Genomic DNA, 144,179 nt, shown 5'->3' on the forward strand with positions numbered 1-144,179 from the left:
ACTGGTGAAATGTTTTTGGCGGTATTTCTAGATTTCAGAAGAGCCTTTGAAACTATAGATAGAGATATTTTGATAACAACATGATATTGTAATTTATTCGAATGGCTCTGTATAAATAAATTAAGCTTAAATACAAATAAGTCTAAATTTTGCGTCTTTGCAAAGAAATCAAATAACTTGAATAATGTGCGGATTATTGTGAATGGGGAAAAAATCTTTTATGAAAAAGAGATTAAGTATCTGGGAGTGATTTTAGATGCTAACCTAAAATTCCATGTCCATGCAGATTACATTATAAGGAAATTTTCGAAAAAAGTAGGATTTCTGACACGAATCTGTAAAAATTTTTCTATGCAAACAAAATTACAGCTATACAACGCCCTTGCACTTCCCCGTTAACAATTGTTCTGCGGTGCTATTTGGTTTGCCTCAGTACAAAGTGGACGAACTGGAAATAATACAAAACAGAACTATAAGATTAGTATTGAAATGTGACCGTTATACTCCTGTTGCGTCTATGTTAAATGTCCTAAACATGTTATCTGTAAAACAAAGAATTATTTTTAATGTGTACTTGTTTACCTTTAAAATAAAGAAACGTCTACTACCCGAATCTAGTTGTCAAAAATTAAGAGTATTCGCAGATGTACATGAATACAGTACAAGAAATCGTACAGATTTTATTCGGGTAGATAGATGTCGAACCAGTCAAATGCTCACTACTGTTTTATTCAAGGGCTTAATTGAGTTTAATAAGCTACCCAATGACATCAAAAGCTGTGATAATTTGAACCAGTTCAAGCGGCACCTGAGAGGTTTTGTTTTGAATAAATGTTGAAATATTGTGAAATTTATTTTTATTCTTGCCTTCGTCAGTTTTGTTGTAATATTTTGTAGCCATTGTATATGTAAAATTTTAACTTTCATTTTAAGCTCACAATTTTATCTTTACCATTTTATATTAGTAATTAATTTTAATTTTAATCTTGGAATTGTATTTACAATTTTAAATTTTTTTATCATTACCATTTTTAGTCTAGGTAAGTTTTTATCAATTTTTAATGTTTAGTTTTTCGTGCTTCTCACGTTTTTGTATTTTTTCTTCTTGCAGCCTTATGTATTTTGTAGTTTGTATATTTTATATACTTTTTTGATACCAGTTTTTTGTATGTTGCTTTTATGCCAAATAAACGATATTATTATTATTATATATATTTCTTCTACAGGTGGTTATTAAAATCCTCTCTACCTTTATATGTGCTTGTATTTGTAGCATATATTATCTTTTTTTTTCGTAAAAAATAGTAGTCCCTGGATATCAATATGAGGGTAGAAACTTGAAACTTTTGGGCACAACTTATCAGCCAATTGAAATATTTTTATTCTATTTTCATATTAATATGGAGAAGTTCCTGGGGATAGATTTGGTGTGTAGAAAGGTGATTCTGGATTCTAAATTTGGCTAATTAAGACAATTTTGTTTAAAACTTTTTTTTCGTAAATTTTCTGCACAAATTGGAAGTTTTTTTTACGAAATACTTGGAATATTCCTAGAAGGGTTTAAGTCAAAGAAAGAGCAAGAACATATCTCGTCCACAGCAGCACAGAAAAATAGATTTTTACAATAGCAATTTAATCAAACCATAATTTCAGATATGAGCTATAGTGTGATGTGTTTTAGCTATCAAGATTATTTGAATAATAAGGAGAGTATTATGACATTTATAAATGATTAGAAAGCCAAGTTATTGTTTTTTTAGGATTATTGTCACTGATGATATTTCAAGGACAGAATTAAAAATAGATGCTTACTAAATGAAACAAGTTAATATTGATAATAGCAAATTGTAGCATTGTTGCATATACTACAACCCTTTTCAAAAAGAAAATGCTAATATGTTGAGTATTATTCTAAATGTTTAGATACAGTCACCTGTTTTGATGGAAAAACCATAATCATGGGTGATTTTAACTTTGATCTGCTCAAGCCTTATTAGTATAGTCAGAAAATATTAAATGTGAGGTATGTTAGTTAAAAGTCAAATAGTTAAAAATTCGACGAGAATAACTAATAAAAGTCAAACGTTAGTAGATTTAATAATTATCAATGATAAGCACATATTTCATAAATACATTTGACACCGAAGATCAGTGATGTTGAACACAAGAAAGCAGAAACCAAATTTATCTTATATAACAGAAGTATGAAGAATTATCAGTCGGAATTATTGCAAAATACTATCATCGATTTAACATGAAATAGTTCCAGTGATGTAAATTTACTAGCATATTGTTTTATAAATAGTCTGGCTGATAATAAATGAAATTTAAAAATAGTTGAAATTAATGAAAGATAGAGACATGCTTTATAGAAGAGTGGTATTTAAAAGGAATAAAAATGTATGGAATGAATAAAAAAGGATCCAAAATTTAATTTCCTTCAAAATATGAATTAAGTCAAAGTCAAAATCAAGTTTATTGTGCATGAATATAGCGTATACGTATAGAACACTATATTCTACATAAGATGTGTTATTCGCGTAAAATGATTTTCTTTAACAAAACACCTACAAACAAATTATAGCTGAACAGGTGTAGTAACGAAAATAAAAACAAATTAAAATGCAAAAAATAAGATTTTGAAAGGCTACCATTTTGCTATAAGTAGAAGTAATGACTTAATAGTCTAGGGCCATAAAGCATTCAGTGGGCAACGGTGGGAACTTTCAAACGATATATTGCATGACCCCGCTTTCTATTTAATTTTATTTTACAAAATTACGTCCTGCCGCCTTTGCTTTAAAAAATCGATTATTTTTACTATATGCGTCAAATCACCTGAAAATTTGCCCCGTTTTTCTTGGATGCTCTTTTCATTTTCCGTCCCAAAAATAGTGAAACCCAATATTTGGGGAGAGGGATTCAGGGAGTATTATTCTTCTGATAGGCTTTATTTTATGTTTTCGATAAGAAATTTTAAAATTTAGCAACACCATCTACTTAGCCATAACAAAATCTAAAGTTTTCGTCTCTTGCATTTTTTTCGATAAAGTTAATAGTTTTCAAAAAAATCGTTGGTAAACGAAATGGGAGCATTATTAAACTATCAAACTAGAAAAAAACGTGAATCTGCTTTAATCTTTTTGTTCAAATACTAAATATTAAAATAAAATATATTAATAATAAAAATAATACTAATGTGATAAACTTATTTTTATAGGAAATGCTAGAAATAGAATGTGAGGCATTAATGATGTGCTAATGATAGAATACCTCGAATGAACGTTGCCTTTAATCATGCCCTGTATCATGAAGTAGGCCTTTTACATGTTCCTACAAAAGTCAAGCGGGTTGCAATCTGGGGAGCGTGGGGTCAAGGTATTGGGCCCGCACGAAGAATCCATCAGAAAAGTAAGGTCTAAATGATTACACACTCTTAAGGTCGGAGCACACATATCCGTACCGAGACCGCACCGTGTCCGCAGCGTAGCACGGCCGTGTCTCGGTTGTGAATCGTCGTTCGTAATCATATGAAGTAGTCTTAACATGACCGCACCGTGCCCGTGCGCATATATATATACCGAGACACGGCCGAGCTACGCTGCGGGCACGGTGCGGTCTCGGTACGGATATGTGTGCCCCGACCTTCAGTCGGCGCACGGGCACGGTGCGGTCATGTTAAGACTACTTCATATGATTACGAACGACAATTCACAACCGAGACACGGCCGTGCTACGGTGCGTGCTCGGTGCGGACTCGTTGCGGGCATGTGTGTCCCGACCATTACGCGAAAATGAGGGGAACGGAGAATGGCCCGCCATGCTTAAACCAAATGTTTTCACGAACGTTTAAAGCCACATTTTCCAGAAAAAAATCATTTAAGTTATTTTGTCAGCATTTAAAATTAGCCGAAAATTGAAGCAAATAAAAAATAACAAAGTACATAATTTCAAGAAGATATGAAAAAGCTTTTCTCACATACTTCCACACCCTAATACTGCAAATTTAGAAGGAAGAGAAAATACAAAGTAATCTGAAAGAGAGTGTAATTGTACCCCTACACAAAAAGGGCGGTAAATTTCAAAGCTGCAACTGTGGGGGAATATCATTAAGAAATACTGGATATAAGGTTTGGTCCCTGAGTACATCAAGAACTGAGCGCAGGGGTCAGAAAGAAAAAAATGGGGCGATGGACCAATAGAACTTCAAAAGAGTCAGTACTGGCCAGATAGAACTGGATAATACTATCAGGTCAGATAATGACGTAAGCAAGGAAGATGACGATAATATGAGAATACAAAATGCCAGTCACTGTTAATTTGCATAACAGGAAATAATAAAAGAGATTTATATAAATATCAAAAATATATTTTGGATGATTGAAATAAGAATAGACAATTCCATTGTAAAAGTGGTAGAATTAGTATGGGAGCAGAGGTGACGGTAGAAGATATTATGAAGAGCACTATAACGAAAAGACAATATAGTATCAGATGTTAACCATTAATATCGCGACAGGTGAAGAGAGAGATGAAACCAAACGGGTTACAAATTAGGCTTACACAGAGGGACTGGTTGATCTAACGTTCTTCATTTAGTGACTTCTTGGTTTTAAAAGCTATAAGAACAGAAGGATTAAAAACATTTGCTACCTGTTGGAAAAAGCCATCAAACAAACTAGCTTAAGCTTCTAAAATTTTGTAGTTTTGATCTTTGCAGGAAAAATAACATGTATAATAAAATAGCATGTATAATAAAATAAAATAAGTCTGAGAGTTTGTACCGGTTGTTACATTTAATATAAAGTTTATACAGAGAGGACGCGAAAGTTGGAACAAATTCATTTAAGATTCAGGGGTGTGTTCGAAAAAAAAACGCTCGGAAACGGAAATTTTTATTTTTTAGACGATTTTTTTGATAATGAATTCATGTATACAGGGTGGACCAAAAATGAGCTACGACTATCAACTTAATTTTTTTACATAGAAACACCCATTTTTTATTTAATTTTTTAATTCTGTATAAAATTTTAAGTATATTTTGTATACCATATTCTATACCTAACCTCAATATTTATTAATAAATTTGCGATTAAATTTTTTATAAATAACCATGAATTTTTGGTTTATAAAAAAACAAAAAATTGAAAATAAATGTTCAAATTGTTGACCATTAACTTCCTGACAGTAACCAAGTCGATATTCAAATTCTTGTAATACTTTACTTATTGTTTGAGGCCGGGTTTGTTGTATTTCAACCCTAATTCTATTACTTCTCTTTCAGGCTTATCAAAATAAACTTTAGATTTTAGATAACCCCATAGATAAAAATCCTATGGGGTTAAATCTGGCGACCTTGCTGGCCATTCAATAAAACCTCTCGTCCAATCCATCTATTTGGGAAAATGTTGGTAAGGTAATCTCGTACTGTTCGCGAATAGTGTGGGGGGCACCATCTTGTTGGAACCATATCGAATCTGCCGGTATAAATGGATTTTCACCATTTGGATAAAGTGCAATTAAACTAGGTACTATCTGATTTTGAAGCAACTCTAAATATTTTTCAGAGGTAAGTGCGCCCTCAATAAAGTAGGGACCCACAATTGGCGTGCCCACAATTCCTGCCAACACATTTAACTTCTTGGGAAATTGTGTGTGACTTTCCATACTCCAGTGTAAATTTTCTAGTGCCCAATAACGAAAATTTTGCCTATTGACACGATCATTTAAAAAAAAACTTGCCTCGTCGGAAAAAACCATCTTACTTAAAAATTGTGGGTTTGCATTACATTTTCTTTCACAAAACTCTATTCTGCGGATGTGATTATTTTCAATAAGCTCCTGAATTAAATGAATTTTATATGAATGCCATTTATTCCTATGCAAATATTTTAGAACACATGATTTACTAACCGACTGATCTGCAGCAACTTGTCGAGTTGATTTATGTGGATTTTTTTATAAATCGAGCAAAATATCTAATTGTCTGTTTTCTGGAATCGTGGGACGATCCAGGTCATATTTGTCTCTAACATGGCCAAAATCTCTAAACTTTTTTTCAATTTTGCTTACTACCGAACGTGTGCCTCTTCGGGTACTTCTTGTTAAACAGATCACAAACTTCGGCCTGTTTCACTCTCGTCGCCATATCCTATCATCATCAAAATTTCAATTCTTTGTTTTTCAGTTAAACGCGCCATACTTTTAAACTTTGCATCTGCACTTGACACTTACTGACATTTACGTAAAGTAATACATACTGTTTCCATGCGATTAAATGGTGACAAGGTGTCAACAATCAAATATACCTATTAAAAAACTATGAAAAAACATGTTTGAATATGCTCAAATGACCCAAACAGTTGCAAATTTATTAATAATGTTAGTATTAGGTATAAGACATGGTATACAAAATATACTTAAAATTCTATGCAAAATTCTAAAATAGAATAAAAAATAGGTGTTTCCATTTAAAAAATTGAAGTTGATGGTCGTTGCTTATTTTTGGTTCGCACTGTATCCATGAATTCATCATCAGAGAAATCGCTTTTTTTAATCGCGAATTTTAAATGAATTTGTTCCAACTTGCGCGTCGTCACTGTATAAATCGCCTAAAGGAAAATTATTATTTAAAGTTATTGTTTTAATTATATTGTACACTGTTAATAAAGCAGGTTTCGATCAAGAAAATTTAAAAAAAGGCGGTAAATTAGAAAATAAAAGGAGCAAATGTGTGTTGGTATTTCACCATTCAGGTAATATTTTTAATTTTTAATGTTTTTATAAACTTTGTCTAACAGTGAGGTGTATTTTATATTTTAGGTCTGATGATGAATTCTTTAATCGAAATAATATGTTACCTATAATTCATTCGGTTATATAGTTTTTGAGTCCTAGACTTTGCTTTTTTTCATTTTGTCCTAAAACGGAGCCTTGTGGAACGTTGCGATGGCATATTCCGCGACTCACACGCCCCGAAGAAAATGCAGACTACTGAAGTAAAAATTATAATATTTTAATTTCTGAAGAAGAATCAAGCCTCTTGATAAATCATGTGGCGTGAGAGTGTGACCCTAAAAGTCCTTACATAACTTCTCACGTAAATCCATAGTTACTAAGTTGGTTGAATAAGTAACCGTTCTATACCGAGTTTTATGCCAACATATGAAATAGTTTTCAAGTAATAAGAAAAAATAGAAAAAAAAATAACTTTAATATCCTGTATCTCGCAAACTATCAACTGTTGGACTAAGGTGTGTTTGGGTCAATTCACATATTTTGGTCTGCAGTATCTCTAGTTTCGAGATTTACCAATCAGATTTACCCTGCGTAGGGTAGACAATCCCGGGGGATATATTTAAGGGTAGAAGCGTATTTTTAAGTTAAGGATTTGACATTTGGTAAACTTATTAATCCTCAGAATTGAGAGTTTAAGAAACTTTAAAAAGAAACTTCCCCATAATCTACTCATTCATTTGTGTATTTCCGCTTATAAAACAAAACAATAATTCTAGTGACTAAACATACTTTGGCTAGATTCGCATAAATTAACAGACCTATTAAAGCTTAGACTTTGGTATCAAAGAAATCAAGTTATTTGTCGCAAAAACATTATTGGGGTCCAGCTCATTTTTTACGGATCGATAGAGTTCAGCTCCCACTTCAGAAACTGTACTTTTATACCATTTCCTTCTTAGTTTCCCAACCCCGTGGTGGTGGGAAATGCTGCCCCCACAAGCGATTATTTCATCACGCGCCTTCTCTTCGAGCATATGATGGACTTGCACTGGGTCTTCGGGTAAATGGAAGAAATTGAACCCCAAGTAAAAGTAAATCACGCATCCAGCATCGTAAGTCTGCGTAACGCGCGAATTGATCATGTAATGTGTAATTCCCAGTTTGATGCACTCGGTTTCCACCACGTATTTTACGTTTCTAATTAGTCGGACCGCTCGGTCCCAAGGCACTGATGTTTCGAAGGATTCGGCCGACACGCTGTATTCAATTGCTAAGTCCTGCAAAAAAAAAGAACTATGAACACGTTAATATGACTAGTAAAAGTAAATGTTGACCTTCATACCAATATAAGGATAAATTTAGGTTATTGGCATTTCGTCATACATGTCATTGCGAAATCTGTATAAAGTAAATATAGAGAAGTAGTACTAGTAGTAGTAGTAGTATTTTTCTAGCGGATCCATTTTGAAAAAAAATTAAACTATCAGATGCGCTGACAAGGGGTACGGTAAAGATAGCGCCTAAACAATACGAGGCAAAGCAAAAAATTATATAACAAACTTTTAGGATTGTAAAAAATCTACACTGAAAATATGTTTACCTATACAGGGTGTTTAAATTCATAACATCAAAAAAAAAAAAGAAACTAGAAGGCATACATAGTTTTGACTGAAGAAAATATTAAGAAAGATTTAATTTTGGTGCTTTTTACATAATAAAAAAAAATCGAAAAATATTACTTTAACAGTGAAATTTAATAATTTGGAACCGTCAAATAATAATAATAATAAGCCTTACTTCCAACAGGCAACTAGCCCAATAACAGGAAACAGTTGCAAAACAATGAAAAATATAGTTTAAAAAAAAACACAAAACAAACCTAAAAGAATGAAATGAAAAGAAAAAAAGTAAAGTCACAATCTCAACAAATATCAAAAAAATTAGAACAAATAACTATTAATATGATATAAAAACCCAATTATAAAAGTTTAACAAGATAATCACATATTCAAGAAAATTAAATTAACTACAATATATCTACTAAGTATAACTTAAACACATGGGTCTTAATCCCAAGAGTAATGATCCATCCGTCGATCCAAGATATCGACAATCACATGAACCGGAGAGAAATTTATATTGCACATGTGACAGATCCGATTAAATATAGCGCATATTGTATATAGTGGCGATTTCAACAGGATGTTAGTATGATGCCTTGGCAGAAAGAATGTTTGGGGATGTCTAGCATTAAGCCTAGGCACCATGAAACGTTCACCAGAAAGAAGTACAGGACTATCAATTAATCCATTCAGTAACCCATGCAGGAATTTTATAGAGAAGATCAATCTTCTGAGATGTAATGGATGTAGGTTGAAGCGTTCCAATAGTTGCCGATGCTCAAACCCTCTAACTAGATATATGCCATCCTGCCTGAAGGCCAAAAACTTAGCAAATCTATGCTGAAATAATGAAGTTATTTGTGAACTTTTTCCACAAAATGTTAGCAGCATCTTTGAGTTATCTACCACAACATTCTCAGGAAGTTCTACCGAATTTTTTACCATAAATTATATAGAAAAACATGAATTAAAAAACGCAATATTGTCTGTTGACCCTAAGAATGGTCCTGGACCTGATGGTATGATGGTATTCCTTCAATTTTTTTGAAATCTTGTCGTATTTTCTTATTAAGTCTCTTTGGAAAGCTTTTTGAATTGCTTATTTTTAAACAACTCTTATTTAAAATAAAAGAAGCCATATCAATCCACATGAATTTTTCCAAAGAAGATCAGCTCTTACTAAGCTGATACCACTCGTTTAAAACCTCAACAAAAACATGGAACAAGGTCTCCAGACATGCGCGGTATACAATGATTTTTCTAAAGCATTTGGTTTATCCAACGCTTTTTTTCAACCTTGACAATTTAAGCGTGGATTTAACCTGACAGCTCTGAATATGTCGTAATAAATAGTGTTGAATCTGAAAGTAGTGGACGTTGGATAATGTTTTTCTGATAGTAATTACCTTTTGTACGCCGATGATTTGAAAGTATATAAAGCTACTAAAAATCCATCAGACTTTCAAGCATTGCAATCAGATATTTCTAACTTTCCACATTAGTGAACATTAAATAAATTATTTATGATTATATTTCGCTATACTCGTCCAATTAGATTACACGCGTAGTCACACTATTAAAACTTTGTCGAGCACATTTTAAAGCTGATTCATATAAAAAGCCAACAAAAATGTTATCTGCTAGTCCCATCCCCTACCGTACGTGAATTATTACACTGTTGTGCTTTGCCGAGTAAATACGAATTTGGTTTTGACTTAACGAGCTTATAATTTAAATAAAATGCCGAAAAGACGTAGAAGTGTTAATGATAGTGAGAAATTAGAGAGGAAGCGGCAAAAGCTTTTAAGAAGTTTGGAAAAATTAGACAAAAAACGTCAGAGAAATAGGAATAGAAGCAGTAGTAAGTGTTTTAAAAATGTTAAATTTGGGTAAAACCGTTCAACCCAATTAAAAATCATAGGCTAAAACCGTTAAAGCCTTTTTATGATTTTTTAATTAAACAAAGAAAATAATGAAATTTTGGGTAAAACCGTTAAACCCATAGGTCTCCCTCATGCCAACAACAATACCAAGAAGAAAATCCAAAAGTTCTGAGACTTTTGAGCGAGGTACCAACAGGAAGTGAGCCAGTTTTTGGACCGGATGTTCATCAGGCTCTGGCAGAGCGTTGGAACAAATATTTAACATTGGGATTAGAAAAGTTAGAAAAGGAGGATATGGAGAGAAAATACTTAATCCCTCAAAATATTTCTGGTTTACGGGCTCCTCTGCTAAATCCAGAGTTGGAGGCATCTCTAGAAGAGTCCATTAAAAAGAATGACAATATGTTTCTACCATTAAAAAACACGTTGGAGTGGCACTTGCTTCGGTTGCCAATGTAATTGATGGAATGTTAAAAGAAAATATAGCTTCCTCAGAAACAGCCCAAGTTAATTTAAACGAAAAAATGTTACCTAGTATAGTGGATATTGGTAAAATTCTATATGACGTATTTCATATGCTTTCTACAAATCGAAAATATCATATAGAGGCTCATATGAACCACACAGTAAGAAAAATTATTAAAGAAAGTAAACCAGATGAATTGCTGTGCGGGAAAAATTTTGCAGAAAAATGTAAAGAGGTTAAAAACCAATGGAGAACAGGAAAAGAAATGATGAAGACTGTAAGTTCTGATATATAAGGTGGAAGATTAAAAAACTATATTGAAAATTGGTTACATATTACTTCTGACAAAACCATTTTGTCATGGGTAAATGGGTACAAAATTCCATTTACTAGAAAACCGTTTCAAGATAGTTATTTTCCAACCCAAATTCAGGAAAATGAAATAAAAGATTATATAACTGCTATATCAGAATTACTCAACAAAGGGGTAATAAGAAAATGTAAACTGTTAAAAGATCGGATTTTATCGCCTTTTTTTCTTGTATCAAAATCCGATAAATCCAAACGTTTTATTTTAAACTTAAAAAGTGTAAACAAATTTCTTAGTCCCCCTCATTTTAAATTAGACAACTATAAAACGGCCACAATTGACTTGAAAGATGCCTATTATATGGTAGCTATAAATAATAAACATAGAAAATATCTTAGGTTTGAATTTCAAAATAAACTTTATGAATTTAATTGCTTGCCTATGGGGTTATCAACGGCTCCTTACGGTTTTACTAAGCTTTTAAAGCCAATATTTAATTATTTTCGCCTAATAGGTATTTTGGGCACAATTTATTTAGATGACATTTTTTTACTGGGAAAGACTAATCAGGAAGTAGAAAAGAGTGTATCTATCGTTTCATTTATTTTACAAAAACTAGGGTTTATAATAAACAGGAAAAAATCTAAATTTAAGCCGGAACAAGTGTGTGAATATTTGGGATATATTTACAATAGTCAAAATAAGACAATTTCTCTTCCTAAGAATAAAAAACAAACAATTAAAAATGCTATACACGTATTTTTTAAAAAAAGAACATGTAAAATTAGAGATTTATCTAGAGTTATTGGGTTGTTAATTTCCGCTTGTCCAGCTGTACAATATGGGTGGCTACATACTAAAAGGTTAGAACGAGAAAAATTTCTGGGATTAAAGAAATTCGGAAGTTATAACTCAAAGATATCGGTGTCCAAAATTATTCGTCAGGAATTGTTATGGTGGAAACTAACCCTAGATAAATCTTTTAATGACTTTAGTTGTAAAAGATATTCTTACGAAATTTATACAGATGCGTAAAACGGGATGGGGTGCTGCATGTAATACAGAAGCCACACGGGGATTTTGGAGTCAAAATAAAATGAAACATCACATAAACTTTCTTGAGCTTTTGGCTGTATATTATGCCTTACAGTGTTTTGTTTCAGAAGCAAGAAATTGTAACATTCTTCTCCGTGTAGATAACAAGACTGCGATAGCATACATAAATAAAATGGGGGGCATACAATTCGAGAAATTAAATAGACTAAGTAGGCAAATATGGTTATGGTGTGAAAATCGAAAATTAATGCTTTATGCTTCATATATTCCTTCAAAAGAAAATACAATAGCAGATAATCAATCTAGAAATCTCAATTTTGAGACAGAATATTCGTTAAATAAATTTAATTTTACACAAATCGTAAGACAATTTGGAAATTCTACGCATTTCCCCCTTTTCCTATAATAGGACGCGTTTTAAAAAAGATTGTAGAAGATAAATCTAAGGGAATTCTTGTTGTACCATATTGGCCTAATCAGTCTTGGTTTTCACTATTTATAAGACTTACTATTTATAAGACTATTAGTAACAAAACCCTTGATTTTTGAACCTAGTAAAAAACTCCTTTTGTGAGTTTTTGACGAGTATAGCGAAATATAATTAAAGGAACAAACGACTTACCTGTAGGAAGTTCGTTCCAAATTATATGAGCTATACTCGTCCAATTAGAGTCCCTCCCATATAACCCTCCCAGATCATTACCTTTTGAAGTTTTTTCCTCAACAGTGTAATGATTCACGTACGGTAGGGGATGGGGCTAGCAGGTAACATTTTTGTTGGCTTTTTATATGAATCAGCTTTAAAATGTGCTCGACAAAGTTTCAATAGTGTGGCTACGCGTGTAATCTAATTGGACGAGTATAGCTCATATAATTTGGAACGAACTTCCTACAGGTAAGTCGTTTGTTCCTTTAATTATATGTCAGTATATACTTTTCTTAAGCAAATCCGCAAGTGTAGAACAAATGTGATGTTTATATTGATGGAACTAAATTTAAAGTATGTGGATTGCATTAGGGTATGTGTGTGACCTTAAATTCTAGGATGTTTTTTGTCTTACATCAAGAAAATTGTGTTCAAAGAGCGATTAAAATTATAGGATTTATACCTCGAATAAATACCAGTTCTAGTAATATTAGCTCATTCATTTTACTATATAATTCGTTGGCAGGGCCTATGGTTAAGTATGCAACAGTTATTTGAAGTCCGATGTTTCACAAATAAATTGATCAGTTGGAAATTGTACAATATTAAATTTTACATTTGATCGACCTATGTATTTTCTCAGTTATAGTGAAAACTTTTACGGTATGGAATCTTTAAGAGAAGGTAGATTTTTTTTCATCCAATTTTTGTACATAGGATTATTAATAATCAAATTGACTTCCTTTTTTAATGAGAAAACTTATGTATTAGTATATTATTAGTTAACTTATGACTCAGTGAAGACCGCGCATTGGGAGTGGGTGATTCTGGGGTTAGCGAAAAGGGACTGTTCAGGCCCACTTGCCGAGCTCTAGCTCTCCCACCCTTACTACTACTACTATGTATTAGTACGAACCCTTACATTCTACGTAAAAGGCAAACTGATTTCCAGGTAATCTTCCAACTATTTATTAAACTCTCCATTATTTAGATGTGCTAGACATTTTATTACATTCGAGCTTGAATTCCAACGCAGACTTATTCTTTGACGGTATCAATGTATGTGAGTATGTAATCAATGTTAAATTAAGTCAAATACTTTTTAAAAAATGTGTTTTGGGGTAGTTAACTCTATCTGTTTTAAAGCCTTTGTAATAAATACATAAATAATTAAATCTATTATTCTGGTAAAATTAAATTTTATCCTGGCAAACATTATTAGCATTTTAAAAGAACTGAAAATAATTGTTAATACGGTTAGGTCAGATAGGATTCCAGGTAAGTATTGGCATTTTTATTCTAGTTATTATAAATATACAGATTATGCAATGTATCCCAAGTTTTGCAAGGATTAGGTATTTTGGGAAGCTACAAAATTTAAATATTGTTTTTTCTCCTAATCATAAAAACGCTTAAGTTACAATGCATATTTCCGTAGAACTTTTTCCCTATCCCGCATCTTAATATTATCTGTTAACCATTCTGCTTTAGGTTTGGACACTTTTCTTGTTTTTACGAGCGTATGTTTGTCAAACACGAGGGAATTAAGAAAACTATTTTTCTCATCAATATCTTCAACTTGAATAATCGAATACTAATCTATAGTTAAAATATCGTTTTTGAAATGCTGAAAATTAAAATTACAGAAACAACAATAAACAATAATTTTTGGCGGAGCTTTTAATTTAGGTGTCGACATATCAAAAAAGTACAATTTGTCAGAAACAAAACAGTCCACCTTCCCTGAAAATCTTAAAAAATACATTCTCTAGCCAAAAGCCGCCGAACGCGTCAAATTTAATATTGAGGGGGACATTTATTGACAGAAATTGCGTTTCTCATACATCATCCCTCACTCCCTAGAGCCCCCATATCAATTTTTTAATGGGAATATGGTTCGAGTGATGAAGGTAATTGAATTAAAGGTAATTTTATTTTCTAAATAGTCCTATTTTAGTCCTAGTTATTTTTATTTTGGTATCGTTGTTTTGTTGAAGTGAACAAAAACAAAAATAGCACGAAGTATTTGTTTAATCTAGTCCTGATGATATAACAATGGTTTATGTGCTGTAAGAGAGAATTGAGTTCGTGGGTCTTTATTATAGTCTAGTCTAGTAAATCGTAATGAATTATAGTCTATGTATGTATTATAGTCTAGTAAATCGTAATGAATTTAATGACGAAGTTTCAAGAAACAGGATCAGTACAAAACTGAAAAAATGAAGTTAAGCATCCAGTGAGAAACGAAGTGGTAGAAATTGCAGTGTTATGATGTTGAGATGAAACATAATACATCTGCTCGAAAAATTCCTACTGCATCTGGCGTGTCTAAAAGTACCGTTCCTAAATTTTAAAATTACACCAATATCATGCCTACAAAATTAAAGCAGTAAATAAGCTAAATGAAGAAGATTTTGATCGTCGTGTACAATTTTGTGAGTACTTTACTAATAGGTTAAATCGTGAGAGAAATTTGATCTAAATGCTTCTTTTTTTACATTATAAAGTCAATAGAGACAATTGTTGACACTGCAGCGACACTAATCCTCCAGAAACACATACCAAGAACATATTGTTGGACCTTTTTTTATTAATACAAATAGAGCAGAAAATTGATTGGAACTTCTGCAGGGCACCATCAAACCCAGAATAACTGAGTTACTTGAACAAGATGATAACCTTCTAGAAAATAAACTGATGTTTCAACAAAATAGGGCTCAACCACATTATGCTGATGCCGTTCGTCATTTTTTTTTAGGCAACGTATTTCCTACACAATGGATTGGAGTTACCGTAAAATGGCCTCCTAGATCTCCCGATCTTACCTGCTGAAAGCCTGACTCCCTTGAAGATTCGAAATAGAATTGTTAACGAATGTCAGTTAATAACGCCCGAAATTTTCACTAATGGGCACAGACGTTTTGAACAACAATTCTATTTTTGTATAGAAGTCAACAAAGATAATTTTCAACATTTAATAAAATAGGTGTTGGATACTTTGAATTTTTTTGGTTTAAAATAAGGTTTTTTTTTTATCCTTATTTTCCATTATTCTTGAGAACGAATATAAAAATACGACGATAAAATAAAAAAAATTTAAATAGGGCTATGTAGAGAATAAAATTACCTTTAATTCAAGGTATCACCACATTCCCATTCTAAAAAATTTACATAGATGCTCTGGGATGAGGGGATGATGTTAGAGAAACGCAATTTCTGTCCCTCAATCTTAAATTTGACGTGTTCAGCTGATTTAAACAATTTATTTTTAAAGATTTTTAGGGTGGACTATTTTGTCTCGGACACTCTGAAGTATCAGCATTAATAGTACCAGCTGACTTTAATTTTTTTTTTAAATAAACATTTGACTAATAAGCTGTCAATAAGGCTTTTCCTGCATTTGTTGTAGGTTCATTAAGAATTTATGTCAGATCGCATGTATCCAAACCTGACATAACCGGATTTGTGATTAATATTATAGAAAAATCCTGAAATAAAAATATTGTTATATTTTATAGCACATAATCTTCTTTAAGTGCCGCACATTTGTAATTTTAATCCAACCTGATATAATTCACTATAAAAATAATTATTATAAAACAAAAAAAATTATTATACAATTAATTTCCACGTGTATGTTATTCATTAGATATATAATTTTTTTGAATTGAAAATAAAATAAAACTTTAACATATAACACATGAGGCGTTCAGTTGCAAAACTGCTTAAATCCATTTTTATTCAAAAATGACATATGTGTGGCGCTGTCTTCTTTAAGACGTTTGACATAAGATGTCCAATTTATTTGGCCACAAAACTTGATAAATCCCAAAGAAATTGCCTTCGAAAAAGTAGTAACGGTAGCAAAACTTTTAATCCTGTGTAAATAATGTTTCAAAAGTGTTTCAAAAGTTTCAAAAAATTTTCAGTCCATTAATCTGCAACGTTTTCAAAACTCTTTTCTTCCATTTGCACTTATACCACAGTAATAATACGCGGAATCAAAACTGTTTTGTTCCGCGAGATCTTACAGGCATGTGTTCCACAAATAATATTTTTATGGTTTAGTTTTGTTTTGACTGCGGTATAAATAGGTACGTTGATTTTGTTTGTGCAGTGCTTAAAAGTTAATTTGTGCTGTTTTTGTTAAAAATTTGTTAATATAAAGAGTCTTACACACATTGTGATATGGAAGACTCATTTTGTCTTGCTACACCTGGTAAAGGCCGAAAGAAATTGCGAAATCCATCAAACTGGAAGAAAGCAAAAGATAAAGTTCAAAGGCAATATTTTAAATAAATTTTTAATAGTTAGGTAGGTACTTAAAATATTTTTTTTATTGCAGGTATAAGCCTAAAACTCTACCTAGACACCCCAAATGTCATCATAAATAAAGTACTTTTGCCTGTGAAAACTTGTCTATGCATGATATTCGAAGATTTCATGAAAAATTCTATGAAAATACTACGAAAATTGCGCAAGATAACTTTATTCTTAAACATACAGAACCAAATGTTCCAAAAAGGCGCCGTCCAATAAAAGGAACTCGAAATAATTCCGTTTCGTTAAAATATTTTATTAAAACTAAAGATGGCACTTTCCAGATTTGCAGTAAAGCCTTTTTATCTATCTTGGACATTTCAAGGTTTCGGGTGCAAAATATAGCTAAAAATTATTTGATTGACACTATACCACCCAAAGAAAATAGAGGAGGGGATAGGATAAGTACAAAATATGCCGAAAGAAGAGAAAATGTAAAAGCATTTAATTTAAAGTTAAAATGTGTTCAGTCTCACTACACTAGGAATAAATCTCAACGACAGTATATGCCAAGTGATCCATCCATAAGGCAGTTGTGAAAAATATACTGTGATGAAAACAGCAAACTGGCTGTAAAATATGACTATTTCCGGGAAGTATTTACAAGGGATTTTAATATTAGCTTCAAGAGTCCTGCCACCGATGCTTGCTCGGAATGTATAAGACTTAAAAGCTTAATAACTGCCGAAACCAACAGGGATAATAAGGCAAAGCTAATATGCATGCTACGTGTTCATAATCTAAAAGCAAAGGCATCTTATGAAGTACATAAAAAACCTGAGGAAAATACTTTAAAATTATCCTTCGACTGTCAAAAAATATGGTGTTGCCCCGAGTCCCGGATCAATCAGCTTACTATTCCAGGCAACTCTATGTATACAATTTCACAGTATGTGAAGGAAATTCCAATGACAAACAGACTAAGGAAAGTATCACTTCATACACTTGGACCGAGAACGTGTGCGCTAAGGGCTCAAATGAAATATCTTCACTAGTTAATCATAAACTTTCTATGGTAGACTTGACCGATGTTACCTCAATCAAATTTTTTTGGTGTCCATGAGTGTCCTGGCCAGAACAAGAACGTAACAATAATGGGTATGCTGATGTATTGGCTGTATCACTCTAACTCTACAGTGAATGAAATTATTGTGACATTTCCTGTGGTTGGTCACTCTTTTTTACTGGCGGATCGTGTTTTCGGACGAATTGAAAAAAGAGTTAAAAAAAAAGGAAGTTATAGTTCATCCTGATGAATATAGGAATTTTTTTTCCGAGTTTTCAACTGTGCTTGATATCGAAAAAGATATCAAATTTTTAACTGGAAAAAAGCTATAGAATCGGTTATAAAGCCACCTGGGCAGTGGCATTTTAAGTTTGCTTCATGTAAAAGAATTTCAATTTTAAAGAAATGGAACTCAAAAGGAACTCAAGCAGTGTTCGTAAAGAGGGAAGTAAATTACAAAAGCGATTTCGGGATATACAAGTTAAAGAAAAAACCTTGGCTACCTCAAATTTGGAGCCTCTTCCTAAGGAATGTGCAGTAAAACCAGCCAAGCTTAAGGATGTGGATGCTTTATTAAAAAAACATTTTGGTTTAGAGTGGAGAAACATTGAAGAGGTCGATTAAACATTTTATAAAAAAGTAATTGACAACGCCATTGAATCACTTCATGATACAGAAGTTAAAGAAGAAGAAGAAGAAGGAATGGAACCCATGGAAGAAGACGATGGACTAAGAATTTAATTTTTAAGTTTCATTTAAAAAGAAAATATTTGTTTTTAAATTATAAACTTTTACTTATTTAAAACTCCCTAAATCCTACAGATACTGAAACAAAACTTTTTAGTTCCATGGTGAGGTAGCAAAACTAGTTATATCCTTATTATTTTTGTCCATAACTACTTCTTTTAAACAAAAATTTACTACTTAGTAACAAATATTTAAATAAACAGTTGTCATAAATGTCTATTTTCATTTAAAACCACAAAAATTTGTTCTTACAAGAAATCCGGAAGTTTTTCTCTTCTCCTGTAAAATTAGTTAGCACGGATCTAAAGAGTTTTATAATTGGGCGCCTCACACGTATAGTTATAAAAGTTCCAATAAGGATCTTTGAATTTGGGACCACCTTATAATACGACATGCGTTTCCAGAGTATACTACAGTCATGCCCCAAACCAAACCTGTCATATGCAAACCCTTGTATTTACTTAAACCCTACATGGCGTCCTTTTATCTACAATTTAATGCCAAATAGATTTAAATAGACTCAAGTGGATAAGTGGAAAAAACGTACACCCTCACATGCATCAACATCTAGAACCTCTATGTTAATAAGCTAATCTAATTACCCTCAAGTATGCAATGACAAACGTTAACATGTATCCCCTTTCGCCATTTTTTTCACCCGCCGGCACTCCGCCGTAAGACTGACCGATTTCATAAATTTTCTGCTCGTTTAGCTTCACTCCCTGCTCGTCCCCTTCGAACAAAAGCGTCATCACGCAGATTTTATTTAAGTCGAATCCTTTTATCGCCGTCAGGTAAATCTGCTTTAGACCGTCGAGGATCAGGCCGAAGTAAGAGGGAGCCGGTTTCAGGATGAGACCGAACTTAAATTGCCCGTTGTCCATTAAACGTATCGAAGCTGGTTGGCATCTGAAATTTACAGGAAGACACTTTGAATATAAATGAACAAATTTATACAGATGTCTGATATATATATAATATCTGTGAAGATATATATAAAATGCTTCACGCCACTTGCATTGCCTCTGAAAGTTTAATTTAGGTCGGATTGAAAATCAAACGTCAAAATAAAAGACTTCGAAAGACCTTTTAAACAAGCTATTACTCGATACACCTTGCCATTTAAAATTTTTAAGAGGATGACCCTGGGGGGCAATGGGTGAAAGGGGATGAAGTAATTTTAGGTTAGAAAGTTGTCCCTCTTGACAAACCTTTTGACGTATTTCGGCGTTTTTTTTTTTTAAACAGTGGTTTTCGATAAATCCGTAATGGGAAGTTTTCAAATGAACACCCTGTATGTAGGTACAACTAGGTTGTATTGGCATCTGCCGCTACACCTTTCCTTCCACCAACCCAGTAGATGCATATAGCCCAAGCCACATACTTTCAATTAGTACATAAATGAATGCATAACAGAATGAGTGGAATTATTTAATCATTAATTAATTATACTTTGCACAAGATTTTTTAGGCAACCTTTGTAGAAAATAATTATAGATATATTAAATTCTATAAAAAAATATGTTTTAACTGGTAAACTGCTGGGTGAAGGTTGGTATGATATGGTGGAATCTTAGACTTAGAACATTAAAAGACTAGAATTAGTTAACAACAACTTTGTTTGAGTTCAACATGTACACAGGGGCAAGGGAAATGTTTTGTTTACAAACATATTCATCGATTCTCTGTTGTCAAGTTTACCGAAAATTTCAAAAGAGGAAATTTTTAGCTATATATTAATGCATATAATAATGTTAATTAAACCTATTGATGTTAGATTTTTGATTACAAATAAAAAGTAGAAATAGATATATTTTACTCTAATCGCAAACATCTTCAATGCAAAAAAAAAACCATTAACATTCTTATTTCTAACACCGCAAGCAAAAACTGATGTCTTGTCAAATGGCTTTGTGTTTACATTCGGCATTTGTGAAGTTCTGTGTTTTTTCTTTAGTTTTTGGTTGAAAAAAAAAGGTTGAGTCATTGATACTGTCATAACATCATGATACTGTCATCATAAACGTAGAATAATAAAAAGAAATCTTTAATAATCATAAAATATTTAATGTCCATAAAAATGATTTTTATTAGATAGGTACCTTTACTCTAATGGTGGTCATAAACGGTGATATTATAAATAATTTAAACCATAATCTATTATTAATAATTATTTATCATGTAAATACTTTTTGACGTCACTGGTAAAGATTCCTTGTGTCAGGGGAATCAACAATATGTTTTGATGTTGTTGCCTTTTCTCTATATAGGGACGTTATCTGCATTCATTTAACTTTGAATATTGACTTCTTTATAGAGTATCTTATCATATTTTATTAAAAAAGAACAGTAATATTGTTGTGTGCTTGTTAAAATAGGTGACTAATTTTTATGATATTATGTGTTTTTTGCCATTTCTACGTTTGGTACTATATTATTTGGTACTAAATCATTGCATAAGAGATGTTGCAAGCAAACAAGCTGCTCATAAATCCATGGCAATGCTAATTCTAGCCTTTCAATGGTCTAAGATCTTTGACCATACTTTTGTCCCCCACTATAAATACAAATACAAGCCCTGTCTTATTCAAAGAAATTAGACAATACGCATTGTATAGTCTTGTCTTGAAGCCTTCATTTCATAGACTTTTGTAATGTTGATTATAAAATCTTTTTTTAAGTACAACAAACCAAATCGTATGTCATGAATCGAATGTCCCGTAAAATAAGACGAAAGCAATCTGTCAAGGGAGTTATTTACCTTTGTTTGGCCACCTCCCTCATGCACTTCATGCCAGACTCAAAATCGGGAAACACTATTGAACCATACTTCTTGCATTTGGGTAGAGGACGAATTTTTAACACCACCTCAGTGACTACCCCCCAGGGATCCCTCGGAGCCCATGATGACATGGTTAAAGTCCGGACCACAACTCATTCTGGGTACCTGGCAATTTTTCTCTAGCACCCCCCTTGGGAGTGACCATTTTTACGTGCACTAGAAGATCCTCTATATTCCCATAAACATTTTTCTTCATCCCTTTATAAAATAGTCAATTTAAAAAAAAAAACAGTGTAAATAGTAAAAATAACAACTACCTGAAGCTCTTGTAGCCACCCACCCTCCTAAACTAGAAAATTCATAACTGTCAGGTTCGTGGCCAGTAGTATAACCTAGTGAGGTCAGCTCTCTTTCCAGATCTTGTCCTATTATACCACTTTCACAGCAGGCCACTAGGTTTTCCTCATCCAACCATAAAATGCGGTTCATTTGTGATGTATCCAGAGAAATGATTGGTCTTGATTCCTTGCTGGGGCATTCTACTGCCCCTGAGACTGCTGTACCTCCACCAAATGGAATTATCTTTAACAATATTTTGCCAATTAATGGCGTGGCAAGAACTTATTTAGAAAAGTACCGATACAGGGTGTTCCACACAAGATGGATACAATCCCAATATTTTGGTTCTTTGTTGAGCGATCTTTTTCATTTTTAGTAGGAGGCTGAATAAGGCGCACATTTTGCCCAGGTTCGAAATGCGCTGCCTCATAGAGGTACTTTTTAATGTAGTATGATATTTTTCGATTCAAGAGCAAACTACCTTTAGGACACTATTTATTAAGTACGTACTTACACTGGATAAAAAAAAAACTAAAATTCAAGATCTTCGACAAAACTACGATAATTTCTAATGCATTTTTCATAAATTTTCCTATTTCTTAAGCAAACTCCTCGTAATTCATGTCTAGAAATTGGTTCACATGCCTGTCTTATTCAAGTTTATAATTCTTCTAAAGTTCATGGACTTCAAAAGCTTTATTTTTGATAACACCCCCACAAAAAGAAATCAGTCCAGAAGTATGAGATCAAGGGAGCCATGCTACAAAAGGACTATCAAGCGACCAATACATTTATCTTGAAAATTTTCATTGAGCCATCTTGTTACAGGTGCAGCATTATGGATCGGAGCCCCATCTAGCTGAATATACAAATCTAGAAGATAATGGCAAAGAGTATAAGTATTAAAAAACTAACATGGCTAGGTAAAGAAAATAGTATTATTTTTAAGGCACCCCTTGAAATTGTTGATATGTCACATTGTTATGATTAATAGTTGATGCAGTTCTAGAATTAATATGACTCTCACGAGATGTGTTGGAAATAGTGAGATTAGTAGGGGATGGTATGCGGAGCTATCGAGAATATTCAAGATCTATTCAATTCTGATCACTTAATACCGTACACCAGGATATATAAAGTAAATCGAATGTTTAATCAACGGTTTAGTTTCTGGCTGACTCCAACCAGGGGGGCCACTTTAAGAAGGTTAGTAGAATAGTAGGCGGAAGAGTACAGTTAAGATGTTTGAAAAGAAATGGAATTAAATCGTTTAAACCAAGATTTTTTCACACATTACAACTAGGTGATGATCAGAGAAGAATATACTACTCTTTAACCATGCAGGATAAATTTTATAAAGACCTCAGTCAATTTGGCAAAATATTATTTACTTTTGAGGTGACATTTCTTACTAATGTGAGAGTATCATCTCAGAATACAGGCTGTTCGAAAAATAGACGGAGATATTTCAATGGGATTTCTTGTAAAAAAATATGAGAAAAAGTTTCTATAAACATGGGTCCGGAAATGCACAGTTTTCAAGATACAGGTTGATACATTTTTTATATTATTATTTTTTTAACAATAATTATTTTTCTAGAACTGACACTTGTCAATGTCAAACCTCCATGCAGAAATGATTTTTTGTTTTCCAAGGCACCTGTGATTTTTTCACCAAAAATTAATAAACCAATTTTGTCCAGTGGCATGCAATAAAACGGTATTTATTTTTTTTTGTCGAAAACGAAGTGAGATACGAAAAAAATACAAGAGGCGAAAAAGTTGTATTTTTATGCTTAATCAAACAGCAAATATTAAAGTTGAAAAAAAGGCAGTGGCGTACATTTTTTTGCCAATAATATTTGCTAAGATATCGCCACTGAACCTTATAATTTTAATCTAATTAGAGCTCAATTAGCCTCTTAATAGAACAAGTAATACTGCCAAATTTTAAAAAAATCGAGTAAATATTTTTCTTAATGTTAATAAAAAAATAATATTTCTAAAAAAATTTATGACGCTGTATCTTGAAAACCATGCATTTCCGGACCCATGTTTATAGAAACTTTTTCTCATATTTTTTTATATGGAATCACCCATTGAAATATCTCCGTCTATTTTTCGAACACCCTGTATTAGTTATTGGAATAATGAGAATTCTCACTGGGTAATTAATTGCAAAAACCAATATTCTGAGAAAGTAGATGTCTGGTGTGGTATTTTAAAAGACCGTATCATTGGCTCCTGCTTTTTCAATACGACTTAAGGTTTGTTCTCACTGCAAATTTCTTACAAGTTTGAAACTGTTTTCAAACCATTCTTGATGCGCATGCGTAAAATATTACATTTTCTAATCGATTTGAAACCGTCTGTGCGAACATCAAATAAGGGTTGAGTGGAGAAGAAAAATAACCTCACTTTTTTATGCCAGTGGGAAATGGGAAAATAAATAAAACATAAACAAAAAAAAATGACACTACAACCTTAAAATAGCTGTATATTATTAATATACAGCTTAGAGTTTGAGTTTAAGATTGTGTGATTATTTGCTACTTCCGGGCTTACTCTAAAATGGTCGAGAAATTCTATTCTATTAAATTGGGACACAGTTACATCAAAATAGTTTTGATTTTTTGGCATTATCCGTTCGTAAAGTAATTCTTTAAAAGTCTGTGTCGGAATCAAAAAAATTCTGATCAGATTCTTCCGACGATTCAAAATCACTCATTTCCCTTATGTTTATTTTTAGACTAATCCCACAATTTTTCAAAACGAATAGCAAGTACTATATAAAAGGATAAAATATAAACAACAATTTAAACGATGCAAAATTTTCAAGGTTTTCTTGTAAAATAAATTTTGGGATGCTATTCATGATTTTCCGTTATACCGAAAGAAAAGTTTAATCATGTTTCTGATAATACAAATTTACTTTACATTACTTTAAGTGGGACACCCTGTATAAAAACGAGGTATTATTTGAAACATTAAAAGCTCTTGAATTGTAGATCATTTATTCATTTATTATCAAATTATTGACGCCATAAAAACGCCACAAAATTAAGATAATTATTGGCATTTTGTCTGGACGAATTTGCAAATGGGGTAGTAGAGATCACGTTCGAAAGCTGACGTCGCTCTAAATGTATTATAATAATAATTTTTCTCGTATCTTTAATAGTTTTACGATAAATAAGCTTTTTAAATTTAAACGGTCATAGAGGTAATAATCGGAAACTGAACCAATTAACATGCACATTTGCCCTACTTAAAATCGAACAAACAGCCATGAAAATATAATTTACTACTACTCTACGAGATGTGTTAATACATTGGCACTCTATTAAATTGCCCATTAAAGAGATAATGAATAATCAGAAAAAAGTGTATAAACAGAATTTTTTCATACCACTAAATCGTTCTCGTCGGCTAAATTGACCAAATTCACAACGTCTTGGTGACATTTGGGCCATACGACCACATCAGGGATTCTCTCAAACTTCCCTTTTCTTAAAATATAAATATCTTGCATGGTTTGTCCATGGGCCCGAACAAGCCTGTCTATAGTTGACACTGAATAGTCAATGTTCCATGATTTTATTTGGTCTAAAATAGTTTGAGAGATATTCGGGGGTGGGTAATCAGTGTCTTTTGGCGGCGGTTGGCTGAGCTGCGGATGGTCTAGGTCCACACCTAAATTTTCCGTCACCCAGCTAATAAGATGGGGTAAACTGAGTTCTCCTATGGAATACCTATAAAAAATTAATGTATATAGAAAAACGTTTTCTACATATTTTAAATTACGGTAGTATAAATATGTATCAACAGACGTAATACTTAAATTTTTTTTTTTACTAGGAAAAAATTGATTTTTTTTTAATTTATTAATAATTGCTCTATTTTATCTGGTAAATTTTTTTTCATCTATTAATGGGAACAAGCAAAGTACTCTTGCATAATTCAAAAAATTTTAAATATAAGCACATACAAGGTGTGAATTTAAAACTTGAAATAGCCATAATTAGGAACACACCACTGAATAAAGAAACTCTGAAACCCGTTTCTATAAAACGAACAAGGAACAAAAACAAGCATAATAACATCCCCTTATCTGCGCCCCCTTGGAGATACACCCCTAAAATCGTAAATAGAAAGGGGTTTCAAGTGATATATCATCTTGAAGCTCTTACGAAAATGCTTTGCAATGATACATTAAAAAGCCACATTTAAAAGATGATATATCATCTTGAAGCTCTTACGAAAATGCTTTGCAATGATACAGTAAAAAGCCACATTTCAAAAAATTCTTCTCTGTTTATTAAGGATAACAATAAATAAAAACACTGTTTTGACATTTTAATTTTATTACTTTCAAATTCTTTACGTCCATTTACAAATGTTTCTCTCGTATAGCATGGCATTCCTGAACTATTCTATGTTGGAGTTGCTCTAGTGACTTACGTTGCGTTTTAAAAACCGCAGGTTTTTTTAGGTGAATCCACAAAAAAAAAGTCAAGAGGTGTTAGGTCCGGGGATCTAGTTGGACATTCAATAGGATCTCTTCTTCCAATGCACTGGTTAGGATAATGATCATCCAACTATTCCCACACAACCAGGAACTACATAATGAGAAGGTGCTCCATCCAGTTCAATAAATTTCCGTGTATGTCCCTCTGATTTCCTAATTCACGCATTATTACGGGTTCGATAGACCTTTGTGGCATTTGAGCATACATGTCGCTATTTAAAGTTCCTGGTATAAATATTGGGGTGATAATTCTATCTCCTAATATATCATTCCAAACATTTTGAACTGGATGTCTTTCGTTAAAACGCTGAGCTGTCAGTAATAACCATTTATCCTAGCAACCATAAATGAAAATAATTTCTACGCGTTCAGATATACTGTACACCATTGTTAAAGATAAGAAATGATGTTTTTTTGATTAAAATGAACCGAAAGTTAAATGTTCTCAAAATAATAACACTAGTACAAGTTACTTTTAAAGCAAATTCTGTGATAATAACATGCGAATATTTATAAATAATGCTTTTTTTCCAAAAAAAAACCATAGCATATATAAAACCAATACAAAAGACTCATATTTTTCTTGACAAACAGAAGAATTTTCTGTAATGTGGCTTCCTAACCAGATGCAAGCAACAAGGAGATTCTAACTGTAGTTGTACGCACTGTCGATAGCAACGGTAGCCCAAAAGAAAGGTTATAAAAGAAAGGTGTTAAGGTAGTAACAGAAAAAACAGATAAAGGCACTGCTATAGATATAATTTAAACATTAAACAACAAATAATATTAACTTATCTAAATTGGCATTTCAATCCTATGACTTTGCTAAAAATTAAGATTAAAAAATGTATCCAGAACGAGATGGACAGTAAGAAATGAAAATTTAAAAGCTGTAAACTTGACGTATGAACCCGTTGTTGACGTCCTTGATGACATAATTAGTGATCGTTGGAACGAATTAAAAAAAAAGGACTAAAGCATTGGGATTAAAAAAGTGTTTAAAATTTGCCTTAGTTTTTTAAAAATATTCTTTATTCTCGAAACTCTCGAAAGGGAGGAATTAAATATATGTTTTGATCATTATTTCATCCACCACAGACACATTAAAGGCCATTCGGGAAGATCATGATCAAATTAATAACTTAATAACAAGTATTAAAGACTTAAATAAAAATATGAATATTGACAGTGATAAAGAAAAAACACGGAAAAAACAAGAAAGGAATGTTTTTCCGTTCTGGATGTGTTAATTGAGCAATTTCAGCCACGACTAATAATTTTACATTTCCTTTAATTAAAAATTGTCTTATAATTCAAAACATACCGGCAATAATAGCACTTTGCCCTCAATGAAAGGCCAGATGACTTAAATTTTCAAACTCAGTTAAAAGTTTTCTTTGATATGTACAACAAGAAACGTAATGATACAATCGCCAAGGAAAGTTAGCCGTCAACTGAGATAGTGACCCAATATAAATTACCAATACAGCAATGTTTTGTATCGTGTCAACTGATTACTACTGCGGGATACTCAGTGACAACAAATGAAACAAGTTTTAGTATTTTAAAACATAATAAGAATTATTTAAGATCGACTATAGGAGATGAAAAGCTTGACCAGCTACTCTGTAAAGTTGAAAAAGATCGATATTTTGGTTTAAAACCCTACAAAATGCCTTTTTCAAATGGTCAAAAATGCCACAGTTTATACAGGAACGATAAAATAATAGTTTGAGAGAGGACATCGATGGCCGGAAGTGCTTCGTTTCCAAAATACAGGGTGTTGAAACTTTTAAAAAAAAATCGTTTTTTTCTTCGATATCAAAAACTTTAAGCGATTTAAATTAGTTTTTTGGGTTTTAAATGATAGGTGATGAGACAACTTTTTGAGGAATTGAAAATACCAGGGTTGTTTATTTTCTTAGTTTTTTTTTTCTGGCTAAAATTTCCCGAAAATTGTATCCAGTTTTAATAATAATAATAATAATAATAATAATAATAATAATAATAAATAATAATAATAATAATAATAATAATAATAATAATAATATATATTATTATTATTATATATATTATTATTATTATTATTATTATTATTATTATTATTGTGTGTGTGTACATGTTTTTGTTATGTTTAGTATCAGTGCGTACCAATTATCGTATTTTTACGGTATGGGAGTCACTTTTTTTAGGAGATCAGATTGGAAATCAATTTTTGCAGAAGATCGGGATACCATATCCAGTTGCAAATAATGTTGTCAAGGCGATCACATGAACAAGAGAAAAATGCGTGACAGTAATCAAACAAAAGTCACTTTTAATATTATCACTAATTTAGTAGTAATTAAATTAATTAATGGTCTCTAATTGTGTTAAAAGAAAACTGGTAAAAATGAATCGCTTTTGATTGCCTGAGAAGCGCGAGGAAATGCTTCGTTGGCACAGCGATTGTCCAGGCAACGTTTTCCATATCATGCCGAACGCAGAATGTTCATTAAAATTGATCAACGGTTACAGGAGGCCGACTCAATGGTATGTATTACTAAAACTCAAAAATGATGACTTGTAAAACTCTGTTTTTTTCTCTATCCCGTTTCTGCATAATTAATGTTTTAAAATTCGATGGTTGTTCATTACAGATTGATCAAATAGTTGCAAGGCGGCGCCTGGTAAGAGATGCTATAGACTATAGAGGATGAAATTATGGCACGTATTCAAATTAAGCCCAATAGTAGCACTCGTAAGTTATCGTCAGTAGTTGGTTGTGCCAAAAACACCGTGCACCGAGTACTACAAAGCCATAATCTTCATCCGTTATAAACGCTAAACTGCAAATGGTGCAACATCTTATTCCTGAAGACGCTCGTTTTCCAGGTTTAATCCTTACAAGTGGCGAAAAAAAATTTTCACGCGAGGGGTCATTTAATCCTCGAAATAACCACGAGTGGAGCGATGAAAGCCCCCAAGCTAAACACATCCGAGGATATCAGCAGAAATTTCACATTAATGTTTGGGCAGGTATTCTTGGCGACCACTTAATTGGGCCATATGTGCTGCCAAATTACCTCGACGGTAATAGTTACTTAATATTTTTGCGAGATGTTCTGCCGGGTCTACTGGAAGATGTGCCTCTCCAGTTGCGTAGAGAACTCTGGTTCCAGCACGATGGCTGTCCAGCGCATTTGGCTCGTACTGTAACGGCTTTTCTAGATCAGACCTACAACAGGTGGATTGGTAGAGGTGGTCCAGTTTCTTGGCCAGCAAGGTCACCTGATCTGACACCTTTAGACTTTTTCGTCCAGGATGCCATGGAACAACTTATCTACGTAACACCTGTAACCAACAGAGAAGACCTTGTTGCTAGAGTAGTGGTGGCTGCGGACTTTCTGAGAAACGATCCAGGGGTCTTTGCTCACATCAAAATCTTGGGTCAACAGGTGCAGAAAATGTGTGGAAATGAATGGAGAACTCTTTGAACATTTGCTTTGAATTATTTATTATTTAAATTATTATTTATCTTTTTTTTAGGCTGTTTTTTAATTTTTTTTTGTTTAAATTATTTATTTTGTAGTTTAATGATATCAAACTTTTCGTTATGACAAAAAAGTTTTGAAGGATCCTTGTACTGATTTTATTTTATTGCACGAAGACGGTGTGTCGGAGCGCAAAAATGCAAGGAATGTGTTTTATTAAAAATGAACAAAATATTTCGAAATTTTTTTTTCAAAAAAACAGTGTCGTACCTTTTTTTTATAAAAAAATTAACATGCATGTGCTGCAAGTCACATCACCTGCAATTGCTTAAAAAGTTGCCTCACTACCTATCATTTAAAACCTAAAAATTTCATTCAAATCGCTATAGGCGTTTTTAATACAGATGATGACAATCGATTTTTTTTCTAAATTTCAACATCCAATATTTTGAAAACGGCGCACTTCCGACCATCGGTGTCCATCACAAACTATTTCTTTATAGCTCCTGTATATACTCTAGCCTTTTGACCATTTGAAAGGGGAGACCCTGTATAGTATCTATAGAAAAAATTAGATACTGAAATTTTTAAGTTAAGAAAATCATGACAATCAGTTGTTTGATTGGGTTTTGGCGCGGATAACTATCAGAGAGTGCTAGTTTTTCTGTGGATTATCAACAGAAGGTGAAAATAGATTGTTTTTTGTCTAAATCAATTATGTTGGTCCCTCAGGCGTATTCTCCAATTTCCTTTAATTTATTTGCAAATACTATCTTCAATTGCTTTCAGAACAGGTTTGCTTTGTGTTTCTCTGATTTAAAATGATAAAAATAGTTCACTGTCAAAGGGATCAGATACTTTTGGAGAAAGACTTAGATATTGTAATATGATTGTAATATGTACCAAGAAAAATGACTCCCAAATATCTTTTGGGTGTCATTTTTCAAGAGAATCTATCATTCAATGAACACCTGAACAAAATTATACTTAAATCATCCAACATGGCTTGGCTTTGTTCTCAGGGATTGTAAATTTAGGGTGTCTATTGCTTGCTGGTTCATTTTAACCTGGAATATGCCTTCATAAAATACAAAAATTAAATTAAAAAAAAATAATTAAAAGATAAACTAATATGCTATCATAGTCTGGTTTAGTCCCAATCAGGCAGTAAACAACTTGTCAGTGGAATGAAGTCAGCATAGATTTTTAGGATATTGCAAATTCAGGTTTGCTTATTGCTGATCATGATTATGCATTGATACAAGTTTGAATCTGGTTACTTTGGTGCATACACAGAATATGTCAGGTATGATGTTAGTACTAACTTAATTAATTTAGGTCATATTAAAGTTATCCAAGAGAAGTATCATAAATAGTAATCCAAAAATACAATAATACTCATTCATAATAAAATAAAAAATTACTTAAATATATAATATATAGGCCAACATATAAACATAAAATCTTCAAGCAGTAAAATTAAATAGAACAATTGTTTCTTAGATAAATTCATCAACATGCCAAACACTTCAATGTTACAACTCTTAATGAGTCTATAGAAACAATCTATGGGAGAATTTTGACAATAATTGGTACAGTAAAATGGAATATGAAAATAATAAAACCCCCTTCTGATGCTAGTTGGTAAATCTAAGTTTATTCACTCTAACAAACTGCTATGGTATATATAACCAAAGTCTATATATTTCAAGTAGAAATATATAGACTTTGATATAACTATTAAGTTTTTTAAATAGTTATTAACTTGTAAATTACTGTTGTTATATTATTAACATATAAAATAGGATATCCTGTTATTAATAACTAAATAAATAAAGACAAATTTAATTAAGACTCACCTTTGTCCACTAAAGTAAACTCCCTGCTTATCCTCAAAGACAAATTTGGAGTCATTGTAGCCCCAGCCATTCCACTTCAATAGTTGTTGCCTGAAATGTTAAAATTATAATTAAAAAAATACACAGAGCCTCCCCACAAGGATCTAAAGGATCTTTGAAATATTCTTCTGAGCAATGCCTTAGACTAGCCATTAAAATATTTGGAATAACAAGCTTTTTATAATATAAATCACTTTTTTTTAAAACTCCTGCGATGATTATGTAAATGTTTACTATGATTTTTAGTTAATTAGTTAATGGGCTCTTCTTCGTTAAACAATAATTATCAGTTTCCTCCGTTTAATATATTTTTTATAACCAGCTTGATGATTAAAAATTATAAAGTTTAATTAGCTATATTTGTTTTTATCACATGTAGTCTTAATGAGATTTTTTTATTCAAAAGCATGGCACAGAAAATGTTACGATATTAATGCAAAAATATAACACCTTGAAAACTCATTATTTTTTGTGTTCATGGGTTTGTCAGGGCAGTTAATACCCTCATTTGTTGACCTCTTTTGCCCTGGAAAAACATTACTACAAAGTCATGCAAAAAATAAAAATAAATTATGTACGGTGTATGTTCACATGTAATTTATTTATGAGATAAATTGGGCCAATTGTTGCAGTTAATTGTATGGAATAACCAACTAATACTAGTTTTAGTTAGCTCGATGACAAGTGGCAAGGTAGGGGGCTTATTTGGAGCCGCAACAGGGTTGCCAGATCCGTGTAAAGAAAAAGCGGGATAGCGAAATTCAATTTAGTCTCTGTAAATGTCGAAAAAGGACTGGTCGGGGTGGGGTCTGCGACTTAATATATATTTTTCAATAATTAATTTTTCTTCTTTTGCTTGTAACATTCCCTAAGACATTTTCTTGGTTGATATGCCTAAAAACTGTTGTTGCATCGAAAATTACACTCATCCATTTAGCTACATACGTTGTTTGTAGATTACAGCATAAAGAACCACATGGAAAACCACCCGTCAAGTTTTCATTATTAATTGACAGAAACAAGAGAAATTCTTGACGTTAAAATCGGTATAAAATAAATCTTATATACCGTGCATTTAGTAGCCCCTAACAACGCCCTTTATTTGAATATTATACCTATCAGTTTGACAATCTCATTTTTTCAAAGATTTTTTTAAGAAAGAAATATGTTGCGCTATGGAACAGAATCCATAAAATTAATAATTATTATGATTTTTCTTGTTTATAAGCGTATCGGTAATTTTCATATTTTGTGAAATAGCCCGACTCCGAAGGAGAAGGGCTTTGGGGCTTATTTCAGCAAAATATGAAAATAAACTCATGTTGTTTTTAGAAAAATAGACTTTCATGTAAAATTACCGGAAAATTTTTAAGCACTTGTGTAAACCACTCTACCACCCACTCATTCTATAAAATCTACATCTTGTAAATTTAGTATTTGAGACTGGTATTTTTCCCTCAATTTTCAAACATGCCACTGTAACCCCGTTGCATAAATCGGGAGTTAAAAATGTATTAGTAATTATAGACCCATAGCTTTAACCAGTAATCTTTCAAAAATCATAGAGAAATCCATGAAACTTAGACTTAACGAGTTTTTAGAAAAAAAAAGGTTTTTTGTCACAATTTCAATTTGGATTTAAACAAAATAAAAGTACAGAAGATGCGGTGAATTGTATTACAGAACAGATAGAAAAGTGTTTCGACTGTTACGAGAGGTGCATGGCAATATTTGTGGACCTCAGCAAAGCATTCGACACTGTGACACATGAAATTCTGCTAAAAAAACTGGAAAATATTGGGATTCGAGAGATCCCTTACAGCCTGTTTGAAAATTACATTAACCAAAGAACCAAAGCACCAAAATAAATGGATGTGTCAGTTTGCCTAGGTTGGTAGAATGAGGTGTCCCACAAGGAACTGTCCTTGGACCGGTATTGTTCTCTATATATTATATTAATGACTTGTTGCAGTTGTTACCTAATGTCGGCATGGTATGTTTTGCAGATGATACCGCAATAATGATTAAGGAAAAGTCTTGGAAGGATGTAAAAACTGTTGTGGAGTCTTCCATGAAAAAAATGAAAACTTGGCTTGGTTTAAATTATTTAACACTAAACTCAGAAAAGTCAAGCTTTTTATGCTTTTCTGTATTTTCTGATCACATTACACGAAACGACTGTGGCATAACTGAATATTCTTACACCCAGCAAATAAAAAGGCAGACCAAGCTTAAATATTTAGGTGTTATTTGGGATAAAAATCTAAAGTGGCACCACCATGTTGAGTATATTTCCACTCGAGTTCGGAAACTTATTTATAACCTTCGTCAATTAAGACAATTTATGTAAAAAAAGACCCTTACGACCATTTATTAAGCTCTGGTTGAATCAATTATAAACTATTGCATAACAGCATGGGGCGGAACAAGTAAGACAAACCTCTTATGATTACTCAAAAATATGTTCTGGAGGTAATGTTTAAAAAACCAAAATTGTATTCCTCTGATATTTTATTTAGAGAAGCATAGATTGTTGCAAGTAAATCAAATTTACTTGAAAGCAGTGGTTAGGCTTCTGTGTAAGAATCCACACTACTTGCATTTCATATCTCACAATCAGAACACTAGACTTTTTAAGCATGCGCGTAACCCCTAATTCCAACTTATAGAGATAGACTTATGCCTTATAACATGGTCCTCTAATATATCTATTTCACCAAGTTGGCCTCATTCTTCTTGCAATGTTAGCAGTATTGAGTTTATATGGGGTTTTCGACGAGCTTGCTCCGCCATTTTGGTGTTGCTATAAATTTTCCGGCAGGTTGTGTGCATTTGTTGCTCTTTCCTTGGAGAAATACCTCATGATCTTTTCGTTCATGAATAATACTATTCTTAATTAGAGTCTTGATACTGTTCGATTGTACCTTCCACATCACATTTTCATTTATGTGCTGTGGATAATATTTCTACCTAATATTTGTCAGATCTTATTTCAGTACTTATAAACATGTAGAGAATAAAGACTTTTCACTGTCTGGTAACTTTGAATGTGCTGCTGCTCTTCTCCAGGCTGTAAATAGTGTTAAGATTTTAGTTTTTTGTATCGTCCTCCTAGCTCTGATTTTAAAACTTTTAGTGAATACTTTGAGAAATTGTTAAAGCTTTTATATAAACCTAATATTTTAATGTGTTTTTGTGGTGATTTTAACTATGATTTTATTTCCAGATGTAAAGAAGCAGTACATATTGTGGACGCATTTAGCTCATATGGTCTTAAACTAGTTTTTTCTGAACCTTCTAGAACTCAGGGATCATCCTGTACCTTAATTGATAGTATATTCACTAACGCTGCACCGTTTTCAACTGAAACCTTTGAAGTAGCGTTATCTAATCATTGTGCTCAGATACTGAGTTTTGACTTGGGAAACCCAATCAGTCACGATTTAAGCAAATTTTCTATGATTTCTAAATCCCTCTCTGATGAAAACATACGCTATTTTAACAACTTGTTGTCCAAAGAACATTGGCTGTCAGTTATTGAGACTCTGGATTTTAAAAGTAAATTTTCTTACTTCTTTGACACGTTTTCCAGTTTATTTAATATGAGCTTTCCTTATGTAAACAAATCGAAGCCATATCACAGAAAGTCTCATCAGTGGATAACACAATTGATAATTAATGAGGGCAAGCAATTGAGGCTACTTCATACTCAACTAAAGACCATTCATGACCATGAGTTACTGACATCCTATAGAAGGAGATTGAAGGTACATAGAGAAAATATCGTAAATGCTAAAAAGCCTATAATTCAACAAAGCTGCTTACTTCTAACAATATAACTTGAGCCTCATGGGAAATTATTAACTCAATCACGAACATTTCAAATCGCGGAACAAAGTGTGTTCCTAATTTGGTTACTAATAATGGAAAGAAAGTTACTGGCAACCTCAATGTTGCTAATACATTTAATATTTTTTTTGTACAGTCAGAAAGATCACAGATAATTTTCAGGCACCCATGAGAATGAATGTGCCTTTCAACAGTTTATCCCAATCTCTTTTTCTATTCCCTCTCACTGAAGGAGAAACATTTGACATTATAAAATCTTCCTCCAGGCAAAAGTCATCCGCGGTGTAGACGAGGAACCTACCTGTTACTTATTGCTAGCATGTGCTGAGCATATTATCTCTCCACTTACCTATCTTCTAAATTTATTATCTCAGTTTGGCTATTTTCCTAAAGAGCTAAAATCAGCTGTTGTCATACCTCTTCATAAAAAGGGGAAGACAGCAGAAGTGAGTATCGGCCTATTGCTCTCCTCTCTGTATTCTCAAAGATCTTTGAAAAATCTTTTAAAAGAAGACTTATTGCATTTTTAGATTCTTTTGCTATATTGTCATGTCATCAGTTTGGATTCAGGTCTAGACTCTCTACATCAGATGCTATAATATCTCTTTATACAAATATATTGAATAATTTTGAATTGAAATTAAAATCTGTTGGTATCTTTTTTGATCTTACTAAAGCATTTGATACCATTAATCATGCTTTACTATTAAATAAGATCTTTCATTATGGTATAAGAGGTCCGGCTTGAATCATATTTGACAGGTAGAACCCAAGGTGTTAGATTGAGAGTTTATTTTTACTTTTTATTAATGACTTGCCTCTCCTGCTAATGACAGCTACATAACACTTTTTGCCGACGATACATCAGCAGTTAATTGTCTCGGGTACTGACTATCAGTCTATTTACTCAAAAGCCTCCAAGTGTATAGCTGATATTGCGGGGTGGTGCCAGAAAAATGGTCTTTGTTTGAATAGTTTGAAAACCAATTTCATTGTTTTCACTCCGATTCGAGCTATTCAGGACCGGAGCTTACTCCTTAGAGAGCAGTCATCAAGTAGCCTTATCCAACAACACTCCACCAAGTTCTTGGGAATTGTAATTGATAGACATCTATTGTGGAATCCTCAGGTGGAATCTGTGTGCAATAGATTATCCCGCAGCAATTATGCCATCTTGCAACTTCGAGACTATGCACTTAAAAGCTTTTATTATGCCTCAGTGCATTCCACTCTATCCTATGCCTTAATAGCTTGGGGTAATTCCTCCAGTATTGGGAGAGTGCTAATAAATCAAAAGCGCATTGTACGTACGATGTTTAAACTTTCCTTCAGAGAAACTTGCCGTGGTACTTTTAAAAAAGAAAAAATCCTAACTATAATTAACATCTATATCTTGGAGTGCGCATGTCAAGTACATAAAAATCTTTCAAACTACATGAGATCTGGAGATTTTAATTTTTATGAAACTCGAAATGCAGATAAATTATACATCCCTTTTACTCGGTTGTCGCAGGTACAGGATGGTCCGGAAATTACATCTCTCAAAATTTTTAATCATCTCCCATGTAGAATAAAGAGAGCTAAGACTTTTCCAATTTTTAAGAGGGCTCTTAGGACCATGTTAGGTGACTGTCCTTTTAATTCGTTGACAAAGTTCTTTAACTGTAGATTTATTGATTAAATTAAGTTAAATTTGTTTCCTTTCATATCTTTGTAATTTTATACTATTTTTATTAGCATTGTAGTTTTTTACAATGCTAATAAAAATAGTTTGTGGAATGCAAAAACAGCACTGGTGAAAAAGACAAGAACAAGAGGAGATTCATGATGAACTTTCATCAACCGCTTAATTAGTCACAGTGACTCGAAATTTTCAGGCAGCAAAGAGCATGCATGTAATAGCACTGAGACAACCTGCACTGACAGATCCTAATATTACTTGCAGAAAATATAACTCCACTTGCAAAAAATATATAAATCAAAAAAGTTTCTGTGTGGATTGGAGACTGGGTTGTGAGATTTTAAAGATTGATCCACCACTGCATAGGTAGTTGACTATTCTTCAAAAAGTGCTAAAGCTTTCCAGAGATAAAATGCAAAAAAACTGAAAAGTTTATAAAAAATTTATTTAAAAAAAAAATTTCTTTATACCTCAATTTTTTTTTATTTATGAGTGTAACAAAAAAATATATGCACAAAAAATTTAGGTAATTTCATAAAGAAGATATTGATATAAAAATAATAATATAAGATATTGAAATAAATTATAATAATATAGTGATTAAAGCTTATGAACTTTTGTCTTTCATATCCAGTTTTTCTAATCACAATTATGTATATAAGTTTAGTGTGTATATTTATATAACACTGATTAATTATAATTATTTTCATCTTAAATTACAATTATAAATTAGTTTAGTTAAAAAATAACTTCTGGTTCTAAGTTACGACACAAGATCCAATGTGATCATTTCATTTATTAATTTTCTTTTTGATGTATTTAAATCTCAAGGATGTAATCTTATATCTTGTGAATATTATTTAAATAGGCCAAAGTGCACCTAGGCAATAATGTTTAGTCAAAGCATAGTGAGTGCTGCTGTTGTGATATGCGTTTTGTTTCAATTAATTTGATGTTTTGAGAATGTATGGTTGATAGTTTGTATTAAATATTTGTTAGTTTTTGTGTGATGGCGAAGGGGGTGGGTGGATGTGCGTGGGTCAGGATATTTTTTATGGGGTGATGGCGGTTAATACAGCAATACGAGCGGTTAATCAGCAAGATAATTTGATTAATTAAGATTATAAGAGTGTGGATATGAATTTTACTGTTGCGCATTCTAATATTCGATCGATGAATACCGGATTTGACGAATTTTCAAATTATGTGTCTGATTACGACTTTGACATTTTGGGACTGTCAGAAACGTGGTTAACTCCTGAGCATGATAGCAGTAGCTTCGAAATTCCTGGATACAAACTTATTAGGAGGGATTGAGTAGGAAGGGGTGGAGGCGTAGGGATATACATTGAAAACAAATATAAAAATGAAAATATATATTTTAATGTAATTTCAGCTGATTTTGACTATGCTAGCATTAAACTTAATATAAATAAAAGATCGATTCTATTTACAACTGTATATCGTCCGCCTTCATCTAATGCGGATCATTTTATTGATTGGTTAGAGGAAATATGTAGCTTATCCTTGCCATTTTACAATCAGGTTATCTTTGTTGGAGATATTAACATTGACTTTTTAAAACAACATTCACCAAAAAAAAAAAAAAACTTGAAAAACTCTTAGAAACTTTTAACCTAAAACAGGTTATTACAAAACCTACTCGAATATATTATTTTTAATAAATAAACATGCTCCGCTATTATCCAAAAAGGTAAAAGAAAAACCGTTTACGCCGTGGATATTAAATTAAATTTCTTATGAAAGAAAGAGATAAGGCTCATCGTAGATATTTAAAACAAAAAACCGAAGCACACCTCCAGTACTATAGGCAATTAAGGAATTTCACTAAGCATGCTGTTGCGAGGGAAAAAATCACCTATTTCAACACAATGTCACAAAAGCATGGAAGAGAATTTTGGAATGCTGCAAGAAAATTAAACCTTGGCTGTAAGAGGAATTCTGGCTTACCAGACAAGTTTTTAAATGCAACTGCTCTTAGGAACTATTTTTCAGGTTTAAATACTACAGCTGATACAACTTCAAATGAAAAACTTAATTTTTATAAAGCTAATAGGTAACACAAGGTCTTACCTAAATTTTACACAATTGGGAGCCAACATTAATTAAAATCATTAAAACAATACACTGTAACGCAATAGGTGAAGACTCCATAGGCTTAAAAGATCTAGAAATGTTCCTACCATATCTTACAAAACTATTATTAAATATTTTAAATAGCTGCTTATTACAAATTTTTTATCCTACAATTTGGAAAAAAGCTATTTTGAAACCTCTAGCAAAGGTAGCTGATCCAAAAGGGTTTAAAGACCTCAGACCCATTAGTATACTGCCTCTGGTATCCAAAATTTTAGAAAGGTTTGTGCACCAACAAATATGGAGCTTTGTTGATTTTTATAATATCATCCCGGAGTGCCAATCGGGTTTTAGAAAGAACTTTAGCACTACCACGAGTCTAGTACACCTTCTTAATAACTGTAGGATAAATGAGGAAAAAAGGAAATAACATGTCTTGGATTATTGGATTTTAGTAGAGCTTTCGATACTTTAAACCACGATATGTTATTAGCAAAGCTTTAATATTTTGGTTTTTCGAATAACGCGATTGATTTCTTTAAGTCATATCTTAATAATAGAGCGAATTGCGTAGTAATCAACAAGGCTTCTACAACTATAAAATCAAGTTATTATCCTGTATCTACCGGTGTTCCCCAGAGTTCTATTTTGGCGCCATTGCTTTTTTCATTGTATGTTGCAGATATGAAATCCTGCATAAAGTACTCAATGTTACAACAATATGCTGACGATTCCCAGCTGTATACTTCATTTTCATGAGAAACTCTACCGGATATAGAAGGAGATAGAAGAACAATTTAATAAGGATTTAGAAAATATAGATAACTTTTCCTGCGACCATAATTTGAAATTAAATTCGTCTAAATTATGTGTAATATTTCTGGGTGGTGGAAAGAACGCCCTTAATGCAGCAATAACTTTAAATGCAAAAATTCGTAATGAGCAGCTACCAGTAGTACAAGAGGTCAAAAACTTAGGAGTATACGTTGATAGCGGTATTTCATTTCAAACACATATAAAGAATAAGCTCAAAATTGCATACATGCGCTTAAAAAAACTTTATGGCTTAAAAAATCATTTACCTCCTAAAACTAAATATTTTTTATGTAACACACTTGTTTTATCCTTATTTGATTATTGTGATGTGGTATATTCAGATTCATTGACTGAAGACTCCGCTTACTCAATACAAAAACTTCAAAATTGTTGTATATGTTTTTCTTACAAAATTCCAGTTAGAAGTCACATTTCTCCTTATTTAAACAATAACTTAATTCTAAATATGAAAAATCGTAAAAAATATTACATGTATTCCTTTGTCTATAAAGTTATAAAAACTAGGGAGCCATTATATTTAGCTAACAATTTTACAAATTTTCTTCATGAGCATAACACTAGATTTATAAATTTATTTAGAATACCGCAACATAGAACAGCAACTTTTCAAAAATCTTTTGTTTTTGTCGCCTCTCAACTTCGGAATAGCCTTCTGGCTAATTGCAAAAGTTTTCCGTTTACTGCATATAAAAAATATATTCGTAATAAACTGCTCGATTCTCAAAAAAACAATACTTAATCTACAATAAAAATTAAAGAGCTGAGCCGCTCGATCTTCTATTGCTGTCTACTTATTATTGTTATAAATATTAATTAATTTATCTTTCCTGCATACCCAGAACCCCAAGAAAGTAAAAAAAAAAGAAAATCTTTTTTTTTTACTTTTAGGGTTTTTGAAGGGCTATGCCACACAGGTTTTATCTTATGATGAACCTGTGTAAACGGTTCTCTATAATCGAGGCATGGTCCTATTTATCATGTATTTGGTGGGTTGTACAACATATGTATATTATTATGCTACAATTTTGTATATGATTATTTATTTACCTTCATGATAAATAAATTTGTTTTGAATTTGAATTTGATATATCATTTGCTCATGTGGAACAAATAGGAGTTGAGATATTTGTCAAAATATGGAAAACACATTTTTATGCATACTTTTGCAAATATAGTTTTTGTAGTACTGCAAACTTGAATTTAACATCTTTTAATGGTTCTCTATCGAATTTCATATAGTACTAAATTTAGACATGGTAATGCAAAAAAAAATTCAATTTTCGAACTGGAAGTTCGAAAATGTGTGGTAAATATTACAACTAGAAAGTTGCCATCCTTTTCTGCGAGAGTGTGAAGAAAACAGAAAAGTGGGACAATTCACATGAAAAGAGGGACATATAATAAAAAAAAGGCGGGGCGGATTACCAAAAAGCAGGACTGTCCCGCGACTGACTTATAGCGGGACGTTTGGCAACCCTGAGCCGCAACAAGACCCCCACAGAAATAGAATAACAGGAATTAGTCACCAATATCATTACCTCATTAATATTTACCATAAAAGGAATAAATTGAATTAACTTACCTTTGTTTGGGAATGGCACTTTTTACATTAATAGGGCCAGAGATTGCCCTGCTGGACTCACTAGTAGCGCTCATTTCTCTATTTGAAATTCGCTATTTCAAATTATTGTTTAAATAAATTCCCGTGTTGCTCACCATGTGCCTGCCCAACCCGGCATAGATAAGCGCCTACCAATAAATATAATACCGGGAATTTATATAACGTTAACTTATTTATTACGATTTTGTTCGATAATAAATTCCTGAAATCTTGATAATAATTCAAATTTGGTGTTAAACGATATCCGCATATAAACAAATCGATTTTGTGTTGGTGGGGGCAGACCGGCAAGGGAAGGGCAATAAATGACAGATGTCAGCTGTCAAACTTTAATAGGGCTGAGCTAATTATGCTAATGCGCAGCATAATTTAAAAAACCAAAATAATATATATTTACTACTATTTAAAAAGTACGATTTTTTGGTGTAGGAATCTTTTATCGTATTCGTAAGCTATTATTCATTTTATTATTCACATGTCATGTTCAACTAAAAGAACAGTTATAATATTTAAGTAGTAATGGTACGGTAATTCACTAATAACATGTATCAGGGTTAAACTACCAAATGCGTAGCGGAATAAAATGCAATTTTTCACTAGACTTTTAGTTATTTTAACAAAAACTCTATAGGGCAATGATTTTTCCAATTAAAATCAATGCCTAAAATGTTGCCATAAATTTGTGAAACTAAATGTTTAATAAAAATATATTTCTACGAATTACTTTTTATTAGCAGAAGTGACATGTAAATGTAGCTTTCAACTGTCTGTACGCTTCGGCTAATAGATCGATGTAAAAATAATATTACATTTTCCGCTAAAAAAAATCACGTATAATAATTTAAAGTGTAATTCAGTGGCGAAGTATTTTTAAAAAATAAAAATCGTAGGCAAATAATAATTTATATAGATGGATAGCACATCCAAAATATTGGGGGGCGTTCAGAAACGAAATGGCGATGATTACCTTAAGACAGGTAAGGTAATTAATTGTATGACGTCATCAGGTAAATTAAATTAAATCAGTCCAGTCTAAATATTCCCCAAAATTTCTTAACAAATGTCATTTGTCGTTTCTGACGCCCATAATTACTAAGTTTATACGGGTAATTAAACTGCTTTAGCGGCTAAACCGGTTTAGAGATAATTCAGTTTGACTAGTGTTTACATGAGAGGTTTAAGAAGGGGGACCACCTTAAGATTAAATAGCTTATTAGCATTGCCAATCCAGGAATTAAAAAAAAAATTGGTTCAGCTGACTAATTAGTTTATTTGTGTTGGTAGCACTGGGAGTTAAATCGGCTGAGTGGTGACAGGTGTTTACACGGTAGTTTAAATCGGTTTAAAACTATGAATCATCTACTAATAGATTTAAGCTAAACCGGTTTACGATCGCGAAAGCGGTTTACGGGTGTTTATACACGCGAATTATAGTAAACCGATTTCCATTAGACCACTTTAAGGTGCTCGTATAAACTTGCTATAAACTTATGACTAGTTTTTTAGAATTTCAACTTTTATATCGATGGTTGGTTACCTTGAAGATAAAACGTTAAAGATAGATCTATTAGTTTTTTTACATTTATAACATGAAAGTGGGTAACCTCTGAGAAGATCAAATGTTGTCCTTTTGCAGCACTACTTAAAACGTCTCCATTTTGAATCCTTCACAAGAATTGCTGAGAATACTCTTCTGAGTATTATGAATGACGATGTTTTATAAAATCACATCCACTCGTTTTCGCTGGAAGATTAAACGTTGTCCTAAGATATTACTAGTTAAGGAATTAGATATTTTTAGAACTATTACTCGCCTATAACAAAAAGCTACTTCTTTTATCGCAATACTTACTTTTACTATGTTCTGGACAAACTTGATTCTCTTTTATCCCAGTTGTCCCTACACTCTAAGGTTATATTGGCTGGTGACTTTAATATCAACTACATTGATGAAACCTTGCCACGTACTTCTCTTTTAAGTATTTTAAATTCTTACGACTTGAAAATGCACGTTCTTTCTCCCACACGAACTTCATCTGCAACTACAATTGACTATTTATGTATAAATTTTGATGACGTTTTATGCACAGTACTCCCATTTGGTATTTCCGACCATGAAGCTATTCTTACTAAAATGCCATATTATTATAATACTGTATCATCTTCATCTCATTATATGGGAAGAATTTTCAGCAGAAGAAATTTCAATGCTTTTTCTGCTGCTACAGCTTCGGTAAATTGGAATGCACTTGAAACGGCTTCTGACCCACTTACTTTATTTTTTCAAGTTCTGTGTGATAAGATCAATCAGTGCTTTGCTTTCCTAAAATGAGGCTTAAAACTAAGAAACGAAAACCATGGGTTACAAGAGGCCTTAGAATTTCAGCTAAAAACCTCCGTTTTTTGACTAAATTGTGCAAATATACCACAAATGAAAATATCCTTGTATATCATCAGAAATACCGTAGTCTGTACAGAAAGATAATTAAAGCAGCAAAATCTAATTATTATATAGGGATCGCGTAAATATGTCATCAAATAGGCAAAGAGAGTGTTGGTCGATTATTAATGATTTTAGACATTGCCATAGAAAAGTATCTGAACCGGAGTTAAGACCTGACATTTTAAACGACTATTTTTGTGATATACCTAATATCTTGCTCAAGGGCATTCGTAGTAACATTGATCCCTTACACTATCTTCAACAAATGTCGGTTGAGCATTCATTTTTCTTTCATCCTGTCGATCTTACCGAAGTAAAAAATGAAATCAAACGCCTAAAAAACCATAAATCATCTGGAGCTGATGGGATATCTTCGAGGTTGTTACTCTTTTTGCCTGATTCAGCCTTAAATGCTTTAGTTTCTGCCATAAACAATTCTTTTCTTCTACATATTGGCATTTTTCCTTCATGTTTAAAAGAGGCAGTGGTTATCCCTCTTCATAAGGGTGGAGATTTGGATCAGCCTTGTAATTTCCGTCCCATTTCTATTTTGTCTACCCTCTCTAAGATAGTTGAAAAACTTGAAAAAAGCAGAATTTTGTCCTTTTTACTTCCAAAAAAAAACTTTCCAACATGTCCAAGGTTAAAACCTATCATTAAAAAAGTCATCCAGGTTATAATATGCCTTAGCCAATAAAAGCGTCTTTAATTCTCTTTTAAATTTCTTAACATCCGATATATGTCTAACACATAGAAAAACATGATTGTAAATTTTTTTACTTATGTAAATTAATGAGTTTTTGGTAAGGGAAGACGTAGGAATAGGTAGGGGAACATCATTTACACGACGAGTCAAATGGCCAGTGTCAGAGGGCAGTTTGGGAATTTTGTGAATAAGAGCAGCTGTTTCTAAGATAAAGAGTGAAAAAAGAGTTAGGATTTTTTCAGAAATGAAGAGGGGATTGCAAGAATCTCTTAACTTAGCAGAACACACGTATCTAACTGCTTTTTTTAAATAACAAAGACAATGTTAAGTAGCCCCTTATTGGTTAAACCCCAAAAAGGCAAGCCATACCGAATATGAGATTCAATAAGTGAAAAGTACACTGAACGTGCATCCCCCACCCCCCAGCTCTTGTTTTGCCATTCTTACTGCAAAACATCCAGAAGATAATTTCCCAGCTAAATGTAAAATATGATCTTCAAACCATCAATGGAAGGCGACCATCAATAGTAATTCCTAGGAACTTGCAGCACTCTTTATTCTGCAAGAGGGAATTTTCGTCAAACATCAGACCCTGAACATCGCACTTAAACCTCATAATAGACGTCTTTCTTACATTAAACACGAGCCTGTTGGAAGCACACCACCCTGATAAAATCTGAAGGTCTTCAAGGATACAAGTCTTAATATAATCAGAATTTTTATGGCTCCATAGTATGGTGGTATCATCAACAAACTGAACCACCTTGCCCTGCAGTTTCAATGAACTCAAGTCATCCACATACAGTAAAAATAACAGTGGTCCCAACACTGAACCCTGGGGAACGCCGCATTTTAGGGATCTAGAAGCAGACAAACGCCCAGACACTGTAACCTTCTGAGTACGATTTGATAGATAGGACTCAAGCCATCGCAACGCTACGCCCCTAAAACCATATTTATCGAGCTTAGATAACAGTATTCCATGATCCACATAGTCAAATGCTTTGGATAGATCACAAAACACTGCCGCCGATGACTCTCCAGAATTCAAGGACACATAGACGCTCTCCAAAAAGCTAAAAACAGCATCATGAGTCCCTTTACCGGCTTGAAATCCAAACTGATTTGCAGACAAAATGCCATTATGATGTAAAAAGGACAAAATTCTACTTTTTGCAAGTTTTTCAACTATCTTAGAGAGGGTAGACAAAATAGAAATGGGACGGAAACTACAAGGCTGATCCAAATCTCCACCCTTATGAAGAGGGATAACCACTGCCTCTTTTAAACATGAAGGAAACATGCCAATATGTAGAAGAAAAGAATTGTTTATGGCAGAAACTAAAGCATTTAAGGCTGAATCAGGTAAAAAGAGTAACAACCTCGAAGATATCCCATCAGCTCCTGATGATTTATGGTTTTTTAGGCGTTTGATTTGATTTTTTACTTCGGTAAGATCGACAGGATGAAAGAAAAATGAATGCTCAACCGACACTTGTTGAAGATAGTGTAAGGGATCAATGTTACTACGAATGCCCTGCCGTGCCTAAAGTGTTCGTGAATAATTAATAACTAAAAGCAATGGCCGAAAAATCCCATCAGTGGTCTGATGAGCGCCTACTGGATTTAATTTATGAAATCGAACAACGACGTCATTTGTAGGACCCGAAAGATAAAGAAACGGTATTTATAAAAAATATGTAAAAATTAGCTATTCCTTTTGCTTTTCTACCTGTTAAAGGAAGTGATGGATTTGAATAAAATTTTGCACAAATGTGATGCCTTACAAGACCATACCACTGGTGCAACAAAAAATTTAATTCCTGAAAGTTTAATTTGCCATAAAAACTTGGTAATTGTATGCATGTTACGTTATGTCGGGATTAAGGTAAGTCTTATTTAGGTATGTTTGTTACATATTAAATCGAAATGAAAAAAAATTATAGATAATTTTTTCTGAAAAAAGTATGTTTTTTACCTGCAACAATTCCATCTTCATACATAAAATACCTTATTAATACCATGTTTACAGTTTACGGTATTTAATTTAGAATGATTGTTAACTATTTTTATGCGTTTTAAACCCCTTTGTTAATTGTCAATATATTTTTTTTAATTCATCGTGAAATAAAATATTTAATAGAAAATTAGTTTTGGTTCTTTATTTAAAATTTGCTCCCATACCTATGGTGCTAATTTATAATTATCGGTAAGTATCTACGTCTAGTTGAGTATGTATGTATCTAATATGTTTAAAATCCAGACTTGAATGTCTTAAATAAGCAATTTCTTGAGAACTAAATTACAATCAAATAATATTTTAGTTGATGTGTTAATTCTTGATAAGGGATGTCCCTCCGCAGCACGACTGTGCAAAGTACTGTCCAAGGAACCTGGAACTAAATTGGGGTCGCTGTTACTTCCAGATGGCGGCTTTACTACCAATGAGCGGGAGTCACTGGAGGTCATGCTGCGCACTCACTTCCTAGACTCCAACTCATCTCGCGATTCTCCTAGCTGTTCTCGGGCTCGGATTCGCTGAGAGTTCGAGACTGCTAGAAGAATAATTACCTACGAGAGGGTGAAATGGGCAATCAAGACATTCCCCTCCTTCAAATCTCCGAGTATGGATGGATTATATCCATGCCTTTTGCAAAACATGTTAGAAGTACTAACCCCACACATAGTCAGACTATTCAGGACTTCCCTTGCTCAGGGCTATGTCCCAAAGTTATGGCGTCAAGTGAAAGTCGTCTTCATTCCGAAACCCGGAAAAAAGCGATTTTACAGATCCCAAATCGTACCGACCTATCAGCCTTACCAGCTTTATGCTGAAGGTGATTGAGAGGCTGATTGATCGGTACCTTAAGGAAAGCATCCTGGTCAACAAACCACTGCATGTGCACCAATACGCCTATCAGGCGGGCAAATCCACGGACCTGGCCCTACACCACCTCGTGAGGAAGGTGGAGGGTGCTCAAGGCCTGTCTGGGTGCGTTTCTAGACATTGAAAGGGCGTTCGACAACACCCCTTTCGCATTAATCTGCCAAGCACTCGAGAGCCGCGGCTCAGAACCCTGTTTGGTTAGCTCGATAGAGGCCATGCTCTCGAAACGTCATGTATCTGCCCATCTCAACAACGAGATTGTCGAAACGTTGGCGGCTAGAGGCATTACATTACTGGCGTGCAGCTGCATTACTCCAGGACAGGCGTGCAGCTGCATTACTCCAGGACAGTTCGATTTCTGGGAATCAAGTTAAATCCCAAACTCTCCTGGCACGATCATGCAGACACCAAAATGAAGAAGGCCACCTGCGCGCTATGGGCCTGCAGGCGGGCTTTCGGCAATAACTGAGGTCTGTCTCCTAAGAGCCTCCACTGGATCTACTCGCGCATTGCGAGACCTCTTCTCACATACGGGGCTATCGTTTGGTGGCCACGTACGAAGAAAGCGAAAATTCGTGCTCAACTGGACAGAGTCCAACGTCTTGCATGTCTCAGCATAACGGATTCCATGCGGACGGCGCCAACTAGAGCACTTGAGACTCTGCTGAGCCTTCCGCCTCTGGACCTCGTTGTGCAATTCGAGGCAATGAGAACTGCGTACAGGCTATACGTCCTCGGCGAACTATGTGCTGGCGAGACCGGTCCTGCAAAAATTTGGTCACGGACCATACAGGAATGTCCTCTCCTTCTGATGGGCAGTGACATGGCTCCAGTATCACTGTCTTCCAGGCCGAAGTATTCGCTGTATTAAAATGCGAACAGAAAATCCGGTTGTTGTCCGGAAAGTTGCGGACACCGCAATACAGTAGTATCAATATGCTCGGACAGCAGAGCTGCCATTAAGGCTATCACGGCCGCAAAGGTAAGCTCCAAGCTTGTACTAGAGTGCATAAAAGACCTGAAAAAACTGGTACAGGTTGGCTGCAGGGTCCAGCTCGTCTGGATACCTGGCCACGCAGGCCATGCAGGTAATGAGGAAGCGGACTCTCTTGCCAGACTGGGATCCACGAATGTGCCGATGGGGTCGGAACCCATAGTTGGTATCGCCAAATGCGTTGCGGTCGCGTCAATGAAGGGTCTGCTGGACAAGTGGATCCACCGAAGATGGACTGAGTCCCCTGGTATGAGACAGGCCAAAGCGCACATAGGTGGGCCCTCTGCCTATCTCACCAAAAATCTACTACGCCTAAAAAGACGCGAAATTCGGCTAGTGACAGGTCTTTTAACCGGCACTGGCACTTAAGAAGCCATCTCCATACTATCGGTATTGCGGACAACCCGGAATGCCGATGGTGCTGTGAGGAGAATGAAACCGTTGACCATGTAGTCGGGGAGTGCCCAGCACTCACGCGCGCCAGGTTCAAATACTTGGGTAACACTTTCAGTGTACCGAGTGACTAAGTCTTTCAGACCAGAGAGCCTTATCGGTTTTTCTAAGGCCGTTGGGCTCTGGTAAACCCCGGTGGGGCATGACGGGTCCATCAGGAGACCTATATGCACAACTGCGTTGGCAGCCCACTGTTTCGACAACTCAAGGGATGTCCGAAATATGCAATATTAAAATTTATTTTTCTTTCAAAATTAACAATTTTAATAAAATGTAGGTATTTTTAAACTGAGAAACGTATTGTTAATTTTATATTAAAATTAAATTATATTTAAATATATCTCGCATCACTTTCATTCATTCTTCATCGTATCAACTGCTGTAATTCCACAAATTACTTCAAATTTGACTATCGCGCAATAAATCAGGTTTTAATTTCCCGCCACACAAGATGATCGCCCCCCTCAATAGAGATGTCAACGGAATTTCTGTCTGTTCATTAGACAACACGCATTTCATGTTGAATTATAGTAGGGACGGGCCAATGCATCGATAATATTTCAGGGTTAAACGACTGAGTACGTAGCGGTATATACTATAAGATATTTGGTTTATATGCCAAAGAAACCTCAGTTTTTTATTAATACCAGCCTATTAGAACCAGAGATATCGATAATATAAGAACTGAAGAAGAATAATAAATACACTTTTACACGTTCTTGGATTATTAAAAAAAAATCATATTCTTAGTTACATCAATAGAAACATATATTTATAAACTTTTTTTATACAAAGAAAAATCAGATAATATATTTTTCATTAGGCTATTTTAGGTATTCGCTGTTAGTTTCCAGGATTCACAATTAAGCACAATTTTTCCTAAAAATCAGTCTTAGATCAATCTAATAGAACTTTATACAAGAACAAAACCTTATCCCTAAACTAATGCTTGAAAGTCACAATAAACATTTTCTGTTAGATTGGTCTTAGAATGACACCCAACCTCCAACAAGTAATAATAATAATAATATTAAATGACCAGAAAATCAAAACATATGCTATACATATTTACATAATTGCAAAATTATACAATAAATAATTATTAAACAGGTACAATAAACGGTTTTTATACAATGTTTGCTTTATAACTGTGTCTAAGCTGGATAATACTATAATAAACTTTAATACAATTTCCAGAAGATATAAACGATCACAGCGATATTTGGTAGATTCGGACTAATTTTTTTTAATTTTTCAAATGATTCTGTGCCTTCTTTTTCCTATTGGCTAAAATATCGTAAAACGGGTTGTGACTTATACTTTGCGTCAAACGGTTGATCCATTCTTTTCTTTCCTCGTCGCTACTCGCCGACATTCGGTATTCTCTATGTTTTCCTTCTACCACTTTCCCTTCCGAATCAGTCTTACAAGCCTAAAAAAAATTTTTTTTTCACTTCTATAATATTTAATATACATATGTATATTTACGATATATGCGTCACAAGGCATACGGCAAAAATAGCGCATAAAATATACGAGATAGAGCATAAAGTTCTATAGCACAGTTGTATCGTTGCCAAAAACCTACAAACTAAAAATATTTTGTACTACCGTGTGTAAAGTACTTACTTTACACACTGCCCAGGATATTTTACGGATATACAGGGTGCCTCCGATTAAGTCGGCACTATTGGTATCTTTGTTAATATTTAAGATACAGGGTCGGTTAAATTAGCAAACTAGTATGATTTTTTCTGTTGATTAAAATGGTGAAAACAGAAAAAAAATTGAACATCGCGTTTTCGAGAAAATGTGAAAAATGTACTTTTGTTAAATAGAATCCCCTGTATATTATTACATAAATCAAAAGATAATAATTTTCTTAATAAAAAGGTTTATTTAAACTAATAGCCTAAACCTAAAAATAACAAAGTTATAGCGATATTAATAATTTTGTCAAATTTAGGCAAGTTGGCTTTGAAATAAATAACATCAAGTAAAACTACTAATTTACAATAAATGAGCAAAAACATAGCCATCTTATTCAATACATTTCTGAGCACACTTAAGCACACAAGACAAAGCTACAAGGCGCTTTTAAGATTGATCTTCTATCTATTGATCCAATTATTTGCCTAATATGTGTTTGAAGTTCATCAATGGTTCTGTATTTTTTTTATACACTTCATTTTTTATGTAACCCCAAAAATAAAAATCTAGAGGGGTTAGGTCTGGTGACCTAGGTGGCCAACGAATCGGGCCACGTGTCGCAATCCATTTATCGTCAAACAGTCTATTAAGTAATATTCTTACATGATTTAGTTGATGGGGAGGTGCTCCATCCTGTTGAAAATAGATTTGTTGCCGTCTCTCCAAGTTAACATTATCCAAATAATTTTCCAGCGCTCCAGATAATATGAGATCAACATATCTCCTTCCAGTCAAAGTGCCATTATAAAACACAGGTCCTATTACTTGGCTTCCTATTAAGCCGCACCAAACGTTTATACTAAATTGATTTTGAGGATTTCTGGGATCAGTAAGGAAAAGATTTTCTTGGGACCAATAGTGTACATTTTTACGGTTAAACATACCTTTGTTTGAAAAATTAGCTTCGTCGCTCCAAATTATACGGTTTAAAATATTATCATTAGCTTCATATGCATTAAGTAACCAGTTGCAAAAAGCAAGTCTTCTTTCGTTATCGCCAGGCAACAATGTTGGTACTGGTCGATACTTATATCCTCCTGAGACCCAGCGTCCATTTTAATGGACACGTAAACAAAAATTTTTAATACACTTATTTCTAGAAAAATCTGGTAATATGCGCGCGGTTATCGTTCTAAGTGCTTGCGCGCAACCACCGAATATAAGTTTCGTCAGTTTAGCCACGTGCTTGAGAGGTGACGCAAGTGTTTGTTTACAAAAAAAATGGCGACAGGGCGCCGTACTTCCTATGATGGTATGTACTCTACATCTGGTAATTTATTTATGTTTTTTTTTAGAGAAATTTAAAATATAATGTTTATTTAACAATTTAACGTAAATAGTTTTTTTATTGGTCCTTTGTTTTTTCTTTAATCTGCCTAAACATTACCTGTCCATTTTAATGGACATTGGGACTTAATCACCACAATTTTTTATTACCGTCTTTTTGTTTGTTTTAGCTGTATTCGGTCGAAAAAAGTTTTTGAGGCCTGGAGAAGACGACGAAATTCTGATATAAAAAATTCTGTAAGATGCAAATTAAAAAATTGTAATAAAAAAACCAAATTTTATTGTGATACTTTTTTATGCATAACAAGCAATAGAAACTGTTTCAAAGAGTTTCATTCTAAACAATTTTGAAATAACTGCATTTTTCGTTTTTTTTTCAGTAAAACTTGTATTTTTTTTAATTTGGCATGCAGAAATATAATATTTTCTGAATTCTTAAGCTATGTTGACATTTTTATATTTTTATTTTTAAAATGTTAGTTTAAAATGAAACATGTATGTCTTATTTTAAGAATTTAAAATATTTTTGTTTATTCAATTTTTTCTAGGGATTAAGACCCAATGTCCACTTAAATGGACACCAGTTTTTTTGTTAACTATAAAAAAAAATAAAAAAAAGTTATTAACAAAAGTTGTTTCTTTTTACACTTTTAAACGAAATTTAAAAGGATTTTTTTTCCTAAAAAAAAACAACTCTGGGTCCCAGGAGGATATGGCACAAATTTGTGTTTCTTTAACACCCGCCAAATTGTTACTAAGCTCACACCGTAAACTCTAGTTGAGTTTTCCATATGAGCTTCAAAATATGCCAAAATAGAAATTTCAACATCCTCGCTTACTATAAATTGGTTCCTTCTTCTAGTTCTTTTAAACACGTTTTCGTTACTTCTAAATTTTCTGTAGAGAATTAAAAAGTATCTACGGTTTGGCAAGTTACGAGTCTGGAATCTCTGGCGGTACTCTTCTAGCGCTCTGTCACTATTTTTTCGACATACAAGGTAACATTCTAACATATCACATTTTTCAATATGCGTAAAAGGCATTTTACTAATTTAGATTTTACAAAAATCACAAACTTTGCTAACATGTAACTGTCAGTATTTATTTATTTAGTAAAATCTCTACGGCTACTGTCATTTTATTATTCAAACAATGATTTATTTGTTTTGCTCTCAAAAAGTTCAAGGCCAACTTGCCTAAATTTGACAAAATTATTAATATCGCTATAACTTTGTTATTTTTAGGTTTAGGCTATTAGTTTAAATAAACTTTTTTGTTAAGAAAATTATTATCTTTTGATTTATGTAATAATATACAGGGGATTCTATTTAACAAAAGTACATTTTTCACATTTTCTCGAAAACGCGATGTTCAATTTTTTTTCTGTTTTCACCATTTTAATCAACAGAAAAAATCCTACTAGTTTGCTAATTTAACCGACCCTGTATCTTAAATATTAACAAAGATACCAATAGTGCCGACTTAATCGGAGGCACCCTGTATATACAGGATATTTTTAAGTTTTACTTTTTACGCAAATCTTGGTCAAACTATTAATTTATAACAATCATACATAAGCACTAGTCCAACAAATACTAAAAAACCCCAACGTTAACCTCCATACAATAATACAGATTTTGTTCAAATCGACGTCGCACATTTGGTACCATATCAGGAGTTATCTGTTGGCATTCAAATATAATCCTTTCACGCAATTCTTCTATTGAAGCTGGTTGGGTAGCATAGATTTTACTCTTTATGTGACCCCACAGAAAAAAAGATCCAGAGGTGAAAGATCTTGCGACCGCGCGGGCTATTCAACAGCCTCTCCGTCCAATCAATCGACCAGGATAGTTCTCATTTAAATAATTGCGTAATGAGGGGGCGCACCATCCTGCTGAGACATCAGCTCGCCTTCAACGTACTGATTGTCATTGCCATTTTCAATAATGTTCGTTATTCGATCGATAGCTTTTTGTAATAATTTGAGGTCCATATTCCCATCAAGATTACCGGGTATAAAAAATGGTCCAATAATATGATCGCCATTAATGCCAGAACAAACGTTTAATTTTTGGGGATGTTGAGTATGTGCTTCGTGATAAATGTGTCGATTGTAGTGCGAATTCATTTAAGAAAAACGAACATTCATCTGAGAAACAAATGTTAAACACATAATTGGGATTATTAAATGCTCTTTTACTAGTTATTTCACAGAACTCCAAGCGCCGATCCTCATCGTCTTCATTTATTTCATGTACCAACTTTATTTTATAGGGGTGGAAATCATGCGTTTTTAGAATCCCTTGTATACTTCCCCGATTGATCCCACATACAGAAGCTAACTGTCGAGTGCTTAGTGGAGGATCTACATTAACATGTCTCATGACCGCAACCTCTACAGATTCGTTCCTTATAGGTTTCTCCATATTTTTTTTTATTGATCACTGATCCTGTTTTCCTAAATTTTGTAATTAGTGCTATGACATACTTTCTTTGCACGTTTCTCGTTTCTTCACATTCATTGAAAAGTTTCGCTGTTCGAACAGCATTTTGAATATTAGCAAAAAATAACACCACTATTTCTATTTTCTCTTGTAGGGTATAAACCATTTTGACTAGTACTTTGTTTAACACGTTAAACTAAAAATCAATGATTTCACTCTGACCAAGTTGAACCGACCTCTAAGTGACATCATTATTTATTTTTTATCTGAATTTTGACATTCTTATTTTTTTCCCTCCTAAACGTCGATTTCAACAAAATCTGTATTATTGCATGCAGGTTAACGGTGGCCATTTTCAGCATTTGTTGGAGTAGTGTTTAAGTATGATTGCTATAAATTAATATTTTGACAAATAATTGCGATTTAATACAGTTTTTCCAAAAATCCAACATTTAATACAAGTTTTACAAAAAACTGTATTAAATGTTAAAATAATCAATAGTTTGAGAAGCGCTGAAGTAAAATCCTTTAAACTAGGTATAGCAGTAAAGAGAATCGAAAGACCTTTCAAACAAGGTATAACTCAACCCACTACTATTCTATTTAAAATTTTTGAGGTTATTTCCACCCTGGCTAAGGGATGACCGATGGAGGTGGTATTATTATCATACTCTAAAAATGTTTTCCCCTAGAGGTGTTATATGTATTGGCGTTTTGCATTGATAACTTGATGCACATATCGAGTCACCTGAAGTTTAGAAATATTCTTAATTGGCATAATATTAGAGTTTATATTTAAGTCTTTTGTATTATGTCTCCTGGGGAGATTTTTCTTGCATGATACCACAAAATCGACAGATACTGTAGGTGATAGTGTACCAAGGAAAAACAACTCCTTAATAAGTTTGTGGCACCTGTGGCACGAATTCATTTTAATATACCTATAGGTGCAACTATTTTTCCCTTAACTTTATTTATGTGATCCATGACAAACTCATGACAATGTTTCGTCAAGATACAGACCCAAGTATTTAATTACTCTGTAATGCTCTAAGTATTGACCATGAACTATTATTATTGGTTCTAGATTTATTTATTCATTATTTTAGGATGTGCCAGAGTACTTTCGAATAGCAACATCAGCAAACAGTTTTATTTAACCTTTTAATTGTATCTTTGAAACCAAGTTAATACATACAAGAAACAATGTGGGACCGATTATGGATCCTGAGATCCATAATCCACTCACTCTGAAATTGTTGTGCCATGGCTCACTCTATGATTTGTTAGCAACCACTAAAGTATTCTCAAAATATATTATGTGGTACACCTCAGACTCCCAACCGTTCCAACTTATTAAATGATTTCATTTTTTCATCTCTAAATGTCTCAGAAACATATATTATATTCCCACCTTTTTCCTCAGATCATAAACAAATGTAGTCCCTGCTACTTGGCTAAAGGCCACAAGTTTTAAAGTCCTCGTTTTTTTTGACGTAGGTGGCGTTATTAGCGCCACCCGTACCATCCCCACCATACCTACTTAAATCATTCCTGTTTCTTGTGTTGACGCGTCAACAAGTTCTAAGTTTTCGTAAGTGCTTAAGTGATTTAAAAAGTGGAAAAATTCGGATTCTTCAAGTTTATCAGATTCTTCGGACGAGGAAGCCATTGAAAGAGAGATTTATCTCTTAAAGGATAGACTGAAAATCCTGAGGAAGGTGAAGAATAAGGGGACGCTATCGTGTAGCGTCAAACATGGCGGCCAAGCCGTGCCCGACACACCGGCGTCGTATACGGCCCCTCCGCCGCTGTTACCACCACAAGACCCGCAGCCATCGACATCTTTCGCCCCCGACGCTATCGATCAAGGATGGTTCGAGGACGACGACAATGACGATCTCTCGTTTCTTGAACAGACACTTCCCAACACGGAAATGCTGGCGACAACGAGTCAAGATGGCGGCGGGCAGGAAAGTGTTAGGTTAAATAATTGTTTTTGAGCACAGTAGCTCAAAAACGAATTTTCTTGACACAGTAGTCTGAAAATTCTTATTGCCTAACGGCTAATATTATTCTAGCTAGGTCTAGAATCTTCTTCATTCACCGTAGTTTAAAGAGGCCGTTTTAAACACCGTAGCTTTAAAACGTAAAAAATAATGTTTAGGGCACCATAGCTCAAACAAACAATTTTGACATTGGTCAAAAAATTGTTCCTGGTACAGGAACGGGGCACCGTAGCCCTCAAATAATATTTTCTGACATAATAGTCCGAAAAATATCCCTTAAGTCCCAAGTTCAAAATCCGCCTTTCTACTTTCAACGGAATACTGTCAAACAACATAAGTACGTATGTCGTAGATACAATCTCGACTACGACTATGATGTTATTATTCTGAAAAAAGAGGGAGGGGTAGACAGCTGTCACCGCTAAAGACTGACGGATGAACTGTCATCAGTTGTCAATCTAGTAAACAAACAAATTATTGTTTATTTATTAAAAAAAAAAAAAAAATTGCGGATCTGGACTTGAGCTTAAAGCAAATCAAAGAATTTTAGTTAATGCCTTTTTCTAGGTCAAACTGAACCACTTCGCAAAATTTACTTGGATCCGTTGGTTTAAAAATTTTGGGGCAGGATTGCGACTGTCCTGCAAAAACTGACGAATTTTTTTGCCCATAGTTGGACACCAGTGGGGAAATATTCTTTGTGAGGGACTATATCCAGTGCGCTAACTGTCCATTTAAGACACCAGAACTAAAGTTAAATTAAATATTAATGATTCTGCCATACAAAGTGAACAACAAAATTTTGAATTCAAGAAGCCTACCTCTGCAGAGGAGTGCCCCCTGATGCTATAAAAATAATTTTATCTTTGATCAACCGTTAAACAATACTACTCTGCCTTAAAGTTATGGTGGCAATTCTGAGGGGATGCCTATATTTGCATGTATAGTCCTTCTGTACTAGAATTGTTACAATTTTTACTAAGTGCTTTGGTTAAGGAAAAAGGTATGGTTCCTCTAATAATATTAGAGCAGCAAACCTAATTGTTCATCCTAATTTGACGGCAGATATTCGAATTAAGAGATTTTTCAAAGGTGCATTAAATTCACAACCGTTGAAGCTCAAATACTCTTACACTTGGGATCCTGAAATTGTAATCTCTTATCTTAAGTCATTTTACCCTTTACAAAACAAAAAAAAAAATAAATTGTCTCTTAAAGACATTCCCTTCTAATTAGTAACACTATTGGCTTTGAGTACAGGTCATAGAGTGCAAAGTCTTGCTCTTCTTCATATCCATAATATAAAAATGGCTCAGGGTAAATATGGAAAAGGTACCGGACAAAAAAAAAAAAACCAATAGAAATGAAAATCAACCAATCTTTTATATAGAAATAACCCAATCTCATCAGGGAATATTTCAACACTCTTTTAACTTAAAAAAAAAAAAAATTAAACCATAAGCCAGCTTTGCCTCAAACCTTGAGCCGTTGCATTAAAACAGTAATGAACAAGAGTGGGATTGATACTAAAAAATATAGGACAACAATTGAGAATGCAGTTACAAATAATTCTTGATGTGTGATTTAAATGTATAAATATTAAAATTTTGTTTAAAACATTATGTCATTGAATAATGTAAAACTAGGTTGTAAGAAAGTTATGTTTTGTTATTTTGCTTAAAATAATATATTATTATGCATATTAAGATATAAGAAATTTAATTATAAAAACTTAAGCACATGCCTGCAACTAATAGGGTCTTTAAACAACTACATTTGTTTATGATCTGAGCAAAAAGGTGGGAATATAATTAACATATCAAACGAACTTACCTGTAAGTGAAGTTCGATATTAATTATATGAACCACCTTTTTCCTCAGATCATATCCCTCCCTTACATGCAAAACGCCCAACCCTGTATCTTGAGTCTTTAGTTGCAGACATCTACTTTGAAGAAATGATTTAAGTAGGTATGGTGGGGATGGTACGGGTGGCGCTAATAACGCCACCTACGTCAAAAAAAACGAGGACTTTAAAACTTGTGGCCTTTAGCCAAGTAGCAGGGACTACATTTGTTTATGATCTGAGGAAAAAGGTGGTTCATATAATTAATATCGAACTTCACTTACAGGTAAGTTCGTTTGATATGTTAATTTTATACTTTAAATGTATGATTGACAATGCACTGTTGAACACGCAGCCCATTTTGCCAGTAACTGTTAATACTTTTTTGGGTCTAATAACAGATAATAACTTGAAATTCGAGAAGCATGTCAAACAAATATCATTATTATAGCTAGCATCATGTTGTGCAATAAGGGCCGTTAGGAGTGAACACTGCCCTTAATTTTTATTCTTGAAACAGTTTGCCTAATACACAGGAAATACTTCTTGATTATTAATTATAAAAATAACCAAACTCAGTTCTTAACGTCTGTCAAAATACAGTAGACTCCAAGAGGATTTTTTTCAACAGCCCTCAGGGTAGATAATGAGAACATCATGAGCAAGTTCTTCAAGTGGAAAATTCATGAGAAATGATAAAAATTAAATCTCAACTAAGTATTTTAATAAATATTTATAGCAGATCGATTAATTGGAAGGGATAATGATGGTCCTTGACAATTAACTGCACACAAATACACTTTTTATGCTTATTTTACACAAAAGTTAAAATATAAATCTAATAACATAAAATATACCGGACGTTTAATTTAAACATTTTGAGATATTGCGCGTTAAATTTTGGTATATTTGACAATTTATAACAAACATTCTGTTTTAATAAATACTTATTTTATGATAAGCTTTTTGTATATGTAAAAATATTTTTAGTTTGTAAATTTTTGGACACCCTACAACTTTTTTAAAAAACTTTTTGCTTTACTTCGTATAGTTTATCTTTGCTGTACGCCTTTTTCATGTACCCACTATAACAAACACCGACTATAAAAAAAAGTACCTTAATAAACTCCACTCCTCCACTAGCATACAACTCGAAACAAAACTGTTTTTGTCTATCCTGGCACTCCCTAATAGAAATATTTTCCAAAGGTATGATTCCCCTTGGTTCCTTATCTGTGGTGTATTCGAAATAATACAGACAATTATCGTTCAATATGAACCACCGTCTCTTCCAGCTTTTATATCTGCCTCCCTGTTTCCACAACCAACCTTCCTTATCGGGGTTAAAGAACGTATGCATAAGATCATTACCGTCGTCTTCTGGGATTTTAAACGGTTCTGACTTTATGCTTTCATACAAACTCTGAAAAAACACAAGGTTTAGGTTAAATAGATGTAGTGAGGAGGCTTATTATTAATAAGTATATTTTTTATGTGAGACATGAAATGGGGAATTCCGTTCAATTTCTAATTAGTTCAGTTGACTAGTTATACTTGCATAAGCTAATTTAAAGCTTTATAACATACAATATTTATTTATTAAGTCTTTAAGATACAAACAGAAATCCAAAAATAGTATCCTGTTATTACAATATTAATTTAAACTTACTATAAATTAACCAACAAGCAATAACAATCTTTAAGGAAAATGATTTAAGGTCTCATGATGGCTTAGTGGGGCGAAAAATTTAACATTTTCTCTTTATTATATGTTTTATATGATGCTGTAGATTTGGTGTTGTTGCTTTTTATAAAATTTCATGATATTTTTATGTCTATAAGGTACTTATAGTGACTTTTCAGACCTTTTTAATTTAATTTTATTTTAGGCATTTGGATTGTTCTTTTTCAGGTTTTCAGGGAATTTTCTAACTTTTTCACTTCAAATCGAATAAAATTAAAAGTTAATTTAAAAGTCTGGAATACATAAAAAATAATTTACAATGCCGAGAAGTCATAAAAATTGACCCAATATGTTTGGAATTAATTAAAACATATCTTTCATCCATTTTATATCAGAATTTATATCTGTGGGTATTGCAAATATTTTTTATACTTTTTAGGTGTTTTAAGTAACTTTTCATGTTTTTTATATACCAGACTTTTGGAAAAATTTTAAATTTTTACTCAGACATTTGGCATAGTTTTTTCCAGATTTTTAAACGCATTTTCAATGCTATTTCAGGTTTTGACATTTTTTTTTATTTCTTTAAGTCATTTACAATGCCTGGAAGACATTTGACAAAATTGTGAAATCAGAAGCCTGAAAAGTATAAAAAATATGTTTCAGTTATTTTTCATTTTTGTTTCAGGCTTTTTTTTATCAAATTTTTATGTTTCTCTGGGATATTGCAAATAAGTTTTCATGCCTTTTAGGTATTTTAAAAAAGTTTTTACATTATTTGAAGCATATAAAAGAATTATAAGAAAAGAATAATTTTGTCTGATGAAATTTCCTTGGCTTTCAAAAAGAAGCTTTGAAAAGTATATTTAGTTTTATCTATTATTATATTATTAGTTAATATTTGAGTCCAGTGGAGTAATGTTCCTAAGAACCGAGCACTCTTATTTTAATAGATACGTAAAATGTCCATCTTTGGTCGAAAAATGTTTCTTAAATATACAGGACGTACGATGGATTTGCGAAGTTTAAAAACATAATTTGAGTTAATAAACGTTTATCCATTTCATAAGCAGTATTTTGTAATTCGTTTTATGTTAATATTATAATGTAAATGGTTAAATATCAAGTACGTTGTAAAATTTAAAATAATAGATCTTAACATTCTTATATCATCTAGTTATAGGTATTTATTAAAGTTATAAAAATCATCACAACAAATCATATCAACAATCATACAAATCATCAAATGTCTTTAAGATTTTGTAAAGATATCTCTTTGCTATCTGGGGGGACCTCCGTCGATTTATTGTTTCATAATTATTTAGATGTACAATAGTATATTGTATACCTAGTAGGAAAAGCTTAACATTCCCGGGCGATCGTAAAAATTGCCAATACGGAGTCTACATACTATTTTTCCGAAAATCGGGAATCATTAAAATTACGGTAAATTATTACTAATCATGTTAAAAATTTCAAATCAACATTATTATTTTTCCCTTGAATAAAAGAAGCCATGAAACATTGTTTCGTAACTACGGAAACGTAAGTACATAATTTTAAATTGTCAAACTTGACGAGTGAAAAGTTTATTTGTGGCGTCTTTCCAAAGTGTTGATTTTTTAACGTTTTAAAAAGCCAAAGTAACGTGTAAAATGATGAGTGATGATGACTGTTCCATTTCTGGAACCTCCCCAGAACTCACGGAGGCAGTGAATGCTGCATCAACCGCTTTATGGACTACCGTACGAATAAAAATGTAACTTCTTTCTCGAAAAATGTTGTAAAGGCATACTTCTTGGAGCTTGGTTCCAAGATGAAATCTTCAACTTTATGGGCCAATTATTCAATGCTGAAGGCAACCCTTGCAATTAGACATGATTTGGATATATCTAAATATTCAAAACTTCGGGCATTCCTGAAACGACAAGCACATGCCTATAAGCCAAAAAAATCAAAGATTTTAACTAAAGAAGAAATAAACAAATTTATTCAGGAAGCTCCCGATAAGGAATATTTAATGATTAAGGTACAAAACTTCAAATTACATTTGGATTCTTTACATGCTTATTTATTGTTGTAGGTAGCTGTAATATTTGGAATTTCCGGAGCTTGCAGAATGGACGAGCTGGTTAAAATGACTGTACAGGATATACGAGACCTACTATCTAAACTTTTAGTTACCATACCGGATTCAAAAACCAATACATCAAGGTCATTTATAGTAAACGAAATGTACTTAAATCTATACCGCAAGTAAGTCTTTAAGACCAAGAGACATGAATACCACTCGGCTTTTTTTTTAAGTACCAAAATGAAAAAGGTTGTAGACAAGTAGTAGGAATTCACCAATTTAGAAACATGCCTAAAATAGTAGCCAGTTATTTGAATTTGCTAAACTCGAAAGAATATACCGGCTACTGTTTTCGTCGGTCTTCTGCCACAATGCTTGTTGATTCTGGTAGAGATATTACTAGTTTAAAGAGACTGGGTGGATGGAAATCAACAAACGTCGCTGAAGGATATATAGAAAAGTCTCTCACTAATAAGGAAGAAGTGGCAAATAAAATTTTCACAGCAGAAAAAAATCAAGAAAGTAAATCTAATATTTCTAATACTGCAGTAACGCCCAATATTAGTTATTGTCATACAAATAAAATTATTAGTTTGGAAAATATTCAACAAAATAATGCTATTAGTTCCCAAGTTCTTCCAGTTTTCAATACTTGTACTAATTGTCAAATAACAGTAAATATAACAAATAATAAGTAATAATTTTAAAATATAATGTTAACCTTGTTTGTGCTGAAAGTTTTAAAAATAAAATTGTTTAGGAAAAAACCTGTTCGCATTTATGTTCTAAAGTTTACTGTATGGAAATAACATTTCCTTACAGTACAGAAATGAATATTTCCTTACTGTTATTTTCGGTTGCCAAGCAACAATCAAGTTGGAGGAAATATTGACTTTTTCTTTCAAATATGTTTTCGGAAAAATACATTTTTTTAACACCTTATATTATAAATGAGACAAAGCTTGCTTCATTACTGGATTACTTCATCTAGAAGGCTTTTGGAGATGCTATTTTATATATACTTTTGCATTGACAAATTATCGTCCAGTGGATTTTATTCAATGGTCCTATGGCGGTCTACTTTTGTGACATTCGATTATCTTATGGACCTTTATATTGCTCAAAAAAAAGAGGAAACCTTTGGATGTCCATACGACACATTTGTGCTGTCCAAGGATGCATTCAAAATACCAGAGACTGAATATAAGGAGACTGATCTCCGCGCTTCCTAAATGAGGCACCGTGTACGCAAAATTGAACTGGGTTCGCGAAGTAGCCACCAGGGCGCTGTTGGTCGGAAGTGTACCTTGCTGCACCGTGTTTTTTGCAAAAAGACAATTTTTGATAACAATCGTTTTAAATTCATTTTCAATGGAGATAAGGCGTTGTAACGTTTTTAGGACTCCATAGGTCAGTATAGCATTATAAAACAATGAATACATTTTTTGTATTCATCATATTTATATGCTTCGAATTTTATATTCCAAAAAATGTTCGCATCAATTTCGTTTTTATTTTATTACGTAAATCATCATTGTATCTTTTTTTTTCTATTGATAATGCTAAAAAATATATAAATATTAAAAACCATATAGGATAAAGTCATTTTTTGAGAACCATTTTTTTAATATTGGTTAATAATCAATTTTATTGAAATAAATGTTTAAGCATATATTGAATTATTTTCACATTGGATTCAATGAATAACTATTTTTTCTAAAAAAACTTTCTCTGTTAATTTAGTCTCCTGTTATTGCCAAATTTTGCACTTTATTAACTACAACGATTATTGCTTATATTGCGCGATGATAAATGGTTTGTGGATTGTTTGGACTTGTTAGGTAGGATGATCTTGAAATCTTATTGAGCAAAGAGTATTTACAAAATGATCATGAGGAAAATACTCAGAAGAATTCTAATGCAGAGCTTGAAGTCTCAGGAAATATAACCTGCGATTCTGTCAAGAGAAGGTCCCAACGCCAACGAAAATAATACAATTGGTAATAACATTTTTAATGTTTAAATTACATTTTTAATTAATGTTGTTTATGTGAACAATTATTTTTGTAGGGTAAAACCAATACAGTGTATAAAATAATAGTTAAAGATGTAGTTGTCAAATCACGTGGATCACATAGCCCCATCCGAGCCCAATGGCAAATTAATTTCCTCAAATTTAAACCTGATGGTAATAAACTACAGATTTTTATTTTAAGGTTATCAAAACCATTTTTTTTTAAAGATGAAGTTTAATTTTTTGGCTCAATCTTTCAATTCAAATTTGTTATAGAGATTCAGGTAAAGGAGTAAATTTCGTGAACAAAAATATTTCTTGTACTGTAATATATTAAATAAGTGTAAAATCAAAATTAGTGTTTGAGTATGATTATTTAAAGAAATTTGTAATATTTTAATTTTTTTTGAAGAATGAATCTGACATGTTTATGAAATCCTGAAATAAAGCCAGCCTTACAAAATAATTCATTTCATATATGTTATTTTATTTTTTATTAATTTTGTCATGTACACTACCGGACAAAAGTGGAGAAACAAAGTGTCTTTTGTATTTATTTTTATATTAGTGTATTTGATCATTAATTTTTTATTTTTTTTAAATATAATTTTGTTTCTAGTATTCAGTACCTTATTCCCCACACTCAGTCAGTCCTTTCATCCGCAAATAGAGTTTTAAGTTTCATAATGAGAAACTGTAAACAATTCACTAATATTACATCTCTTAAAACACTATTTTACTCACTAGTTCAATCAAGACTTGAATATTGCAGCTAAGTGTGGTATCCAATATATCAGATTCATGTTATGGCTCTAGAGAATGTTCAAAGAAAATTCCTCAAATTTTTGCATTTGAAGGAAACTGGTGTCTATCCTCAACGAGGATTTGATAAGGCTCTTTTACTGTCTCAGTTAAATATAGATTCTCTTAATTTTAGAATGATGCTTGTTTCTAATAACTTTATGTATAAGCTTACTCACAATCTTATTGATTCGCCCTATCTTTTATCAATGTTAAACTTTAGAGTACCAAGATGTAACTCACGGCTTACCGAAACATTTTATTGTAATGGTTTTGTATTGTTGAACAATAAACAATAAATAAATAAATAAATAAATAAATGTGCAACATAAATTAAATCAAAGATTTATATCATTAGTGGGTCACCTTGCATTCTTTTTACATATTAATAATTTTATTAATAAAACTTACCACAAGTAATTCCCTAGGTAAATCCTGTCCCTGGTTGATCCCCCTATTCATATTCACAAACTGATCAATGCTCGGCTTCTCCTTAACACTGGGATTATGTAAACTGGTATTCAACATAATAATCGCAAACGAAAGCACATAGCAAGTGTCCGAATTCTCAAATATGTTATTCTCCCCTTGACAGTCGCAGTATCTTTTGGCGAAACACTCCATCATACGGTCGATCTTTTGGGCCTCGCCGGGCAGCCGAAAACTCCACAAGAACTGCCTCAAGGCCTCCACCAGTATTAAATCGGTGAAATCGTGTAAGTTCACGAACGCCTGTAAGACTTTCTCGTTGAAATCGTTACGCTCACCCAAGTAGTCTCCTATGGCAGTTTTATTAAGTCCTTCACCTTTGTGAAGGAACTGGGCTACTCCTTCGGGGGTATTCTAAGAGATTTTAATATTAAATGTACTAGAGAGGCACATTACTAACATCTGATGAATATGCAGGGAATTTATTACGTTAGTTTTACCTGTAACAAGCCTTTTTCGATCAAATACTCGATTCCGCGCTTCGGGTCCATATTGAACTTCTTACGGCCGATCGACATCATTTTTGCCCGATTGCTGTTTTTACCGTCATCCCCGGTGTCCAGGGACTCCATCTCCGATACTACTTCACACAAGTCATCTTTGAGTTGCTAAAAATTATATGAAAAAATCAGGATTGTGTCAAAGCTGCTTACAATATATATAATATATTCAAAAAGATTGATATTCAAAAAAGGAAGGCGAAGCTTGATTAACCAAAACGTACCCTAACGTAAAATCTCTTAATTGTTAATTAAACTTCACTCTATAATATGTGAAAAATTGCACCATATTGTAAGAAGAATCAAGCAGAGCTGAGAACAAAAATAGTTTAGGAAGCAACAATGATTGCGACTGGCAAGAAAAAATAATTTAGTTTCATTTTGAACCCTGCATTATAACCCAACCCATTAAATACAGGGTGATCAGTCAAGGGTAGGTCTCGACAATAACTAAGACATGTATCAAAAGAGAGATGATAAAAATGATCAAGCAAAAAATGCCAGAAATAATAACACCCACTGATCTAGCACTTCCTCTTGACCACTTTTATAATCAATAATTCTGCTTGTTATGCTTCATTCGAGTTAGTTAAACAACATTTAAAAAAAATAAAATGCCATCTAGCAACCAACCTTTTTGTCCTCGGCCACATGTCTACTATTCACACAAAAACAACAACGCAACAGACCCAACATATTGGAATTTGTTCTGGACGAGTGAGAACAATCACTAAAATTATCAAAACATTAGTGGGCAGACAATGTGAAGGAATGGCGAAATGATGGCGGGTGCGAATCACTTTTGTTAACAGAACAGATAAAAATTGGTTCTTCTACATAGTGGTTGTTGTTTTTTTACATTATATTACATGGCACCTGGGGGGTGGGGGAGAGAAAGGGTGTTTTGTGATGACCATATTAATATGGAGCTGTGAAATGTTATTTTTTGTGAAGGTGTTTGGAAAAAACTACTTTGAGTGCTATTAGGGGAAGGAGTCAAATTAAACATAATAGACATAATTTAGTAGGGCACTTACCTGTATTTGTAATAATAGTTCAGTTTTCTTCCGTCTGATTTCAATTAAAACTTTCTGCTGCTCTGGTGAGAGGTCTAAAATAGCCAATATTAAAAAAGGGTTTAACTGAATTTATTTTGTTTAAATACCTGATATATTAAATGTTTCTAAATTGTTTCCTACTGTTCCCATAGCTTAATTATTGCAGATGATATAATCTTTATGTTATGATTTATTGTCTTTGCAAAACCTTCATTTAGATGTTTAGCTAGAAAATTGAAATTTAAATTATGAATCATTAAGGTATCAATCTTGGTTAGTTAGTTAGAGCATTTTTTCATATAACTTCCAAGCTATTTGAGATATTTCTCCAATTTTTTTACTGTCTTATAAGTAGTTTGTAGGTAAATTAAATGTTACAAAAAAGATTTTACTACTTTTAAAATTAGCTTAATTAAAACTTTTTGAGGTACTCAAACTAATTTTAAGTACCTCAGATTTGAAATAAATTTTTATTTTTTATTTTCCGAAAGTTTACAACATTTTTAGAATACAAAGGTAAATATATACATTCATCACTTAAAAAACTAAACTTAAAATTAATCTAATTACACATTTTTTAAAGGAATTTATTGAGACACAGAAAAAACTAAATGCTTGTTATACTCTATTTCAGAAGTGTATAGAGCAATAAACTGGGGAATTCCGTTCTGTTTGGCTGCATTTCGTGGTAGTTCATAGGCGCAGGTACTTATAATATTTATGAATTTTATTTTCACGGATTAAATGCCTTTATTTTGAAAGAGATTAAATACTAAATAAATACTTTTAATCCTTTTGTATAGGTACCTATCTTTTAACGCTTTGTAACATGCAAAAATGGGGTCAGGTAATATATACAGGCTATAAATACTTTTAAATCATATTTTAAACGTTAGTAGTCACTGCTACGCTGTAGTGTAATCACAATATTATTATCCCAATATTTAAAAAATGGAGGTATTCAGTCCAACGAAAAGATGTACTAAAAATTCTCCACTATCGCTGAGTGAAAAAGTTATTATTTTAAATGTACATGATTGCATAAAACACGATTACCCTAGTTTTACTGTGCAAGAAATTGTTGAAAAATGTTTTCGAATGAGTGGAATTGGAAAGTCCACCATTTTCAAATTGTTGCAGGAAAGAAAAGTAGCAGGTCAAGTGGAATCTCCCAAGCAAAAGCCAGGACGACCTACAAAAGTCCTTGATGAAAATGCTAAATGTATAATTCGAAGAAAAGTTCACTCTTTTTATTTTAAAAAGGAAATACCCACCCTAGACAAAATTTTAATGGAGCTTGGCCGAGATGACAGTATTCCGTTGATAAGTAGAAAACTTTTATGGAAAACTTTAAAAAATATGGATTTTGCCTGGGAAAAGCATAACCGCAAAGCACTTTTACTGGAGAGCGACGAAATTGTTTGTTGGAGACGACAATACTTGAGAAGTATCAAGCAGTACCGCAGGGAGCAAAAGAAAGTTTTTTATCTTGATGAGACGTGGATTAACGAAGGTTATATAGTCCAAAAAATGTGGCAAGACAAAAATATAACCAGTGCTCGCCAAGCTTTCATAGAAGGCCTGTCTACGGGTATTAAAGTACTTTCGGGAAAAGGAAAAAGACTTATAATCACACATATTGGAAGCGAAGAGGGATTTTTAAAAGAAGGTCTGCTAACCTTTGAGTCGACTCGCACAGGAGATTACCATGAAGACATGAACTCAGACGTTTTCGAGGACTATTTTGGTGAAATGATAAAATTTCTTCCGGCTAATTCGGTGGTGGTTATGGATAACGCAAGCTATCATTCACGGCGAATAGAGAAGACGCCAACTTCAAGTTGGAGAAAGCAAGAAATTATCGATTGGCTGACTGCAAAAGGTATTGCGTTTGAAGCAAATTTGATAAAAAAAGAACTGCTGGCAATAGCAAACTTACACAAAACTCGTTTCATGAAATACGCCGTGGAAGATATAGCCGAAAAATATAATATAACTGTACTGCGCTTACCGCCATATCATTGCGAACTAAATCCTATAGAACTGATATGGGCGCAGGTAAAAGGATTTGTAGCAAGACAAAACACGACTTTTAAAATGAAAGATGTTAAGCTACTGTTTGATCAAGCCATTACGGAAGCGACACCAGAGAATTGGCGAAAAGCAGTCCAGCATGTAATTAAGCAAGAGGACAAAATGTGGGATCTTGACAACCTCATCGATCAGACAGTCGATCCTTTAATTATAATGTCAAGAGGTGATGACATTATAATTAAAGAAAGAGTTCGTCAGATGACGAAGAAGACTACAATCTATTATAATTTAAAATTGTTATACACTGTTCAAAAAGTGCCAGATCCAAAAGTGACATTTTCAACTGTTTTACTCTACATATTATGTTCAATAAATTTGTGAAAAAAATATATTATTCCATTTAAACAAAAGTAACTTTCTAAAATAAAATAGCATTTAAGTACATTAATTATAAGGTAAAAAACAAGTCCCAGTTGCACGCCTTTGGCGAACCGTTTTCAATGTTTATCAGTGGGTAACAATGGGCAAAACTCATAAATTGACCCAAAACCGGGTGGCACTACCTGCAATCAACGAAAAGAAAGAATTTTACATTGAAACTAATACCCAACTAAGGTAGTGGCATAAAATATTGGTGGATCACCAGGTACCACTTTTGCATACCTAATGAGGTTTTATTGCTCTACACACTTCTGAAATAGAGTATAACTATTGTAGAAATTTTGTTGACTGTATTCTGTGAACAATATGTTTTTCAGCAGGAAGAGACATGAAGAAGTAAATGAGTTTAGATTGAGTAAGGTGGTACATGGATTAAAAAGAGATCAAGGCAGTCAGAACATCTTGTTACTCCACTTAGAACCTCAAAAGCAAAATATACTTCCATCTACTAACAAGGGATTTAGTGATAGATATGACATGGTCTGATCAGTGGAATGAAATGTTAGAAGAAGAAAACTGGGTCTTGAAAGGATTAACCTCATAACCTTGACAAATTTGTGCTAAACATTTTCAATCCTATTGATATTTATCTGATAGTTTAATTTATCTGATGAGACCATATTACATTAGAAAATTCAAGATTAGATCTGACAAGAAACTTAAACAAAAATTCTGTTTGTCTTAGGTACAATATGGTCAAAGTGATAAGAAAAAACAAAGCTTCGGGTCCAAATAGACACCAAGATCCTTTACCAAGTCAACATGCTTTACAACTTCATTATTAATTGGGTATTCTATAGTGTACAGACTCCTATTTCTACTGAATCTAAAGAAGCAACATTTAATAATTTACTTAATTGACATGAAGAAAAGATTACACTAATGTTATTTGGCAGAATATCAATATCTAGACGAGAGCAGACTTGCCTATAGTCTTAAAATGTAGCAAATAGGATATAAACAGAATAAAGTTAGTAAATATAAAAAGATTGGTGTTGACTGAACAACAACTTACAAATCCATGTTATTAATCAACCAGAATCTCTTGAACAAGCCTTCTTCAGAACAGCGGCAACTCATATAGCTCCAAAATCTCAGGAATAAAAGATAAGATGCTTATGATTTAAGATAAACATGGACAGCCTTTTAGGAATTTGTTCAGGTCCTAGATCCTTTCTTGTATCAACTAGAATTCATTAAATTGAAAATATTCTCGTTAAAACCTAAATCCCTCAGATTTGAGGTAAAATAACTGTGAACCTTTTTAAGATATTTCTTTAATTCTTTGACATACCATAAACAACAGTCATTGACTTATTCTGAATATTTATCTCATTACATAAACATGCTTTGCCTGATAAACTTTCAAAATTTAAAATGTTCAATTATCTATAGGAAATGACTGATGTTTTTGCAACACTGATCACTGATAGTGAAATTTTGTTTATAACATGTGGAAGAAATTTATTTGTTTCAATAAAATAACATAGCAAGAAAATTTTCTTGGAGAATTTGGCCAAAAAAAGCTATTCCTGGAAATATGGAAAAAAAACTTTCAATAATTAAAAACTTGTAAATAATACTAATAATTGCCAATAATGAACTAATACTAAGTGTTTCTTACATTTATTATTCAAAACTTGAATGAAAAAAATAGGGATTACACTTACTTGAATAATCTAGTATAAACTGAAATTGTTAAATATAGAAATAGGTATTCTATAATATAAAGAACAATATTACCTCAATTATTTGGCACTGATAAATGATAATATGAATCCTAATTTAAATTAAATTCCCATTAAGATTTCATTAGTATGGTACTAATGGAACAATTGAACAAACTGAGCTGGGAAAATGTGGTTCACCAGTGCCAGTCAAGAACCTTGCCATTAAATTACACCTCAGATATGTTGACCTTTTCAATACACATTGTAAAACAATTTTGCCAAACAGGGCCTATTCCATTAAGTTTATTTTAACTTTAATTGCTTACCAGATTTACATTTAATTGCTCTCTTATCATAAAAATTACAATGTTTTTGAGAAGCCCTACTTACCATCCACTTGAAAGGGAAATTTCCGCAGAAAACGAGTCACCGCAATTATCTACACAAGAACCGTGGTGCAACGTTTAGTTTACTTCCAGGAACAAATCCAATAACAACCAGAATGTTGCTAAATAATAAAATAAATTAAACTATGTTTCATTTTTCAGTTCATTGAAATTCCAAACATTTTTTTTTTCTTATTTTGACAGTGACCGTCAATGACACTGAAGACAGTTGACAAGGCGTGGCGGAATTGTCACAGCTGTCATTTGTCACAACAAAGTAGAGTTGGGCGAATCGAATCATACGAAATACGAATCGTACTAACCTAGTGATTCGTATCAAAAAAATTCGTATTTTTCGTAATAAAATTAAATCGTATACATAAAATATGCCGTGACATACGTATTGTATAAATGTACAATATACCCTCACATGCGGCATATTGTACAGTCCCGGCCGGTTGAAAGAGAACGACCTGAACGCGTTTCTCGTAACTTTTCGTACCGGACGCACTGCGCCGGCAACGTCGCGCTGGACCTACTCCCAGATAAAGTAGCGGATAGTAGAAATTTACGACTGTAGGGATGAAACCATAAAATGCAAATATCTTTGTGCCCTGTGGCATCTTGAAGCAAAAAAGAAATATTTTCATTTAAATTTAAATTTCGATTATTCTCTGAATGTTTTAAATAATTTGGGTAAAAGAAAAAGTGTGTAAGTATAAAATAAATAAAATTCATATAATTTTATATTATATAATATATTAATATTTCGTATAGCCACCTTCAGCTATTATAACTTTCTGAACTCTCCTGCTCATTGAACCTATTAGTTGGCAGCAGAGATCATGAGTTGCTACTTCTTCCCAGGTTTCTTGAATTTTCTGCCATAACGCATTCTTATTTTCAGGTATGAAATTCTCCATCGACCTTACCATGCTACCCCATATGTTTTCTATAGGATTTAAATCGAAACTTTTCGCCTTTTTAAACTCAGTTTACCAGTGACCGGTTAAAAGACCTGTCACTAGCCGAATTTCGCGTCTTTTTAGGCGTAGTAGATTTTTGGTGAGAAAGGCAGAGGGCCCACCTATGTGCGCTTTGGCCTGTCTCATACCAGGGGACTCAGTCCATCTTCGGTGGGTCCACTTGTCCAGCAGATCCTTCATTGATGCGACCGCAACGCATTTGGCGATACCAACTATGGGTTCCGGCCCCATCGGCACATTCGCGGATCCCAGTCTGGCAAGAGAGTCCGCTTGTTCATTACCTGCATGGCCAGGTATCCAGACGAGCTGGACCCTGCATCCAACCTGTACCAGTTTTTTCAGGACTTTTATGCACTCTAGTACAAGCAGTAATACTACGCAAAGGTAAGCTCCAAACCTTTGCGGCCGTGATAGCCTTAATGGCAGCTCTGCTGTCCGAGCATATTGATACGACTGTATTGCGGTGTCCGCAGCTTAGGATTTTCTGTCCGCATTTTAATACAGCGAATACTTCGGCCTGGAAGACAGTGACGTGCTCCCCCAGCGAGTATGCCCTACTGGTATGTGGTATCCCACCAATAAGCCCTGATCCAGCTCTGTTATTCATTGTGGAGCCATCTGTGTACCAGATGGTCCCCCTGTTTAGCAATGCAGGTCTGTTGGAATGCTGCCACTCCTCTCTGCCTGCAATATGCGTCACGAATCCCTCGCAGTCCACAGTCACTGGAGTCATGCAGTCACTGCCCATCAGAAGGAGAGGACATTCCTGTATGGCCCGTGACCAAATTTTTGCGTGACCGGTCTCGCCAGCACGTAGTTCGCCGAGGACGTATAGCCTGTACGCAGTCCCCATTGCCTCGAATTGCACAACGAGGTCCAGAGGCGGAAGGCTCAGCAGAGTCTCAAGCGCTCTAGTTGGCGCCGTCCGCATGGAACCCGTTATGCTGAGACATGCAAGACGTTGGACTCTGTCCAGTTGTGCGCGAATTTTCGCTTTCTCAGTACATGGCCACCAAACGATAGCCCCGTATGTGAGAAGAGGTCTCACAATGCGCGAGTAGATCCAGTGGAGGATCTTAGGAGACAGACCCCAGGTATTGCCGAAAGCCCGCCTGCAGGCCCATAGCGCGCAGGTGGCCTTCTTCATTCTGGTGTCTGCATGATCGTGCCAGGAGAGTTTGGGATCCAACTTGATTCCCAGAAATCGAACTGTCCTGGAGTAATGCAGCTGCTCGCCACCTAGAGATATAACAGGGGGCGTGCCAGAGTTACGTCTCCTCGTGAATAGTAGGAGCTCTGCTTTTTTGGGGTTAATCCTGAGACCTCCCGAGAGGCACCATGTGTCCACCATACGCAGGGCTCTCATCATAGGGCCCCGCATTGAGACGGCGTCTTTCCCTGGGCAAAGGATTACCAGATCATCAGCGTAGGCCTGTGTGTATAGGCCAGCATTGTTTAGAAGATTTATCAGGCTGTCGACCACAAGGCACCACAAGGTAGGGGACAATACTCCTCCCTGCGGGCAGCCCCTAGCCGCCAACGTTTCGACAATCTCGTTGTTGAGCTGGGCAGATACATGACGTTTCGAGAGCATGGCCTCTATCCAGCTAACCAAACAGGGTTCTGAGCCGCGGCTCTCGAGTGCTTGGCAGATTAATGCAAAAGGGGTGTTGTCGAACGCCCCTTCAATGTCTAAAAACGCACCCAGACAGGCCTTGCCACTACCCAGAGCGCCCTCCACCTTCCTAACGAGGTGGTGTAGGGCCAGATCCGTGGATTTGCCCGCCTGATAGGCGTATTGGTGCACATGTAGTGGTTTGTTGACCAGGATGCTTTCCTTAAGGTATCGATCAATCAGCCTCTCCATCGCCTTCAGCATAAAGCTGGTAAGGCTGATAGGTCGGTACGAGTTGGGGTCTGTAAAATCGCTTTTTCCGGGTTTCGGAATGAAGACGACTTTCACTTGACGCCATGACTTTGGGACGTAGCCCTGAGCAAGGGACGACCTGAATAGTCTGACTATGTGTGGGGTTAGTATTTCTAACCCGTTTTGCAAAAGGCATGGATATAATCCATCCATGCCCGGAGATTTGAAGGGAGGGAATGTCTTGATTGCCCATTTCACCCTCTCGTAGGTAATTATTCTTCTAGCAGTCTCGAACTCTAAGCGAATCGGAGCCCGAGAACAGCTAGGAGGATCGCGAGTTGAGTTGGAGTCTGGGAAGTGAGTGCGCAGCATGACCTCCAGTGACTCCCGCTCATTGGTAGTAAAGCCGCCATCTGGAAGTGACAGCGACCCCAATTTAGTTCCAGGTTCCTTGGACAGTACTTTGCACAGTCGTGCTGCGGATGGTGTGTTTTCAACATCATCGCAGAACCGCCTCCAGCACTGTCTTTTGGAGTCCCTGAGTGTCTTCTTGTATTGCCTTTGAGCTGCGTGGAACGCATCCCAGTCACTGGCAAGCTTAGTGCCCTCAGCCCTGCGAAGGAGCCGACGCGTATTGTCACGGTGCTTTTCCGTGTTCTTGTTCCACCACTTCATATGATGAGCCATTTAGATGAAAGAATCAATGATTACCGAAACGTGTTACATTAAATAAATAAGACAATGCAAGTTCGACAAGATGTTTTCACTGTACCATTGTCTACCACCTTCAAAAACATCTTTCGTCATATCTTGAACTCGTCGAAGGTCTGTATACTTTAACTTTACCGTTGCAATTACTTAGGAACATCTTTTCATCACTAAATATTACTCTCTCCCCATAACCCATTGGTAAGCGATTAAACTGTTGGCATATCTGCAACCGGACTTCTTTATTAGTTTCGGTTAACTCAATCTGGTTGCTGGCTGTCCGACATCTCAGATTGCTTGCAGCTAATCTTTTTCGGGCAGTTCTAACACTTGCTGGGAATGCTGTGGTAGACACGGCTTCAACGGCGGATTTAAATGGATTTTCTCGGCAAAAATTAACCAATCGTTGATCTTGTTGGTCCGAAGTAATTTTTATATTCCCCCCTCGATGTAGGTTTTCCACACTTTCGGTTTCTTCAAATTTGCGTTTTAACTTGAAAATGGTGTTTTTGGATATACCAAATTCATCAGCCAGTCGAGAAATGGACCAACCATTTTCTAATTTGGCGATGATGCGGTGCTTAACGGAATCACTTAAACGAGGCATAATCAACACTGTAATAACTCTTTGGAACCACGAAAAGGACTAAATAAATTAAGCCCACTTACCCTGGTATTTATAAAAAGGGCTGGAACCAGGTATTACGTATTAATAATACAATATCATAAAAAAATATTGTAAGTTTTGGGAAATGATCGAGGGTAATTCCCTAAATTTATTTATTTTAAGTACAGGTAGCTAATCCTCTTTAAAAGTGCCTCGGTGCTCTTATTTCATTATATTTATAATAATACTAACACAATACTGGCCATTCAAGTCATTTAGTAGGTCTACCTGACTTATATTACCTAATAAACAAAATTTGTTTGTGCCTGTAATCCAACACCATCGTAGGGTAAAAATAATTTGCTGACCAAAAATCAAAATGTGCTACCAAAGCTATTTATCATCAAAAACTATGCGAAATCGATAACTGATGTTACTATACATATAAGTGCTTGCTATCAAAAAATAATCGAAATAGCACCCCTCTAAGGGGTAGTTTGTATTTGTATATGTCTAATGAAAACGTGCTACCAAAGCTATTTACCGCCGGAAACTATTCAAAATCGATAACTGATGTTACTATACCTCTTCTTTTTACCATTTATACGTCTAATTTTATAGCATCCTTAAAGTTTTGTAAATATCATTTTTACGCCGATGACACACAATTAATATACTCGTTTAAGCCGGAGGATGCTGTAGAGGCAAATTTTAGACTAAACATAGATCTTAAAACTCTTAACGCACTATCGGAAGATCATTTATTAAAATTAAATCCACAAAAGTCAGTGGCTTTACTTTTCTGCAGTGAAAGACTTCGAGAAATAATTTATAATAAATTAAGACTCACTATTGGGCAGTGTAATATCTCTTTTAGAAATTCTTCAAGGAACCTAGGTTTAATAATTGATAATAAACTTAAATTTGATGAACATATAACTTCATGTATTAAAAAATCTTACTCAGCCCTGAAATCCCTTTTTCCCCACCGACATTCTTTAGAAAGGAAAACAAAAATAGAATTGTGTGAAGCACTTGTGTTGTCACATTTTAATTTTGCTGATAGCGTTTATGGGCCCTATTTGGACACAACTCAGGCTAAAAGAGTGCAGAAAGTACAAAACTCTTGTATACGATTTATATGCGGCATTAGACGAAGGCAGCGTGTATCACATAAGCTCAGGGAACTTAATTGGCTTTCTATGTACAATAGAAGAATATTGCACTCGGCTTGCTTTTTTTTATAACATTGTTAAATATAAAGTCCTATTTATCTTAATAAGAAAGTAGTATACCATAATCTTAATATATCCATAATCTTAATATATATTAATAGATATCCATAATCTTAATATACGAAGAAAACATATTTTTACAATCCCAAGACACAATAAAGAGTCTTTCAAAAAGGGATTTTTATATAACATAGCCTCCACCCTTAATAAATTCAAAATTAATACATTTAATTTTTCTGTTGTGTATTTAAAAAATAAAATCAGGCAGCAACTCCTTTAGCAAATTTATATTTTTATCATTGAGTTTAGCAGATCTAGGGTAAATGTAGATAATAATATTATTATTCGTCCACATTGTTAGTTTGGTTTAATGTAGGTCTTTTTGCCTACTTTATATATAATTGGGTTACTGGCAAAAATTGAGGAATTATTGTGAAGGTTATTTGAGTGCTATAATGAAAAGTGTATAGCAATGCATGGGCTTTAACAGCCCCTTTCTTGGGAGGGATGCTGAATAAAAAGCCTTTAGTTCCAGCATTATATGTATGTAAATATTATAAACTATGTAAATGTTATGGAACAATAAAATTATTTATTATTATTATTATTATTATTATAAGTGCTTGCTACCAAAAAATAATTGAAATAGCACCCCTCTAAGGGATAGTTTGTATTTGTCAATGTCTAATAAAAACGTGCTACCGAAGCTATTTACCGCCGGAAACTATTCAAAATCGATAACTGATGTCACTATACATTTAAGTGCTTGCTACCAAAAAATAATCGAAATAGCACCCCTCTAAGGGGTAGTTTGTTCTTGTCAATTTCTAATAAAAACGTGCTACCAAAGCTATTTACCGCCGGAAACAATTCAAAATCGATAACTGATGTTACTATACATATAAGTGCTTGCTACCAAAAAATAATTGAAATAGCACCCCTCTAAGGGGTAGTTTGTATTTGTAAATGTCTAATGAAAACGTGCTACCAAAGCTATTTACCGTCGAAAACTATTCAAAATCGATAACTGATGTTACTATACATATAAGTGCTTGCTACCAAAAAATAATCGAAATAGCACCCCTCTAAGGGGTAGTTTGTATTTGTCAATGTCTAATAAAAACGTGCTTAAGTCCAGTGCAACGATATATTAGAATGGTCACCTGTCAAAACACCAGCATCATTCCACCTGCCAAACAATGTCATCCACCTTCTATTTACATTGTTTGAGAAGTATAATGCTGGTGTTTTGACGGGTGACCATTCTAATATATCTTTGCACTGGACTTTAGGTGTCACATAGAAAACGCAAAGCAAGAAAAAATTTGAGATAACCATCATGAAAAAAAATTAAAGATGATCTATATAAATGACTATCCGGGGGTGTATAAATAAATCTTGGTCAATCAATGGTACTCGTATAATTAACACATGCTAGTTTGGTTATAATAGTAAATTTCAATTGGTCTAAATATAAGTTGTGCTGTATTTGAAACGCATTGAAAAGTATCAAAAAACCATTAAAAGTTTATCTTCAAATCTATGACAAAAAATGCAGAAAAAAGAACATTGAATTCTGTAATATCAAATCTTAAAACTAAAGTAATAAACTAATAATAAACAAAATAAACTTTTCACGTTTGGTAAATGAATTTTAACTTTAAAAATCTATGGCAGAAAAAACACTGGATTCTTGAATTACTAGCAAAAGTAAAAAAGTAATAAACAAAAAAAAAATTACATTGGGAAAATGTCTTCATCTTCTATGTCTGTTTCATTCAATGTATCCCTTACATTACTAATAGCAGGAATGTTGACATATTCATTATGAAACAGGGCTAGAATTACCTTATTCGTACATAATTTAACTAAATCATCATGTTTTAGCTTTGATATTGGAATAGGGGATTTATAACAACCTTTTGGAGTTACTCTTACTTTTGACTGAACTTCAATATCAAAGCTTGGTGCCTCCTTATCCATAGAATTTTTAATTATTATTGTATTAGGATATTTCTTCTTAAATGTGCATATACGGATTTTGTTTATTTTTTCTGAGAGGTTTCCTTTAAAATATTTGTCTGCTAGCGTATCCCACTTATTAAAATCTTTATAGGTCAAATATTGTACTTTATAGGGTCTTGCATTCTGTCTTGCTGTCTCGAAAACTGTGTACCACTGGGAAGGAGCCCAAATTATGGAATGTTTTCTATTTCTCTCAACCACTGCATGCACTGAATCGACCGGCATATAGGTGTGTCCTGTGAGTAAAAAGTTTATTTGGATAGTTTCAATAAATTTACAATTTTGTAGCGTCGCAGGTATCATAGCTAGAATAGTCCGGTTCCTGTTCTGGCGAGGACAGCAATCACAGTATAAGAGCAAGCGAGTAACAGACTCACGTTTATCAACCAAGCAAATATAGTTGTGTAAAATAGTTGCCATTTCATTTGCTCCACGTTTTCGATTTACTTGGTCCCAATAGTAGCAAAATACATCACGTGTGCAACTCTCATAAAAAGTTGCGTGAATAGTATAAAAGCATACTTTCGCCTTTGAGTGTATTCAACACTTTCTGTAAATCAAAACTCACACATAGAGTTCCAGAGTCCCTTTTGACAATGTTCTGGTGTGCTTTAAAACGGTTGTACAGTTTGACCATCGGATCTGTGTCTACGAAAAGAATGCGGGCGAAATTTTGAAGCGTTGTCACGTCTTACTGCAAAAATGAAATAGTATTGAATAAAAAGTAAATATAATGGTAAAATTAAGCTATTTAATCATAAAAAAGATAATAAATAATGCAATGCAGTTTAAACCATATTTTTTAGTTCTATTTGCTAATGTTTTGCATATTATAAAATCCAATATTGACTAACATTTATCCGAAATTCCTAATAAAACTTACAAAGCCGGCAACGTCGTACTTTCGCGGAAGCATCTCGCTGTTTGGGGACAGGTGATTGGTTGATGACATCGCGGCCATTAATTTATTATTTTTATGCAGTTCTCTGTCTTTCTCTATCTTATTGGATCGCATCCTACCAGGTTTTGTGTAATTTTCGGAATAATATCGATTTCTTGCGGATTCAGTGGCGGCGGCGTATGTTAATACTTTTGAGCTATTAAACTGTTTTTATTGTTGTATTTTTAGGTACCTACTTAATTTCTGACCTACGACTTTTGAGTAGTGTAGGATAGTTTAGTTTATTTGCTATTATTGTTGTTGCTGTTTTGTTGTTGTTTTGTGTTATTTGTTTCTTTGTTGTTAAAGTTCATAATTTTTAACAGTTTTTGTGTTATTTACGTTAAAATTAATAACTTTATTCATAGCCAGGCCAGGGAAGTGATTGCAAATGTTTATAGGTAAGTAAAATGATAATAGGAGAATTATAAAGCCTAAGCACAGTTATGAAAAAAAAACATTAAAATAAAATCATAATTTATGCGACACTAAATTTCAAAAATTATGTACCTAATGTTGTAATAAATAAAAATCATATTCAATGAAATAAAACCAAGCTCGATTGCTTTACAAACAAAAAAGATTTAAAGTTAATGTTGGTTATTTTGAATATAAAATGTCTATAAATATAAGTAATATGAATTGGAACGACGACTAAAAAAAATCGAATATCAGGATTATATACTTCTTGTACAAATTCTTAGGGTTTGCAATGAAGAAGCTACTAATAACTTCGGTAATCTACCAGTAAAGCGCAAACTTGAAAGAGTATCTCAATATACTGGCGTAAGCATTTCAATGGTGAAAAAAATTCACAAAGAAGATGAAGAAAGAATGCGCACGGACCCCAACAAAATGCTTTCTAGACCCGGCAAGCAAAAAAAGACCGCGAATGACGAAGGTAGAACAAGACGACAACTTTCATTTTCAAATAGTTAAACACCCAATAAATCGAATTTATATGGGTTTAAAGTTGTGCCTACTAGCAGAAAGCTGTTGCAAAAATTGCCAGAAGAAGAAAATTTTTCTATAATAAATAATAAATACCTAAGAGAAATAAAAAAACACCGAGCCGAAGGTCGCAATATTGTCTATTTAGATGAAACTTGGATAGACAATGACCTAACGTTTAAAAAATGCTGGCAGAGTGAGACTGTTACTGGAGTGGTTAGCAATATATCTTCAACAGGTACAAATTGATTATACTTATTTAAATAATAATTTAAATTATACATATTATGTAGTAAATTCAATGTTTAAACAGCATAATTCGGAATATCTGCCGTGCTCTTTCCCTCGCGATATCCAGGCATCGAGTACGGCACTCTTATTTTAAGTGAATAAACTAAGTAGGTGTATTACAAATTTTGTGTTTTCTTTACTTTACTTTTATCTCAAACTTCCCTAATCTTGTCTGTCATTTTTTTATTACATATTTACAAATAAAATATTTTAGAAGACCTTAATTTCCAAATTAATATCTTACCTACAAATACCTATTTTAAAATTAAAACCAAACCATATTTTTTAATATTTAATACATTCAAATCTGTGTAATCGGTTTATAAAATTTCGCACGTCACTGGCCATTTCATGAATGAAATGAGGCGGGTCTAGTCTACAACCACGTTCCCCGCACCGATACCGCTTAGCTACAGATTGGTTGGGCAGACTTTATATCAAGTTTACAAAAAGGTTCACCTTACACAAGGAATAGACGTTATTGGGGAGAGGGTGTTTAGGAATGTTTTTAACGCAGATTACATTATTGGATTCCACATTCGTAAAAAAGATAAATTTCTTCAATGTCTCAGATTTGAGAGATCAGATATCACTGATGAAGTTATGCAGCAAGCAAAGATAAAGCATTTAGCTGAAAAGGAACATTCCTAAAGTCTGCCCAACCAATCTGTAGCTAAGCGGTATCGGTGCGGGGAACGTGGTTGTAGACTAGACCCGCCTCATTTCATTCATGAAATGGCCAGTGACGTGCGAAATTTTATAAACCGATTACACAGATTTTAATGTATTAAATATTAAAAAATATGGTTTGGTTTTAATTTTAAAATAGGTATTTGTAGGTAAGATATTAATTTGGAAATTAAGGTCTTCTAAAATATTTTATTTGTAAATATGTAATAAAAAAATGACAGACAAGATTAGGGAAGTTTGAGATAAAAGTAAAGTAAAGAAAACACAAAATTTGTAATACACCTACTTAGTTTATTCACTTAAAATAAGAGTGCCGTACTCGATGCCTGGATATCGCGAGGGAAAGAGCACGGCAGATATTCCGAATTATGCTGTTTAAACATTGAATTTACTACATAATATGTATAATTTAAATTATTATTTAAATAAGTATAATCAATTTGTACCTGTTGAAGATATATTGCTAAGCACTCCAGTAACAGTCTCACTCTGCCAGCATTTTTTAAACGTTAGGTCATTGTCTATCCAAGTTTCATCTAAATAGACAATATTGCGACCTTCGGCTCGGTGTTTTTTTATTTCTCTTAGGTATTTATTATTTATTATAGAAAAATTTTCTTCTTCTGGCAATTTTTGCAACAGCTTTCTGCTAGTAGGCACAACTTTAAACCCATATAAATTCGATTTATTAGGTGTTTAACTATTTGAAAATAAAAGTTGTCGTCTTGTTCTACCTTCGTCATTCGCGGTCTTTTTTTGCTTGCCGGGTCTAGAAAGCATTTTGTTGGGGTCCGTGCGCATTCTTTCTTCATCTTCTTTGTGAATTTTTTTCACCATTGAAATGCTTACGCCAGTATATTGAGATACTCTTTCAAGTTTGCGCTTTACTGGTAGATTACCGAAGTTATTAGTAGCTTCTTCATTGCAAACCCTAAGAATTTGTACAAGAAGTATATAATCCTGATATTCGATTTTTTTTAGTCGTCGTTCCAATTCATATTACTTATATTTATAGACATTTTATATTCAAAATAACCAACATTAACTTTAAATCTTTTTTGTTTGTAAAGCAATCGAGCTTGGTTTTATTTCATTGAATATGATTTTTATTTATTACAACATTAGGTACATAATTTTTGAAATTTAGTGTCGCATAAATTATGATTTTATTTTAATGTTTTTTTTTCATAACTGTGCTTAGGCTTTATAATTCTCCTATTATCATTTTACTTACCTATAAACATTCGCAATCACTTCCCTGGCCTGGCTATGAATAAAGTTATTAATTTTAACGTAAATAACACAAAAACTGTTAAAAATTATGAACTTTAACAACAAAGAAACAAATAACACAAAACAACAACAAAACAGCAACAACAATAATAGCAAATAAACTAAACTATCCTACACTACTCAAAAGTCATAGGTCAGAAATTAAGTAGGTACCTAAAAATACAACAATAAAAACAGTTTAATAGCTCAAAAGTATTAACATACGCCGCCGCCACTGAATCCGCAAGAAATCGATATTATTCCGAAAATTACACAAAACCTGGTAGGATGCGATCCAATAAGATAGAGAAAGACAGAGAACTGCATAAAAATAATAAATTAATGGCCGCGATGTCATCAACCAATCACCTGTCCCCAAACAGCGAGATGCTTCCGCGAAAGTACGACGTTGCCGGCTTTGTAAGTTTTATTAGGAATTTCGGATAAATGTTAGTCAATATTGGATTTTATAATATGCAAAACATTAGCAAATAGAACTAAAAAATATGGTTTAAACTGCATTGCATTATTTATTATCTTTTTTATGATTAAATAGCTTAATTTTACCATTATATTTACTTTTTATTCAATACTATTTCATTTTTGCAGTAAGACGTGACAACGCTTCAAAATTTCGCCCGCATTCTTTTCGTAGACACAGATCCGATGGTCAAACTGTACGTGCGCCCAGAAGTATTTTCAATACTAAAAACAGTTTTTCCAGGCCCTGGGCATATACACCTTCACATACGGATGACTGTCGCTTACTGATTTCCGTGTAAGGATGTGCGATACGATACGATTTTCTCGAGTACCGGTATTTTTTCTTCCGATACTCGATATTTTGTACCGGTACTTTAACGTACGATACGGTCCGATCCGTTTGAGTTTTATGCAGTACCTATCGTATCCCGTATCGAAGAATGCTATGAAATAAATTTAATTTAATCAAAAAGATACCACATAAATTAATATGAATGAAGCAGTGAAGCTTTACTCCTGTTTCCTTCTGTTTATGTTTATCCGTAGTGTTGGCAGATGCAACCCATTTTCTAAACGCCTATTTTCAAAGGCTGATGCGATAATGGATGAATGCCGTAACAGACTTCTTGGAGATAGACTTTCAAGGCTATTATTTTTAAATTCGTTAGAATTAAACTACTGGAATTTGTAATTATTTTTCAATTTCTAGAATAATTATTTTTGTCTTACGTTTTAATGTTTTCTGTTGTTCGGTTTTAATTTAAGTGACGATAAATGTCATTTTCACTTGTAGTTATTTCCAAATAAATGCTGTTAATAAATAATATTTTAATAAATAAGACTAAAAATATCAGTATTGACCATACCAGTCCGCGCTAATTTAACATTAAAAAAAAATATATATATTTAGTTAAATCGTACCGGTACTTGGAATATCGGTACTGAACTTGTCGATATTGTAACCAACCGGTACTTTTAAAACGATACGATACGATCCGAAATACCGGTACTTTCCTCAGTATCGCACATCCCTATTTCCGTGTCGAAACTCGCAAGAAATTAAATTGGCGGTTAGAAAGTTTGACGCTCGGTTTTGTTCGCTTAGAATTTTTTGTGCCTTACGTCCTTTTAATAGGTAAATAGGGCTTAAGAAGCATATTATTTTGATGCCAAAAAATAAAATTCGTGATTTTGACGCTTTTGCCTTTTTGTCGTAACGCCATCGATGTTTAAAAGTATCGATTGGACCGATGCAGGAAAAAAATCGCATTTAGTAGTGTTTAAAAGTTTTTTTTGTAAAAGATGTTTTGGCATTTCAAATAACCATTTAACCAAAAATGAAAAACTACTAGGGAGTTTGGTATTTACCACTAATGTTGGTGACAACTTTGACACTAGATGGATGACGTCACTGTTTAAAAACCAACTAAACGTTTTGGTAAATATTGCATACTGCATATTTTGACGTTTTTGAGAACGAATTGATAACATAAGTATTTTGAGGATGGACTGTTTTGTCTCCGACACCCTGTATAAATATTTTACCATTATAGCAATGAATATATAATTTTATTAAAAAAAAAACCTAAAAATATTTTAAAAGGAGTGTTCTAAAGTGAAATAAGCCAGTAACCTTATAATTTTATAAAAGTTAGCATCGCATCCAATTACGTAATGCATATTTTTTCACGTATTTCATAAATATAATTGCGATTGCCAATACAACCCACAGAACACAAATATAGAGAAATGTGTGTTGCCTAATGAACAGACAGAAATTCTGTTGACAGCTTTATTGACGTTGTTGACAAAGACGGGGGCATCCATCTTGGGTGGCGTGTGGCGGGAAATTTAAGCTTGATCTATTGCCTGGTATTTAAATTTCAAGTAATCTGCAGTTGCATTACAAAGTTGATGCGTTAACTGACGAGTGATGAGATATATTTATATAGAATTATATTTTATTTAAAAAAAAACAATATACTTTCATTTTAGAAATACCCACATTTAATTAAAATCGTTAATTTTAAATGTTGAGAAAAAATAAAAATATTGCATCTCAGACATCCCTCATCATTTTAATCAAGAATTAACACATCAACTAAAATATTATTTAATTTAAATTGGTTCTCAAGACATTGCTTATTTAAGATATTTAGCTATAGATACTTACCAAGAATTATAAATTGGCACGATAGATATGGGACCAAATTTTAAATAAAAAAAAACAAAACTAAATTGTCTTTTAAATGTTTTATTTTAAGATGAATTAAAATAAATTTAACAAAGGATTTTAAAATGCATAAAAAAGTTACAATATATTCTAAATGAAATACTGCAAACTGTAAGTATGGTATTAATAACACCTTTTATGTAAAAAATAGAATTGTTGCAGGTATAAAGCATATTTTAACTGAAAATCCTAATTTCTGGAATTTCAGAAAAAAATTACCTGCTTTTTTTTGTTTCCATAAGTATAAAACATGATAAGAAATATGTAACAAACATACCTAAATAAAAAATTAGACATATATATTTTTTAACCATCTATACAATTGCAATAAAATAATATATATCCACAAATTATGGAAAACAAAATATAAGCTCTTATAAAGACAGAAACTGAACCTATCTCTTGAAATAAATCTGGCTTTTCATTGTAAATAAGTTAATTAATATTGACTAGATATAACACAAATACATATGTACGAGTTAATATGCATGTTTTTTCCATTTTATTTTTTTAGTATAAGCAAATAAAAACAAAATATGACTTTTGATTAGTCACAATCGGGTAAAGATGTCACAAGTCAGTGGGGTTGTCTCCAGTAAGTATGCAACATGAAACATAAGAAAACAGATTAAGACAGTGTATTGTGTATACAATATTTTTTTTTTTTTCAAGTACTTTATTGTCGAAAATTTGGTACATGTACACGAATTTTATTGACAAAGCTTCAGAAAATAAATACAATCAAATCAAATTTTACAAAACAAATATAAAAAATTTATACAACATATAAAATGCCTAAAAAAAAAATGCAAGAGAAAATGTTACAAGCAAAATCTTTATAAAATAAAATACATGCATGTAGACAAAGGTAGCAGAGATAAAGGGACATATAAAGGTATGTTCAAAATTAAAATTAACAGATTAAAAGCTTAGCATCTACTACACAACATCCTCAGCCTTAAAAAAGTCTTCAATCGAATAAAAGGCTTTTAGAAGCAAATACGACTTCAGTTTACAACGAAACTGGCGCAAAGACTGAACACTTCTTAATTCCACGCTAATGTGATTATAAATCATTAAACCGCGATATATAAATGAATCTTTGATAGATGTAAAATGAGGAATATTATTAATCTGTCTGGTAGGATAACTGTGATGTCGGATTGGAAAACTGTTCTTATTTTTGAATATTAAACATGCAGTTTCCAAAATAAATAATGATGGTAGGGTCAAAATACGGCTCTCTTTGAAAAGATTACCACAATGCATTCTAGAATGGGCCCTAAATAAACTTCTGACAGCCCTCTTTTGCAGCACAAAAACAGACTGAAACAGATAATTTGAACATGCACCCCAAAATGGAAGAGCATACCTTAAATGCGACTGGAACAAAGCAAAGTACACATCACGAGCAACATCTCTCCCCAGTTCATGAATGGTTGCCCTAACAGAGAAGCAGCCAGAAGCAAGTTTTTTATTTAACTTTATTATATGGTCAGAAAACTTTAAATCTTTATCAATGACTAAACCAAGAAATGCAGTCCAAATCTACCAAATCTACCATGGTAAATCTACCATGTCCAATGCGTTCTCACCAAAATTAAGACTCTCAGCTTGAAAATTGAAACCAATAATGTGGGACTTTGACATATTTAAGCAAAGTTGATTGGAATCACACCATTGCTTTAATTTCAGGAGATCGGCTGCAACATCTCTGACAAGCTGCTTGGGATCTTTATTTGACCATAAAACCGTTGTGTCGTCAGCAAACAATGTAAAATGTCCACATATGCTAAGAGTAATAAGATCATTAATGTATACAAGAAATAGAAGGGGACCAAGAACTGACCCCTGTGGAACACCACAATCCACAGACTCCCTACCAGAAAAGTCACCATTAAGGTACACAGACTGCTCGCGACCAGACAAATAGCACTCAAACCACTTCAGTGCAACACCCCTAACTCCATAAGCAGAAAGCTTCTGAAGCAGTATCCTATGGCTCACACAATCAAAAGCCTTGGACAAGTCACAGAACACCGCCGCAGTCGCCTCTCTTCCATTAACACCCTGGAGAAGTTTGGACAAGAAATCAAACATAGTGTCAGAGGTGCTTTTCCCTGATAGAAAACCAAATTGTTCATCTCGAAGAACCCCTTCCCCCAGAAGAAACTTTAAAAGACGATCCTTCATAAGTCTTTCAATTAACTTAGATAAAGTAGACAAAATTGAAATCGGCCTATAGTTGGATGGACTAGAACGATCACCACCCTTATAAAGAGGCAAAATTTTTGCTAATTTTAGGCAAAGAGGAAATGTGCCCAACTGAAATGAAATATTAATAGCATCAGAAAGAGCCTGAATAGCACTCAAAGGAAGTTTTCCCAATAAATTCACTGAAATACCATCGTCACTAGATGCCCTTTTCTTTTTCATCGATCCTATAGTGCAAAAAATCTCCCTGGGAGTAGTGGGGCTGAGGTAAAATGAGTTTCCACCAGTGGTAGGTAAAAATTTGAGAGGGTCATAAGTGGAAGAGAGACCCTTTGTGAGGATATCAGCAACCGAAACAAAAGTACCTATTTAATATGTCAGAATCAATCCGCACTTCTTGAGAGCCATTACTCTTGGACACAACCTCATTAACAATTGACCACGCTTCGCGTTGCTCATTGGAGGAATATTTCAAACGTTTGGAATAATAGAGTCTTTTCGCTTCACACACAACTTTCCGGTAAACTTTTCGATATCTCGAGAATAGCGACAATACAAAATTATTTATCGGGTAGAACTTTTTTAAAATACCAAAAAATCTAAGATTACGACCAGAAATGCGAATACCAGGAGTTAACCATCTTTTCCGGTCCCTAAATCGATTTTTTAATGGGTGAACGGGAAAGTATCTATCAACTAACTTTGAAAGAGATGCGTGAAATGTAGCAAGAGCATCCTACTCACAAAATATTGAGTCCCAATTAAAAGATCGACATCCTGCGTCAAAAGACCGGAAGTTCCTTGTGCTGTAAATTCTACCCAAACCTCTGGATTTGTATCTTTTTCTGAATGGCACCTGAGCCAGGATGGCATTATGATCAGACAAAGCTGGGTCAAATACATTACAAATTACATTCCCCTGTATATTGGAGGCAACATAGTCAATGGTTGTTGATTTGGTACCTGTTACACGTATTATATATTATACGTATTATATATTCTATCGGGTTTAAATTCTAAAAGTATTTCATCCTAATGATCCAAAATACACAAGTTTTCATTATTAGTAAGTATTGATTATCACATTAGTTATGATTACATAATATTATTAACCTTAATTATTAATTGAGCATGGAGTGCCTCAGGGATCCGTTCTCGGGCCTATCCTGTTTCTTATATTTGTTAATGACCTACCAACTTGTCACCCTGATTGCACTTTCTATTTGTATGCTGATGATACTACATCCCTGTGTACTAATAGGAGTTGCGCAAACATTTCGCTCAAGGCTCAAGAATCTTGTTCTCAGTTTAGAGACTGGGCCGTTTCCAATAGATTGTGCTTAAATGAGTCCAAAACTCAAAATATAATTTTTTCCCTTCGGGACGTTGATTCCCAGCAACAATCTTTAGGTGTGTCTGTGGATTTTCTGGGTGTTAGATTGGATAGTGGTTTGACGTGGCAAGGTCACATAGATGAATTGTCAACCAAATTCAAGGTGTACTTTCCTGATTCGCAATTTGTCTGGGTCTGTCTCCGCAGGTACTCTCAGGACAGCTTACTTTGGATATTTTCACTCTCTAATGACGTATAACTTACTAAACTGGGGTCATTCAGCGCATATGCCCAGGATTTTTGCATTGCAACGTCGATGTCTGCGAGTGATTGCGCAGATTGGATACAGGGATTGTTGTAGGGTCCACTTCAGGCTTCTGAGAGTTCTCACCTTACCAAGCGCCTTCATACTTCTGTGCCTTGTATTCATTAGGGAAAACCTACCCAGGTTTGCGACTCATGCTAGCACTCACAGTCATGACACCAGAAATAGCGGCTCCTTGGTGGCACCATTTAGGAGACTCGAGCGTACCCGTAATGGCGTGTCTTATTATGGAATTAAGTTCTTTAATGTCCTGCCGGTCTCCGTTAAGGATTTGCCTCTTAATGCTTATAAGACAAAGGTAAAACATTTTTTAGTCACCAATGCTTTTTATTCATTTGAGGAATTCCTGAGCTCAAATTTCAGTGCTATTGCATAGGCTGGGTCTCTTGACTTTTAGTGTTAAGTGTTTTTAAGCATTACTTTTTAGGCTTATATGTGTTTTATTTTTGTTCTTAGGTAAAACGAATTTTACAGTTTAATACTTTTATTTGGAGTTATATTTTTGACTGACTTGTGTAAAAGCTTTATACTTTTTGGCATAAATAAATAAATAAATAAATAAATAAATAAGGTTCTTAATAATACTATAAAGGATTTGATATTAGTCCATAATTTTACTTTAAGCTAATAATATGAATTTAATTATGGGTCAGTAAAAATAAAATAGGACTGTAAAAAGCATAGCATTTACTATCAAAATGTCTCAGGTAATTTAGGTATTTTAAAAAACAAGATATTACATACTAAAATCTTAGCTAAAAAGTTAAAAAACAAAATTATTCTGATTGTGTAGGTGTAGGATCATGAGTATTAAATGAGGATATTCAGAATTTTTGTTTTTTTAAAGGCATTTTAGATTGTCAAATATTTTTCTGTTTTTTAGAATGACCAACATTTAAGGATTGTTGTTGTGGTTTTGAAGTTGGCTTTTGATTTTATACTTTAAATATTTATAAACCAACCAAAACTTTTTCTCTTAATTGACTAAATGACCATGGCTATCCATCCATAAATGTGTATAACTTAAGGTGGATTAAGTCGATTAGGGAAATCAGTTTTTGAGAAGTATATGTCAATCTGTTTTCGTTAAATTGAACAAATAAGTATTGTGTTTATACTCCATGTGAATATCATTTCTACTTAAGAACCAGAAAAGTGTTTGGAGCAAACATTTTTAGTTGGACTTACATGACAGACAAGATTTTTGTAAGGATGGATTCAATGGCAATTAAAAAAATTTATGATTTCTGTGACTGTCTGGGCAATTCCTCATATATAAACTGGTGAATAAAGAATATTTGTATGAATATCTTAATCTAGATGAAGACAAGGAAAAGGAAATACTTCATATTTTCCCAGTGAAGGTTCAAGAATTAAAACTGAATTGTAAAAAAAAAGTTAAATTGAGAACAGTGTCATAGATATGTCCAAAATAGGATTAAATCTATAATTATATCCTGGAAAATGATAATACATCCAAGATACACCTAAACATTATTAGAAAACACTTAGGTAGGTATGTCATAATTGAAATTTACCTGTCTCCTGCTCTATGTAGTTGCACGATGATTCGATGTTGGCACGTTTGTAAAATAATGTATCAACCCAGAACTCAATAAAATTACAAAAAACTATAAAATTACTTAAAAACTTTAATTAAATTGGATGAAAATCATGAGGCTTGGCTTGTTATCCACCCAAATAAAACTTAAAAAAGACAATCGTCAAATACGACAGTTAAAATGTCACTATTGTCATATTTGATGTACGTCAAAAATCAGAATCAATCGGCCATCTTGGGTGGCAGACTATTCCGCCCCGCCACATTCAACCTTCATACCGGATACAACCTAAACGTGGTCGGTAGAACTAGGACTGTCCGGTGCAATACGAATGTATACGAATACGAAAAGGTTTTTACGAATCATACAAATACGACCATCTCTACAACAAAGAACCACCTGTCATGATCCTGTCATATAAGTGGTTTGTGTACGTTCCCGTTCCTATGAAAAATCTAAAAAAGTAAACAAAAATAAATTAATTCAACCCACTTAAAAGTGGTCAAATTAATCAATGTGAAATGGTTCTGTAGATGGACATCGAATTTACGCTCTAATCAGTGTTTTATTGCCTCATTCTCTTGAAACCCATTCCGTGAAGAAGCTATAGCGATGATTGACAAATAAAATTGCAGTGTTCAGTGCCCTAAAGGTAATAACAAGGCTGATTAAAATGTCTGGTCACGCAGTGGTCGTGTGGGAATACGAGATTCGAACTGCCTACTGGAAACCCTACAGTCCTGAAGTGAGCCAACATTTAGAGAGGGCCAATGCCAAACAACTTACCAGGGTCCTGTTGTCTGATGCTGATCCTAATTTAAAGAATTACTATGTCAACTTAAGGACTTTAACTCAGGAATTAGAATATTCTGGTATGTATAGCAAAATTAGGAAGTTAAATATTTATGAGTAAATAGCCAGAGTAATAAACTCCAAATAATACTGCCAACTAAAGTCTATGTCAATCATCTAATTTACTTTCCCTTTTTAAAGATTTAAATTTATCATAAAATAATGTTATCTAGATGTCCTCTCATATCTATTAATGTTGATTTGGTCATAATTGAGATCTAGGGTATAATATATATCAATCTGTTGTATACACTATGACAATATAATATAATAAACAACTTTTAGAACCATAAACACCATCATATTGTTTATTGGAGAGCAATCTAACTTATTGTCCAAAAATAACTCTTTGCAATTAACTTTAAATTGACCATAAAACCAAGGAATGATAAATAAATGAAATATTTTTTTTGCTTTTGATGCAATTTGCAATATGGAAGTATGGAAACAAAATTGATTATATTTTTCATCTTTGCTGCAGATCGTGTTATCGTGAGCTACGTATTACCCATTGCGCAACACTGCTTGGTTGCGGCTTGCAGGCAGTGGAAATTTTCTTTTTTATTTTTTGAACCGGGAGTCAGCAGACTTCACTTTGCTGTGTTACTGCACGTTGCATTAATAATTTTTGAGCATTATTTTCGTGTTTTTTTCACTATGGCTGTTTATACCTCTTCCGAAAGAGTTCAACTAATTAAATGGTTTTATGGAGGCAATTCGGCAGTACAATGTAGAGATTTGTTTTCAGTGACATTTGAGAATAGACCGATTCCTTGTGGAAAAATGGTTTTAAATGTGGTTACAAATTTTGAGACATCTTTTTGTCTTTAAGATTGTAAAAAATGCCACACAAAACGTCAAGAACCACCTGTTGAAGTGGTCCAGGATATATTAGAATGGCAGGAAGAAATGGTTTGCAGTACCCTAGAACTTGATTCGACACGGTCCACTAGAAGTGTTGGAGAGGAACTATGAATGAGCAATAAAACTGTTGCTCGTATCTGGAAAAAATAGGGGTACAAATGTTTCAAGTATTCAAAAACTCAGGAAATATTTCCTGAAGAGCAGTGGCGAAGAATGGAACTTTGTGAAACCATGTTTCCATCAAGGCAAATGAAAACGAATATTCTTTAAAAAATATTTTGTTTTCTGATGAATCTTCTTTTCCATTACATGGCAAACACAATCCTTCCATTGTTCGTTATTGGTTTCAGGAAAACGAGCACAGAAGTTTTCAGTTCTGTACATAGTATCCTCAGAAATTGAATGTTTGGGCAGGTATTTTGGGCGACAATGTTATAGGGACATTTTTTTATTGATGGCACTTTAAACGCCCAAAAGTACCTTGAGTTGCTGCAAAACCAAGTTCTTCCTGCCATTCAAATCCTACCTGATGTAGACCTGGGATCGGTTTATTTTCAGCAAGATGGCTGTCCTGCTCATAACGCGGTTAGGGTAAAAGAATTTTTAACAAATACTTTTCCTAACCGCCTTATTAGTGGGACTGGCGATATTAAGTGGCCTCCTAGATCTCCAGATTTGTCTCCAAATGACTTTTATCTGTGGGGTTACCTTAAGCAGACCATTTATAAGCATGAATTTAGTAGGCCAACAAATTTAGAGGAGTAGCGAAATAAAATTATCGAAGGTGCCAATTCCATTTTACCTGAAACTCTTTTGGAGGTGCGAAATAGCTTTTACGATAGGTTAAGTTTTTGTTTAACGAAAGAAGGCGGTTTATTTGAGCCTTTTATTTAAAAAATGATATGTTGTTAAGTTTGTTTATTAGAGTTTTATTTCTGATTTTTTATTATATTTTTATCAGAGTTGATATTTTATTTTTTATTAAAATAATGCTTTAATTTTCATTATGCAAAGCACAGCATATTAAACATTTTAAGATTACAATTCTATGGTGGTTTTACACATTGTCATGTCTGTAAAACCCGCATTAGAATAAATATTTTAAAAATGCCTGGATTTTCGCGTAATATTTTGGGACATTTTGTCGCCAAACGACGCAGCTCCCACGAAAGTCAGATGTTTACTTAACTAATCCCGTCCTCGTGCCGACCGGGGCGGTGCTCTGTCGCAGGCACTCGTACACTTGCGACGTTGCAAAATTTCGCCTCTATGCGGTTTCCTATAAGTAACGAACGAAAACACGATCTGTATAACTTCTGCCTGTAGTGTCTACATTAGAAGCTACTTGAGATGAGTCTCACGAAGGCATTCCAATCTGACTACAATATTTAACTGTTTAAAATGCTTTGTGTTCCCAATTACAAATCCAATAATTTTATAAGTTTTATTTGTTATTATAATTTAATGAATACTAAACTTTAAGTTTACCTGAAAGTTTACACTCATACTTTCTGGACAATTTATGATATTTACTATACAGGGTGTCCGGAAGCTAGATGCAGTCCTTTAAGGGGGTTATAGCTGGTTATATAATGGGGGTTAATTTCAAACACGTTAAGCTAAATATGTATAAATTTTTTATGGTAATTTTTGCATTTTTCTCAAGAAATACCAAAATTTCACACTTAAACGGTAAGAGCGCAAGTTACAATTAGTATCGGAGTTTCAAAGTTTATTTTGTTTTGTCTAATGTGTATTAATAAAAATACGATCAATTTCAAGCTTCTGTGTAAACTTATTAGAAAAAATAGAGATATTGAAACGTAAAAAATAAATATGTAGTTAAAATAAAAATGCTTTATTTTATGTTTAAATAATTGTTATGAAAATGCTTTCGTCGTTCAAACCTCTCTAAAAATATGCCTAGCTTCTGCCCTTTATTTTAAGATATCACTTATGCCGATGCCTGGCCAATTCTCAGAATTATGGCCTCTTTTGTGCCGCAGGTCATTTAAACAAAACTTACTGGATTGGTTTTCTATTATGGGACAGTTCAGGTAAATATTCAGGTAAATAAAAAGTAATAAAAACAAAATTAAGCAGAGGTACCTAATAGTAGATACTTTTGGGTAAGGGGTACCTAGTAGGTACTTTGGGGTGGGGGTTAAAAGTTAGGTACTCGCTTAATAAATAAAAACGTGTGATTTTAGCCTCTTGTTGTTTACTTTCACTCTCGCCTCTAATTTTGTAAGATTATCAACTTCGTACTGACTGCATCCACTGTTTTTTAAATCGAGTTTCTGCCCGTTTTATTAAACAGTATTGTAAAATGAAATTTACCAACCAAGAGTACGCTGATATTGTCTTCACATATGGACGCGCTAACGGTAATGGAGCTTTGGCACGACGCTTGTACCAGGAACGTTATCCAGATCGGAGGTTACCAAACTTCAGGGTGTTTCAAAACACCTTTCGCCGTCTTATTGAAGTTGGCATTGGGAATAATCCGGCACGTGGAGTCAACCCGGACCATAATAATGTAGAGATTGAGGAGCAAATACTGGAAGCTTTTACCGCAGACCCTACTGCAATCAGAAAAGTAGCTGAAGACCTTGGCCTTTCTAGATGGAAGGTGTGGACGACGATGAAGAAAGATGGACAGTATTCCTTTCATATTACGGGGGGTGCAGGGCTTACAAGAAGAAGACCCTGCAAGACGAATTCAGTTCTGTCGCTTTTTATTGAACATGGACATCGAGGACCCGTTATTCTTAAGAAGTATCTTGTGGACAGACGAGTCCAATTTTTCCAGGGAGGGTATTATCAACTTCCACAACCTCCACGAATGGGCTGCCAAAGATGCAAATCCGCACTGGAAAAAACAAAAATCATTTCAGAACAGATTTTCGGTCAATGTGTGGGCCGGAGTAATAGGCAGGACTATTATTGGGCCACATTTTCTACCAGAGAATTTAAACGGTGCCAACTATTTACATTTTCTACAAAATGATATCCCCGTTCTTCTGGACGAAGCTGGATTATTGGAACGAAAAAGACCAATAATCTTTCAGCAAGATGGGTTTCCAGCGCATTGGTCCTTGGCTGTCAGGAATTACTTAGACGACTGTTTTCCGGACGGTTGGATCGGTAGAGGCGGAACCTTTCCTTGGCCTCCTCGATCGCCTGACCTAACTCCGTTGGATTTTTTCATATGGGGCCGGACAAAGGAGCTTGTATACGCCACCGAAATAAGAACAAGAGAAGAGTTGATTCGCAAAATAAATGAAGCATTTGGCAGGATGAAAGAAGATATGACCATAAGAGTAACCACCACCGAAGTAACAAAAAGGGCTCGTGCCTGTATTAGAAATAATGGATTGCATTTTAAACATGAACAATAAATAGTATAAACAAAGTTGTGTTTTATTTAACAATAAAACTTAAAATAACCCCACAATCGGGGCTCTAATGCTTAGTAGGCTTATGAGAGGTCTCAGTCTAATAATTTTTGTTTACATGACCTGCCGCACAAAAGAGGCCATAATTCTGAGAATTGGCCAGGCATCGGCATGAGTGATATCTAAAAATAAAGGGCGTTTCAATGTCTCTATTTTTTCTATAAGTTTACACAGAAGCTTGGAATTGATCGTATTTTTATTAATACACATTAGACAAAACAAAATAAACTTTGAAACTCCGATACTAATTGTAGCTTGCGCTCTATTACCGTTTAAGTGTGAAATTTTGGTATTTCTTAAGAAAAATGCAAAAATTGCCATAAAAAATTTGTAAACAAATTTCGACCTACACATATTTAGCTTAAAATGTTTGAAATTAAGTCAGCTATCACCCCCTTAAAGGCTTGCATCTAGCTTCCGGACACCCTGTATTATGATGCCATATAATGAAGTTCATGTTAATCTCATAACAGAACACTTATCAAAATCGAGCGACATTTTTATTTTTCATTCAGCTGCTATAAGTATCAATCTTTCTGATCTTGAACCTTGAACACCTTTAAGTAATCAGAATATATCAAACAGAAGGCGTTTAAGAAAATTGGGCAAGTAATTTATAAATAAAACAAATACAAAGGTGTTGTTAGGGCATTTTCTGATCTGTGTCAATTTAATAATATTTGTAATCTACAAAGTAATATCCTTGATCTGATATTTGCTAATTTCTCATGAATTGTTAATGGTGGTGTTTCACTTGTCTCTTATCATCCTTTTATTATTATAACATTTAGGGCAGAAGCCAATTGGAACTGTAACTTTAAATCAACATCTCAACAAGGAAGGACTTTTAACTTTCCTGTGCTGCACCAGCTTATCTCTGAAATTTTCTTCATGAATTTGATAATGTTAATGGGGCAGTTTCCACTTTCTTTTGTATTTTGGATAATATCTTTGGCAGTTCCTTCTGTTATGGACATCATAAAAATAAATCTCTTTACCTCAGGTGGTATACTGTCCAAATTGTGGCAGCTGGAAAAGTACAGGTTGCATAATAGGTGGAAAAGAATTAAATCATTAGTTGACTATAATACTTATAAAACCTTGTGAGCTTCCAAGTCCTATATTGATGCAGCAGAACAAATACTGAAAACTCTATATATTGTGATTCCAAGAAATTCTGAAAAACTATACAAGAAAGATACACTTCTAGAATCCCTAATATTTTGAATTCAAATAGCAATTGTTTGTTACTACTCCCCTGCAAATTGTGAATGCTTTTGCAAATTCCTTTAACAGCCTCACACCATCTGCTGAGTTCAGTCATGATTGTGCTTCTCAAAATATTCATATGTATAAATTAAATTAAGTTAAAAATAAGGAGACTGCAGGGTTTGACAGTGTTCTTTCTCATCGTCTATGTGATTGTGTTTGTATTTTCACTGAACCTCTCTGTATTCTTTTAAATTTTTTACTAAGCAAAAGCACTTTTCTCAACATCTAAAAACAAGCAATAATTTGCCCTGTCTTTAATTTAGGAGAAAGAAATATGTTATAATTTTTCTAAGGCCATTGACAGCTGCATTTATAGCAACTTGTTTCACCAAATTAAATAATTTAGTTTAGCTAATCAGCATGGTTTTTTTCAATCATTTTTGAGAATCATCAAGACTGGGATGCAGCTGCAAGAAGATTTTGATAGGGTTTTTAAATGGTGTGAAGTTAACAGACTCCCATTAACCTTCAGAAATATGAAAATATGTCAATTTCTTTGCTCAAAGATAAGATTGACTTTGGTTGCATTTAAATGATCACACATTGTGACTCTGTTTGTGACCTGGGGATCTGCGTTGATCTTAGAGAGATTATCTTTAATAATCATATCATAAGATCTGCTTCAAAGCTCCTTGCTGTCATTATTAGATCAGCATTTTTTAGACTTCAAGCAGAACAGAAATAACATTTCTACTACTGTATTCATTTTTATTATAGTTTCTTAAGTATATAGTTCATATTTACTTGTTATTATTTAAAACGTTCACATACTAGACGTATGTTTCCAAGGCTCCACTATTTGGTCACATTTTTATGGTTTAAAGTAGCCCGCTCATAGTAAATGTTATATCATCATATGGGAAATTTTGTTTTGGAGATAACTACGAAAACGAGAGGAGTGTTTCTCAACACAGGGAGCCTCAAATAAAGAAATTCATTCCAACTTTTAAACGGCTGCTCTGCCCAGTTCTGCTAACAATTCATGGTATTTCCATTGTTCTTCTCGCACCTGGGATCCACTAGGCATTTTCAACATTATTCACTAGATAAAGACTGAACTAAATTTTTGTGGACTATCTAAGGCATGTATTGTTATTATTTTTGTTTCTGTTGACATTTCAGTATTTATGTTTACATTTTCACATTATAATTAGGATTTAGGGAAATTCAGGTTTCAGCAGCACATTTAAATTCTTAGAAATATTAGTTTAATAAGATGAATCATAGCTTTAAGTGCTGTAAAAATAAGGATATTTTAAATTACTACTGCATAGCTTGCAACTCAATCTTTCACCCTAGTTGCCTCGAGCGACAATCTGAGGTTATAAGGTTGGGAGGCTATAAAATTTTGTGTACAGAAAGATGTCAGACAACTTTTAATGAAGAAAAAGGTCAAACTAGGGCCTATGAACAGAAAATTGAGAGTATGATGGAGGAACTTAGGGAAAAGGATAGATACTTACAGAGAATTCGTAGAAATAGTCTGGTTTTTGAGGATGAAGTATTTGAAGCAGAAAGAAAGTTTTCATCGACACTTGATATTCTCAGTAAAAAAATGACGAACTAAGGAACATGATCTGAATTTGTTGGTAAAGTCTCTGGAACAGGAAAAAATGGATCTTTCACTCAAAATGGACAAATGTTGTAGCTGTTGTAGCTGTTTGTAGCTGGAAAATGTAATAGATTGTTTCTTAAGCTTTTGCGTAACAAAATGGGACATGTTACAACATTCAATATTTTCTAAAACCTGGTTGCTTGACTCGTGATTTGGTACTAACTGCTTCAGCTCTTGCTTCCAATTTTACCAAGAACGATTTGGTCATCTTGTGGTTGAACGGAACATATTCTCCTACAACTATTATTAACGATTTTATCATTCCCTGTAAAAACACTACTTTCCTCGTTATGACAAGCACTTGTTTTGGACCAAGTTGCAGTGTTGTATATAATAGTAATCTGTCATTATATAAAGCTTTCCATAAAAACAACATTGACCTAAGTCGAATACTTGAATGCAATTATGCTAATCATTTTGCTGATTTGGCTTGTATATTACATGGCCACATAAAAAAATATTTTCTAAACCCACTGTATAATTCTAAGCATCTAAAACTAAATAGATCACCTAATTTTGTCGAAAGCGTGGGTAATGAGTCTGAGCATGTGACTGGTTCTGACTCTTTTTTATAGATGAGACCGTAGAGGTTGAAGCTCCCTTTCATTCAACTGCAATATCAAAATTAAAGCACTGTAGTGCATTTTTATTAAATATTCAATCCCTTCGGAATAAGGTGGATGAGCGTCAACTTCTGCTTGCTAATTTTAATTTTTATGACATTGTTATATTAACAGAACATTGGCTTAGACCTAATGAATGTTTTTGTATTGATGAGTATGTACCACTGTCAGTTTATTATAGACAAAACTCTTTGCATGGAGGGACTGCAGTTCTAATTAGGATACATTTTCAAAGCTTTTTCTGTACTGTTGATAAGTTTGGTAATGCCCCGGTTGAACGGGTTTTTGAGTGTTCGGTGTGTTTTTGTAAATTGTTTAATATGTACGTTATTTGTATATACTGCCCGCCCTTTGGGGATATCAGTGTGTTTCTTGACAGGTTAGATTGTCTTCTGTCCCAGCTCCCTATTCACTCGCGTGTTATCTTGGCTGGAGATTTTAATATTAATTATTCAGAGGTTTCCTTACCATAAAGAATTTCTCTTTATGGAATCTTCAAATCTTTTGCACTCACCATGCATGCTAATGCACCCACTCGTATTTCGTCCTCTTCATCGACCACTATTGATTATTTCTGCAGTAATTTGGACGGTGTTACCTGTTCAGTGCACTCAGTGGGTATATCGGATCACGAGGGGGTGTATGTCCAATTCCCTGGTGATCTTAAAAACAAATCTGGCCGCCGCATTGGGAGAGTGTTTAGTGGGAACAGTTTGAATTTATTTTCTCAATCCATTTCGTCTGTTAACTGGAATGCAATTCGGGTTGCTCCACAACCATTTCTTCCTTTTATTATACATTACGTGATAAAAAATATTTGCTTTCCCTTGCTTAGACTTTAAATCCAAGAGACGAAAACCATGGATCACCGCGGGACTAAAAACATCTGCCCAAAATTTGCGATGCTTAGCAAGACTTCGCAAATCTATTGACAATCAATTCATCAGGTCTTATTTTCAGGATTATCGGAAAATTTATAGGCATCTGATAAAAGTCAGAAAGGAACTGTATTACAATGAGCGCTTAGATTCGTCCGGTAACAGACAGAAGGAATGTTGGTTAATCATTAACGAATGTAGGCAGTCTTCTCGTCGGCGGTTGGTTGAATCGGACTTGGGGCCCGATGATTTCAATGACTATTTTTCTAATATTGCTGAGAAGTTACTGGAAGCAGTTCCCAGTGACGGCGATCCATTGAAGTATCTTAATCGGAATGCTATCAACCAATCATTCTTTTTCCACCCTGTAGATGCCACCGAGGTCCTTGAAACAATTCAGTGCTTAAAGAATCATAGGTCTTCGGGTTCCGATGGTATCTCTTCACGTCTGCTGTCACTTCTGCCTGCGAGCGCTTTAGGTGCTTTGGTTTGGGCAATCAATCAGTCATTTCTTCAGGGCGAGTTGCCATCCTGTTTAAAGGAAGCTATGATTATCCCTCTTCATAAGGGTGGTAGCTTGGACCGACCCTCTAACTTCCGTCCCATGTCAATTTGGTCTACCTTCTCCAAGGTTCTTGAGCGGCTTGCAAAAAAGAGAATTGTCTTGAATTGCTTTGGGGTGGTTGAAGTCATACCTGTCTGGCCGCACCCAGAGGGTGGTTTCATCTGGATTTTCGTCAGGGATAGCACATCTTAAATGTGGTGTACCTCAAGGGTCAGTGTTGGGTCCTATTTTATTTTTATTATACGTTAATGACTTAAGCTCTCTATCACTGCATGGACTAGTGGTTCAGTTCGCCGATGATACTACAATTCTGTGGCATAACAAAAATCAAAAAGTAGTCAGATCACTCATAGTAGAGGACCTTCACAAAATTAAAGAGTGGTGCATCTGCAATCAGCTTGTATTCAATGTTGATACAAGTTGACTTTTGTTCTGGGCTTTAAGTGTAATGTAGAGGGTTTTTTGTTTGATGAGCAGAGCCCACTACATGGTAGGGATTATTCTCGATTTCTCGGACTCTTCATTGATGAGAGTTTAAGGTTTGACAACCACGTTTTGGGCCTCGCTGCTAAACTTTCTTCTGGTTGTGTTGCAGCAACACTCATACATAAGTCCGTAAGTCCACCATCCTGCACCAGTCATGATACTCGTCAAGTGGGCAACTTATCTGTTCCAATCCCCACCTCCTCACTTACGAGAAACTATCTTATATTTATTAGTCGTAAACTATTTAATCATGTTCCTTTTTCGATTAGGACTGTTACAGAGCTTAAAAAGTTTAGGAGAGAACTAAAGAAATTAATTTTACCAAAAGCTTACTACAGCATTGAAGAGTATTTTAACGACTCATTTTAATATTTAAAATTAATTATATATCTGTTGATCAGATTTATTTATTTTTTTTTATTATTCTTGTTTTATGTTGGTTCTCGCCTTTTCTTCTTTTTTGGTTTTTTCTTTGATTATATAAAATATGCTTCTATGTACAATCAAAATCGATTCTGTATTCTGTTTTTGTCCTGTATCCTGTATAACCAAATAAATACTTGTATTATAAATTCTAGGATTAGGAAGCTTTTAGCACAAGTTTGTAAACTTAGCAAATAAAGTATATTTTGACTTTGACTTGACTAACAGGCTGAAATCAGTTGTAAAAATATGTTAATTTAAGGATAGATGGTGTATATCCTGAGAGGAGATTCAGTCAGCAGCTATTGTGTTCAAGATTTAACATACTGTCTCTTTAAATATTATTTATTATTAAATTTGCTGTTTGTGGAAGTTTAGTGTTTTTGTTTAAAATATGAAGAATTAAATTGATGCTTCAGATCTCTTCAGCTTTGCTGTCCCCTGCATCCATTCACGATGTATTTTGTTTTAACACTTTATGGTACCAATTTGACCAAAATAAAGCCCTTAGATAGATATAGACTATACAACTCTTTCAATCATGTTCAATTATGGTTTGATGTTGGTCTGTTTGGCTTGGATAATTTTGAAATCTGTTCTTTTATATAGAATTAGATTGTTAGTTAATTAAGCATGTAATTTTATATTATACTAGGTAGTGTATTTAATCTTGTTATTTGTTAGTTACATTATTGAATTTATTGTATTATCCGTTAATATTTCAATAATTGTCTTATTATTAGGATTTGTTTATACTATCCTTACAATATTCTGGCATTTTTAGCTAACAGTTGCAGGTTTTATCTTTAGGGATGCAAAACACTTTGACATTGATTTATCTTTCCATAGTACTTTTTTGTACTATGTTTATAATTATTACCCAAGGGAAAAGTTCATGTTTTTAACAGCATTTTCATTGTCTATATTGCTTAAGATTATCATTATTTAAATGGATATATGTAACATAAGTACAAATATCTAGATATAAATTTGCACAATTATTATTTAAATTACCAAGAGCTTTTTTTCAAGAAAACCTTTATTAATCGTTTTCAGAAATAGTTAAGCCAGTACGCCGAAAATGCTACCCCCAATCATCCCCAGCAGGCAAAGGAGCAAAATGGGAATGTGTAGGCTCCGACCATGAATGGCATTCTTTTGACATGGATATACAATGTCTCATTGAAGAGGCCTGGGCCAAAGGGGATCAGACAATTGATATGAGTAAAACCCACTTGGGTTTTCCTTATGTGATCAACTTTAGTAATTTAACTCAGATGTGGCTGGCAAATGGCTATGTGAGGAGTGTTAGGAGAATCAAACAGGCACCTTATCCGCTTGTGAAAGTACGGTTAGAAGAATTGGCACCAGTAACTGGTAAGATATATTTTGTTTCTATTCAAGTCAATATCATATTTACAAAGAAATAAATCATTTAGGGTTTTGAATAAAAGAAAGCCAAGTGGCTTTAATATATCTTTTACACACTAAACATAAATCAAATTTTTATCACATTAAATCAAATCATATGGTAATTCCAGTTTTACGGTTATTTCAGGGCGTAGAAATACAGATTCTAGACAGCCGCGTTCAAAGGGAGCAGTTCAAGATCAACCTGCCAAAGTGATAGGAACAAGCGCAGCTCTAAACTCAACAAGCACAGACCCCAGCAAGAAGAACGTCAACAAAAAGAAATCATCGAAAAGTAATAAAAGCGAAACCACCCCTACTACGTTGGCGAGGGTGATCTTAAACAATTTAAACATATTCGGACATAAGTCGAGCACCAGCGGTAACCCGGGTAGTCAGGACAATCGCACTTTACTGGACACAGACAGCAGCAGCACGAGATCCGGTCGTAGGCCGAGTTTGGATACAGTTTCGACTTATTTGAGTCAGGAGAGTCGAGAGAGTCAGGCTACAGCCTCTACGGCCGATTTAATCAATTGTAGTGGGAGCGATGACGGATTGGTCGAGGCAGTTGATAGTGTTTCTTCAATTATTGGTGAGTTAAAAAAAATTCCTTAATTTTTACTGAAGAATCACATTTTTACCTCCTTGAATTTATCCTCAGGAATGAAATGAAATTAATATCATGGTGTCCAGCGAGGTATGGGACAAAATTCAAGTACATGTTCTTTAGGTAAATTCGAGTAGAAAATGTCTTGATGAATGAACATAGGTCGGCAATTTTTTTTTCTCGGCGAAAAAATTATTTATGAACACCGGTAGTTCTTGAATCTCCGGTAGTGTGGGATTTCCGGTAGAGTGGTTGCTTCCTCTTTTCCACAGTCTTTCACATGCACCCTGCAGGAAATATTTTTTTGTCTGGTGCATGGCCTGTGAGCAGCCCTTTTACCTTTCGCAGTTGTTGCCTGGTGAGGCTCACTGTGTTCTCCAATGTCTGATATCCCTTTTCCAGATTTTATTGCTGATACAGCATGTTGGTTCTGGGCCTATGAGTCTATTGCTGGCCTCCTTCATTGCAAGTTGGGTTCCTTTCTTTCAGCACCATGGCTGCCCATGTTTTGTGCTAGGATTATCTCTGTCCTGTTTTCATCTTTGGATAGGTCTGCAAGATCCTCCTGCTCCTTGCATGCTAGAATGAATTTTTGCAACCGTTTTTCTTTGAAGACTAAAAATTATTTTAATATTGAGTGGCCCCAAGCTAGAAGAGCATAGACAAGCCTCGATTCAATGCATGCATAGTATGCAGTTGTAAGTACATTTTCAGAGACTACGTCAGCCAAAGTTCTCAGTGCATACACACGAGAAGCCATTTTTTCACACAGTTCATCAGTATGTACATTCCACTGAAGTTTCGTGTCAATATGAACACCAAGAAATTTTACTTTCTAAAGCTGAGCCAGAATGTAAGGAAAAATAAAGCACTTCTGTTTTTTACAGTTACAGATTACAGAAAAAAGATAATAGGAAATTTGTGAGATCCATGAAATCTATTTTGTGGTTGGAAAATAAAAAACGACATAAAATTTTTAAAAAATCATATTTTTCCTTCAGATTATAAGGAGATCATCTGTAACATGAGAAAATGCGATTTTGATTTTACTTTAAAACCAGCAATGGACATGCTCTTAAGTGAATTCGAAAGTTCATTATATACTGAACAGCATTAAAAAAAACATCTGTGGCACCAAGCAGAATGAAAACGAGACGCCGATAATTTACTTATACATCTTGGATTGACGTCGTGCACATTTCTTCGAAAACTTAGTTTTTTACGATGGTAAGCAGGGGAGGATGAATCAAGCAGTCGATGCATAAAAACTAATAAAAATAAAGATTCTCTATACGCAACCATCCAAGAGTACACATTTTTTCAGAAACTGTAAACATTTTCTTAAATTAAAAATCAATCTTCAGCACTGATTTTGAAGCTTCTGCCAACGATACGGGGTGACTTTATCTAAACAAGGAACACAAATAATGTTACAGTAGTTCATAATAGGAAGTACTAAAGGCTCATAGAATTTCTTTATTACTTTGTAGTTAATGATACTTCTATTAGCGTACAATGGTTTAAGCGCATAATAAGATTTTTTAATTACGTCAGAAAATTGCATTTTCAATCTTATGTTTGTTTTTATAAATGAAGAATATGTAACGGATATTGTAAGGGAGGTGGTTTTACTCGACCGCCTGTATGGAGAACAATGCATAACTTTGGTTTATATCCATTTCATTTGCAACCAGTCCAAGCTCTGTAGAGATTCACGGATCTGGACCCTCGTATGCAGTTCTGCAAGTGGCTCATTACATGTCGTAGTTTGCTTAATAACATTTTTACTGATGAGGCTACATTCAGCCGAAACGGTGTCAATAATTTAAGGAATTTCTATTGTTGGCAGCTTGAAAATCTCCATGCAACAATCGAAATTTCCAACACAGTTTTTGGGTTAATGTTTGGTGTGGTTTGTTGGATGGTTTGACGGTCGTTTGACTTCTGCAATTTTTCTTCTGCTTGTGTTGTAGAAGATAATCCAATTCAAAGAAGACAACAGCATGATGGTGCTGCGACCAATAGAAATAGAAATGTGACTGGAGATTTAAAAACACTTTTCCCGGACATTAGATTAGACGCAGGGCCGTAAGTTCCTGATCCCTCTCCGTCACTAGACGGAGTTGGACTATTATAATAATAAATCATTTTATTGTTACAATTAATTATAACAATTTTGCAAATACAAAACAAATATATAAATGAAACAAATGGCCTTTATAGTCAGCTTCTAAGCCGTACTTACATTTAGTTACCTAACCTAAGCCTAATAAAACCCAATACGTTAATGAAAAGCTAGATGACTCGGTTCATTATGTTAAGCGGTACAGAGATAGTACATGGTAAAACTATTAAGCTCTGGTCAGAAAAAATAAAAAATAAATTGTATGTATATAATATTTTATTTTCTCTGAAATGCATATAAACAGCTCTAAAAACTCATTCACTGAGAAGCTGCTGTCTGATCCTTCTATTGAAACAGGATAAAGATGTGTTAAAATGAGTAACTTGAAATTTATTTACGGTTGACGCTATGTTATAAGAGAATCCTCTTTTAAAAAGTTCCCTATTGTGCTTGGGGATCGTAAAGATGTGCTTTCTACGTATATTTAAATTATGAACATCAGTTCTGTAAACAATTTTCCAACTGAGATAGATAGGACACTGAAATTTAATGATGTTATAAAACAGACAAGCCGAGTGCAGTACACGCCTATTGAACATTGACAACCAGCTAAGTTCTTTAAACTAATGTGATACGTGTTGTCTACGTCTTATGCCACATATAAAACGTATGCATGAGTTTTGAACCTTTTGCACTCTCCGGGCCTGTGTTGTATCCAGAAAAGGACCATAAACACTATCCGCGAAGTTCTTTTCTAAGTAATGCCTATAAGGAAAAAGAGATTTAAGGGCGCAGTAGGATTTTTTAATACAAGCTGTTATGTGTTCGGTAAATTTAAGTTTAGTGTCACAAATTAAACCCAGGTTTTTAGTGGAATTTTTAAAAGAAATATTAGCGTTTCCGATACTAGATCCAACTGACTCAAGATATTTTCACGTAGTTTATCATTACAAAATAATAAAGCCACCGATTTCAAGGGGTTCAACCTCAGCATGTGACCCGCGGACACCTCACAAAGTGCCCGAAGATCCGTATTTATTCTAAGGTTAGCCTCTGTCGCATTTTCTGGCTTAAAAGAGTATAAAATTTGAATGTCGTCGGCATATAAATGATAATCACAATGGCGAATAGAATTAATAAAATTAGACGTGTATATTGTAAAAAGAAGGGGGCCCAAGACACTTCCCTGTGGGACACCTGAGTGTAAAGTCACCTGAGTACTTCCCATCAACTAATACCCTCTGCGTCCTGTTACTTAGAAAAGATTGAATCATAGATTGGGCATTAAACCGGAAACCAATATAAACCAAAATACTTAACAAAACATCATGATTTAACAAGTCAAAAGCTCGTGAATAGTCTAGAAGTACCAGAACGCTCGCTTTGCTGTTATCCAATTCCCCATTAATACGGTCTGTAATCTCAGCCAACGCAGTTGTACAAGTATGTCCACGTCGAAATCCTGACTGCTTTTCTGGAAATATTATTACTTGAAATAAAGACAGAAATTTGCATTGCCATAACTTTCTCTAAAATTTTGGACATAGCTGGTAGGATACAAATAGATCTTAGCTGTCCATAGTCATTGGGCTGATTTACTTTTGAAAAAGTAATAGCAATGGCTTCCAAGCACTCGGAAATGTTGATAATCGAAAACATTTCCGATAACGTAAAATTCTAAAAGGTCTTTGTTAGGAGCAGAGTTTGAATTTGTTGTGCTAACAAAATGTGAATTGATCTCGTTAGGTTTTTTTAAATGAGTTGGAAGTGAATTTATTTTTCTATTCACAACATTAATTTTTTTTAATTCAGCCCACTTTTGTCTAGAGTTACAACTTTGGAATTTTATATTTAGATATGCTAAAAGTATTACGAAGCTGTTTGTAATATTGAGTATCCTGAGGCAAACGTTTAAGGCGAAATCGATTTAGTGCATCATTTCTTAGTCTTTTTAATAATTGAAGATTATCAGTAAACCACAGACAGTATGGTTTAGAACAAACTTGTTTTATTATTTTAAGGTGCATGTTTATTAATTAAGGTAGTTAAATTAGGGGAAATAAAATTAACTTTTTCATCCACTGTATCCAAAATATAAATAGCATTCCACTCAATTGCTTCCAAGTCCTGCTGAAATTGATTCATAATTTAATCCTTTTGAAATTTCTAAAAGTTACATTAATACTGTCTGATGGATTCAGATCCTGATCAAGCAATGTACATGTTGTAAGATAATGATCAGAAATATTAATATCTTTCACCTCAACACTAATTCTAAGGTCACTATTAAAACAAATTAAATCAATTAAGCTCTCGCTATTTTGAGTCAATCTAGTTGGTTCAGAGATTTACTGAGTAAGATTAAATGTTTAAAATGTTGTTAGTATCCACGTAAAACCAAGAGTTATATGTGCAGAATGGCCTCAGTCAAGTAAACCGTAGCCACAAGCTAAATGCCCAATTGTAGGATACTAATACAACAGAGTTTGTACCATCAAGAACACCTTCTTTTGTTATCTCAAGGTTGTTGGTCCCCACCATGAAACTGGTATCATCTGCATAGAGAGCCACAGAACAATTTGGCAGAGCTGTTGTAATAGCGTTTATATAAATAAGAAATAACAAAGGGCTCAAAATCGAATCCTGTGGTATGTCTCACAAATTTAACTTCTGAGAACTTATACTAAAAGTTGTTTATATCTTATTTTGTTACGTAGTAAGTAAATTTACACCATTTTCAATAATACCGTAGTAAGAGAGGTTTTTAATTAGGATGCAATGAGATACACAACCAATGGCTTTGAAAGAGTCTAGAAAACTAAATTCACAAAAGCTTTTTCATCAAAGCCCCTTACTATGTAATCACGAAGCCATCCCACAGCGTCTGCTTTCCCGGAAGCCAAATTGCGAGGTGATTAAAATAGAATTGCTTTTAAAGTTTGCCTAGAGCTACTTTTTAAGCAGCCACTCAAACATTTTTGAGACTACTGGGACCAGGAAAATAGGTCTATAATTTGTGATGCAAAGTTTTTTTACCAATTTTATAGACTGGAATAATCTTGCTGATCTTAAAAGACTTAGAGAAGGCGCTCTTTATTAATACTACAGTTAAACAATTTGGTTAAGGGACACTTTTTACTGACTTTGCAAATCTCATGTCCATAAAAAATCGTTGCTGTTTTTTTTGCCTTTAAGGTGTCTATAGCCTCTCGCACATCATTGAAACTTACCTTCATAAAAAGGAAACGAATTATAGCTAAGGTTTCGGTTATTCAGATATTCATTAAAGACAATGGTAGATGAGATAAAAGCCTTTCGGCCACAGATAACATTAGATTTTGGTGACCTTTTCTTTCTACTATTAGAATTTGAAATATAGTTTGAGTTAGCTCGTAACACATTAATATAGTTTAGATAAATATGCAATATATTATTCTTAATGATATTCGTTAACTGCTCATTATTGGTTCTTAGACTTTTCTTGAAAGAGTTGTAAGTGTAACCCATGGGTGAGAGATGTTAAATGTTTATAGATGTTTTTCTTTAGATCTTTTTTAGTTTTTTTAGTTTTTAGATCTTTTTCCTTTTTTTTCGACATAGTAGGCGGTCTATTATCAATACGCATCTTTATAATAGTCCTGAATAAACTTAGTAATTTTGCAGTTTGATTAGTAATTCAAATATAAAACGTAGTGCAAATTGGTGTCCTAGTGCCAGATAATACAATAAAATAAAAAAACTGTAAGTCTAATCTTGATTTTATTCATAAAACAGCATTAAAAACAATATAAACAATACATTTTGTATCCGACTGCCTCACAAAGTTGGAATTTGTTTTTTGTTGTGCTACACAAAGATCGATAAGAGATCAACTTTACCGGCAAACCGGGGCTACTATACGTGAAGACCGGCCAAAATAAATGTAGGGCAATGTCACCGATAACGAATCAACAAATTTTTGAGTTATTGCAAGAAGTCAAATTGCAGAATGACAATATTAAAATTGATGTAGAAGTAATAAAAACAGATTTCAATAGTTTTCAAGGGAGAATACAGGAGCTGGAGCTAAAAATCACTGAATTGGAAGGCGAAAACTCAAAACTTCAAAAAAAAGGTACAACAACTTGAGGAATCTGGTAAGAGAAATCAAATAGTTATATTTGGTCTACAGGAAAAGGCTGATGATCCTCTAAAGGAAAGTACCCTACGCTTATTTACTACAAAATTGCTTATTAAAATAAATTCTCAGGACATTGATAACATATACAGAGTGGGCAAAAAGGCTAAAGAGGCTGCAAGACCGATTATTGTGAGATTTCTGCGTTTCTCGGATAAGCAAAGAATTCTGAAAAACGCTTATAAACTTAAGGGGACTGGTATAGTTATTTCCAATGATTTAACGCCTCAACAAAAACAAGAACAAAAAGTCCTCTATAAATTCCTTAAAATAGCAAAAAATAAAGGTTTTTCGACTAAAATAATAAAAAATAAATTAATAGTAAATGAAGATAGTTTTGAGGTGGCTGATTTGTTGGAGGCAAATGAAGTTACCTTTACAGAGTTCTTTGTAAGTAAAAAGCAACTTTTTAAAAATAATAGTGCTCCCGCAACTCCCGAACCTCGAACCAAGTCTGACAAACAAAAAACTAGCCATCACCCTCCTCCTAAATCTTCTCCGACAAGACCTGAGGTGAATTCGGGAAAAATCTTAACTAGTGGAAAAACATACCAACAAATTAATAATAATCATACTCCCAAATCCTCCAACATTGTGACCAGAACTGTCGCTGCAAGAAAGAATTCATCTTCAAGTTCGGGAACTGGTCTTGAGAAGGGGAAAAAATAAACTATTTAAAAAATTATTCCTACGAACTATCCTATTGTGATTTTAATGTATGGTATACCTAAGTTATTTAGTGCATAAGACTTATTTCTTATTAGACTTTTTAAACGCTTTCGGTTCTCTATTTTTCGTAATCATTATAAAATATCAAAAGTTTTAATCCAAATTTATTTTGTGAGAAGAAGAAAGGATTGTTAGGTATTCTTATAATACCTCAATTAAAAGTTGGTCACTTGAATGTGCGTTCTCTTTCGACGGGCTTGAGTGAATTACGAAATATGGTTAGCGGAAATGAATTCGATATTTTTGCAGTGACGAAAACTTGGCTAAATGGAAATATTCCCACTGCAATGGTTTCTTTACCCAATTATAAATTTTATAGGCTGGATCGTGAGGGAAGGGGTGGTGGTGTGGGTGTATATGTTCGCATGGATTTGCAGGTAAAGGTGGTTCTTAGCGATTATCCCAGAATCAAGGAGATCGAATTGATTTTTTTGGAATTACAAGTGGGTAGGCTAAAACTTTGTTGCAGGGTACCTTCGGGAAACCTGCAGGTATGTGTAGAATACTGGGATAGTCTATTGTCATATGTAACTACTCGATATGGTCCAGTAGTTTTTCTTGGCGATAGCAATATTGACCACAATGTAACAAATATTTTTTATGACTGTTTTATACCTTACGATTTTAGACAAACTATCGACAAACCAACAAGAATCACTGCTAACACAGAAAAAATTATAGACGTGATCTACACAAATAACTTTCATTATGTAACTTCTTCTGGAATACTTTTAGCTGACCTAATATCGGATCGTATGGCTATCTACACCACGTTTGCCTACGGGCTGCAAAAGCATCCGCCCAAGGTGGTGACTTATCGCGATTTTGGGAAGTTTAATGGTGATCTTTTTTCTGAGGATCTGGGAAGAGTGTGTTGGGATCGGATATTCTATATGCCTGATATCGAACAAAAAATAAATTATTTAAACTATCAAATATTGAAACTATTTGATCGGCACGCTCCCCTTAGGACCTCAAGAATTACAAAAAAGAGTTGTCCTTGGTTAACGGATACGATAAAGGCAGTTATGAAAGATAGAGACAAATTTCTAAAAAAATATAAAAAGGAATAAAAGGATAAAAATCTAATTGACTTTAACACATACAAAAAATGCATTTTTGGAATATTGTGAGACTAACAAAGATATAAAACAGCTTTGGAAAACTCTTAAAAGTATGGATATTCAAATTAAAAATAAAAATGGAATTCCTATCAATTTAAAAAAACCTAATGATATAAATCAATATTTCTCCTCAGTCTTTAGTAACTTTCAAAACTGTACAGAGCATGCCTCGTTTTTTAGGACTAATAAATTAAATGAAAATTGTACTTTTCACTTTTAACTTACGTCGTTTGACGAAATTGTTAAAATAGTCAGCAATCTTAAAAGTAACGTTGTTGGTTGTGATAACATAAACGCAAAAATGCTTAAATACTGTCTTCCTGCTATATATAAGCATATAACCCATATTATTAACTGCTGTTTGGAAAATGGTTACTTTCCAGAATTGTGGAAAATCTCGCATATAACTTCTTTACCTAAGATCAATAATCCCGAATCATATTCGGATTTAAGACCCATTAGTATACTTCCTACAATTTCCAAAATATTGGAAAGGGTAGTATACATTCAGCTTTATGAATATGCCTCCAAAAATATTCCTCTGCAGTTCTCCTCTCAAGTCCTCTGCAGTCTGGCTTTCGAAAAGGATATAGTACAACGTCCGTATTATTAAATGTAATAGACGATATTTATAGGTCTCGCGATGTAAACAAAGCTACAGTCTTAATTCTTTTGGATTTTTCGAAGGCTTTCGACACTCTGGATCATGATTTGCTTTGTGCCAAGCTCGAATACTATGGCCTTGATCCGACTTGCATTAAGTTTTTTATTAATTATTTGAGTGACCGGTATCAGCGAGTCGTGATTAGGGATATGGTGTCGGATTTGGTGCGCATTACTTCTGGAGTGCCACAAGGATCCATACTTGGACCGCTATTATTTTTTACACTTCAGACATTTTTGGTTGGATTGTATATTGCAGTATGTATTGTTTTGCTGATGATACCCAAATGCGATATTTATTCGACCTTTCATCCATTGCCGAGTCTTTTTATAGAATAAATAAAAATCTTGAACAAATATATCAATATTCAAAGAGAAATAACCTTGTGCTTAATGCAAAAAAATGCTTAACTTTAACTTTTTGTCATCCAAAGCATCGAGAAATGATAGAGAGCATTACTAATCTAAACATAAATTCTGAAAAGCTTCCATATGTGAGCAATGCTAGAAATCTTGGGCTTATGGTTGATAATAAGCTAAATTTTCGCGAACATGTCTCTTTTGTTACTAAAAGATGCTATGCCATTTTAAGACCACTATATAGTAATATTCACATAATTAACCATAAGTTAAGAAAAAAGCTCTGCGAAAGTCTTGTCTTTCCCATCATTGATTACTGCTATTTAGTATATTATGCCTCTTTAGATTTACTTACTAAAAATAGATTGCAGAAAATTAAAAATACTTGTTGTAGATTTGTTTGCGGAATAAGAAAGTACGATCATGTTTCTGAAAAACTGGTTAAGCTAGAATGGCTTAAAGTTGATAAATTGCATATTTATGCCTATTTAATTTTTATATACCGACTAATTCTTTCCACATTACCCCAATATCTCTATGATATACTTGAAAATAGCGCTATAATGCCCACAAGGTTGCCTTAAGATACAGTCATAGATTTAGTATACCTTGTTTTCGTCATGCTTTTTTTAAGAATAGTTTCTCATACATCGCTCCGTCTATCTTTAACTCGCTAAATGACAACTTTAAGAATATGAGCCTATTGAAGTTCAAGAAGTCGATTATATCCTTTCTTCTATCTACTGAATAGTTACTAGTTAGCTAAAAATATTATTTATCTGCTTAATAATATTTTATTTTATAAGTGTTGTTGCATGTTAGATTTAAAATAATTTTAATCTTTCGCTTTTTTTTATCATGTTTCTCTATGCTAGACTTAGTTAATGGTTAAGTAGTAGTATGTAAAGCTAAATTTCGCCTTTTTTGTCAAACATATATGTTTACAAGAATAAAGACATTTATTATTATTATTATTATTATTATTATTATTATATACTTATTTCATTTTATTTCTAAGAAAAATTCTAAAAAAAAACACAACCAAACCTATAAATGACGGTACAAAAATGATATTTTTACATAAATAATTCCTTTAAAAAAACAACTATTTTCCTCTAAAAATCCAGGTTTGGATCCAGCAAGTGCCTCGATCTCCCAATACGTCCGAGTATCAAAATCAAGTGAGTGGGCGCCACGTCAACCCTGTCCCCTTTGCCGTCAAACCCTCAAACCGACTTTGGTAGTGATCGCCTTACCGTGCAACCATGTGTTGCATCTAGACTGCTTAAATTACTCACTCACAGAACTGCAAGAGGCCGGGGATCAGTTACATATTCAATGTTCGGTATGCGGGTGCGTTTATGGGGAAAAACACGGGAATCAACCGCCTGGCAGCATGGAATGGAGGGTGATCGACCGATGTTTGCCCGGTTTCCCGAACGTGCGGACCATACAGGTTCTTTATAAGTAAGTTTTCACGCGGAAAGCTTCGATCTGAAGTAAACATGGTTAAATTTATAGTATCCAGTCGGGTATCCAAGGTCCGGACCATCCTAATCCGGGAAGGGAGTATTATGCCGTGGGTTTCCCTAGAGTGGCTTATCTACCGGATAACCCTAAGGGCCGAAAAGTTCTGCGACTGTTACGAGAGGCTTGGCATAGGAAGTTAATATTTACTGTGAGTGCTGTTTAGGGTAAAACATGATTTTTTTTTGTTAATTTCAAAGGATTTTAGATAACTCGCTCGAATACAACAGGATGTGAAGACGTCGTTTCGTGGAACATTCCCCATAAGACTGAAATAGGGCCCAGTAACAACAGTTACAGTTACCCGGATCCGGTGTATTTAAACAATATTTTAAGAGAACTGGAGGCACTGGGAGTGGTCGAAGAGAGTAGAGAAAAAATATGAATTTTATTGGTGAGTGTAAATAGGAAATTGTAAGTTACCCATAAATTAAATGGTATAAATCGAAGGTCTAGTTCACAAATGTTGTAAGCGCAAAATTATTAGATAAAATATTTATTAATACATAACAGAGTGTGTTTGCACAAGTCAAAATATCTCACATCAAAGTCTAAAGAAAGCTAAATCTAAATGTAAGTCTCAAAAATTGAAACCTGATTCGAACATAATATAACAAATAGAAAACCTAAAGAAAACAAATCTTGGCAGACAAAATAGTGGCCTAGAATGTAATAGCCCTAAAGGATGTTAACATTAAAAGTATTCTACTCAATTTGCCTAACAGGGAAAGAATTTGCCTAACAGGTTCTTTTCCTGTTAGGCTGTTAGGAGTTACATTGGATGCTAAAGATCCAATGTAACTCCTAGAAATTTTGTGTGTTATACCATATATGGTATATTAAGTGAATTTCTTTTTAAACTAAATTTAACTTGTTGGTCCTCGATGCATTTAGGGAAATTCTATTGGCTAAAAACCATTCATAAACATTTTGCTCATCTGTCATGTCTCACACAGGATCAGAAGGGGAGTACTGAATAACATAAGATCATTCATGTATATGGGGAATAGCAGAGCATGTAAGTACAGAACCTTGTGAAACACCATGATTTATGTTTCTGTCAATTGACATGCTGTTCATAACTCCAAAATATTGATTGCAAAGGTTCCTGAAGGTTCAATTAAGTTCACACCATTATGGTCCAGATGGTATAATTTTTAGAGTAGGGGAAGGAATGAAATCGGACGGTAATTTGTTAATTCATCCTGAGATTCCTTACCCTTAAATATAGGAACTACTTTCGCTCAAGTCACTTGTGGAGATAATGACTTAAAAAAAGATACTAATTTATTATATATTGCAAGACATTTTATAACAATACTATGCAGTTACCATAGATCAACATTACATACCACATACTATAGGGGAACAAAAATGTAACATTACAATAAATAAATAACGTTTATTCTAAAATCTCTTTCATTAACATCCATAACTGTCTTGGCATAAAAACAATTAACTTATTTTACACCAAAAAACAAAAAAAAACACAATTTTCTTCACAAAGGAAAAATCCCATCTTACCCCGGGCACGGGGCAAGATCGGACAGCCCTCGGGGTAATATGGGGGTAACTAGTTTATTTACAAACATCACATATATGGCAGATATCTAAACAGTCATCTTCTTCTACTCCAGCGCAAGAATTGTGGGACCACTTTTGACAAACTATCCATCCTTGAGTGGACCCCACATACCTATCACTACAGTATAAACATTCGGTGTCGTCTTCGGCTGTATTCTCTGAAGCACCATTTTTGACTTCATGACAGGTCGCATAACTGCATAAGCAGTAATTTTTTAATGACAATTTTGGGACACTGTACTGCTAGAGCAGTATAAATTTCTAAAACGTTTTAACTTGGAGAAACATTTATTTTGAAGAAAGAAATAAAATACAACTTAAAGTAAAAACTAGTTCCTAAGGCTAAAATGGTAACTTTCAAAGCATGTCGGACATAATGCTGGTTTGTCTTCACAACCCTTACATCTGTATGAAACTTGTGCCCTTTTGTCCTTTTTGAGACACTCCTTGCAGTTTAAAAAGTAGTTCTTCCTTTTATAATTCTCAGAGGGCAAGGGGATTTTTTCGGGAAAATGTGGAGTATCATTATTATTTGGTCTTGCAGGTGTTCGCCGATTGTCATGTACAGCAATGTTTTTATTTGTTTCAAAAAAAAAAGTCTACCATTTTTTTCATTTGCAGGTATTTCGAGCAATGCGTTAAATATTGTAACGTCTAGTAAATGAAAAATGATTTTCTTATACCACCTTATTGTTTTTCGTGGGCATGAGTAGTAAGATACAAGCTGATCCAGTCTATCAACACCAAACATATATTTGTTATATTCTGCTACTTTAACTGGTTTTAATTTCACCTTAAAAAAAATATATATTATTATACTAGTGTACCTATTTTAGAAAAACAAAAAATTTACCTTGCCAAAGCGATTTGAGACTTCAATTAACTTGGGATAATACTTGCTGGTTAAAAGTAAGACATCCCTGTTGTCTCTCCATTTAGAGACGTATACACCTCGACGTCTTCTCCAGATGTATTCCCCCTTTTTTTACCTTTTCAAAGTTACAACTTTTGGATTGCTTTTCCTATTGCTCCTGAGGGTCCCTGTTGTGTGAGTTTTGTGTTTTAAGAGGTTTTCTGAGATCTTTGCACTATTATAAAAATTATCCATCACCAGATGGCGTCCTCTATTGAGATATGGACTCATTAGTCGCAAAACAAGCGAATCCACTTTTAATTCCGCTTCAATTTTTTCACTTTTTCCTTTGTATATTTCTATATTGAATAGGTACCAATAATACAAAAAATTTTATTCTATATCTTGCTCTTTTATTTTTTATGTACTGTCTGAAACTAAGCCTTCCTCGAAAAAGCAGTAGTGACTTATCTAAACTTAAGTCTTCCTCAGGGCTATAAGCATTTTGGAAGTTCTGGATAATAATGTCCAGAAGAGACCTTGTACAGTTTATCTTGACCTACATTTTCATAACAACATAGGTATCTTAGAATTTGCTCATATCTTCTTCCAGACATAAAGTGAGAAAATATAGGGTGATAGTATAAGGGATCCACTGAAAAGACCTTCCTTAGCTCGGGATATCCTATTTGGGCTCTAAGAAGGGTCACAGCTATAAAAATATCAAATTCCCTTGGGTCAATTGAAACAAATTTGGATGACCTGGAATTTTTTTTGTGTGGTCGAGAAGTTCTGGACATGGTCTCACCATATTCATTAGAGCAATTTATTATTAAATTTTTGATTTCAGCATTTGAAATACTTCAAGGGAACTCATATCATCAGTAATGTCAATTTTTATTCCCGCTGCATCATGATCAAAGTTAAAATTGGGGATATCTTGCACAAATTCAACCCATTCATCTAAAAAAAATACAAACATGCAATAAACAAAGAAAAGTATAAAACTGGAAAACTCGCCGTCTTTGTCTTCGTTTCCCTCATTTTCTGTGTCAATATATTCACAATTGGTATCTGTTTCAATATTTTCTTTCTCTGACTTCTCAATTTCAGAACTGCTGCTTAAATCACTATCTCTGGGTTGATAAGTAGGGTCATTTATATCAAATTCACCGTCTCTGTCTACAAAAGGGTCCGACCTTTCCGTGTCCGTAGAATCACTCTCACAGTATTCATCACTAGACACTTCATCATAAAGTTTTAACAATCTCTGTTGTTCTTTAGGATCCATTACTAATTACGCAGATCACAAAAACAAAAACACGTGCTACCTCTGGGACAGTTAAAATACAACTCGGTAGTAAACAATGAGACGGTTACTGCTATAGCAGTAAGAGCGCCAAAATTACTCCCCACTCAACTAACAAACAGCTTGCCTATGCAAACTAGTTTCTCCTACTAGTAGGACAGTGCCCCAAATTTAAAAGAGTTGCAGTGGGACAGTATTAGTTGAACTACAGTAAATCTATATTCAAATTCCTACTGCTATGGCAGAAGTGAATTTTCATACGCGATTTATTTTACTGCCATAGCAGTAGGTGTCCCATGGCGTGAATTTTAGAATACTTCTATGGCAGTAGCGTCCATCAACGTGTTAAAATTAGCAGAATAATAAGACTCAACATTATAATAAAATTAAGTTTCAAATACCTTATCAACTATGGAATTGTTTCATTTGTTGAATGAAGTTTTAGAAAGACTTGTGAAAGTACTGTTGTCTTGCTGAAAAAGATTGTAAGTTGAGTTTAAAGCTGCTTCGGTTTTGGTATATTATTTTTAACGTCATTGAAATCATCATTAGTTTTCTTATCGTCAGTTAGAATACGTTGAGATGTTATCAGATTGTGGCACATGCATTGTAGGATCTTTTTGTGCAACATCAAAATTTAACTGTCGTAAAATGCGCTCACTTCGACCAGATTCTAAGTGAAAATAAAATATTATTTCTTGAAAATACTTTCTATCTTAAAATTAATCTCAAAAAACCGGCTAGATTTAATTAAAAATAAGTGAAAAAACTAATTTTGTTTTTCGATTTAGGAAATTTCTATTAATATGAAAATTAAATGCTAGTCAATATAGTTTTAATTTAAAATAAAATATAACATTAATGTAACGTTCTGCACAAAACCATTTGTAAGTATAAATATAACTTTATTCTTCATAAAGTAAATAAGAGTTCTCATCTTTGTTCTACATAAAAATTTTATATTCATAAATAAAAACATCACCACCAATCCAATAAAAGTTTTTACTTACCTTACTGCAACAACAGTTTTCTTAAAGAATATTAAATAATGACAAGATTAAACGAACTTACCTGAAGTGAAGTTCGGTCTTGATTTTATGAAGCGTATTTCCCGAAGTAAATTACAATAAACGTAGTACTTGAATCCACCATATTTAAAGAAATCTGTAAAAAAGTTTTTTCCCCACCATAGCGCGCCGCGCGCACCCATCCTTGGCTTTGGTGGCGTCCATTTTCATTTACTTAGAAGCAATTTTTTATAACAAATTTTTTGGGTAGGGTATAATACATAAACGAATTAATATTTTTCCACTATTAGAGAGAAACGGGAGGGAAAGGTAATTTACTTCGGGACATCACTTTCGTGATTTACTTCGGGAAAAAAACGCTTCATAAAATCAAGATCGAACTTCATTTCAGGTAAGTTCGTTTGATTTTGTAATTTTACTTCAGCGTATTTCCCTCATAAATCACAATAAACGTAGAGCTTTAAACTAAGTGTTAATACATGTTTTTTAATATTGCCAAAAGAATAAATCTATAATGTAATCTATATCTAATATAATTACACTTAACAAAATCTTATAAATTATACATTGTTATATGTATATTCCTATACACTAACCAATCTAAGAAGTATTGTCCTTTCTTACTAGAGGCTTATTGTAATACCTAGAGAATGTGGTAGACTGGGTGGTCCACCCAGCTATCTTTCTTATAACGTCCACAGGCACGCCAGATCTGAATGCTGCAGAAGTGGCAGCATGTCGAGTGCCATGAGCCATAAAAATATCCGTATTGACCCCGCTAATTTTTAAAACAGCTTTTATCCAACGACTTAAAGGCTGCGGGGGTGCCGCTCCAAAAGGTTTTTTAAAACAGAGGAACAGTCTTTTATTTGATGCCCTAATAACGCTAGTTTTCTCTAGGTAGCTTGATAAGGTTAAATACGGACATCTTTTCGGGTCATCATGTCTGTCAACCCTTAACAGAGGCTGTAATTTGTTTTTTCCCGACGTCTTTTGTCCTATCGGGAATTTTAATTTGAAAACCATTTTCACTTCTCTTAATATTTCGAACATCAATCAGAGATAATGTTTGTACTCTATGCGCAGTAGCAAGGGCTAATAAAGTTATTGTCTTATAGGTTAAATCTCTTAAGGAGAGGTCATTATTTGGGTAAAGAGTTGCTAAATATGAAAAGACAATTTCTGGATCCCATGTTTCATCATACTTTGGTCTAGAGGGTCTTAAGATCTGAATACCCTTGAAAAATCTTTTAATTATTACATCATTAACAATACTGGGATTCAAAATAATACTTATAGCTGCTCTGAAAGTATTCAATAAAAAATTCAATAGAAAGGGAACTGAACATAAACTGTAAATGGTACCTGGTTCCCTTTACAAAATTCCCACCATACCTTCAGAGCCGAGTTGTATTGGCGCTACGTTGATTCGGTGATTGAAGCTCTCATCACAGTCAGAGCGTCGGAAGGAATGCCCTTAATTATGAAGGCTTGTTCGACAATACTCCTGCTGCCAGGGAAAGCGTCTTCCACAGGGGATGAGAATCTCTAGAAGGCGAAAAAAGAAGTTCTTTTGCTGGCGGAATAATCAGTAGTTCCGAAACTAATAAACTCAGGATACCATGCCTGGCTGGGCCAATAAGGAACTATTTATCTATACTACTATTCCCTTGGCTTTATCTGCCTTAATCTTATTTAAAACTCTGGGAATTAATGAAAAGGGAGGAAAAGCATAAAAATAATATGTCTCCCAAGAAAGAGTAAAAGCATTAACTAAAAAGACATCGGGATCTCTGAACCAGGAAATAAATTTGTTGCATTTTTTATTAATCCTACTGGCAAACAAATCTATCTCGGGTACCCTTAATTTAGATATAACATCATCAAATATTTATTTATTTATTTCAATATACGGCAGAGCCAGTTTACAAAAACAAAATAGATAATACAAAATACTAGACAATATAGCAATATAAATACAATACTAGAATTACAAAAAAAATATATATATACCAAGATAAAACCTCTGAAAAAACAGTCATCAACGGGGCTAAAAACTTAGCACTATCCAAGGAACGTAGGTTAAAGTGTAAGATTATTTATTTTTGATTTGAATGACCGTAAGCCGCCGGAAAATGGATCCAAACTATTTTCATTAAAGAAACGCAAAGTCCTAGTCAGTGGAGAAAAAAACCCATAGTTGGTCGAATGAAAGGGTAAACGAAACATAGAAGAGTTGATCCTTCTTTGATAGGTGTTAAAAGGAATTGCTTCCAAGATGGTAGGACAATGATATAAACCATTTAAGATCTTATAAAACGTTAAAGCATCAGAATAATGTCGTCTGACTTCAAGATTAGGAATATTAAATTGGACACTGATAGCATTATAGTCGATGTAATAATTACGAAAAATATTAACTTCAGCTCTATAAGGGATCTTAAGAATCTTCTTTGTACAGCCTCAAGGTGTTCAATTGTTCAATATGAGAATCATAATAAGGGGACCAAATTACAGACGCATACTCAAGCAAGGAACGTACCAAAGAGTAATAAAGTAATTTGAAACAATAAGGTGAAAGATGTACACTATTTCTAGTGATAAAACCAAGACTACGCATACTCCTGTTAATAATATCCAAAATGTGCGGCAAAAAAGTTAGCTTGGTATCAAAAAGAACACCTAAATCTTTAACTGTATCAACTGACTTGAGTTCGTTATTGTTGATTGTGTATTGATAATTAATAATTTTATTAGAACGACCAAACGAAATACATACACACTTCTTTACATTCAGTTCCAGACTATTGCTATTACACCACTCAGCAACACTATTTAAATCCAATTGAAGTAGCTCAGCATCAAGATATGACTCAATGGCTTTATACAGTTTAAAATCATCAGCAAAAGCAAGATGTTTTGAATGAACAATTACATCACTCAAACCTTGAGGCACGCCTGAAGATACTTCAATACCATTAGAAATATAATTACTTATCCTGACCAACTGTGTGCGACCAGTCAAAAAACTGTGACAAAACTCGACCAAAGTCCTACCAAGGCCCATAGCCCCAAACTTCTGAACCAGATGTTCATGACCAACCCTATCAAAGGCCTTCGAGAAGTCTGTGTACACACTATCGACCTGTACAGACCTCTCAAAAGCACCAATCAAATCATACTGGTAAGTCAACAGGTTAGTCACCGTAGATCTACCCTGACAAAAACCATGCTGATGATCACTAAGCAATCGCCTACAGTGCCACGAAAATCGCACAGAAAACAACCTGTCAAACAGCTTAGGAACTACAGACTGAATACACACACCTCTATAGTTACAAATATCAGTTCTATCCCCATTTTTATGAATTGGCGTTAAAAAGCTTACCTTCCAATAATCAGGAAATTTGCCTGATGTCAAGCAAAGATTGAAAAGGTGATGCAGAGGCTTACTCAGAGTACACACACAGTTTTTAAGAAAAACAGATGGGATACCATCAGGGCCAAAAGAATGTTTGTTCGGAAGGCGTAAGATTTCATCAAATATGTCCAATTAAGAAAAAGAGATGCGATTTAAATCCAGACTGTAATCAAATTTATAGTCAGGAGCCTTGCGGACAGGTTGCCTGTATGTAGTTTCAAAATACCTAGCAAATAAGTTTACAATATCTTGACCATTACCAGCAACCTCGGCTTCCATATGCATGCTATTGGGGTATGAATCAGACCTACGTAATCTATTGATGTGTTTCCAAAATGAAGAAGGATCATGAGAAATTTCAGTATTTAATCTTTCAATATATGACCTAAAACATTCATCACGAAGAGTTTTACATTTATTCCTCAAATTTGAAAAATTAACATAATCCATGGGATTCTTACTATTTTTGAATTTTGTGTGAGCAATCTTTTTTTGAATAACAAGATTCTGTAATTTTCTACTAAACCAAGTGGGAAAATTAGATGATTTAAAATGTTTAATTGGAACAAACATCTCAATAGCAAAATAGAGAGCATTGTAAAAAATATCAATGCATTTATTAATATCCTTCTGATTAAAAGCAGTATCCCAATTCATGCAAGCAAGGTAATTATTAATGGCAACAAAATCACAGTTTACAAAATCATAATAATAAACATCATACTTAAGACTAAAATCACAATTAATAGGAATACTTATTTCATAAGCAGGATGGTGGTTTGATGCGGGTGATAAATTTTCAGTAGCATATATGACTTTAACATTTGACAAACTTGAGAAAAACAGATCAAGAAATGTACCAAACAAATTTGGCAAGCCATTCACCTGCTTAAGATTAAGATAGTTACAACAACTACATAGCACATTTGGAGATGTTATAGACTCAGCCGTCTCAACATGCAGTCCGTTCACAGAGTTCCTCCATACCGCATGTGGCAGATTAGAATCACCACAAAATAGAATATCACAACTAGTATGAACACTCACAAGATCCATGGATGTAGAGGCAAATTCCTCATAAATTGATAAAGCAGAAGCAGGAGGGATGTAGACAGCACCAAAAATGATATTCTTGTCACTGCATGATACAAGCACAAAGATGTTTTCCAGGGTTGAATCACTGGTCTGTAATAACCTGGCTTTAAAACATTTACGAACAGCAGTCAAAGTGCCACCACCCCTTTGCCTCCCTGTATTTGTGTAACTTCGATCCTGACGGAAAATATTGAAGTCAGTGAACCTTAACTCCGAGTTTAGAAATTCTTCATTAAGCCAAGACTCCACCAAAATTACAACATCATATATGCAACTGTTGACAGCATTCCGCAGATCAGCTATTTTAGTTCGCAAACCACCTGCATTATGAAAGTATACATTTAGTTTTTTGGAGTCTGCTTAATAACATTATTCCTCTTTTGTTGGACCACTTTAGGAATGCCATTAAAATATTGTATGCATAAGTTCTGTTCTGTACGTGAGCGCAAAGTAAGTTCTTCATAAGCATTTTTTACTTGCTTACGTTGAATAGGTGTTAGGTCAGCTTTTATTTTTATTTTAATTTGAAAATTATCAAGTGATTTACGATTTTTTAAAACAGAGGATGCCAGCTCACTATTAGGGAAAACCACTCTTAATGGTCTCAATTTGTCTTTGTTCAATTTGCCTAGACGATAGGCTTTAAAACTTGGACAGGTAATATTTAGTCTTAGAAATCACTCAGTTACATACTTCTTGTCGTGATCTAAACGAACTTTAGATTCTTCGGCATTACGCTCAGGGACATCATAAAAAATAACATTCTTGGATCTGGAAGCTCTTTCGTGCATTTCCTCGTAAATCTCTGTAGGGGTCAGCTCAGCAGCCATGTTAGTCTTACTTACCCCCTGAGATTTTAATTGATCCAACTCATACTTAAGGTCTTGGACCTCAGATTTAAGCTCAGATACCACTGAGCCAAGGTCGCCTGTCTGAATAGCCTTAATTTCATCCAACAGACATGTCAGCTTAGTGTTCTGATCGTTAATAGCATTAAAAATATTTAATATGATCAAAACAACATTCGACATCTCAATATTCTGTTTGTTTACTAGACAATCTTGAATTTTCTCTCCTAACCTCGAAAAGTCGTCAGCTGTTATTTCTTGGGAGAGCTCCCATTCTGTATTTTCTTTTTGGTTCTGAGATTCAAAAGCTGCCTCAAAATTTTCCCGAGAGCTTATGTATGGGGCATATATAAAAAATTTTCTACTTTCACACCACTGCCATATCCTACGAGTAATTTTGTTTAAACTAGGATATTGAACCCCTCCCATTCGATTAATGTAAGATATCGCAGTGGTGTTATCAATCCTCAGTAAAATCTCACAATTTTGGGATTCTGAGGCAAAACAACTAAGGCCCATGAAAGCTACTGATAATTCAAGAAAATTTATACTCATATCTCTCTCTACAGAGCTCCACACTCCCCTTGCTCTATCCTTTCCACATACAGCACCCCATCCAGACACGCTTGCATCTGAATAAATCTCCAACACAAAATTAAAAGAAGCTAATTTACAAAATGGATATTTTAAACTGTCCTGCCACCACTGAAAATCTGCATACAATTTTTGCGAAACAAGCATATGAGCGTCATAATTATCGTTATTTCTTCGCAAAGCAAGAAATGTTTCTCTTTCAAATTCTTTTGTATATAGCCAACTGTATGGGATGGCAGGACAAACGGATACAAGAACTCCACAAAATTTAGCAAAATCCCTTATTATGCATTTCTTAATTTTCGGGAACTTTCCTATCAAATTAGAAGTTCTAATAATTTTGTCCAGAGGTAGGCCCAAACCTAATCTTTTAGAATCAAAATTGAACCCTAAAAATTTACAAACTGTATGGGGAGCGAGGCAATTTTTTCAAAATTGATGATAAAACCTAAATCTTGTAAAGTTCTTAATGTTATCTGTATGTTCGCTTTGCATTTTTCTATATCATCTCCAAAGATCAAAAAATCATCTAAATAGTTCACCGACATGTAACCCAGAGACCGAAGATGACTCAAAACAGGTCTTAATAATTTCGTGAAGACCCATGGAGCTACACTCAAACCAAAAGGCATACAATTAAACTCGTACAGTTTTGAGTCAAAATAAAATAATCTTAGGTATTTTTTATACTCCGAGGAAATTGGGATTAAAAAATATGCCTCCTTAGGGTCCAAAGTGGCCATGTAACAATTTTTTGACATTAAATTTGCCGCCAACTTTCGGTCCTCAAGTTTAAAATGATATGTTTTACAAACATATTTAAACATTTTAAATTTAAAATAAGTCTTTGAGTACCATCCGACTTGGGGACTAAGAAAATATTAGAAATAAATTGTCCCTTTACAGCGTTACATGATGAAATTGCCCCAATTTTCTCTAAATGCTGTAGCGAAGAAATACTACACCTTTTAGATGGGGACCAATTATGAGGTTTTGGTGTGTTCACTTGAACCACTTCTCCATTAAATGGAATTTTAAAACCGTCTAACCAGGAAAGAACAACACTATCCTTAGAAAAAGGCTCCCAAACGTTTTTAAAATATTTTAACCGACCAGCAAAATTACTCACCGGCTCTCCGGTAATATAGCTTCCTTTCCCCTTTCTTTGGGTATGTCCGAGGCCTGTTGTACATCTGCTGTGGTTGTTGTTGCTGCTGCCTCGGCCGGTAGCTCACCCTCTGTCTGGGTACCCTGCTGTCTACCTTCCCCCTCCACTGCCCGTCTCCCCTCTTTGATGGTTGGTGGGAAGACGGGCCCCTGGAGTTTAAAGGACCTGTATACCTGGTCCTCTGCTTGCTTCCTGAAGGGATATTGAACCCTCGTGTGTCCATTAGCCCTTCGCTATTTTTATATAGGGTTCTATTTTTCTCGACAACCTCGGCTAAATTGTTGCCAAACAAAAACTGGTCCACCTCAGAAGCCATTAGGATCTCCTTATAATTTTCTTTTAATTTCTTTTTAAACCCCATATTCAATAGCAAAGCCTTTCTGCTAGTTGATTCGCCAAATTGGGCATCAGTCAATAAACGCCCCCATCGCTCAACCTCTCTACCAAAACGAGCCTGTCTTCATCTGAAATGGTCCTTGGGTCCAGCAACCTCGTGACAGCCTTTCCGATCTGCTTTTCTGGCATCTCTCTTTTCGGCCACTGGATTTATGTTAATCCAAATCTGCGGGTTTAATTTCGGAGCATTCACTGTCAAACAGTTTTTAGGAGAAGGATATTTGGTAATTAAGGTCGGCCTTGTCTCTTTTGACAGCACTTTCCCAATAATCTTGGACCATGTATCCGCCAAACTTTAATGGATCCTCTCTCCTGAATCGTCCACGGTTTCTGCAAGTCCAAGGAGCGCTACAAATCGCGGATCCAATTCAGGATCCTGATTTTCTACATCTGAATGTCCTGAAAACAAATTGAGCGATACTAATCGTTCAAAATTTTACATCTCAAGCCCCCAAATCAAAGAAAAACAGTTTTTCTCTTATTTGGTGAAAGCGCCGCCATTACCAGTGTTTTACCATGTGCTATCATAGATGGCGTGATTACACCATGTCCGCCAAATTGAAGAGCTTAACGGTCGGAAAGTTCGGACGCCTTCCAGTAGGTGGCGAGTATAGCGTATAAACGCCGCAAGTCAATTTCAAGAATTTTTAATAAATGAGCAATGGGGCATGGCTTTGACTTGACTGCGGTGCTTGAGAATAAATTTCCAAGTGAAAAATCGGACAACGACTTTGCATTGCACAAGAAAAAGAAAATTGTGACGAGACTTACTATTTTCCTCCACCAAATCCTCCTGTAAAAACCAATCCTCATTTGGCGAATTTATGTAAGAGGGGTGACTGGTGCCTGCCCCTGAGTTCGCTGAGGTTGAGGGACCATCCGCCGGTGGTAATGGCGGAGGTGAAGGAATAGAGCCAATAAGCCCTATATGATCGGCGACCTGGTGGTCACTCGATCCTGGGAACCAAACCTTGGTAGGCTTGGGTTCCACTCGGCGTCCCTTTTTATTTTTCATAATGCGAAGTTTCGCCTGCAGCGAACGCATTTCGGCTTCCTCCTCCGAAGACAACGAAGAACTATCACTAATAATTCTTTTGGCCATAATTTTCCCAAAAAAAAACACAAAACTCGAGAAACTATACTCGCACCAACACCAGAATCAAGAATGAAAATGGACGCCACCGAAGCCAAGAATGGCTGCGCGCGGCGCGGTATGGTGGGGAAAAAACTTTTTTACAGATTGTTTTGAATATGGTGCTTTCACCAATATATCAGGTTCAAGTACTTCGTTTATTGTGATTTATGAGGGAAATACGCTGAAATAAAATAACATCGCACGGAAAATCGGCGACAAACTAAATTAAAATGTCAATTTTTTTTTTCTATAAAACTATTATTTTTTTTTAATATTTCTGTAGAAATGAAAAAAAAATTGAGTTATAACACTTACTCAGCATGGCCCATATATTGTGTATTTATCTTACTTTTGGTGGAAAATGTACCTACAACATTTATGTACTAGACCAGCGAAATTTAGTTGCAATAAGGGTCTTCCTTAAGCTTGTATATTAAGCTTTAATTATTTTAATTTAAAATTGCAATAGATATAGTGGTAGTCTTATATGGAGCAAAGGTTTTTGTTTATTTATTTTCAAATTTTATTTTGAGACTTCTAGGTTGATTTTTTTAAATATATTTTTATAGTGCAATAAATTGAATATTAAAATTATATTATTATTTTTTTTTTTTTTTGATGAAATTTTGCACATTATTTCTTCTGTCACAGAATTATATATTTTATAGAATTGTATTTGTATAATAACCGAGAAGAAACTGAGTTAGTACAAAACAGTTTACATACATTTTATTTTTTTAAGGTATTTAAGGAATTGTTTAAAATAAATGTATCAGAAAAACTTTTTGTTTTTATTATTTAATACAAAAATATAACCTTATAGTACGCAGGAGGATAGACTTTAGCATCATTTGAAACTATTAACAACTACGTATTATTATATTCTTTATTAAAAAATTATAAAAAATGCTGGTTCTATTTGAAGTTATGTAAACACCCTGTATCGGTCCTAACCCTTTATAATCGAATAAGTTATAAAGGAAATCTTAAGTCAGTATCTCGAAGATTTTCCTCGATCCATTGGTCAGCCCGTTTCTCCATTTCCTGACTAAAATAATCCCTCCATCCTCCATTTTTGCCACTTCTGACGTACCCTGCCTGGTTCACTTTCCTATACACCCCAATGCTCTCCATAATATCGTAATTAACCGACTTGTTATTTCTGAAATTTTCAAATTTAAGATGATTTTCCAGCTGGTCTAACTCCTCACTAGTGTAAGATTTCCCTAGGAAATTTGCCACTTTTTCCACATGCCTCCTAAGGTTCTAAAAAATTTGAAAAATAATTAAAAAAAACGATTTTTTTCTGGGAACCTCTGTATGTACCTTATTCATGTTTTCATAAAAAATAAATAAAACGTTCTTTTCGTGTCGCATGTTCCAACCTTCCTTGATGTGCTCCCAATACGGAGTCCACGGCTCTGAAAAGTTAGGAAAATTTTAAGGTAAAAGCCCCAATAACCTTATTAAAACTTACGTAAATTATTTTGAAAATAATCCCAATATTTTTCAAAATCCCCCGTATAGCCTTGGGTCCTCATGGTCCTGTTTAAATGGTAGAAGGACACCGCTACGTCCTTGGGGTTCCTTGCCACATAAATAACCTAAAAAATTATTCGTTTTTATAAAAAAACTTATTTACAAGAATTGTTAAAAAAGTAATAAAAAAATAAAAAAAGTATAGCGACCCTGCCAGGATTGGAACCTGGAATCTTCTGATCCGTAGTCAGACGCGTTATCCGTTGCGCCACAGGGCCTATGACGGAAAATTGTTGCAGAATGTATTTATAGTATAGGATGTACGGTTTTAACGTAAGTAACATGAAAATAATTATTTGGGTAGGTTTACATCGACGATTTTTATAAATTTAAAAAAAACAGCTTCGAAGGATAAGTATTATGTATTTTCTTTAAAAATTATTGCATGATTACAGAGTATAGTGTCGCTCAATTACACAGTGCTTTCATTTCAAAGAAAAAAAATACGTCAAATTAGATATACAGGGGGACGTTTAATTATGCATTTACTGAAGTTCTGTCAATCACCTCCTCACCTCCAGCTAATCTCACTTTAATATGTCAAATGGGAACCCCCATCGTGTGATACATCATAATAAGCAGCGTAAAATTCTTTATTCAACGGTACAAAAAAAAATTAAATCGGTAAATGTGTAAGCAAATAGTTAGCGAAAATGTCTAGAAATAATGAATATTTTATTTACGCCTTTAAAGAAAAAAAAATTATTTTTTTAAAGAAAGTTATTAAGGGTGGATCGTTTTGAAATGAAAGCACTGTATGGTTAAAATTTCGTTTGTTTATTTGTTCGTTTCGACGTTGTTTATTTTTCGTCTTTATCAAGCCTAATGTAAAAAAATTAGAGGTTTTCGTAAAACCTGTCTGCGTGCAGTATTTTATAATTGTATTTGGAAAAAAATAAAAAGATAGTAGCATAGTGCCCCATACAGTGTGGCCCAAATTGGGTATACATGTAAGGGTATCTTGGAAACTATAAGAGATAGAAAATTAGTTAAATAAGGAAAGTTGTAGGGCATTTAGTTACCAATTTAGTGCCGCTTTCAGAACGATTTTATATTTTTCCGATTTTGAAATATTTGTAAAAACATTATTAGGATAACGTAACAACGTAAAAAGTTAAATCAAATAAATAATATTTTGCAGAATTATCAGTAAATGATGTTAAATCATTAAACAATAATAATTGTTCATACGACAAATCTGCCGTCCTAAGAAAGAAGGTCGTATCTGCACTTTTTATATTTTTACACGAGGGTGATTTTTATAAAAATATAATTTTTTTTTGTACTATTTTAGTCACATTATTTAAAGTTATAAAATGAAATAGGTACTTAAGAAGTTTTTTTTTAAAATTATGTGGAATATGTTTAAAAACTTACAGGATAAGTCAGATACGCCATTTCTTCTAGATAATTTTAGTTATAATTGCTAAGAAAAACAATCGTATCTGTCAACGATAGTGTAAGATTTTTTTTCAACGATAGTGTAAGAAGAAGTCTTTAAAAATAACATATTTTATTACAAAAAAATATTATTCTTTAAAACATAGTATTTTCTTTAATTTGAGTCAATCTAGAGCTACTTCTGTTTCAGCTTCTACGAGATTTTCCCAGAATGCTAAACGATTTTCTGGAATCAACCCTTGAATTTTAGTTAAAATGTTACTTTTTCTTTCTTTAAATATACCCCTCTCACAAATTTTTTAATTAGGGTGAAGTAAGGGCCCTGTTTTATATTTGGCTAATAGGTAATTCAAGGACTGAAAATCTTCTGAAAAAGATGTTTTATAATTCAAAGATCTTTTTCCTCTTTCGAACTGAACAAAAACCATATCTTGTAAATAGGGTCTGGGGTTAATTTTCTTTAGTTTATATTGGGAGGTTAAATCCGAAAAAGTATAAAAATTGTTTATATTCAACTACCTTTTTTGAATTGGCTAAAGTAACACATTCGCTGAAATGTTTGAAATCATAACTTTTTTTTTCTTTTTAAGGCTAATTCAACTTGATGATGAAAAGCATCACTAGACATAAAAGTGTGCCCAGGCTGAAAATATTTTAAATTCAAAGTTTTTAGGTTGATTTCGTTCGAATTAATTATATATGTTAAAAAAGAAAATAATCCCCAGTTTTTATTTTGGGCCGCACAGTTGTCCAGCCACATTTGGAGCATCTCTCACGGCTAATAAAAAATTATAAAAAGTTGAAATAATGTCGTCTCTGGATCTTCCCGATATACCTTCATGCCAGCCAAATAAAGGCAAACGGTTTTTCGTGAGATTTCCCTATTGGCAAAAATGTTTCGTTGAATGCAATAACTCTCGGCATAAACATAATTTCTTTAAACATTTCGCATCTAGGAAGCATAATAACATGTAACAATAAAAAAATTAATTATTTAATTTTAGATATTTAATTTTAAATTAAAAGGTACCTTCTGGAGGTCAGCTGAAAAGTATAAACCATCTTTCGTAGCACTATCCTGTTTATACTCCTCCCTTGCTTTCCGATATGCATCTTGATGTTTCTTGAATGATGTACCTACATATTTCACAAGTTTGGCAGATATTTTCTTTTTCATGTTTGGTCGAGATACAATGTAATCTAAATGATTCACAGTCAAAGCACTCCTCATGACCTAAATTTGAAAACGAGATATTCATTTTGGCAACAACTTTTCTATACATTTCATAAGAAATTTTAGCATTAAGCTTCAATAAAAAATCTTGATGCATTCCCCTTATTGTAATATCGCTTGGCAAGTATCTTTGTAGTGAGGCGTGCTCCCGTTTGTAATGCGAAATTGTGGGTTGAAAGCTTTCAACATGTTGTTCAATCAATGTTTCATCAAATTTATTTTCTTTTTGTTTTCTACCTCTATTATCTGGTTTTGGAGCAATAGATGTTCTTTCATTTATTAAAGTAACATTTCTAAGAACACGGTCATTTTTAACTTCATACCCTAATGTTGCAAAAAACCTTTTGATTGCAGCCATTTTTATTAGGTAAATTATACTGAACAGATCTATTCCTTCGGGATCCTTCAGCAGCTAAAATGATTGATCTTCTTTTAACACCAGTGGTGCTAGTTTTATGCAATATAAAGGCTCGCCTTTCTTTTTCCTCCAAGTCCCAATATTCCTGATTAATCTGATTCTGCCGTTGCATACCGATTTTTGTAATTAATTTCTTTGTACACTTTTCACCACAGTTTTCTGTACAGTACAGATGAATATTTTTGTTTTCTCATGTTAAGTCTATTTTTTTTTCGCAGAAGTATCATACTTTTTCCTTTTCCTTATTGTACCTTTTTTTGTATAAATAGCACCATCCAAATTTTTTGAAACTTCTTCAATCATAGAATCTAGCATTTTTTTTAGTTCTTTTGGAGTGTCTCTTTCTTTTAAGATGGACAAAGGAAGGTCGTATTCTTCTAAATCTAAGAATTCATTTATATCATCTTCCGATGAACTACTAACTAAATCCGCGTCCTTTTCAAAGTCTGATAAGACAAAGTCTCGGTCTTTATCAGAATCATCACAATCTTCCGAAAAATTAGCAAACGATTCCAACGAACTAGTTAGCTCATTTTTTTCCATGGTAGATTTTGTGGTGGTGGATGGTAGAAGTTGCATGATTTTTTGAGTTCTGCTATTCATGCTAAAATGATGAAACAACGTATTAGAGGCTTAGACCCGAGACTAATTTTTCATACTTTTCAGTACTAAATTTAATACAATCATAAAATATACAAAATAATTTTGTTTCAAAAATACAAAATATACAGTGAAATTAGCACAACAAATTAAAACAAGTTCTAGTTAGTAGTAGCAAGTTTTTAGATTTGAAACACTTTTTAACATAACTAAACAAAAAACTACTTACCTTTATCTATTTATCGTCAATATTTCTCGAAGAATAAAACAGTAATCAAACCACTAAATATTAAAAAAACATCGTTTCTTATCTTACTGTTTAATTTAACATTCAAACGAGGCACCCAAATTTATTTAATATATTTATATAATTCGCGAGCTCACGGTGAAATTATAATATACGACAATTTTTGTTAGTATCTGCCATATACGACTAACTTAATAAGGACACTAATTTTTTTTTTGTTTTACCAGTCCTAAAAGGAACAGACGTATAACTATGTGCGAATATGACAGTTTTTCTTAGCATTAGCTAGGTCCGACAAGATTCACTAGGAATCGTGGCAACTTTGCAGTTATGACAAATTTCATAAGGAAATTTTAGCCATTAATTTGCAATATACGACTATTGTCTCTAGTGCAATAGGTAGAAAATTATATATCAATCCTAAATATTGTATAAAACTAATTTTGATAAAATTGTCAGATACGACCTTCTTTCTTAGGACGGCAGAAATGGCCTCCGTAGTCATAGCCTCCGCATTCAGATCTTTTTTTTCCTTTAAAATGAAAATATTTCATTCTTATGTCAAAATTGTCAAAAAGTTATAAAGTTAATTTTTCGCGAAGTTTGAAATATTTTCATTTTAAAGGGAAAAAAAAGATCTTTTTACTTTAGTAAAAAAACAAAACGGCCACCATAAGAAAAAAGAAGTTGAAGATGGAATCTCAGAACCGAAACGTCGAAAACAAAAACTGAATTCAGGTATACGTTGTGCTTAAAAAGTAATCTAATAATCTTTTTACAGATTTTAAAAATACGTTGAAATAAAAAAAATACAGCCCTTTTTAAAAAAGCAGCTTTTTAATTTTTCCAAATATTTCAAAATCGGAAAAAGATAAAATCGTTCTGAATGCGACACTAAATTGTTAACTAAATGTTCTTAAATAAATTGTCTATCTCTTATAGTTTCCAAGATACCCATACATGTACACCCAATTGGGCCACACTGTATATACAGTTTTAGTGATGTATTTTGTCTTATGCTAATAATGTTCCTAATCTATATTATCTGTATATGTAAAACGGAGTCTGGTATTGATAAGTTTTACGAAAACCTCTAATTTTTTTTTACATTATATCTATGAGTCCTAGAAAACTATTTTTTCCCTCAGACACCCGGAATTTATCTGGCTATAATTTTATATTAATGCAGGGTTGGTGCAAGGAGTTTACCCTCCTCTATGCAGCTCAAATATTACCATATTATTTTTAAAGAAAACCTAAACAGTAATTAGGTATCTACTGATAAGAAGTGTGTTCATATACAGGGTGTCCCAGCGAAAACGAAACAGAGGTATTTTTGGTATGAAAAAAAAATTTTTTTACAAAAATCTCGAACACGTCGATTTTATTTTCGAGGGGGACAACTTTTCCTTACCAAGGCACCCTCATACCAGTAACCCTCTTCGAGGGGGTGGGATCACCCCTAAAATCTTAAATAGAAAGAGGGGTCGTGTGATACCTTATTTTAAAGGTCTTTTAATCCTGAATATAACTGCCAAATTTGAAGTGGCTAAAATTTGTTATCCGGATATGACAGCTTGTCAAAATTGTAGAAACAGCGAAAATGAAAAAGGTATTTTGAACTCTGTTTTGGATAATATTTTTAAAAGTATAAGGAAGTTCTAATTTCAAAGGGGTCACTTATTAATTAAGAGGCCACCCTAATACCTGGAACCCTTTACGAGGGGGTTGAAAGCACCCCTTAAATCTTAAATAGAAAAAGGGGTCGTGTCATTCCTCATTTTGAAGGCCTTTTTACTCTGAATTTAAATGGTGACTTCTGAGTGACTGATGGATATCTTGTGGATATAAAAATAGCGAGAAATACAATCTTTACTGCCAGTAAAAGTAGAGAGATAAAAAATACCTACCCTTTTCCTTTTGTGTCTTTTAAATAAAACAAGTTTATTTAAATTACGTCAATTTATTAAATGTTCAAATTGTGCCCCGCCTACTTCCATGCAGGAATACAGGTTTTGCTCAAAACGATGGCTGACGTTTTGTAGAACTTCAGGTGTTATCATTTGACACTCATTTATAATTCTCTGGCGTAAGTCTTCTAGGGTGTCTGGTTGGGTAGCGTAAACTTTTGTTTTTAAATGCCCCCATAAAAAAAAATCTAATAGGGTTAAATCGGGTGACCTAGCTGGCCATTCCATAAAAGGTCCTTTCCTTCCAATCCAACGATCAGATATTGCCTCACACCAGTAGCATAATGTGGAGCCGCTCCGTCTTGTTGGAAAACGACTTGATCATCATCAGAATGATTTCCGCCTTCCATTATTTCTACTATTCTTGGATATACGGCATTTTCCAAGAGATCTCGGTACATTTCTCCATTCAAATTTCCGGGCAGAAAAAACGGACCAACAATGGAGCCGCCCAAGATTCCCGCCCAAACATTTAACTTCTCAGGGAACTGGGTATGAACTTCACGAAACTGGCCCGGATTTGCATTTGAGCAGTAGCGGCAGTTATGACGATTTACGTTGCCATTAAGAAAAAAAGTACATTCATCTGAAAAGCAAATGTTGTAAATAAGACGCGGATTACCAGTTATCATATCACTAAGCGATTCACAAAATTGCACTCGTCTGTCAAAATCGTCCTCATTCAGTTCTTGCACCAGATGAATTTTGTAAGCATGGAATTTATTATGCTTAAGTATCCTATGCATCCTATTATCCATAACACTACTTTTGCTTACTCCTGTACTCGTCGCCAATTTTCTGACACTTATTCCTGGCTCGGCATGAAGTTGACCTAGGACAGTTATTTGCATTGCTTCATTGACAACAACAGCATTTTGAACCTCACGCTTTTTATTTAAGACACTGCCAGATTCCCTAAATTTAGCAACTATTTCTAGAACGTATTTTCTGTTGACTCGTTTTTCTGGATGAAGGTCATTAAATTCTTGTACCGTTCTATTGGCACAATTGTTATGCCGAAAGAAAAACTCTATCATCTCAACCCTCTCTGCAGTAGAATAAACCATTGCTAACAGTGTTTCAACACGTAAAAGACTGGGTAATAATTTAAAACTATTTAAATAAATGCTGCTTTATGAAAAAAGTACCAATGATATTTAGCAAGCTAAATAAATTCTTCAGATACTTGTGTTTGCATTTTATTTGGTATTTTGTTTTTATTTATGATATGCTGATAAGGTGTAATAACAATAATATTAATAATACTAATAAATTTTTAATCATGTTTTAATGATCCAATAAAAAAAATTGTAAGAAAGGGTTTCAGGCATAAAGGTTTATTTAAAGCATTTTTCCAGAATTTTATTTGGCTTCATATCCAGAAGAAATCCATCAGTCACTCAGAAGTCACCATTTAAATTTAAAGTGAAAACGCTTCCAACATAAGGTATAACACGATCCCTCTTTCTGTTTAAGATTTAAGGGGTGCTTTCAACTCCTCGTAAAGGATTCCAGGTATTAGGTGGCCTCTTAATTAATAAGTGACCCCTTCGAAAATAGGATTTCTTTGTTCTTTTAAAAATATTATCCAAAAACGAGCCCCTAATACCTTTTTCATTTTCGCTGTTTCCGCAATTTTGACAAGCTGTTTTATCCAGAGAAATAATTTTAGCCACTTCAAATTTGGCAGTTATATTCAGAATTAAAAGACCTTTAAAATAAGGTATCATACATTCTTTCCATTTAGGATTTTAGGGGTGATTCCACCCCCTCGAAGGGGGTTGCTGGTATGAGGGTGCCTTGGTAAGGAAAAGTTGTCCCCCTCAAAAATAAAATCGACATGTCCGAGATTTTTGAAAAAAAATTTTTTTTTTCATACCGAAAATAGCTCTGTTTCGTTTTCGCTGGGACATCCTGTATAATGCATTTGTTACACAAAAAAGAGCTGAATTATTTTACTGTAATAAATTATATAAATAATAAAATATTGGTAAAAAAGTCTAAATGACTCAAGTTGGGTGACCGGGGAGGCCCCTTCGACATATCCACCGAGCTGAAAAGGTATTGTTTAAATAATGGCACACATTTTGAGAGTAATGTGGAGGTGCACCGCCTTGTTGAAAAAACAATTCCTCTTCAATGTATCCAGGATTGTCCTCTATGATGACTGTTAGAGCTGAATCTATAGAATTTTTCAGTAAATCCAAGTACATATCGCCTGTTTAATTTCCAGGAAGAAAGTAAGGATCCACAATGGAATTTCTGAGGGTTTTGTGTGCACCTCGTGAAGAACTCTGGGATTGCTCTCATACCAGTAAACATAGTTGTGCCGATTAACTACACCGTTTAAAAAAAACGTACACTCATCTGAAAAACATACATTAAATGGGATATTGTTCGCCGCTCATTCACTAATAAGTTCACAATATTCCAAGCGATGATCAAAATCATCCTCGTGTAGTTTTTATACCAATCGAATTTTTTACGGGTGGAACTTGTGTTTTTTTAATATTCTTCGGACACTTGTACGACTCACAGCGGTCTCATTGGCTAATTTTCTTGTACTCAGTGTATTATCCATGGCCACTTGGCCAAATACTAATATCTCCATAGCTTCATTTACTACAGGATTTTCATTTTGCTTCTTTTTATTCATAACGGAACCTGTTTCTCGAAATTTTCCTACTAACTCGAGAACGATTTTGCTAGAAAGGTGTTTGTCAAGATGGCGTTCATACAATATCTGCGCAACCCGATTTGCACATTCATAACTCAACTTAACAATAAAGTTCGATTATTTCTACTCTTTGCGTACATTGCGTACACCATAATTATTGTTAAAAAGTTTAATGAGAAATTTTAACGCATAAGTCACAGACAGCTATCTAGCAACTAGCGTACCTAATAGTTAAACACTAAAATTAACCAAAAACATCTAATTCACAAAAACCATCCAAAATGTATCCTTATCATTTTCAGCGTTTGCTTGATTAACTCGGTAAGTTTTTTTAAAATTGATTTAATTTATGCGTTTTTTTTTTAATTTATTTTTTGAACTCTTCATATTTTCTAAACGAGTTAAGCGATTTTCACAAAAAAGGCAGCAACGTATAGGGAATTAAGAGCACTTTTTAATAAAGAATCATTAAATCCCATTCCCATTTGAAAAAATTTAGAGGATGAAGTAGAGGGTTGAAGATTTTGCAATTATTTTTGGCCCAAAGTTGTTCCCTTTACAAACAAAATTAACGCATTTTTGAATTTTTTGAAAAAAAAATTCCCTAGCAGTTATACCTTGCGGTACGTTTTCATCAATGGCCCACCCTGTATATATTTTTTTAGTAGGTAGTTAAGGAATATGGAAAATTTTTAGCTGTTTAGATATTAGACATGTTTTATCTAATCTTACAAAAAAATTATGTTTAAGTTATACAGGTATTCTTTTTTTTTCTTTTCTTTGTTATTATTAATTTTGTTCCACTAACAAGGTTTTCCTTTTCTGGGTAATCGTGTATTTATGGTATACCTTATTTATTTTAATGAGTTGTAATATTGAGAAGTTTGATATAAATAAACTTAATAATAATAATTATTATTATAAACCCAACAATATTACAAACTATTTAAAATTACATTTTACTTACCTTACAACCATTTCGTGTTAAATTCGGCGGCAATAAACTAAAAGGCAAATGGGTCTTGATAAACCTTTGCCCGTCGGTTTTCGCGAGAGTTTTCCACCCTGGATAATCGATTTCCTGTACAATTTTGTACTTTTCGGGATCCGCCTCGTTCTCCTGCAGGAATTCCGCTTTGGTGTCCTTGTGAACAAAACAGCTAAACTCCAAGAAGGGAAATCGTTCGGTCAGGGGGATTTTGGCCGCCTTGTCGTAGTCCAGGTTGTTACAAAGGAGCCAGACCATGTCCTGGGTCCAAGTGGTGCCGGAGCGTGGAAATGTGGCCACGAAGACATCGTCCGGTCTGAGTTCGAAATTGTAAAAGTTTTCAGCTTCTTTTTCGTAGCCGCTGGGGAAAAAGTAGTTTTTGGGTCCAACTTGAACGAATCCAGTGCGTTCACCTATGTAAGAAAATCACTTTAGTTTATATGGAAATTTCATATTTTGAGCTATTACCTGAAAAGTCTCCTAAGATTTTTTTGTTCAGTTCTGGCTCTACTGGTTTTATTTCATATGGGAAAGGCAGACGCTTTTCTTCGTATTTGACCTTTTTTTCTTCGTTCAACTTGACAATTTCACCATTTACAAGACCATGGTCAAGGTATAAAGGCATCTAGCAAACCGGATGAGGTAAATTTAATTAGTTTAAAAAGCAATAAATTTGGCAATTTATGTAAATTACAAATGAAAAACAATATTACATAAGTGAACGGTCGAAACGTTAAGGTGTGTAGCTTTTTTACGTTGCCTTATGTAATTTATTACTTTCGTTGTTTTTAATTATTATAGATAAATAAGCTGGACCCATCGAAAGGCCTATTGAAATTTTATTCAGCCATTTAAAATTTAAATAACTGAAACAGGTTCTTATAATCAGATTTAAAATTATTGAAAAGGTTTGCGTCAGAAGCATTTACGTCTTAATTTTTTTGCTTTCAAGCCTAAAATATTAGAAATCGACTGAGCAATCGCATAGCTAACTACGTTATATTAAATGATACACCCTATATATTATTGCTTTTGTCAGGGGGGCAACTTTTCCCCTAATTTTTTTCAAATGGGACGAAATGGGTAAAAGTGGTACCTCTTTAAAAGGGCCTTGTCATTACCTATACAACGCTGCTTAGTTTTTAAAAATCGAGTCACTCGTTCAAGAAATATGGGCCCTTGAAAGTTAAATAATAATGTGTGACAAAAAATACAAAAAACGATTTAATCATTACCATACGTTCATACAGTGATACAAATTATCTTCAAACCGTTGCCGAACGTTTAGAAACATTTGCGGTGTCACTTCGCGACATACGTTAATAATTCTTCTTCGCAACTCTTCTAATATAGCAGATGGAGTTTGTAAACTACAGATTTTATGTGTCCCTACAAGAAAAAAACTAAAAAACTTAAGTCGAGTGACCCAGGTCGGCATTCAATTGCACCCCTTCGTTCTATTCAGCCTGGGAATCTATCATTTAAAGAGTTGCGTACATTTAGTGAGAAATGTGGAGGAGCTCCGTCTTGTTGGAAAATCAATTCCCGTTCATTGTATGCGCGGTCCTCTTCTATGATATTTGTTAGACCTGGGCCGATGGTTTTTTGTAACAAATCTAAGTACATATCGCCTGTTAAATTTCCAGGGAGGAAAAAAGGGCCCACAATGGAATTTCCAAAAATACCAGCCCATACATTTAACCTCTGGGGGTGTTGTTTGCGTGTTTCGTGGAAAATCCTTGGATCGTTGTTAGCCCAATAAGGGCAATTATGGCGATTTACTAAACCATTTAGGAAGAAAGAACACTCGTCCCAAAAAAACATATTAAATATGAAATTATCATTTTTTAGTGCTCGCTCACTCATAACTTCGCAAAACTGCAAGCGGCGATCAAAGTCGTCTTCATTCAATTCTTGCGCTAAGCGAATTTTATAGGGATGGAACTTGTATTTCTTCAATACCCCTTGGACACTTATCCGAGACACACCCGTTGCAATGGCCAATTGTCTTGTACTTAGCGTACTATCCATTGCAACTTCCAATACTACAATCTCCATAGCTTCATGAAACTCTGCATTTTCAATATTCCTCTTTTTGTTATGAACTGAACCTGTTTCGCGAAACTTTGTAACCAATTCCCGAACAATTTTCCCAGAGAGATGTATCTCAGGATGCCGTTGATTAAACAAATCTGCGACCTGATTTCCACACTCATTGTTTTAAAAAAAAAAGCTTAATCATCTCTACTCTTTCTGCAATTGAGTACACCATAATTGATAATAAATTTAAAGGTTCAACAATTCTTAAACACTGTAACCACCAAACAGGTATCTAGCAGAATTACTTGACCTAATTTAAACGTGAAGAAAGATCCGGATACATTTATTCACTAAATGTGCCTAAAGAATTTGCCGCAAAAACGACAAGTTCATTTAAAAGACAAAAAATTGTTTCTCGTATTCTTATCATTTTGTTTAATTGAAATGATTAAATTAGTGTTTCGACTTAAAGATGTGTTCTATGTTCACTCTGGGTTCAGTCTCACTCTCTCAATAAATTTTAATAATATCGTCACACATTATTGTTCAACTTTCATTATTTCTTGAACGAGTGACTCGATTTTTAAAAACTAAGCAGGGTTGTATAGGGAATGGCAAGACCTTTTTAAGGGAGTATCACTTGACTCCCCGTCCCATTTGAAAAAAATTAGGAAATGTCACCCCCGCTTAGGGGGTTGAGTTTTTTGAAATGGTTTTTATGTCAAAAGTGCTCCCCCTGACAAACATACTTCACGTATTTTTCCAAAATGTATATACAGTGCATTTTTATTTCGGGTCATAGGGTTTTACGTGTAATATTTTCAACCCCATGTTAGAACCTGTTCTATTTAATCGATAGGATTGAAACTTGGAACAAGTGAAGTTTAAGTTAACAGACTTTAAAAAATCCCATTATTTTGCAAAAAATTTGCCAGAAACCTATTTAAAATACGTTTTTCTGATGAAAAAGTTTGCTTTTTCTGCACCTCGTAACCTTCATTACCTTTACACTTCAAAGCAGGTAGACAAATATCTGACAGTGACAAAAAATAATTTTTAAATTGCTCCGTTGAAATTGTTCAAAAACTCTTTAAAATGTCGATTTACACTACGGAGGAACGTATTGAGATGGTTTCAAACTACATTAGAGGAATGTCGGCGCAAGAAGTGGTAGATAATTTTGCCGTGTCTTATCCTAACCGTCCCGTCCCGTCTAGATCAACTGTACAACGGTTTCATGAAAAATTTATTACGATTGGATGCATCGCCAGTTCTCACTTAAAACGAAAAAGAACCGAAACTGTAGTAGACGAAGAATTTAAAATGAAGGTATGCTTGGCCGTTGAAGAAAATCCAACAAATAGTCTTACGCAGTTTGCTGAAGTTACCGGAAAAAGTAGGAGTAGTTGCTATTAGGCAATCAGAAAAGAAAAATACAAATCTTTTAAAGTTAGAAGTGTTCAAGAACTCTTGCCTAATGATTATTTTCTTAGAATGCAGTTTTGTGAACAGTGGATGGAACGAATTAACAACGACCCCACAATTACAAACAAAATACTATTTTCAGACGAAAGTACTTTCTGTACAAATGGTACAGTCAACAAACAAAATACTCAAATATGGGCGCGAGAAAATCCTCACGTCATCCAGGAAACGCATACCCAAACAAGACAGAAACTTAACGTGTGGGCAGGAATTCTTGGAGATCGAATAATTGGACCATTTTTCATAGAGGGTAGCCTGAATACTCCAAAATATTTAGAATTACTTCAGGTGCAGGTCATTCCCGCCTTAGGAAACGCTGTTCAAAATGGCAGGATAATTTTTCAACATGATGGAGCCCCGCTCATAGTGCAGCGACTGTTACCGAGTTTTTGAATGCCACGTTCCCAGGACGCTGGATTGGACGTTTGGGGCCATCTAAATGGCCGGCGCGAAGCCCCGATCTTTCGCCTTTAGATAACTTTTATTGGAGCTATCTATCATCGAAAGTGTTTGATATTGTTAGAGGCAGACCCAACAATATCGAAGAACTTCGTAATAGAATTATCGAGGCTTCGCGTACCATTACTCCCCGGCAGCTCCTAAATGTTAAAAGACATTTCTACAACTGTCTGGGCTTTTGTTTGGCTCAATCTGGAGGTCACTTTGAACAATTTATTTGAATGGTTTTATTTGTTTATTGTTGATTTTTGAAAATATATTTTTGAGATTTTGAGGAAATTATTTTGTGTCACTGTCAGATATTTGTCTACCTGCTTTGAAGTGTAAAGGTATAATGAAGGTTACGAGGTGCAGAAAAAGCAAACTTTTTCATCA

General features: G+C 33.8%; 4 protein-coding genes and 1 non-coding gene across 6 annotated transcripts in view; 1 reads left to right on the forward strand and 4 right to left on the reverse strand.

The window, feature by feature from the left end:
- Positions 1-7,459: 7,459 nt before the first annotated feature.
- On the reverse strand, positions 7,460-42,201 carry LOC126740085 (alkyldihydroxyacetonephosphate synthase). The gene is given in 9 exon segments (XM_050445963.1): positions 7,460-8,015; positions 19,397-19,703; positions 21,556-21,677; positions 21,679-21,765; positions 21,767-21,834; positions 21,894-22,158; positions 25,325-25,667; positions 31,776-31,865; positions 41,861-42,201. Coding segments are annotated over 9 exon segments (1,812 nt in total). The 5' UTR covers positions 41,935-42,201; the 3' UTR covers positions 7,460-7,559.
- Positions 42,202-50,125: 7,924 nt separating this feature from the next.
- LOC126740096 (cytohesin-1) lies at positions 50,126-72,046 on the reverse strand. 2 transcript variants are annotated; one of them, XM_050445991.1, is made up of 7 exons: positions 71,837-72,046; positions 67,409-67,527; positions 67,281-67,354; positions 66,184-66,351; positions 65,666-66,097; positions 59,799-60,104; positions 50,126-50,814 (listed from the first exon to the last, which is right to left on the reverse strand). In XM_050445991.1, exons 2-7 carry the CDS (start codon positions 67,449-67,451, stop codon positions 50,629-50,631), a joined length of 1,209 nt encoding a protein of 402 aa, XP_050301948.1. In that variant the 5' UTR covers positions 67,452-67,527; positions 71,837-72,046; the 3' UTR covers positions 50,126-50,628. The 2 variants fall into 2 exon arrangements, with proteins under 2 accessions (XP_050301948.1, XP_050301958.1); XM_050446001.1 differs by lacking the exon at positions 71,837-72,046 and adding an exon at positions 66,877-66,973 and having other exon boundaries at positions 67,409-67,482.
- Positions 72,047-91,823: 19,777 nt separating this feature from the next.
- LOC126740092 (protein deltex) lies at positions 91,824-129,340 on the forward strand. The gene is made up of 6 exons (XM_050445977.1): positions 91,824-92,426; positions 103,647-103,967; positions 104,149-104,595; positions 114,916-115,255; positions 115,310-115,466; positions 115,524-129,340. Exons 1-6 carry the CDS (start codon positions 92,228-92,230, stop codon positions 115,698-115,700), a joined length of 1,641 nt encoding a protein of 546 aa, XP_050301934.1. The 5' UTR covers positions 91,824-92,227; the 3' UTR covers positions 115,701-129,340.
- Positions 129,341-129,518: 178 nt separating this feature from the next.
- LOC126740105 (sulfotransferase 1B1-like) overlaps positions 129,519-144,179 on the reverse strand; it is a 20,801-nt gene continuing 6,140 nt past the window's right edge. The window contains exons 2-6 of the mRNA XM_050446014.1: positions 140,289-140,445; positions 139,800-140,233; positions 130,224-130,350; positions 130,073-130,167; positions 129,519-130,012 (exon numbers count right to left, since the gene is read on the reverse strand). Coding sequence (XP_050301971.1) covers positions 129,719-130,012; positions 130,073-130,167; positions 130,224-130,350; positions 139,800-140,233; positions 140,289-140,445 — 1,107 coding nt within the window. The 3' untranslated portion in view covers positions 129,519-129,718. The remainder of the gene's footprint in view (positions 130,013-130,072; positions 130,168-130,223; positions 130,351-139,799; positions 140,234-140,288; positions 140,446-144,179) is intronic.
- On the reverse strand, positions 130,431-130,503 carry Trnar-acg (transfer RNA arginine (anticodon ACG)). The gene has a single exon. It is a non-coding gene; the product is annotated as a tRNA-Arg (tRNA).

Source organism: Anthonomus grandis, chromosome 1, assembly GCF_022605725.1.
Source record: "Anthonomus grandis grandis chromosome 1, icAntGran1.3, whole genome shotgun sequence".
Classification (NCBI taxonomy): domain Eukaryota; kingdom Metazoa; phylum Arthropoda; class Insecta; order Coleoptera; family Curculionidae; genus Anthonomus; species Anthonomus grandis.

Bases quoted from the DNA above. Each gene is read 5' to 3' on its own strand.
- LOC126740096 (XM_050445991.1), bottom strand. From the start codon at position 67,451: ATGGGAACAGTAGGAAACAATTTAGAAACATTTAATATATCAG. The intron at 66,352-67,280 runs GTAAGTGCCCTA...TATAATTTTTAG, and splicing joins AACTATTATTACAAATACAG to CAACTCAAAGATGACTTGTG. The intron at 66,098-66,183 runs GTAAAACTAACG...AAAATCTCTTAG, and splicing joins TCGAAAAAGGCTTGTTACAG to AATACCCCCGAAGGAGTAGC.
- LOC126740092 (XM_050445977.1), top strand. From the start codon at position 92,228: ATGTCTGGTCACGCAGTGGTCGTGTGGGAATACGAGATTCGAACTGCC. The intron at 104,596-114,915 runs GTGAGTTAAAAA...CTAAAAATCCAG, and splicing joins TAGTGTTTCTTCAATTATTG to GTTTGGATCCAGCAAGTGCC. The intron at 115,467-115,523 runs GTGAGTGCTGTT...AAAGGATTTTAG, and splicing joins ATAGGAAGTTAATATTTACT to ATAACTCGCTCGAATACAAC.